At 37.0% G+C, this 121,896-nt stretch overlaps 2 protein-coding genes and 1 pseudogene across 10 annotated transcripts; 2 read left to right on the forward strand and 1 right to left on the reverse strand.

Moving 5' to 3' along the window:
- Positions 1-40,554: 40,554 nt before the first annotated feature.
- On the forward strand, positions 40,555-109,013 carry KIF2A (kinesin family member 2A). 7 transcript variants are annotated; one of them, XM_036845886.1, is made up of 22 exons: positions 40,555-40,872; positions 72,618-72,635; positions 72,844-72,938; positions 73,331-73,450; positions 80,782-80,836; positions 81,835-81,957; positions 82,523-82,623; positions 84,397-84,492; positions 86,163-86,217; positions 86,610-86,772; positions 88,862-88,952; positions 89,052-89,115; positions 89,699-89,790; positions 90,156-90,298; positions 90,615-90,819; positions 91,562-91,672; positions 92,711-92,778; positions 95,847-95,960; positions 97,015-97,165; positions 100,785-100,886; positions 103,355-103,490; positions 105,789-109,013. In XM_036845886.1, exons 1-22 carry the CDS (start codon positions 40,809-40,811, stop codon positions 105,872-105,874), a joined length of 2,253 nt encoding a protein of 750 aa, XP_036701781.1. In that variant the 5' UTR covers positions 40,555-40,808; the 3' UTR covers positions 105,875-109,013. The 7 variants fall into 7 exon arrangements, with proteins under 7 accessions (XP_036701781.1, XP_036701783.1, XP_036701782.1 ...); XM_036845888.1 differs by lacking the exon at positions 95,847-95,960 and adding an exon at positions 81,192-81,236 and having other exon boundaries at positions 40,556-40,872; XM_036845887.1 differs by lacking the exon at positions 72,618-72,635 and having other exon boundaries at positions 40,556-40,872.
- LOC118891964 lies at positions 76,071-78,987 on the forward strand (annotated as a pseudogene).
- DIMT1 (DIMT1 rRNA methyltransferase and ribosome maturation factor) lies at positions 108,663-119,747 on the reverse strand. 3 transcript variants are annotated; one of them, XM_036845895.1, is made up of 12 exons: positions 119,524-119,743; positions 119,092-119,165; positions 117,862-117,948; positions 116,048-116,109; positions 115,870-115,963; positions 115,731-115,780; positions 113,881-114,004; positions 113,652-113,744; positions 112,749-112,813; positions 112,051-112,114; positions 110,706-110,812; positions 108,663-109,205 (listed from the first exon to the last, which is right to left on the reverse strand). In XM_036845895.1, the coding sequence occupies exons 1-12, from the start codon at positions 119,600-119,602 to the stop codon at positions 109,163-109,165; spliced, it is 942 nt and encodes a 313-aa protein (XP_036701790.1). In that variant the 5' UTR covers positions 119,603-119,743; the 3' UTR covers positions 108,663-109,162. The 3 variants fall into 3 exon arrangements, with proteins under 3 accessions (XP_036701790.1, XP_036701791.1, XP_036701789.1); XM_036845896.1 differs by lacking the exon at positions 110,706-110,812 and having other exon boundaries at positions 108,948-109,205; positions 119,524-119,744; XM_036845894.1 differs by lacking the exons at positions 108,663-109,205; positions 110,706-110,812 and having other exon boundaries at positions 110,873-112,114; positions 119,524-119,747.
- Between the last annotated feature and the right edge of the window lie 2,149 nt (positions 119,748-121,896).

Consider the following 121,896-nt stretch of genomic DNA (forward strand, 5'->3'; position numbering starts at 1 on the left):
CATTTTCACAATGTTGATTCTTTCCAATCCAAGAACATGGTATATCTCTCCATCTGTTTGTATCATCTTTCATTTCTTTCATCAGTTTCCTTATATCTGCATACAGGTCTTTTGTCTCCTTAGATAGGTTTATTCCTAGGTATTTTATTCTTTTTGTTGCAATGGTAAATGGGAGTGTTTCCTTAATTTCTCTTTCAGGTTTTTCGTCATTAGTGTATAAGAATGCAAGAGATTTCTGTGCATTAATTTTGTATCCTGCTACTTTACCAAATTCATTGATTACCTCTAGTAGTATTCTGGTAGCATCTTTAGGATTCTCTATGTATAATATCATGTCATCTGCAGACAGTGACAGCTTTACTTCTTCTTTTCCAATTTGGATTCCTTTTATTTCTTTTTCTTCTCTGACTGCTTGGCTAAAACTTCCAAAACTATGTTGAATAATAGTGGTGAGAGTGACAACCTTGTCTTGTAGAACAGATTTCTGCCCCCTAATTTTCCTGGTTTGGCCCAATCCATCATTCCTCGAGCCCCAGCTTAGAAACTGCAGTAATTCTCTTAGAAATTTTCTCCAATGTTTAACTGGCTGTTTAACACTTCTCTGCCACTAACTAATTTACCAAGAGTTATCTAATCTTATTTTGACTTGATTTTCAATCTGTATCCATATCTGACCTTTTTTTTTTTCTTGAGTAGCTGCCATTTGAAGATACATTGGAGTATTCCCTTATTTTCCTCACCTTAATGGCCATGACATATGATGTCACCACCTCAGCCATTTCTAAAACAGTCCCATCTGCTCCAACCCTAACTCAGCAAACTGACTGTTTAATAAGCCATTCTATTTTGAACTATATGTTATAATTTCAAAGTAGTCATTGAAAATTGAATATACATTTAAAAAATAAGGAAGAATCCCTTAAGGTCCCTTTACTCTACAATGAAATTTTTTTAATGATGAATACCACATCCATGGCTGTTTCCAATTTTCTAAAGTGTTCCAGAGTGAGCTGAGGTTCTGTTATGTTTTACAGTAGTACTCCCTGGCACAGTTCCATTTGACTCTCCCTGAAACAAAGTGGGTGTGTCAGGGCCAACCACGTCTCCTTCTAGTCTGTGATTCACCTACAGAAGTTGCCTCACCACTTCTGGAAGCTCAGACGTCAAATAAACTGAAGTTCCATTCACCTTTGGTTCAGCAGACTCATATTCCATTATCTTTCCCTCCCACTCAGGAGCAAGATTTAGTTACTCATTAATTTTCAGGGGATTTCCTAAGAGACACCAGGAAAGATTTCCTAGTGATGTAGGCTGACAGCTATGAAAGCACTAACAAGGGAAGTCATAAAATCTCTTCCCTGAGAGTCTTTATGAAAAGCAAAATCAAATTAGTCTTGTTGAGAAGCTGTATTAGAAGGATGTGGATGACTTGAAACAGGTGAAGTGTCATGTGATTCTATGATTTTGTAGTAACAGTTGGACTGGTAATTCAAAATAAGCAACAATCAAGTGACAGAGTTTGTGATTCCCACATTCCATGAGTCTTTTAACCACAGATTTAGTTACCTACATTCTCACCTTCTTCAGGCTTAATAAAATGTCTACCTGAGTTGCAGTGCAGTGTTAACCATTACACAAATAGCTAGTTTAATTTGGTATTTGATATCTGATAGTAACCTATCTCCCTCCTCCCATGTAATTCCAATATCTGGTAGAACACAAAGATTTTCTGATGTGGGTAGAATGTAGGATGTGGCTCTTTCTTTCTTTTTTTTTTTTTTTTGGCTGTGTTGGGTCTTCGTTGCTGTGCGTGGTCTTTCTCTAGTTGTGGTGAGTGGGGGCTACTCTTCGTTGCGGTGCATGGGCTTCTTATTGTGGTGGCTTCTCTTGTTATGGAGCACGGGCTCCAGGCGTGCAGGTTTCAGTAGTTGCAGCATGTAGGCTCAGTAGTTGTGGCACACAGGTCCTAGAGCACGCAGGCTCAGTAGTTGTGGCTCGTGGGCTCTAGAGCGCAGGCTCAGTAGTTGTGGTGCACAGGTTTAGTTTGCTCCATGGCATGTGGGATCTTCCCAGACCAGGGCTCGAACCTGTGTCCCCTGCATTAGCAGATGGATTCTTAACCACTGTGCCACCAGGAAAGTCCTAGGATGTGGCTCTTTATTATCTAAGTTCCCTTCTGCTCACTCTCTCTACCCTTCTTGTATAGGAGAGGATGAACCATGAATACAGCTTGCCCATGTCTCTTATTAAATCAAAACAGAATACAGCTTTGACACAAGCACTGTTTCCATACCTGATTTCTCCATACAATTTACTGTAGTAATCACATGCATTAACCAAATTGTTGCCATCCAGTGAACACAGCAGCAATCCTTAACTTTACCTGAGAAGTCAAATATTTTTATCATTCATATGTTTTATAGGTTTGCTTATGGTAAGCCCATCACCACCATGTACAAATGCCCCTGCAGAGCCATGTATCTGTGTTTTTCTTTTAAGGACTTTGTTACTACAGTGCAGATGATTTTAAACTATTCAAGTAAAAGAATGTTATAATAGATGAGTTTTAAAAGCCAAGTAACCGCTGAGGAGAAGAATCAGGGGAAGACTCAAGTGCTGCAAACCAGAGCCATCCTGGCCCCTCCATCTCTGGGGCCCTTTTCCAGAACTTTTTCCAGTGCCACAGCAGAGATGTGGAGCTATATTTATTTATTGTACACCTAGTATATACCAAATATTGTTCTAAGTGCTTTATTGTATACCTCATTTAAGTCTCATAACAACCCCATGAAATACTCCTACTATTATCTCCATATTACAGTGAGGAAAAAGAAACAATGAGGTTGAATAACTTGCTAAATGTCACAAGCAAGGGAGTAGTGGAGCCACAATGAACCACTTGAGGTCCAAATAAGCTTTTATTATCCAAAACGGCTTTTGTGTCCAGAAAAGCATATTTACAATTGCTTATGTTTTGATTACTATTCAGTTTATTAAAATATATTTTTAAATCTATTTTTCTTTATGAACTTTTATACCCAAATAAGAATAATCATTTATACTTCTCCTTTGATTGATGCTTATATATTGCTTATATTTGGTAGCTCTTATAAATATTTAGCTATTTATACATTTAATTAATCAGATTCACTTAGACATCCTAAATTACAATGACAAAAAACTCACCTGACAAGTCAGTATAAAAAACAAGAAAAATCTTTCTCATAGCAATTTTATATATCTAATAAACCAAATCTTTACATTTAGGAGCTCAAATCCTCTTAAGCCTAAAACGCAAATGGAATATACAAAAGTGGCTTGATTACAAGCCTAGTTACTAAATGTTTTCCCAGATTTAAAATAAAAATATTAAACTATAAGTTTTTGACTTATCAGTTCATTATTTCTTCCTGGGGTTACAAATCTATTTACCCAAGCAAAGAGAACAGTTACCCCTCTAAAACTGTGTCATAGGGGCACAGAGTGTGGGTGCCTCTTCCAAGATTGAGCCAGTAAATATTCGGGTGTGCTTCAGTTTTTGGTTGGACTTTATCTCCACATCGTCTGGGCTTCCTAAACCTGTCCTTCCAGCCTGAATAGTTATATGTTTACAATCTCCCATCCCTTAAAATATTGGGGCCTTTCCAGGCCCTCAGCTTTTAATTCCCTTTTGATTAACTATAGACTGTTTCATTAAGGCCTGGTTAATAATGAACATTTGAACCTGTTACTCAGATTTAAATGTCCCCCTTTCATTTTCATCTTTCCCATCAACCACAATTTTATGGTAATATTTTCCCTGTTCTAATTGCCCTAAAAACCTTTCTATGCTTTCTGTAGCATCTCTATCTCTGCGAATGAATTTCTGACCATTACTATCTTCAACAGCAAAGCATGCTGTTGGAACACTTCTTTTTCACTGTATTAGTCTTACTGTAGTGTCAAGCTGTGCCTCCAGGAAGTACAGAACTGAATTGTCCTGTTCAGAGTTCCACATGAAACTAGCATAAAGTATTTTTCCCATCAGAATGTGATCAGAGCATAAAAATACCAAGAAACATTCAAAAAAGACCATGAATGTGAACCACAAGTCCCTGGCCCCAGCCTGTGATTACTAAGTACAGTCAGGACAATTTACAAAAGCACAAACCATTTCAGCTTAGTTGCTAGAAACTAACTCTCTTCAAACCGTCCCCCCAGCTACCCCTGAGTTTCCCAAACACTGTCTCAAATGTGCTCAGGAATACATTTTTGTGTTTGGCCTCTTCAACTTCCCACCATGCTGGGATAGTGGTAATGGCCTCTTGAGAATGACACTCCCCTGGGCACTGATGAGCCCTCCCTATGGTCGCTCTGCCCTCAAGAGAAGAGGACACTAATTTCTTCCTTGCCTCTACCCAATTCCTCAAGTTTAGGAAGAATGAGAAGGAAAAATAACCTGCAAATCCTTATACCTGCCAATCGAAGGGGCAATTAAAGACCAGGGGCTGCAACCCCAAGAGTACATATTCTATTTCCTTTTTTGGGGGCCAGCTCAATTCTACCTCTAAGAATGACCCAAATATTTCCACAACTTAGATTCCTAGACAAACTGTCAAGTCAAAAAGAGAGAACGGCGATTTCTCTTCTGCCCCAGCCTAAGGCTTACCTCTGAAGCCCTCATTTTCTGCCATGGGACTGACTTCTTCCCTAGATGATCCATTTTCTTCAAGCGGGCACTGTTCTTATGCCACAGCCTCCAAAAGGCATCAGAACCATCTTTGTCCCCCATCAGCACATTTCCCATGATCTACCAGTCTACCTGCTCCAAGCTGGGTCACAGCAAGCCGGCCGGAAGTCTCTCCCCCAACAGAAAGTTAAAATGTCAGCCCTAAGAATAACCCTACAGTTGTAGAGGGTTCTACCGCTGGTATCCTGAGGGAAATTTCTTGGATAGAAAAACATATACACGTGTGGAGGTACAAACTATACATATTTTAAACAAGCCCTTCACATAATTCTTCTGTATATTAAGGTGTGAGAACTACCACTCGGAGGGCAGCCCCACCCCTAACATTTGTGGTACCCAGGGCAAGAGTACACATGGAGACCCCTGTCTCACCCCTTTTCTCCTTTGACTCAGCTCCATCCTGTACCGTAAAAGACCTCACAAGTGGTCAAACCACGTTGCTCCTTTAAGCTCTTTCCATACATGCCTGGGCCTAAAAGCCTTCTCAAGAAATCAGACTCAGTAAAGAGGCCCTGGGAGCAGGGTCAGGGATGTCTGAGCAGGAAATTAAGGGGTCCTTGATACCCAGAATGTGGTCAACAAGTGGGAGAGCAGCTTCCAAGAGGGCATGTCCCACTGGCCCTGTGGACTCCTCACCCTATGGAGAGCGGTAGGCCCAAAGAGGGTCAGAATGGAGGCCTAAATCCATTTCTAAGGAAAATATCAGTGCTGGAGACACGAGTTTCCTGAAAGGGTGTACCCAGTTTATTTTTCTAAAGCTGCTCTGTTGGATGCATCTGTTCCTGAATGACTCCTTTGCATTGTTTTTTTCCCAAGAACAATGGGAAAGAACTTAATTCGCTTTGCAGTGTAGCTTTTCCCAAAATAAAGGAACTGTTTGTTCCACAGATAAGTTTAAGTCTCACCCTCAGAAAGTAAAAAATGCTCACAACCATAAAATGGCAAGTTTAAAAGCCGCCACACCTATGACGTTTTCCCCAAAAACTGACGTTTTGAGTACCCTTACACCACAGCACTCTGTTACCTGAACTTAAAACTTTCTAGAGTCAATCTAGACTTAAGAGGGGGAAATGCAGAATGGATATTATCTTATCTTTGACGGTATACAGAGTTGATACTGTTGACACCCAGGAACGATGTTGTGCTCTGTACCAAATGATGTCTCTAAGACAGAAAGTCTTGAAATATAAAGCTATTTCCAACTCACCATTAATGCAAACTTTTCACCATCGATAGGATAAACATTTCTAGAATAAAGGCTCCAGTTCACTGCCTCCTTGATATCACCACTGCCTAGGACCCTGGACACTTCCTTTAGTGAATGCACTGTGGTGGCCACACATGAAGGTGTCAGCCTAGACCGTCTTTCTGGGGATTGCTCCCACCCTGGATTGTTTCCCAGAAGCCAAGTTTGTGTTATATAACTCTGCAGCCCTGGCAACAGTTTCTTGGATTGGGGGCAACCTGATTCCAATTGGGTCGGCTTGATTACCTTTGTATTAGGAGAGAAAGAGAGAATGTTTCTCTATGTAGCTGAACCTGAAGTAGGTAAACTTGGGAGCTGGGAGCCAGTGATGAATTGTTCCATGGAGGTTGGGAGCCAAGGAAGCCCACCTGCATTGAGACAAGTGAACCAAATGTTCAGAGAAGAGAAAAAAATATTTCCAGTGTTCCTATAGCAGCTGCATTCCCGGCTTTGGGTTCTGTGGGTCACTACTGGAACCTTACAATAAATTATTTGGGGGAGCTTAAGTTAACTCATAAGGGTTTTTGTTACTTGCAACTGTTCTACTTAGAAGGGAGCCACTAGTGATGCATTTACTTGCCTTGACTCCACTCTATCCTTTAGGCCCCATCCAGTCAGGAATTCCAATCCATTTTAACTCTTAATACCTCTTTCTATTTCCGCTGCCACACCTTAATTCAGGTGCACAACTTGAAGTCATATAGACTTCAAGTCCCAGCCTTGTCACTTACTAATTGTGTGACCTTGAGCAAGTTACTGAACCTTCCTAAAATAGGGATGATAGTAGTATTTGCCTCATGAGATTGTTGTAAGAATTAAACAAGAGTGCATACAACAAATGCATGGCCCAGTGCCCAATAAATGTCTATTGTTACTGCTATACCTCTACTGGCTTTATTTATATTACACTGTTATTAAAGGAGAAAGTTTAAGTTACTTAGAGACCCCAGCTCAATTGCTAATAGACCCAATCATATTTGTTTTAGGAATCTATGTTATCTTAATGACTGTAATAATGTATATAGGACTTTTGCTTTATTAGACTATATCTAGAGTTATTTTAATTTAATTCAGGTCTTTAAAAGGTAGGAAATATTAATAATTATAGGGGACTTGATGTATCAGTACTCTAATAAGCATTTTATATACATTTTCTAACTTAATTTACAAAAGATGATACTATTTCTATTTTAAAGATGGCAAACACGAGGTTCACAAACATTAACTACCAAGAGACAGGAAAAAAGAGATAGATATGGAGTTCAAATCTAAGTCTGTCTGACTCCAAAGTCCATACTCTTTGTACGGTACTATTTAATTCCCTGATTCCTGGGTATATTTTTATATTAGACAGACATCTAGAAAGATTCATGACAATTGTGGTATACGATTTTATAAACATATCATTTCAACCTAGTGTGATAGCTACCAAGAATCTATTTTTAAGGAAATAATCATCTGAACATGTTGAGTACCCTGAAACTCTGCTATCCCTATCTTGAACCCCTTAACTCCACCTTGCACATTAACTTGAAATGACAGTACTAACCGTTTAGTTGGCACTCTGGGCAGCTTAAAAATAAGCAGAAATCTGAATTGTTGATGTAACACATATGAAGAGTCTGTCAATATAACAAATGTTATAGAGACATAGATATAAAGATATAGATATAGATGGAAATAGATATGGATTCACAAGATATTTCACTTCACAAGGCTTTTATAATAGGTAATTAACATGAATTTGGAATACATAATATTTTTCCTCTTGGTAAGAGAATTTAGAATACTGTAACCTTTTTCAGAAATATCTCTTTTTTGATGGGAACTATGAATGTGGACATGTTTACAACTCTTATTAGTGTTTGAGTGTGCATATTACTTTCAGATAAACTCAAGAAAAAGGAAACAAATTCAAAGGACTTTTGATGCATAAAAAATTAAAATTAAGTGAACAAAAAAGGTATTTCTTTGCTTTTACCATTTCAAAGATTTTTGATGTTCTGAAAGTTATAAAAATGAGTTACACTGTAAGAAAATATTTCTCCTTAAATACAATTCAGATGAATAAAAATAAAATATTAAAAAAATATGTGCTAGGTGTTCAAAAATCACTGTCATGTTCAATAACAAAGTTTAATTTGCTTCAATGCAAGAAGGAAAACACATAGTTCATCTCATTCTTTAAAACCTGACTAGTAGGCAAGTCACTTGGCCTAAAGTAAAGAGAACATAATTTCTCCTACACAGTGTTTTATGTTGAGTCCTGAGAAGGCCTTGCAACACAGACTACCATTTGTGTCTTCCCTAAACCAAAAAATGTTTGAGAGTGCACTTTTACTGTGGTGTTAAAATTCTCGGGGATATTTTAAAACAAGAAAAGACCTTTAGTTGAGCATGTTGATTATATTGCTACTACTGGTATTTCCTAATCGTATTTCCCCCCTCCACATGCTTCTTCAGTGTACATTTTCTGCTAAAATTGAGGGTCAAAAGAGAATCACATTTCTGGTTCCTGCTGATAGTGTGAACCCAAAATAGCAGCCAATGAAGGCAAACATCTGTGAAAGCTTAGTCAGAGCAGTTATTCACTAGAATATCTCCTAAAGTGCCATTGCTTTTACTCTCAGAAAAAAAAATTTGATGTGCTTGTTCAGTTTTTGACCCAACATCCTCTAATAACCAAAGCAATCTTCTAGGGAAAGGATGTGTACAGAAAAATAACTTTCCCACCAAAACTGAAGTGGGAGGTAATGCACACCACAAAAGTTATGAGAACTTTACTAGTATAGGCATCAATCAATAAAATGGGACATAGAAGTCAGTTTTTCAAATTCAAAACATTTTAAAGAAATATTTTAAGGCAAAGTCATAATTTTCATTGAATATATCAAATGTATTGATACAATTGGTGGTTTTCACTAGGTAAATATCACTGGTTAAGTGTGACATGTTACTATTTAAATTTATCATAATCCATCAATAAAAAGTTTATTTCTTAGTTTTAAGGATACTGATGCAAGGACTGAATGCAAAAGAAATGACACTAATTCTCCCTTGGAGATGACCCATCCAGGAAAAAAAACCTTGGAAAAGCAAATCTATAAATGGTGTTAGATTTCCTAACTATAGATTCCTAGTGGTGTGGCAAAAGTTCCTTCTTAAAACACTTTTGCTTACCACCTTGTAACAGTGAGGGAAAGCACAAACTGTCCCAACACAGCCTCTAGCAATATCACAATACCCATGAAATCCATTCATTCATCCAGCAAATATTTATTGTGCAAAAGCTTCACTGATTATTAAAATATTATTAAGAAAAATGTTGTAGAAAGTCTTTTTGCCGATTTTTCAGTACATCACTACTGGTCTGACTGCTTTCTGTACTTCTAGTAGTGTTACAAACATCCATTTCACTACAGCATCTATCTCATCCTGAATCTGAAATTATATATTTGGATTTCATTATCGTGTGAGTAATTAGGGTCACCAGAAGTCAAATGACAGACACTCTTTGCTCCTGGGCCTTGTTTTGATGCATTTTGCATGGCAAGACCTATCGAGGTCAATTTCTTACAGACTCTCTGCCTCATATGATTGAATCTGCAAAGAAATCTACGAAAAATGTGGATATAACATTCTTGATATAGCTCCCATCCTCATTCTGTAGACTGTGTAATTTACACATTATACTGACCCATTTCAAAGAACTCCACCTGCAGTTTTCAGAGAGAACTTTTATTAGAAACTGCTCATGAAATTAAGAGAAGTCAAAGAGGGAGTTGGCTGTTGCAAAAGGATATTGTGGTAGGTAAAAAAATGGCTCCCTGAAGATTCGCCCACATCCTAATCTCCAGAACCTGTGAATGTTACCTTTAGGTGAGATTACCCTGGATTACCTGGGTGGCCTTAACGGCAACACAAGAGAAATACAGAGGGAAGTTTGACACAGATACATAGAGGAGAAGGCGATGTGAAGATGGAGGCAAAGCTTGGAGTGATGGGACCACAGACCAAGGAAGCTGAAGAATGCTAACAGCCACCAGAAGCTGGAGGAGGCAAGGAAGAAATTGCCCTTAAAGCCTCTAGAGAGAAGTCCTTGATTTTGGAACTTCTGGCCTCCAGAACTGAGGGAGAATAAATTTCTTTTGTTTTAAGCCACAAAATTTGAGGTAATTTATTACAGAAGCCCTAGGAAGCTAACACAAGTACCTTTACTCAATTCATCAACTCAACTTTGCTGGTCCTGAAAATTCAATTTCATTAGTTCAATCATACACGCACTGGTTCTGGATGACTACACCCCACTAACCAAATTCACAAGAAATGAATTGAAAACTAGATTATGAATCTATTCACTTACCAAGGAAAATATCCATGTTTTAATAACTGGAACTAATGATGTGCTTAGAATATGTTCTATGTTTAGAAGGATCAAGATTCCTCAGACTCAGGCACTAGACTTTATGGGACCTCATCAAGTTAGTCTGGGGAGAAGACAGAAGAAAACTAGAAACAATGGGAGAGGTTAGGAGAAAAATGATCCTGCTGCAGAGCTGGTGCCAGCAAAGGCCACTGGAAAATAAAATGTCCAATATTCCAAGAAATGGAAAAAATCATGTTTGGGACAGGCATGTATAGATATTGGTGGGGACAGATCCAAATAACATGACAGTGGGAGAAGCCCAAACAAAGAAACAAAACTCAAAGTCAGGGGGTAAACTCATCAAGGTTCAGGACAATGAATCTGTATTAGGCTCTACAGAGAAATAGAACCATTAGGATGGAAAGAGAGAGAGATTTTAAGGAAGTTGCTCACACAACTGTGGAGGCTGGCAAGTATGAAATGCGCAGGGTGGGCCAGAGGGCTGGAGACCCATAAGGCAGTCTAGAGGCAGAACTCCTTCTTCCTCAGTCTTTTCTCTCAAGGCCTTCAACCAGTCGGATGAGGCCCACCCATACATAATGGAGGGTAATCTACTTTATTCAAAGTGTACTGGTTTAAATGTTAATCACATCTTAAAAATACCTGCACAACAATATCTGGCCTGATGTTGGACCAAACAACTGGATACCATAGCTTAGCCAAGTTGACACATAAAATTAACCATCACACTGTCTATTGATAATAGGACTCCAACCAACAGAAAGAGATCACAAGATGCCGGATCCAGCTCTCCAGAGAAGGAAGCAAGGGAGTGGAGTGAAGAACCCAGAGAAACTAAGCCTGGGAATTATTAAAGATTATGAAGATAAGTAAAGAGTGCTACGGATTGAACCCTGGGAATATCTATAATGTTTAAAGTGGGGTCAAGTCTTAGATAAGACAGTTTGTTTTGAGCTTTACCGTAAAATATAGTTGCAACCTACTGACCCCTCTGCATTTGGTATTAAGGTGTAGGTGGCTGTCCAGTAAGTCTAGAAGCAGCTGGAACCATCATTCCAGCCAGTTGGGTAAGAGCACAACTTCTGGGTTGTGATGTCAGTAAATACAGGGAGAGACAATCAATGTAAATTCTAAAATTCTAAAACCAGAATGACTAGAAAAAAATCCAAAATAAATAAGATGATGTTGTCATCTAAAGAATTGAAACCACATAGGGTGAAAGACAAAAATCAGAACTATGTCTTTAAGATTTTGTTGATTGGAGGGCAGGCAGGAAGTGGTGATTAACATTCCTTCACTTATCTGAAGTATCACTTATTCCTCTGGAGAGGGTGGGAATAGGGGAACTTCTGAGGGTTGCTTGCAGGAGATGAAAGGCAAAGAGCAAATGTCTGAAGGGTCAACCTTCGAGAGAGACTTTCAGAAACTCTGGATACAAATAGGGTTACTTTGGGGCCCAGGTAAGAAAGGACACAGACCCAGAGTCATGGAGCAGATGCCGACAACATCCGGAGATGGCAACTTTAGCACAGACACTGTCACCAATGGAAATTTCAGATATTTTCATATCTCATTACAGTTGTTGCAGATATCTCAAAAAATCATTATATTCATCATTATGTACTTCAAAATTATAGTAGTTATTGGACACAATCACTTAATTTAATGGATTGATAAAGAAATCCATGTATTAGTTTTTCTCAGTTTTCAGAAATACTTTATTTCTCCAATATATTCGATTTCCTTTGTAATCTTATGTATTTTATTTTATACATTAAAAACATTATTCTGAGAAGGGTCCATAGGCTTCATTAGACTGCCAAAGAAATCCAGTTGCGAAAATAAAAGAATGTATTATTCTGTCCAATTTATATTCATTCATTTAACAAATATTTATTGGAACTTACTTTGTTCCAGGCACAAATTCCTAAGTCAAAAGTATTTGGGAGGAATTTGGGGGAACGAGTTTAAAAAGGAAACACAGAACATAGTAAAGTATTAATTTAAACCACAACATAAATGCTACAAAAATAATGACATGACAAAAGCCATGAATTTAAGGACAAATCCATTTGAAGTGTTTCTTAGCACTATGTAATTTGTTGCTACTAAGCTTCTGATTACTATATAATCAGGCTGACAGATGACTAATACTGGGCAGGTCCAAACAAGTGAATTACAGTTTAGTTTGGGACTCTGTCTCCCCATCTTTGTGCAGAATCTTACAGAGTGCAATGGTCCTACCTCCCTTTGGGTTGTCTGTCTCTCTGTAGGACTGATAAAAGCTTTATAATTTTTCTCATCTAGACTACAGACACTGGATGGATTAATTACCCAGAAGCTGAAAACACATTTACTTTGTCTATTATTCACTTAAAAAATTATATTCACGAGTGGAGAGAATACACGGATTTTACAAAATGTGAGACATTTTGATAATAAAATACCTGAAAAGAAAGAGAAGACAGAAAAAATGTAAATCTGCCAAAATTCATGGAAATCGCTTTTAGGAGTTGATCATTGATTATGTAAAGGAAATAGAATCATAATTATAATGAGCAGTAAATGCTGGCATTGATGAGTTTGACTGAGAAGAACATTACAAAAAAATTTGAACCTCAAAGTAGAAACCAAATCAATGAATGACAAGCCTTCGCTAGACCTTAATGGAAAGAGCTAGTGGCATTAATCATAGTCCCGGCAATGTGAAAAAGCCTAGTCAGGAAACATGGAAGCCCAGGGGAAAAAAATGAGCAAGGTAACTTAATAGGCAGTGGAGGAGGTTGGTATATGCTTCCTCCTCCCTCAGCCCATGCAAAGGCAGGAATGAGCAGAGAACACTAATGTTGTGGAGATCATGTTTCCCTGGTTCTAACGCTGTCTTCAGTGGTATTACCAGAAGAAAGGGGAGTGTCGTATATGATAAACAATAAAATGGAAAGTGTTGATTTGGGAGCATTGGAGAAAGGATCTAAGAATAGTCTTCATTCTTCCCAGTCCCTCCCCTCATAGCACAACACACACACACACACACACAATCTGCTGATTAGAAGCCATTCACTTGACAGTAACTGCTATGGTTTAAATGTTTATGTTCCACCCAAATTCATACGTTGAAATCCTAACCTCCAAGGTGATGGAATTAGGAGGTAGAGTCTTTGGGAAGTGATTATGTCATGAAAGCAAAGCCCTCACCCATGGAATTAGTGCTTTTTTAAAAGAGACTCTGGGCATGCTGTGTGCAACCCACAGCCAACATCGTCCTCAATGGTGAAAAACTGAAACCATTTACTCCAAGATCAGGAACAAGACAAGGTTGCCCACTCTCACCACTATTATTCAACAGAGTCCTGGAAGTTTTAGCCAAGCAATCAGAGAAGAAAAAGAAATAAAAGGAATCCAAATCGGAAAAGAAGAAGTAAAGCTGTCACTGTTTGCAGAGGACATGATCCTATACATAGAGAATCCTAAAGATGCTACCAGAATACTACTAGAGCTAATCAATGAATTTGGTAAAGTAGCAGGATAGAAAATTAATGCACAGAAATCTCTTGCATTCCTATACACTAATGATGACAAATCTGAAAGTGAAATTAAGAAAACACACCCATTTACCATTGCAACAAAAAGAATAAAATATCTAGGAATAAACCTACCTAACGAGACAAAAGACCTGTATGCAGAAAATTATAAGACACTGATGAAAGAAATTAAAGATGATACAAATAGATGGAGAGATATACCATGTTCTTGGATTGGAAGAATCAACATTGTGAAAATGACTCTACTACCCAAAGCAATCTGCAGATTCAATGCAATCCCTATCAAATTACCACTGGCATTTTTCACAGAACTAGGACAAAATATTTCACAATTTGTATGGAAACACAAAAGACCCTGAATAGCCAAAGCAATCTTGAAAAAGAAAAACAGAGCTGGAGGAATCAGGCTCCCTGACTTCAGACTATACTACAAAGCAACAGTAATCAAGACAGTATGGTACTGGCACAAAAACAGAAATACAGATCAATAGAACAGGATAGAAAGCCCAGAGATAAACCCACGCACATATGGTCACCTTATGTTTGATAAAGGAGGCAAGAATATACAGTGGAGAAAAGACAGCCCCTTCAATAAGTGGTGCTGGGAAAACTGGACAGCTACATGTAAAAAATGAAATTAGAACATTCCCTAACACCATACACAAAAATAAACTCAAAATGGATTAAAGACCTAAATGTAAGGCCAGACACTGTAAAACTCTTAGAGGAAAACATAGGCAGAACACTCTATGACATAAATCACAGCAAGATCCTTTTTGACACACCTCCTAGAGAAATGGGAATAAAAATAAAAATAAACAAATGGGACCTAATGAAACTTAAAAGCTTTTGCACAGCATAGGAAAACATAAACAAGAGGAAAAGACACCCTCAGCATGGGAGAAAATATTTGCAAATGAAGCAACTGACAGAAGATTAATCTCCAAAATTTACCAGCATCTCATGCAGCTCAATATCAAAAAAACAAACAACCCAATCCAAAAATGGGCAGAAGCCCTAAATAGACATTTCTCCAAAAAAGATATACAGATTGCCAACAAACACATGAAAGGATGCTCAACATCATTAATCATTAGAGAAATGCAAATCAAAACTACAATGAGGGGGCTTCCCTGGTGGCGCAGTGGTTGAGAGTCTGCCTGCCAATGCAGGGGACACGGGTTCGAGCCCTGGTCTGGGAGGATCCCACATGCCGCGGAGCGACTGGACCCGTGAGCCACAACTGCTGAGCCTGCGCGTCTGGAGCCTGTGCTCTGCAACAAGAGAGGCCACGGTAGTGAGAGACCCGCGCACCGTGATGAAGAGTGGCCCCCGCTTGCCGCAACTAGAGAAAGCCCTCGCACAGAAACGAAGACCCAACACAGCCAAAAATAAATATAAATAAATAAATAAAAAATTTTAAAAAAATGCCAACATTGCCATCAAGTTTCCTTAAAAAAAAAAAAAAAAAAAAAAACTACAATGAGGTGTCACCTCATACCAGTCAGAATGGCCATCATCAAAAAATCTACAAACAATAAATGCTGGAGAGGGTGTGGAGAAAAGGGAACCCTCTTGCACTGTTGGTGGGAATGTAAATTGATACAGCCACTATGGAGAACAGTATGGAGTTCCTTAAAAAACTGAAAATAGAACTACCATATGACCCAGCAATCCCACTACTGGGCATATACCCTGAGAAAACCATAATTCACAAAGAGTCATGTACCAAAATGTTCATTGCAGCTCTATTTACAATAGCCAGGACATGGAAGCAACCTAAGTGTCCATCGACAGATGAATGGATAAAGAAGATGTGGCACATATATACAATGGAATATTATTCAGCCATAAAAATAAACGAAATTGAGTTATTTGTAGTGAGGTGGATGGACCTAGAGTCTGTCATACAGAGTGAAGTAAGTCAGAAAGAGGAAAAACAAATACTGTATGCTAACACATATATATGGAATCTAAAAATAAATAAATAAATAAAATGGTCATGAAGAACCTAGGGGCAAGACGGGAATAAAGACACAGACCTACTAAAGAATGGACTTGAGGATACGGGGAGTGGGAAGGGTAAGCTGGGACAAAGTGAGAGAGTGGCATGGACATATATACACTACCAAACGTAAAAAAGATAGCTAGTGGGAAGCAGCGCATAGCACAGGGAGATCAGCTCGGTGCTTTGTGACCACCTAGGGGGCTGGGATAGGGAGGTGGGAGGGAAGGAGACACAAGAGGGAGGAGATATGGGGATATATGTATATGTATAGCTAATTCACTTTGTTATAAAGCAGAAACTAACACACCATTGTAAGGCAATTATACTCCAATAAAGATGTTAAAAATAAAATAAAATAAATAAAATAAAAGAGACCCTCAAAACTTCCTTGCCCCTTCTGCCATGTGAGGTTATGACAAAAAGACAGCCATCAAAGACGCCAGCTCTCACCAGACACTGAATCCGCTAGTGCCTTGATCTTGGACTTCCCATCCTTCAGAAATGTGAAATTTCTGTTGTTTATAAGCTACCAGTCTCTGGTATTTTGTTATAACATTACAAACAGACTAAGTAAGTAATGTATGACAGAGGTAACTTCACTCTGATCATAATTTCTCTTCCTTTTAAAAACTAGATCAAGAACATATTCTTCCATACTTTTCACATTCAATAGTCTTATTTTTCTATTTTTACCATAATAACCACATTTGTAATGGCAGTCTTAAAACCTTTTAGAGACACTTTCTTTTTTGCCAAAGTACATGAAACAAAAAAGAGTAGGTAGCATCAAAAATCATTTGCGTTTAAACATAGGCATTAAACTCCCAGATGCTGAAGTCAGTTATTAGCAAATCTACTACTGCTGTCACCAAAATCTTAGAAGGAAGTAGGTGTTATAAAAGCCATCTGAATCCTCCTTTATGGCTAAATAATGTAGTTAAAGCTGTAATCTATAGTTAATCTCTTTTGACACCTTCCTCAATACGTCAGCAAAGGAAATTAAAATCTTAATTAAACCCTTTTCATTACATGTAGCAATGCAGACAATGCTTTCCCCCTGGCCAGGATAATGTTGTAATAATGACCAGAACATGAGAAATGTTACCCTGCCTCAGACCAAGATTCCAGCCAATCATTTCTTACAATGACACTGAAACTATCTTGTGATTTCATATCAAGCTCCAGAGACTGTGTTGGACCTTGAACAAACTTTGTGTTTTAGAATGAATATGTCATCCCTTAACATCTAAATCTTCATGGAACAGATACGTATTGTTTTGTATACCCAGGAGCTATTTTCCAGGAACTGCCCCCACCCCATTGTCCAACCTCTAGGGTTGCAGCAGGTTTTACAATATTTTTATAATGTGACACTGCTCCCCAAGCATCATCAGTTAGTTTTGGGAGTGGGCACTTGCCCTTAAATGAGTCTATTGGTCACTTCCCAGGAATTTTAAAACTGGAACCAAGAGGAACAGATCATCTCTCTCTAGTGGCTGCACTATAAATGCTAACTTGAGAACTGTTCCTACTGGAATGTGGTTTGCAAACAAGAAAGCTGGTCTACACTGAGAAAGTGAAGCAGATGTGGAGAGAGAGTAGAGATAAGGGTCACAAGGAGAAGAATTTCTGGGTTTCCTTTTGTGCTACAGTTAGTGTTTCTATTCTTGAGGATCTGGTGCCTCTTGGATTCCATTAACTACTCCGGTTACTTTCCAATAAATCCACCCTCTTTTTATTGTTAAACTAGTTTGAGCTGGCTTCTGTTCCTGGCACCAAGAAATAAAAGTCCCAACTAATGTTCATTTATTCAATAAATTGTATTTATTTAATATCTAACAAATTATTCATACTTTAGCCTATTCTACCTTTTGAAGATACAAATTTCAAAAACTTTTAACTCATTTCATCTAAAGAGCATGTCTTTCAAGTGTCAAGAAATGCCTTCTAATTTGAGATTTGATGTTGATTTTGTGCTCACCCTAACCATATCTTTAATTATTTAAGAACTTTGCTCATGTCCTCATCTGTTTAGTTCAGTTCAGTTCACATATATTTGTTCATCTACTTTGTGCCAGACAACGTACATGGTGATGTAAACTCAAAGATGAAGGAAGAGATCTCATAATCTAGTAGCAGAGAAATATTTGTAAATTCATGATTGGGATGTAGTATGCCAAGTGGTACCACAGAGGTGCATTCAAAAACTCTCTTGTTCAAGGGAGTTTTCAATACTGTGACTAGTAATCGACACATCTTTTTTCCAGCATTCTTCCCCCAATTTTTCTAGATATTTCTTCTTCACCTTCTCCATCCACATAGTGCCTCTTCTCTTCCCTCAAAGGAGTTGAATGTTCCCACGTAATCTCATATTTTATCTTCACTCTGGCCATACAGACTAGGAACCTAATGCAAGCTGTGCAAATTACAATGCCCTTGGGATCCAGCCCCCCAGATTACCCCCAGTGAATTTCACCTCCTGTCATTCACACACTTGTGTAGTCTCCTCCCACACCGAATGAGGATGACCTATATAACTATTAGGATATTAAGAAAAAACAGAGTATGACTTCTATGTCTAGGTCATAAAAAATATTACAGCTTTATAATATATATTATTATATATATTATACCTCAATTTAAAAAATTTAATAAAAAATAAATTTAAAAAATGAAAGTGTTACAGTGTCTGTCTTGCTCCTTTAGATCATTCACTCTGGGGGGAACCACATGCCATGTCATGAGAACATATATATATATATATATATATATAGAGAGAGAGAGAGAGAGAGAGAGAAAGTAATAAGATTTTGAAGGATAAAAAGGTTTTCATGAGGTGGAAGAGAGATGAGGAAGAAAAATGCTCCAAGCCAAGGAACTAGCATATTCAAAGACAGAGAAGTATGAATTGGCTTATTAGGAAACATGTGTTTCCTAGAACACAAGTGGCAGAGGTAGTGGTAGGACAAAAAAATTAAAGAGGCAATAGAAGCCAAATGTTAAAGAGCCTTGTATACCCTGAAAAGGAGTTTAGACTTATCTTACAGGTTAGCATTCACACAAAAAATTTGTGCATAAAAACCACTTTCTAAAAATACAAGTTAAAAATGCAGACTTCAGGGTTCCATCCCCAGAGATTCTAAGTCTTCAATAAGGCCTAAGAATTTGTATTTCTAATATGCCATCCAAGTGATTCTAGTCAAATGTGTTCTAAGGACCACATTTGATAAACACCATAGTACAGTGGGGAGCTGCTGGAGGGTTTTAGGCAGGAGTATCACTTCATGAGGTCTGAATTTTAGAAAGATTATGCTAGATGCAGTAAGCAAAATGGATTTGAGGAAGGTAAATCTGGATATAGAGAGATTTATTAGAAAGTTGTTGTAATAATCCAAATAAGAGGTAGTAGTAGCCTCAACTAAAGCGATAGAAATAGCTACAAGATTCTGGAGAGAAGTAAAATCTAAAATATAAAATCTGGTGATTGACTGGGATGGTGGGGAGGCCAAGGAGGATCCAAGATGATTCCCAGATTTTTTTCCCTGAGTAATTAGGTGGATGGTTAGATTTAAAAAAATACAGTTGGAAATACAGATTATGAGATTGGAATGTATTTGAAAATAATGAGTTCAGTATGATAGATTTTTAAGTTCAATATGCCTATGTGACATATTTAAGTGTAGTTGTATAGTAAGTAGATAGTTACATGTAAACTATTAATCAGGAACATTTTTCCCCCACACCTGACGTTTCCATGCCATGGAAGTTCCATTAGAGTAACACTTCAGTCCTCCTTTTTCCTCATCACTCACTGCCTTCCACAGAGGAGAGAGGCACCTGATCAATGTATTTGGAGGAAGAAATTAAAGTATGTGCAATTCAACCCTTCTTTCCTCTTCCTCTGAGATCTGCCTGCCTGTAGAATGCAAATGTTGTATGTATGTGCAATTAACATGTAGAAAATGTAATATTGAAGGAGCCTTGAAGACAGAAGCTATAAGGCTGTCCAGGCAGCCACCAGCTAAAACAGGTGATGTTCTTTCAGAGACAGTCTTGGGAGTCATCCTATTCTGCTCAGACTGCTATAACAGAATACTATGGACTGCATGGCTTATGAACAACAAAAATTTCCCACAGTTCTGGAGGCTGGGAGACATTGGGAAGTCCAAGATCAAGGCACTGGTAGATTCGGTGTCTGGTGAGGACCTGCTTCCTGGTCCATAGCTGGCCATCTTCACATTACATCCTCACATGGTGGAAGGGATGAGGGAGCTCTCTGGATTGTCTTTTATAACAGCACTAATCCCACTCATGACTGCTCCACTTTCAAGACCTAATTACTTCTCAAAGGCCCAACCTCCTAATGCCAGCACACTGGGGGTTAGGATTTCAACATATAAATTGGGGGTGGGGGACATAAACATTCAGTCCTTAACAGGAGTAGAGGATGAAAGAGGTCCTTACCATCAGAGGGGGCCAAGATGACTCTGAGAAGTACCCCAGAGAAAATCTTACTCAACCATTTACAAGGCAGAAGCCATTACCTGGCAGAGTCCAGCTACAGAGAACAGGTCCAGACAGGCCAGAGGAAGACCAGTTATACAAGCCAATCCTACTTTTCCTCCTAGAGAACTCCCACCCAGTGAATGAGAAGAGAGACGGGAGGAAGAGTCAAAGAGCCAACTTTGATGGAACTTAGACCATGGGTCAAGTCTCAGTTGGTGGAAAAGTGGAAATGTGGTTAGAGTTTAAGTTTTAAGTCCACTCCTGTTTAATAACTGAAAGAGCCTAGCAAGCTGTGGGCTCTTCCTGACACCCATGAAGGACCTATCTAGTAAGGGAGAGTTGATATAACATAGTTGAAGACAGAGATGGGAGAAAATAAAATCTGTAATGTTGTATTCCATTAAGTTATTCTATTCAATAAATTGGTGATGTTTATATGGACATTTTTCTGGGGTTGAAGGTCATCATATTCTCAAAGAGTTATATGACCCAATAAAGGAAAAGAACGCACAATGATTCACTGTGAAAGAGAAGAATACTCAGGGCAGAACCCAGGAAGAATCTCAACTTTAAGAGTCAAGAATGGGAAGAAGAGCCAGTAAAGAAGACTGAAAAGTCAGGAGAGGCAAGCCAAGGGAGGGGTCAAGAAGGAAGTAGTTCTATAGTAATTTATGCTGTATTAATACCTCCCGACTGATCCCAAGCCCCACCAGCCTATGGATACAAATCTTTTCACATTCATTCCCAGACTTCACAGGCCTGATCCTTTATCTGTATAGCTGCTATCGCCCTTCTCCCCTAAATTCTTCTTTTCTATGAGCTCTTCAAGATAATATTGTTTCTTTGCTGCCTCTCAATTCCCCAATACCCCAAATCATGAAATCCCGAATAAGCTAAAAGGATTGCATTTTATTTATTCTTCCATGAGGTGAAGCCACATTCTCTTCCCTACAAAAATGGGGAGTACGATAGTAGCAGAGACTGCTAATTGTACTTTGAAATCCTTTTTGCCTGTTTGTTGGCTGTCCTAGTCCACCAAGAATAAAGGCTACATAACCTAGCTTTCCTTGAAGCTAGATATGGCAATATGATTAGATTCTTTCAACAGACTGAGCAGAAGTAGCACATACAACTACCGGGATATTTCCTTTCCATTCTCTCCCTTTTTCCAGCTGGTTGGAATACTGGAATTACATCAGCCATCATGGACCACAGGTGATCTTGGGAATGAGGAGGCCACGGAGACTGATACTGAGATGTACCCCCCAGCAATTTCTTCAATGAATGCTGCTAGGAGTGATGGCACTAGATAGCCCACAGCTCTCAGCCCCCTCAGCTGCAGAGAGCCACCTTGCTCAAGGTCACAGCCATTCCAGGGTGGCCCACATCCATTGACAGATCACCGTGGGACTATAAAGGCCTGACCATTTTGGCCTACCTCAAGACAACTCTGAGGGATTGGCCACGGCTGCATCACAGCTTGACTTTTTCCTCTGCTCACTCCTGCTCTTCCACAAACCAACCAGACAGGCCTTCATGTGGCTGCTCCCTCAGGCTGCGGTGCTGTTCGCCCACGTAGTCACAGAGCTAAATTCCTTCATGTCTTTCTGGTCTTTGTTCACAACCCACTATCCCAATGAGTCTTGCCCTGACTCTCCTACTTAATCCTGTAGACTATCTGCCCCACCAACACTTCTGATCCTTTTCCATCCTGCTCTACTTTTTCTTTTTTTCTGTATACCTTTCACCCTCTAATATACTATATCACTTAGTTATTTATTATGTTTTTATTCATTTTCTTTAGAGTAGGATGTAAGATCCCAATAGCATGAGGACAAGGATCTTGGTTTTGTACAATAATGTGTCCCATGCACCTACAATAATGCCTGGCACAGAGCAGGCATTCAGTAAATATTTGTTGAATGGGTGAATAAGTGAGTAATTCTCAAGGAGAATTTTGCAGAATTCACTCTTCAGGACCCCCAATTCCAGAAATAGTTTGAAAAGAATTCCTTGGCAGCAGATTCACTAATATTATATATTCTATACAATCCAATAAGAAAAAATTGGTCATGTATTTTTATGGAGTACCCTAAATCACTCCTTTTATAGTTTACATTCATTAGCATTTCATATACACACACACACACTATCTCTCTCAATTTCACACACACACACACACACACACATCTATAAAGATTATAATGCTTTATTTCATATGTAAGGCCTGTGATTTCTGTTCCAATGAGATGACCATTGAAAAAGATTGATTTTCCCGAGAATAGGAAACTTAGAAAAAGCAAACCTGAATTTCTCAAGTGTGGTAATCCAGGACAGTTTGCTGGGCTACATGATAGGGTATAGTTACTTCTAACAGGAACCGTCTGTTCTCAAGTACAATTCATTGCAACTGAGTTTGGAAACTTTGTTTTGCTTCATATTACCAGCTTCTGAAAGAGGTCAGTATTTGTGAGGTTTCAGGAAGTTTACTTTGAAGTCAGCACTCCAATAGAAACATGAACTAGATCAGCTGAGCACCCATGGAGTTGGCCTGAGGATTTATTTCTGTAGCTCTGAACTCTTAGGGGGCTTTCCTCTCTTGGGCAAGTTCCCACTTTTTCATTTGTCTTAAGAGTTAGCAGAGGTTATCTAAATGTCATTGTGTGAATTAGAAAGGTAGTAATGGGGTTATGATTGAGTATAATTCAAACCAATCATCTTTATAAAAATAAAGAAACATAATTTAAAAACATTTACAAATAAAAAAGATCTTTGACTATGAATAAAATACTAATTGTTATTATTTACTAATTATTAGTTATTAATAAGTGGTGGTGAGTGTACAGGTGTTAATTATATTCTCTTTTTGTTTGGGGTGGGTATGTTAATAACTGAGGAAAAAGGTAGATACTCCATCACGGCAGTTCTTTTGTTACCCCTGGAGTAATGTTGCCCTCGATCAAACTACCCCTCACTCATTCTGGCTTTGTGAAGCAAGTAGAGATTGGGATGTAATTTTAAAACATTAGACTTAACGCTCTAAATGGAGTTTATATTTGGGCAACTTTTCTACCCTTTCAAGACATTGTTCTGCAACAAATAATAAAGATTCATTAAGAGAAAGATCGCCTTCTTTAAAAATGTATTAAGAATCAAGTTTTAAAGACCTCACTGAACCCCTGTTTTGATCATTTTAATAGCCTCCAACTGGTTTTCAATGAGACTTGATAATTATCATCAAATGGATAATCAGAAAGTCAGTGGAGGGTACAATTAGAAGCTGTATTTTAGTTCATGCAGTTACCTTTAGCCTGGTCTCTCTCTTGGTTAAAATCTCCAGGAAGATTCTCTTACTTCTTCCATCTACCATCTTCTGGCGTCTTAATATTATTTTCTCAAACTCCTTGGCATTCAATACAGACTTTACTAATCCCTTGGCCTCAGTAGGCAGTCTTCTTCATAAACAATAAATAGCTCCTTGGCCTATTCATTAAAAGCATATTGCCACTCACAAACCAGCTCCTGGAATATTCCTGAAGTGCACATGTGTTGCACTGCCCAGACCAATCTTTAAAACCAAGACATTAATTTCCCCAGTTATAGGAGTGTTGGCTACTGAGGACTCACAGCTGAATTTCTCGTCAGGCGCTGCCTCATCTAACATCTACTCCCCTCCCCCAGAAGTACCCATAGGCAAAAATTGGCCCACATAAAGGGGTACAATTGCTCCCTCATTTCAACTTCAGAAACTTTGAAAGACTATCCTAGCTCTAAAGCTATCCATGCAATTGCAGTGGCCTTTATTGTCACTGCATCACAGTTCAACTCTCCTTCCACCCAGTCCTGTTTCTTTCACTCTCCCAAAGGTATTGATCCCAAATCCACTTCCCAGTAAATTTCCTATATGGTAATATCTATTTCAGAGTCTGCTTCCTAGTAAACCTGTGACCTGAGAGAATTCTCTTGGTCATAATCAAACCACCACTTTTAGTTATCATTTAATAAAATAAAATTTTGATGGTGACTTGTGTATTAGTCATAGCAGACTAACTTCTGTAATAAACAATCTCAAAATGTTAGTAGCTTAAACCAATAAAAAATTGCTTCTTACTCATCCCATGGTGCATTGCAGTTCAGTGGGGAGAGGGACAGTCATTCAGGGATCCAGACTCCTTCCGGCTTTTGGCTCCACCCTTTTCTAGGAGTTCTGTCCTTCAGCTGACAGATGAGGAAAGAAAATGAGAAAAATGCATAAGTTTGATGGCTTGAAAGAGTGCACATCAATTCTACTAACATTCCATTGGCCAGAACTCTGTCGTACGGCCACACTAAGACAAGGAAGGCTGAGGATCCCTAGCAGTCTCTGCTACTCATTTAAAGAACACCTGTGACTTTCAAATCTTCCATTTTCCATGACATGTGACATTCTTGTACCAACCTTCAACCTGCAAGGACTGAAAATTCCATCTTTATTAAAGATCTTAAAAGATTCATGGTCTCTCCACTTTAATAAAAGTCTCTGTAGGGTGTGTGTGTGTGTGTGTGTGTGTGTGTGTGTATGTATCTTTAGCAAATAAGGGGTTTTCTAAATATGGGATTTTTTTAAAAAACAGAACAGTGATATTATTTTCATACCCAATAAAATTAATGACAATTCTTTAATATATCTAATATCCAGTATGTGTTCACATTCTGGTTGTTCCTCAAAAGTCTCTTTCTGAAGTTCTTTTAATTCCTGGACAGGTACTGATAGTTATGTCATAGTTCCAGCAACTGACCATGACAATACTCCACCTAAACGTTCCCAAAACTCCGGAAGGATCCACTTACTTTTTCTCTTTGAACTGCTCTGACTGCCTTTGTCACAATCACAGCCATGCCTGTTTCAAAACCATAAACTAAACCTTCGTGGATTCCTGACATCAGCTGATGTTTTATCAATACTTATATTTTCTTTTCTTTTCTTCAGATAGTCTTCATTTCCTTAGTTATCACTCTTTTAACCATGGCGCTGGCTAGCCCTTCAACAGCAACTCTTACAAATACCACGAGGCTTGGGCCACTCCTGCTATCGTTCTTCAGGACTAACATGATTTATAGGAAACTGCTCCTACATTCTGAGAAAAATCATTTCTTTAAAAAGATTTCCCAAATCTTCAAGTTCAATAATAAGGACATATGTTTACTCAATGACTTGTTTCAAATAGCACCTTATATCTTCAGATTGTAGTTGGGATCTTATGTAAAACCAAGTGAGTTGATTTCAAAAAGAAACTTTGAATTTCTCATTTTTTTACATCTTTTAATGTAGCGCAAATACTTCTCATCAAGAGATTAGAAAATAAACTAAAATTACCCAAACTGCTTTACATCTTTAGCCCCATCTCTTCTCGTACTTGTTTAAATGGTAAGAAGAAGCTTGATAGGAGATTTCTGAAAATAATTTCTAGAAGCCGACTTGTAATAAATCTACTGAGACTATTTTAACTTCTGCTAAAGATTCTATATCCCTTTGGGAATGTGCACCTTAGTGACTTCAGCTTCTGCTATAAACTCTGTCAAAGCACAAATTCAAACCCTAACCTGACATCCATTTCCTGTACATGACACATGATATTGACAATGTCCTACAAAGCTCAGAACAAGTACCCAGTTTCTCTCCCTCAAAAGTTTGGCTCTGCTTCGTCAACGTTGACTCCATTTTTACCAGGTCCTCACTTTCTGGTCACAAAGATGGTTGCTAACAACTTTGGAGCCACTTTCTTCAGGTCCATTTTCTGCAGAAAAGTGAGAGTTTGCTTCCCCAATTACTCAAACCAATTCTGAGAAAGGAGACTCTTTGCACCTTATTGGAATGTTTTCATCTATGAACCAATCATTGAGTCAAGGGGATGAAATACACTGACAGGCTTATGCTAATCAGGGCCTACCCTTGGAAATGTTGGAGGAGGAGTCAATCCCACTCAAACCATATAATTGAGAAATTCAAGGTATTACTAGGAAGAAGAGATTATTGAGAAGGAAGCAACAAATGTTCACTGCAGTACTGAATCTAAAGTGACTGACTCGGACATTCTATCAAAATAAAATATAAAGTAAATTGTAGCTTTAAATAAATTGTTTTTTGCTTTGTCATACCTGTCCTCAAAGGAGTTACCACTGATGTCCCTACCAAGGGTGAATGTCTCTGCATAGGGTTCAAAGCCCACCATAATGATATCCACCTAAAGATTTTTTTTAGTTACTTTCAAGCTGTACATCTCTTATCAGATATGTCTCTTCAGTCTCCCTCCTGTAAACGTTTGTGATCCTACATTTTTGCAAAAAAAATCTTGATTATAAAAACAGTACATATTGGGACTTCCCTTGTGGCACAGTGGTTAAGAATCCGCCTGCCAATGCAGGGGACACGGGTTTGAGCCCTGGTCCAGGAAGATCCCACATGTCGCAGAGCAACTAAGCCCACGAGCCACAACTACTGAAGCCTGTGCACCTAGAGCCTGTGCTCCACAAGAACAGAAGCCACCACAACGAGAAGCCTGCGCACCGCAATGAAGAGTAACCCCCGCTCACCACAACTAGAGAAAGCCTGAATGCAGCAACGAAGACCCAATGCAGCCAAAACTTAATTAATTAATTAATTAATTTTACAAAAAAGTCTGGAAAAAAAAAAGCAGTACATGCTAACTTAAAGGTCAAGCAATATAAAAGTGACTAAAGTAGAAAATGGCAGTCCACCATATTTAGAGTGAACATTAGAGGTAGAATACAGGTTACAGATGTCTGGTTGCACACATTACTTGGATTTAAAAAGGAAATCGTGACTTTTACATTTTAACTGGGCTGTCCTACCTGGCATCAAAATGGCTTCATCAAAGTTGTCATGTGAAAAATACCTTACTTCTGTTTTGTTTGTTTGTTTGTTTTCTGTGTTTGCTTTCTTCTCTGCTAGCTGTCTATTTAGATCTCAGTCATCTTTCAGGGCCTACCTGAAATCACACCTCTTGATCCCTACTCTCTTTTTAAAACTGAACTTCTTCAATGCTCATAAACAAAACATAAAAACAAAAAGAGCATTTAAAAAATCTTTCCTAACTGCTCTAGTTCTCATTGACTTTCCTCTCTACTTAGAGCCTACACCACACAATTAGCGCATAACTACCAATTGTTAATATTGTTTGTTATTGTTCCATATGTATAAGAGTAAGTGAGAAGAATGTGGTGGAATTGTTTTATGGAGTCCTGGGCTGGGGTGGGGACTTACAGAATCATGATATAGCAATGAGTGCAAGGGAGGCATGGAAAGAGCTAGCCCTGGGAAATTACAGAAAATTGGGCTGTGAATTTAGAGCAGGGGTCTAGAGCAACTCCTGAGGCAGGCTTTGTACAAAAGCTAGAAGTCAAAACAAGGCAGTATGTCAAGGCCAAGAATTTGGTTAGAGATCTACAGGAATGAGAGAGGGTATATCAGGGCATGGATTAACAATAAAAATGATGATATACTATGCTTAGTTCAAATAATGTGTGAAATATAATTGATGTGTAACACCTAAAACATCAAAATAGCATCAAAACAACAAAAAAATTGCTCAATTTTACCAAAATTGTAAATGTGACTATCCTTTGGCTCAGCAATTCCACTTCTAGGATGTTATCCTAAAGAAATATTCACGCAACTGTACAAAGTGAATGTACTAAATACTGTTGATAAGAGCAAGAGATAAAAATGGAAACAACCAAAATAGTTATCTAAATGCCGGTTTGCTTACACTTTCCTCCACTATTCACATATACAGCAGAATAATAACCAGCTATTAAAAGAGAGATAGATCTATGAACACTGGCATGGAAAGAGGTCCAAAATATATTTTAAAAGAAACTTTCAGAATAGTATATACAGCATGATTTCTTTAAAATATAAATTACACAGGTATTATTACATATATTTAATGACATTTTAAAAGAATTTTTTTGAAGCTTTATCATCTATTTGTATAAAAATCACCTAGAGTACATGTTAAAAATACATATTCCTGGGCTTCATACTAGATCTACTGATCTACTAGATCATACAAGATCTGCTACTGAACTAGTATACTAAACCTACAGAATCACAATCTATGGTGATTGAACCCCAGACTCTGCATAACAATCAGCCCACATGAATCTTGTGCCCAATACAGTTTGGGGATTATTGGATTAATATAGTATTAACAGGGGTTCCACCCAGGCCAGGGAACTTGGAGGGCGAGCAAGGGTGGGGGATTGTGTGAGGGGTGGGTTGGTGGAGGACCGGGAGTTTTCCCTTTCATTTTGCTTTATACTCTTCTGCATTTTAAAACTCTTTATGAGGGAGAGACCTTCAAGATGGCGGAGGAGTAAGACGTGGAGATCACCTTCCTCCCCACAAATACACCAGAAATACATCTACATGTGGAACAACTCCTACAGAAAACCTACTGAACGCTGGCAGAAGACCTCAGACTTCCCAAAAGGCAAGAAACTCCACACATACCTGGCCGTATGGCTAACAGGGTCTTGGTGCTCCCGCCGGGTGTCAGGCCTGTGCCTCTGAGGTGGGAGAGCCGAGTTCAGGACATTGGTCCACCAGAGACCTCCCGGCTCCACATAATATCAAACGACAAAAGCTCTCCAAGAGATCTCCATCTCAACGTTAAGATCCAGCTCCACTCAACAACCAGGAAGCTACAGTGCTGGACACCCGATGCCAAACAACTAGCAAGACAGGAACAAAGCCCCATCCATTAGCAGAGAGGCTGCCTAAAATCATAATAAGGACACAGACACCCTAAAACACACTGCCGGACGTGGTCCCACCCACCAGAAAGACAAGATCCAGCCTCATCCACCAGAACACAGTCACCAGTCCCCTCCACCAGGAAGCCTACACAACCCACTGAACCAACCTTACCCACTGGGGGCAGACACCAAAAACAACGGAAACTACGAACGTGCAGCCTGCGAAAAGGAGACCCCAAACACAGTAAGTTAAACAAAATGAGAAGACAGAGAAACACACAGCAGATGAAGGAGCAAGGTAAAAACCCACCAGACCAAAGAAAGGAAGAGGAAATAGGCAGTCTACCTGAAAAAGAATTCAGGGTAATGATAGTAAAAATGATCCAACATCTTGGAAGTAGAATGGAGAAAATACAAGAACCGTTTCACAAGGAGCTAGAAGAACTAAAGAGCAAACAAACAATGATGAACAACAAAATAAATGATATTTAAAATTCTCTAGAAGGAATCAATAGCAGAATAACTGAGGCAGAAGAACGGATAAGTGACCTGGAAGATAAAATAGTGGAAATAACTACTGCAGAGCAGAATAAAGAGGAAAGAATGAAAAGAATAGAGGACAGTCTCAGAGACCTCTAGGACAACACTAAACGCACCAACGTTCGAATTATAGGGGTCCCAGAAGAAGAAGAGAAAAAGAAAGGGACTGAGAAAATATTTGAAGAGAATATAGTTGAAAACTTCCCTAATATGGGAAAGGAAATAGTCAGTCAAGTCCAGGAAGCGCAGAGAGTCCCATACAGGATAAATCCAAGGAGAAACACGCCAAGACACATATTAATCAAACTATCAAAAATTAAATACAAAGAAAAAATATTAAAAGCAGCAAGGGAAAAACAACAAATAATATACAAGGGAATCCCCATAAGGTTAACAGCTGATCTTTCAGCAGAAACTCTGTAAGCCAGAGGGAGTGGCAAGACATATTTAAAGTGATGAAAGGGAAAAAACTACCGTAAGATTACTCTACCCAGCAACTACAGTAAGATTACTCTACCCAGCAAGGATCTCATTCAGATTTGATGGAGAAATTAAAGCTAAGAGAATTCAGCACCACCAAACCAGCTTTACAACAAATGCTAAAGGAACTTCTCTAGGCAAGAAACACAGAGAAGGAAAACACCTACAACAACAAACCCAAAACAATTAAGAAAATGGTAATAGGAACATACACATCGATAACTACCCTAAATGTAAATGGATTAAATGCTCCAACCAAAAGACATAGACTGGCTGAAGGGATACAAAAACAAGACCTGTATATGTGCTGTCTACAAGAGACCCACTTCAGACCTAGGGACACCTACAGACTGAAAGTGAGGGGATGGAAAAAGATATTCCATGCAAATAGAAATCAAAAGAAAGCTGGAGTAGCAATTATCATATCAGACAAAATAGACTTTAAAATAAAGACTATTACAAGAGACAAAGAAGGACACTACATAACGATCAAGGGATCAATCCAAGAAGAAGATATAACAATTGTAAATATTTATGCACCCAACATAGGAGCACCTCAATACATAAGGCAAATGCTAACAGCCATAAAAGGGGAAATTGACAGTAACACAATAAGAGTAGGGGACTTTAATATGCCACTTTCACCAATGGACATATCATCCAAAATGAAAATAAATAAGGAAACACAAGTTTTAAATGATACATTAAACAAGATGGACATAATTGATATTTATAGGACATTCCACCCAAAAACAACAGAATACACTTACTTCTCAAGTGCTCATGGAACATTCTTCAGGATAGATCATATCTTGGGTCACAAATCAAGCCTTGGTAAATTTAAGAAAATTAAAATTGTATCAAGTATCTTTTCCAACCACAATGCTATGAGACTAGATATCAATTACAGGAAAAAATCTGTAAAAAATACAAATACAAACATGGAGGCTAAACAATACACTACTAAATAACCAAGAAATCACTAAAGAAGTCAGAGAGGAAATCAAAGAATACCTAGAAACAAATGACAATGAAAACAAGATGACCTAAAACCTAGGGGATTCAGCAAAAGCCGTTCTAAGAGGGAAGTTTATAGCAGTACAATTCTGCCTCAAGAAACAAGAAATATCTCAAATAAACAACCTAGCCTTATACCAAAAGCAATTAGAGAAAGAACAAAAAACCCCCAAAGTTAGCAGAAGGAAAGAAATCATAAAGATCAGATCAGAAATAAATGAAAAAGAAATGAAGGAAACAATAGCAAGGATCAATAAAACTAAAACCTGTTTCTTTGAGAAGATAAACAAAATTGATAAACCATTAGCCAGACTCATCAAGAAAAAAAGGGAGAGGACTCAAATCAATAGAATTAGAAATGAAAAAGGAGAAGTAAGAATTGACACTGCAGAAATACAAAGGATCATGAGAGATTACTACAAGCAATTATATGCCAATAAAATGGACAACCTGGAAGAAATGGAAAATTCTTAGAAATGCACAACCTTCTGAGACTGAACCAGGAAGAAAGAGAAAATATAAACAGACCAATAACAGCACTGAAATTGAGACTGTTATTAAAAATCTTCCAATAAACAAAAGCCCAGGACCAGATGGCTTCACAGGCGAATTCTATCAAACATTTAGAGAAGAGCTAACACCTATCCTTCTCAAACTATTCCAAAATATAGCAGAGGGAGGAACACCCCCAAAATCATTCTACAAGGCCACCATCACCCTGATACCAAAACCAGACAAAGATGTCACAAAGAAAGAAAACTACAGACCAATATCACTGATGAACATAGATGCAAAAATCCTCAACAAAATACTAGCAAAAGAACCCAACAGCACATTAAAAGGATCATACACCATGATCAAGTAGGATTTATCCCAGGGATGCAAGGATTCTTCAGTATACACAAATCAATCAGTGTGATAAACCACATTAACAAATTGAAGGAGAAAAACAATATGATCATCTCAATAGATGCAGGAAAAGCTTTCAACAAAATTCAACACCCGTTTATGGTAACAACCCTCCAGAAAGTAGGTATAGAGGGAACTCACCTCAACATAATAAAGGCCATATATGACAACCCCACAGCCAACATCATTCTCAAGGGTGAAAAACTGAAATCATTTTCTCCAAGATCAGAAACAAGACAAGGTTGTCCACTCTCACCACTATTATTCAACATAGTTTTGGATGTTTTAGCCACAGCAATCAGAGAAGAAAAAAAAATGAAAGGATTCCAAATTGGAAAAGAAGAAGTAAAGCTGTCACTGTTTGCAGATGATATACTATACATAGAAAATCTTAAAGATGCTACCAGAAAACTACTAGAGCTAATCAATGAATTTGGTAAAGCAGCAGGATACAAAATTAATGCACAGAAATCTCTTGCATTCCTATACACTAATGATGAAAAATCTAAAAGAGAAATTAAGGAAACACTCCCATTTACCACTGCAACAAAAAGAATAAAATACCTAGGAATAAACCTACCTAAGGAGACAAAAGACCTGTATGCAGAAAATTATAAGACACTGAGGAAAGAAATTAAAGATGATACAAACAGATGGAGAGATATACCATGTTCTTAGATTGGAAGAATCAACATTGTGAAAATGACTCTACTACCCAAAGCAATCTGCAGATTCAATGCAATCCTTATCAAACTACCACTGGCATTTTTCACAGAGCTAGAACCAAAAATTGCACAATTTCTATGGACACACAGAAGACCCTGAATAGCCAAAGCAATCTTGAGAAAGAAAAACTGAGCTGGAGGAATCAGGCTCCTGGACATCAGACAATACTACAAAGCTACAGTAATCAAGACAGTATGGTACTGGCACAAAAACAGAAATATAGATCAATGGAACAGGATAGAAAGCCCAGAGATAAACCACGCACATATGGTCACCTTATGTTTGATAAAGGAGGCAAGAATATACAATGGAGAAAAGACAGCCTCTTCAATAAGTGGTGCTGGGAAAACTGGACAGCTACAAGTAAAAGAATGAAATTAGAACACTCCCTAACACCAGACACAAAAATAAACTCAAAATGGATTAAAGACCTAAATGCAAGGCCAGATACTATAAAACTCTTAGAGGGAAACATAGGCAGAACACTCTAGGACATAAATCACAGCAAGATCCTTTTTGACCCACCTCCTAGAGAAATGGAAATAAAAACAGAAATAAACAAATGGGACCTAATGAAACTTAATAGCTTTTGCACAGCAAAGGAAACCATAAAGAAGAGGAAAAGACAACCCTCACAATGGGAGAAAATATTTGCAAATGAAGTAACTGACAAAGGGTTACTCTCCAAATTTTACAAGCAGCTCATGCAGCTCAATATCAAAAAAACAAACAACCCAATCCAAAAATGGGCAGAAGACCTAAAGAGACATTTCTCCGAAGAAGATATACAGATTGCCAACAAACACATGAAAGGATCCTCAACATCACTAATCGTTAGAGAAATGCAAATCAAAACTACAATGAGGTATCACCTCATACCAGTCAGAATGGCCATCATCAAAAAATCTACAAACAATAAATGCTGGAGAGGGTGTGGAGAAAAGAGAACCCTCTTGCACTGTTGGTAGGAATGTAAATTGATACAGCCACTATGGAGAACAGTATGGTGGTTCCTTAAAAAACTAAAAACAGAACTACCATATGACCCAGCAATCCCACTACTGGGCATATACCTGGAGAAAACCATAATTCAAAAAGAGTCATGTACCACAATGTTCATCGCAGTTCTATTTACAATAGCCAGGACATGGAAGCAACCTAAATGTCCATCAACAGATGAATGGATAAAGAAGATGTGGCACATATATACAATGGAATATTATTGGGCCATAAAAGGAAATGAAACTGAGTTATTTGTAGTGAGGTGGATGGACCTAGAGTCTGTCATACAGAGTGAAGTAAGTCAGAAAGAGAAAAACAAATACCATATGCTAACACATACATATGGAATCTAAAAAAAAAAAAGAAAAAAATGGTTCTGAAGAACCTAGGGGCAGGACAGGAATAACGACGCAGACATAGAGAATGGACTTGAGGACACGGGGAGGTTGAAGTGTAAGCTGGGACAAAGTGAGAGAGCGGCATGGACATATATACACTACCAAATGTAAAATAGATAGCTAGTGGGAAGCAGCCGCATAGCACAGGGAGATCAGCTCGGTGCTTTGTGACCACCTAGAGAGGTGGGATAGGGAGGATGGGAGGGAGATGCAAGAGGGAGGAGATATGGGGACATATGTATATGTACAGCTGATTCACTTTGTTATAAAGCAGAAACTAACACACCATTGTAAAGCAATTATACTCCAATAAAGATGTTAAAAAAAATTAAAAAATAAAATGAAAATAATAAAAAAAGAAAATCAACTATACTTTAAAATGAAATAAAAATTAAATTAAAAAAATAAAATTCTTTATGAGAATTTATTACTTATGTAATAATCTATATCTACTAGAGATTTTGAGATTTAGAAGATGGAAACATTAAATTTTGATTTTCTAGGTCATGTAAATGAGGAAATACATTACCAGTTTAGCTCATTCAAGAAAAGAAAAGACTATCAAATCAAAGAGTACAAATTTGACAATATAAGAGTTAAACTTCCTTCATTTATTCAACAAATATTTGCTGAGCATCTGTGTTCCAGGTACTGTTCTATGTGCTGAAGATGTAACAAAGAACATTAGACAAGGTTCCTACCCTCAGGGAAATTACTTTAAAATGGGGGAGGAGACAGATCAAAAAGTAAATAATGGAGCAAGGTAATTGCAGGTGGTAAGTTACAGAGTGATAGAGAGTAAAGTGGGGGTGAGGTGGGGGGTAAGGGAAGACTTTTTTCAGGAGGTGCTTTTTGACTAAGACCTGAAAGATGACAAGAAACAATCATATGAAAAGTTGAGCAAGAGCCACAATCTTGATCTGGGGAAGAGCTTGCCATATTTAAGGGAAAGAAAAGAACTCAGTGAGGCTAGAGCAGAATGAGCAGGAGTGTGGTACCAGACAAGGGTGGAGAGGTACCCAAAGCTAGATCATGTATAGTTCTGTAAAGAATTTAGATTTTATTCTAGGAAGCTGGTAACTGATTTTAAGAAGGCAGTGATGTTATCTCTTTTACATTTTAAGTATAACTTTCATATCCTTTGACCTGATATTTTCATTTAGAGGAATTTTCCCACAAAAAATGTTTACAAAGATGTTCACAATTAGAATTTTATATTGAAGATAACCCAACAATACAGTGAATGTGTAAGCAAAAAATGATTTAGAAATATATCAAATAGTATGGGAATTCCCTGGCCGTCCAGTGGTTAAGACCCTGTGCTTCCACTGTAAGGGACATGTTTGGATCCCTGGTTGGGGAACTAAGATTCCGCATGCCATGCAGCAAGGTCAAAAAAAAAAAAAAAAAAAGAAATATATGGAATAGTATATGGCTATTAAAAATTATAAGTATATGGACATATGGACTATAAAAACACACTGAAATAGTTATAAGAAGTGAAGTCAAGCAAAACAATTATTTTAAGAGACTAAATCTATAATGAAAAAAATTTTTATTTCCACTGTTGTAAAATGTATTTACTATGGCCTAGCTAGGCTCCACTCACAGTATATAACATATACTTTCGATTTAAAGAAGGAATTAAAACAGCCATAAAAGTAAGTATACATATTAACAAAGATTAGGGAAATAAGGTATGTTTGGGACCTTAATATTTACTGGAAAATTTGCTTTCTGTAAAGTTGATTACATCAAAACAGCAACCAAAAAATCAGGTGCTATCCTTTAACAACAAGAAATATTTCAGGGAAACCTGTTCTCTCTAGTTATACTTGACTTAGACTGAATACATTGAAAAAACTAACACCGGCCATAGTTTTTTAAAATAATGAGGATGTGTAGCACACCATCAATCATCTTGTTTTAAATCACTGATGCTCCATGACAACTCTATAAAAGAGTTTACTAAGCTCCCGAATTAATAAGAACTATGTAAGGATATATAAATGATTTTCAGTTTGGATATATTACTACAAATGGTGAAAAGACCACCTCCTGTTACTTATGAGTTCATACTCATCAAATTACTGAAAATCTGGTGTAAGGGGAAACCTCTACACTTCCTATACTTGAGAGGAATTAGTTATGTAAATGACAATTAAGACAAATATGTCATTAATAAGTATAAAGATTAGGAATACCTCAATGTAGACAATGATGGAATATGACACCACACTATTTGATATTTCTAAGTTCTAAGATCTAAGTTCAATATAGACCTTAAAAGGCTTTGTAAATTAGCTTTGTACCAAAAGCTTACTGTTAATACAATCCAATACACTATCAAAAGGTATAAGTGAAAGTATACTATCAAAATAAGTTTGATAAGTAGACTATCAAAAAGTATACATGGGGGCTTCCCTGGTGGCGCAGTGGTTGAGAATCTGCCTGCCAATGCAGGGGACACGGGTTCGAGCCCTGGTCTGGGAAGATCCCACATGCCGTGGAGCAACTAGGCCCGTGAGCCACAACTACTGAGCCTGCGCGTCTGGAGCCTGTGCTCCGCAACAAGAGGCCGCGATAGTGAGAGGCCCGCGCACCGCGATGAAGAGTGGCCCCTGCTTGCTGCAACTAGAGAAAGCCCTTGCACAGAAACGAAGACCCAACACAGCCAAAAATAAAATAAAAAATAAAAAAATAAAAGTATACATGAAAGAATTATAATGAAGAAGGTGGACTAGGTAAATAACCAATCAGTGTCTATTCAGTACCCAGTCCCTACATGGGCAACGTATAGAAAATATCAAATTATGGAAATTCAAGGGTAATCAACTGGTTCTCAACCAGTTATATATACACCTCAGAATCTCCTGATGAGTTTTTAAAAAACAGACCACATTAAGTTCCCCCCTGGAAATTTTAAACTGTTAGGCCTGGAGTAGAGTTTGTGCTTACATATTTTTATTAAAATATTTCTTAAGTGCTTCTGATGATCATGGCTGGGGGGAGAATCACCCAAATAGGACAGTCATTATAGATTAGATTGGGTGGAGAAAGCACCATAAAGAAGGGAAACTACAGCTGTGCCTTGCCACATAGAAAGGCTTTAAATAGAGCAGAGTAAGGGACTTCCCTGGTGGTCTAGTGGTTAGGACTCTGTGCTTCCACTGCAGGGGGCATGGATTCAATCCCTGGTCAGGGAACTAATCCCCCAAGCCATGTGGCACAGCCAAAAATAAAAATAGAGGAGAGTAAATCACTTACTATATGAGCAGAAACAGTATTGTTTGGGAGAGAGCAGGTAGGCCATTCTTCAATGAATTCAAGGCAAATAAAGATGGTAGTGTAGCGGGAAAAGCGGGGCAGGGGGTGACGGTGGTAGTGGTGGGATGAATTGGGAGATTGGGATTGGCATATATACACTAATGTGTATAAAATATATCACTAATAAGAACCTGTTGTATAAAAAATAAATAAAATTCAAAAAAAAGATGGTAGTGTATACTGAATGAGATAATTACAAGTAACTGTTGACTTTAAAAAACTATAATTCAGTAGAGGATTGAATCCAGATTTAGGGGCTAGGAAATGAATGAGTGATGGGGAATCAAGGTAGTGGGTATTTAAAGCAGGCATTTGAGAATTTGGCAGGGGAAGGAAAGTAAAAAATAGAATGGAATTTATATAGGAAGAGAAGGATCAAAAGAAGATTATTTTTCCAAGACAAAGGAGCCTGAAAATGTTTGCAGGCAGGAAGAGAAATCCAACAGAGAAGAAAAGAGCAAATATTCAGAGCGGGTAAAATTGGGATTTATATCTCCCAGGTGTTTTTAATGTATTTGCTTAAGGACTAAAATATATTATAATAAAATTACACCAGTTTAATTAGAATTAAAATTTGAGTAAATTTAATGGGACTGGGAAACACTGACAACCAAAAAGTCTCCAAAACAGCACAGGACAGAAAGGAGACAACAAAGTCAAAGAGTTTCTGTCAACTGTATCCATTTTCTTCATTTGATCCTAGATCCACAAACTTTGTGTAACTGAGAATAGATGCAAACACTGAATGGAAAACTTCAAGTAAGAAGATGTAGACACGTCCGTCTAATTTGAGCTAGAACTGGAGCCAAGTCATGCCTCTGCTCTTCCCCAGGGGAGCAGGTAACTGGTTAAGGTGAGTGTTGGCTTCTGCTTCAAATCCTGCTCACTGGCTTAACAGCCTCTTTCTTGGAATAATCTCTTAACGTTTATGTACTAATGACCCCAAAGCAGAAAAAAAATTTTTTTAATCTGGGCCTTATAAAGAGATTGGCTTGGCTCGATGACAGTAACTATGATTTTTTTGAAATGGTTTATCAACTCAGGATAGGGTAGGACAACAGCAGCCACTATTAATAGGATATGACTTGATGGAAATTATCCTTAAGCAAGATTATTCTGTCAGTTAAGTTAGGATGGACTCGAGTGGGTAAAAGAATACAGACAGGTCTGTAAAGCTCTTGCTATCCTCTCAAATGTGAGGTGTTGAGGGCCAGAGGCAAATTGCAAAGTGTGTTTAATTTTACATCACTGGATATAAAATTTGAATTAATGATTTGAAGATTACAGTAGAGTACTAGGTTATTTTTTGTAGGGTGGTTTACTTTGTTTTATAACTTGATTATAAATACAAAGTACTATCACATTTTATTTCACTTGACCCTCATGAAAACCTCCCACAGGTCGCAAAGTATGTGTCAGCAACCATGATAAAACATAATATTTTATGAAGCAATTTTAAATTTAATAGGTGTATAGCTTGATTTCTTTGTTTTCTTTAAAGAATTTGCAAGCAAATAAATAGATGCTGTATACCTCAGTCATAGAAACATCAGGGAATGAGTTCTACTAGACAGAAGCTCAAAGCGTTCAGATAAAACTCTCAAGATTATTAAAAAAAAAAAAAACTGAATCTTGATTTGCTCAAATCTTATTTTGAAACAGAGGTCCTGAATTGAGATTTACAGTAATGTCATTTCTGGAATGTAAAAGTCGGTTATTTTCTAACTTGTCTACCCGGTGTTTTTTTCATAGACATTATTTTTACTTTAGATTGGATCTAAGAAACTTTCTTCTTTTGACAACTATGCCTTTAATATATTCAAGTTACAAACGTAGTCTGAATCTTTCAACAATTCTTTTAGGATATATTTGACTTGATTACTTATATTAGGTTGAAAACTCTAGCCATTTGCATATATCCACACACGCACTTAACACACATATATCATTTCCAATTTTTAAATTTTAAAACTGTTAAGTTTTTAGTTAATATTACAGGGAGATGAACAATGACTAGAGAAAGTAGGGCACGATAAGTGTGTTTCCTCCATATCAAATCCTAATACTAGAAGCAAAAGTCACACGTTTGGAGGTTTGTTTTACACAGTCCTGTAAACATAGTTTCCATGGTCCCTGTCCACATGGCCTTCCTGCTCTGCCAGGATGAAGAATCCCGCTCTCCACTTGCTGATGTGGTCAGACTAATCAAGTGACTGCAGGAAAGGCACCTTCCTTAGTCAACCTTGTGTCTGCCCTCTGTCCTTGAATCATAGTTACTGGTTTTATGGTCCAGTGCAAATAGTCTTGAACCCTACAGCAGAGACAAGACACCAGCATTGGATGCATCATAAACCGAGCAGTCAAGCCCCGCCCCCCCGCCCCCATACCACAGGGTTTCTTTTTGAGTGGCGATGAGCTATAAGTCAAAGCCATGAAAAGAGGACCTTCATTCTGACCTAGGATGGGTGACACCTCAAAGGTGTTTCTTCTTTTCTTCCACAACTGGATGGGAAACCTTGAGACGGTTACTTGGACAGGCCACCTCTAAGTAGCAACAGAGGTGACACTCTCAGATGAAACACTGCACCCATGCTGTCAATGGCCGACCCCTAAATTCATCCCTCAGCCACGCGCTCCAGCCGGAACGCCCAGAAACCACAGGGTCCTTAATCCATTCCAGCAACAGCGCCAATTTTTGGAAGCCAGAGAGGCCGGATGGCACCGGGGCGCGCGTTCCTGCCTCTTCCAGGCCGCACGCCGAAATCAAACGAGGCGCAGACTCGCTGCTGCCCGTAGAGCGCGCGCTCCACTCCCTCTGCCGACCTCACTGCGGGCGGGGCCGCCTCGAGGCAGCCGGGAAAGGCAGGCAGAGAAGGAAGAGACGCGGGAGGAGCGCTCTGCGCAGACGCGCGGCGCCCCGCCTCCCTAGCGTCGGCTCCAGGGCGGGCGGCGCGGGCCCTCCCACTTTCGCCCGCGCCGCCTCACGGCCCCGGCCCTCGCTTCACCCCGACGCCCCGGCGTGCGCGTCCTCCCGCCGGCCTGCAGGCCCGGGGCCTCCGCCTGCCAGCCCGCCGCTGCTCTTCGCGGCCCCGGCTCGCGTTCACGCTGTCGCCCGGGCCGGCGCGGCCGCGGGCAACCGCTCCCCCTCCCACACCTACCCCGTCCCCTCCCCGCCTTTTCCGCCCTCGCGTCCCCCTCCCTCGGCCAGCCGCTGCTGCTCCAGATGAGGTGATGGCAACGGCCAACTTCGGCAAGATCCAGATCGGGATTTACGTGGAGATCAAGCGGAGCGATGGTGAGCCTCGCCGCCGCCCCTGCCGCCCGGGCCCCGCATTCGGGCGTGCACGGAGAGGACGCGGGCGCCGGCTGCCTCATTGATTACTCCGCCGCGCAGTGGGGGCGGGAAGGCGGCGGCGGCGGCGGCCGCGGCGGCGCTTTTGTGTGTGGCGTGTGTGCGAGTGAGGCCAGCTTGGGGTCCGCCCCGGGTGCCGCTGCAGTGCCGGGGCGGGGAGGGGCCCTTCGGGGGACTGGGCCGGGGGAGGCCGGCGGGGAAGGGCCCGGGTGTAGCGGGCTGCGTCTCTGGGGGCTTCGGGCGGGCGCGCTGGCGGGTCCCGGGCCGGGAGCCCTCGCTCCTCCCGCGATCTCCATCCTCCCCGGGGACGCCAGCCCGGGGGGTGGGGGCAGCGGGCTCCGTTAGGGTTGACCCAGCCTTGCGTCTCACCCCGGCCTTTTCATTTTCCGGCCTCATCTCTGCGGGGGTGGGGAGAGCGTGAAGACCAGAGATTTCAGTATTTAGGGAACCGACTGCTGGTTCCAGGCTGAGGTGGGGGAGAAAGGCCAACCCCGCTGGTATAAAGTGTCTGGCTGTCACGTTTCTTCGTCTGTCGTTTCTCGAGCATGCCTCTTTCTTTTTTGCTAGTCCCTTCCTTGGAAGAAGGATGCGGAGCTTGTCGTGCTCGGCCATGAATAAGGGTGCGGGTATAAATGGGGAGAAGTATTCGATAAGCTTCTCAAAGGTGATGAGGCTGAAAGGGAAGGAGCGGGATGAGCCCAGTCAGTGCGAGGCACTACTGAGAGGGTGGGGCTGGGGGACCGTCTGTTGATATTTTCACACCCTCCGGAGAGGTAACCTAGAGGAAAGTGTAAGAAGAGGTGGAGTCACGGGCTTAATTAAAATTAGAAAGAGAGAGAAAGCCCTAGGCTTCTGTATCTTTCTGTAGGTTTCTCTTGGGGAAAATGTTTTATGTCACTAGCCAGCCAGGCTTGGAAATAATTTATATTGTAAAGGAGAAAACGCATGGAGGGGGATAAATTATTTTCTTTCAATCCAAACATTGAAGAAAGCAGAGGTGTGTAATATCGAGAGGTGTGCGGTGTTCCTTATACCGTACCTTTAATTTGTGGCTTATTATCATTTAGCCTAGTCGGTGGTAACTGTTGCTGGTACATCCACACCCTCTTGGTTTCTACCAGGTTTGACCAAGTTATGTGAAGCTGAGATTGACTTTCATGTTATCTATGTGATGTATTGGAAGACCTTGTATAGCTGATGATTTTTTCCCCTTCGTTATATTTGACATAATTTGTGTTAACAACTGGAAGCATTATTATCCTGTATGTGAGAATATGAATTATACCACTTAGAGCTTTAGAAGTTACCAGCAACACTAGTGGGAAAGAGATGTCTCTTTTACTTGGGTTGGGGTTTCTTTATATTTTCTCTTCAAATAACTTTTCTTAAGCAGTGCTGTTAACTGCAGTTTCTTTTTTAGGTAAATGCAGGTTCACCGTATACTAGCAAAAGTAGGGTTTATATATTATTTTAAATTTGGGGGAGGAGCATAAAAATGTGTAAGTTCTTTACATTCTAAGCCTTTAACTATGATTATAGGTGTTACTGTAGAATCTATCAGAAGTATCATGATATTTGAAAGGTTTGGATAATTTTATATTTTCTGGGGTAACATCTTTTTATTTAAACGTATCGGACTGGAAACAATTTTGGTTTGTGGGGGGGGGTGGTTCTAGGATAGAGGCTTTTAATACTCTTTCTGCCTTAACCTTCTGCCTGTACTAGAAACCCAGACATGTAAGAGCTTTGTGTTCTTACATAAGTGCAAGTAACCTAAAATCACATTTCAAAGCGGTTTGCCCTTGAGACATAATGGAAATCATTATAATGTATATCATCTTAACTTATAGTCATGTACATATTTATGCTCCTCAGATGCATGGTAAGGTTGAAGGTAGCAGATAAGGAGAGAGCTTGAAAAGAAGGGAATGATCATTTGCATTGGGTGGTGGTGTTTCACAGTAGAAATTGATGTCTGGGAGGCTCCCCTCAAGCTTATGTGTTTTAGATAAAACAGTAGTGGTCATTGTAACAGAAATAAACTTTGTAGTTGGTTGAGCACGAATGTAATGCCTGAGACGGTGGAAACCACACGATGAAGAAGGGCTGCTAGACTGCTGTTAACTGGTGACTTGATGTTTTTCTGCATGCTTGCTAATGGTTATCCTTGTCCTTGTTTCCGAGCATGCTTCTCCCGTCCGTTACGTTATATTAAAAGTATATATATTCCCAGGTAACTAAAGTAGACTTGTTACTCTCTTTCAACACCCTGCTCAAAACTAATCCCTGCTAAGTCTTCATTGATTACTAAAGCTGGATGGCCAGTCAGCCACTGAATTCCTAAGTCATTAGGAGACTCATGAGACAGCATATTTCCTTAAGTATTAATACTTGGGTACATTTTTCTTAATATTATGTTTTCAAACTGACCAGACAAGGGGTAGTGTGGAGAACGCAATTAAGGGATGACAGCCTCCCCATGCCCACTTCAACCAGAGCCAGAGCATCAAGGAATTTTAAATTCCCTGAATTCATCTGCGTATCCCATCGTGTTCCTAGCTGAGTTCCTTGTATTTAGTTTTTGAGCAAATCATTCATTATTGGATTTTGGTTTTCGAACATTATTTTAATTAACCATTAAGATGAAGTCTTACCTGGAAGGGAGACCCTTGCCTCTGTGCTCATCCTGTGAGCCACTTCCCTCTCTACCTCCCATGCCCACCACACCTCATACAGGCCTCTTATTCAAGATTCCCAGAGTTGATTGAAACTGAGTGATCTGTGAAGGCTTGCTGACTCTTTTGGTATTCTAAGATTAGAAGTGACAGAGGTTAGGCTTGGACTCCTCAGATTATCCCTAGCCACAGGAGATAACCTGGTGTGAAATTGGACTGGTTTCTGGAAATGAACACTCATGTTTATTTTCTTGCATGTGTCTTCCTATTATCTTTCTGATTCAGTTTCTTTTTGGAATCTAATGACCCTGAGAACTGCAGTCTTAACTGTTGTGTAACTAGGTAGTTTTCATTGGGAGACGCACCCCCCCCCAAAAAAAAAAAAACACCGTGCACTGTTAAAACATTCCTTATTCGTTCTACAGTAGCTGTGACTATCGTTTGGGGGCTGGGGGAGTGATGAGATATGTTTTGAATATTTTGAAGCTGCAGCTATGATGGGATTGTTCTTTGGGGTCTCTTAGTCACAGGGTTGATAAATGTGATCTGAAGAGAATCATACACTATTTCAACCAGACAGATCCTTGGAGATGATCCAGTTCTCATTCTTATAGATGTGGAAACTGAGTCCCCAGTCACTATAAGTGAGTTGTCTAGATTCATACACCTTCATACAGTGGCAGCCAGGAACCTGGCTTACATAGCATAGAAACCATACTATCAAGAACTGTGACAGTAGAGGAAGAATTCTCTATTATTTGGGAACCATATACAGCTTTCTACAGCCCAGTAAAGATGTAGGAAATTGCTTCTCACTCATGGGAAAGCCACTAGAGAGCAGTATTATAGAGCCCAATTGGAATGATCCAGTTAAAACTGTTATGGTATGTTTACTAGAAGGTCACAAAACTCAGAGTTGTGGGAGAAAAAATATTCCTGTGTCTTAATTAAATGGTGAAAAGAGTGCTTTAATTAAGCATCTGAAATCAGAGGAAAGTGAAGATTTCAAAGGACCCATCAGGAATCTTTGAGTTTGGGGCAGACAATCTTTAGAAAAGATTTTAATGACTTAATTCTCTACCTACTTTGCCACATATATTCTTCTGCTAGTTCATCTTTACATGTCGTTATATAGCCTTTTGGAGAGCAGACTGAATTTAGGTAATAAAAATGAACCACAAAGCAATATAGTTCCTTTTGGTACAGTTATGTGATTTTGATTATGAAGTGGGTAGAATGGAGGAAATTGTGGACTAGTGATTTCTTTTTACATGGTGATTAGCATGATGATGGTTCCATATATATATATATATATATATATTTTAGGTCTTCATAGTTTTCCAAATAGGTTATCTAATTGGATCCTCACAGAAACCCTATGAGGCAAGTAGGGTAGGGAGTGGCAGATTCATTGTTTTATAGGTGAAGAATCTGAGGCTGGATTACTTGCAAAATCACATGGTTAATTAGAGGCATAGCCTGGACCAAAACCTAAGTCCTTTTACTCCTAGCTCTTTACTAGCTCCCTTTACTCCTAGCTCTCTTCAAATGCTGGCAAATGTTTGCTGATGATGGTATGAAGTTGATCACTTTGTGTACTTTGATTTTTTTTTTCTTTTTTGAGATATGAAAGCCCCTTTTGCTCAGATAACCTACAATTAATAATGTTTCTTAAATTTGCCCTATTGGTGAGATCAAATTGATGTCTGATATTTTATTAACTATAAGCATTAAGATTCAGCAATCTAAGGCTTTAAAGCCCTTTTCAATAGTCAATCACTTGTTGCTTCCAGAACTACCACAGAAAGAAATCTATATTCATTGCCTAGTCACTTGATTCTTATGACAGAAATTTTGGAACTGTGGGGAAAGGCACGTTAACAAGGGTAACTTGTTTGTGTGTCAGAAATCTAGAGAAAATAGCAAAGAGCCAGTTAAGCTTGTGTCCCTTCAAATAGGGAAGGAGGCACAAGTGTGGAAAATCCAGAAAAAGATTCCTTGAGAGATCATCCAGACCCATTCTTTCTAGTCACAAGTATACTTGTCATTAATATTACATTAATTTTTTGCAAAGCTTAATTTTTGGAATTAACCACCAACTTTGCTTTTAACACCTCTATCCTGTAACCTAAAATAATCTTTTAAGGTGTTTATTTGTTTTGATATTGTAGTTTTGAGCTTGAGAATAGATAAAATTTTAAGCCCTGAGTAAAACTAATTTTCACTCTTCTGGTCCAATTGTGGAGCAAGTGTGGGAAGGTTGCTCTTCTATCACACACTAGCTGTTTTCATTAAAGTAGTACTAATGGTATTGTAGTGCCTAAGTGAAAATAGACATTAGAACCTCACCATATTAAATATTTAAGTGCTTGATTACACATAGTGGATGTTGTGCCATGTACAAGAACTAAATACAAGTTCATGGTGATTGGGATTTGTCTAGTGAAAACTTACGCAAAATGAAATGGAGTATCATTTCATTGTTGGTTAACCTTAAGTTTAACTTTTTGCTTCTATCTCCCAAGAGTAGAATGAGGGGAGAGGTGTCCCTTTTAAAAGTTGTGCTTCTAAATCTAGTCCTGGTCTTTCCCATTTTGGGTACTGCTTGTTTTTCTCACTACCTACCTACTGCAATCAAGCTTGCAGTTCAAATGGGCATTTATTAGGGTGTGAAAGTATTTTGGTGTATAGACTTTAAGTCATATCATGTCATATCACAAAATAATGTGACATTATGTCATATCACAAAATAATGTGATCTCATAATTCTGTTTTCTTATAGAGTTAATTAAGTATACTTTTGTTAACAGTCTGTTAAATATAGGTCATTCTGATATGTGTTGGAGATACAAAAAAAGAATAAGATACACACACTTCCTGCCCTCAGAAACAAATGATTGATAACAAAGTATGATTAGTACTGATAGAACTATGCCATTCTGTGTGTACATCATTACCGCTTACCTTTTTAGGTTTAGACTCTTTAGACTCTTGAAGTTATGAGTCTTCTGGATGGAAAATACATGTCATACATGCTGTCCTTTTCACCTCCTCTTCCCATGACCAATATCCATTATCTCTCGAGGCATGCTTTCCTGATAAACCTATATATTCAGTCTCAGAATTCTTCTTAAAATACAGCACCACCAGTCCTGGTAGCCCTTGTCAGTCAATTGAAATTGGCATTATTTGTCATTACTGGCCTATTTTCTATTCTCTAATACTCATTTGAGTTTTGACTTTATAACTTTTAACCTTTGTTTTGATACTTAAAGGAATAAGGTTTATTCCATTTTAACTTTCTGGCAGACCAGTCCCTGGCAGCAGATTCCTCTCTAGATATCCTGTGCTGGGGTGCTTGTAAACGCAGGGACCAAGGAAGCAGATAGAGCCAGCTGACAGCGCTTCTGTGTGATCTGGGAACAGCCTCTTCACACAGTGTGGCCAAGGGACTATGAGAGTCAGGCACCTCCCTGGGCTGTATTTTACTTACTTTCAAAGACTTTTTCTCCAGGTTTTTATTGGTTTGGGCATTAATTTTAACCAGATTTCACCTATATAAAATTTTTTAAAGGAAGGGTTGGATCAGGATGGGACATACTTCTGGTGAAATTTGTTGAGTGTCTGTATTATGCAAAGAATGACCCCTTTGATTAGAACCCTTGGCCAGGAGCTGTCTACTCAGCCTCATCCAGATAGCTTGTATCTTCCATACTGCCACTTGAGTTTTGTTTCTTTCTTAAAAAGTGAATCCAGGTGTTAATCTTGATACCTGAAGGGATTTAACATTTGTGCCCTTTATAAGTCAGTTGCTTTGCTAAATCCAGTATCTTGTTTGACTTTCATGACAGCCCTATAATGTAGACAGTATCTTCCCATTTTACAAAAGAGAAACCCTGTGCTCAAGTGTATAAACTACTGTAAAGTGTTTAAGCCTCATGAAGGAGCATTTTTGGATATTTACATTATATATATTGGTCAAGGCTATGTGGTAAGTGTATTTTTGGGATATGGGATATGGATATATTTAGAGAACATATTGGATAAATGTTATGGGAGTTCTGTTTCTAGCCTGGGTAGGATTAGTGTAGTGGTTCACAGCCCTGACTGCTTCTTAGAATCACCTGTGGGGCTTTGGAGACAAACAGCCAAACATAAACAACTCCCCACCTATCACTACTGGTATCTGGGTCCTTTGCCTAGAGATTCTATTTTAATTGGTCTGATATGGAGCCAGGGCCTCAGTATTTTATTTTAAGACATCTCATACGCTGGTGAAACTTAACTTCACACACTGGTGATTTCAGTGTGCACCCAGGGTTGTGATCCATTATTTGAGAAAAAGTAGCATCTCCTAACAGTAATCTGACAAAACCTCATGGCAAGTGAAGTTTTAATGATGGGAGGAAGATGACCAGTAGATTGCCTTGGGGGGAAGGAGGCATTCTAGGCCTGTGGCACAACATGTGAGCTGGAAATGGAGGGCTGTCAGGTAAAGGGCATTTAAAACAGGCATACCAGAGGGTGATAGATGAGGAAAGGAAGGAAGGAGGAGTAATCTGGGACACCTTATTAAAGACTTGGCAACGAAGGTAAGGTAAGGCATCTTGGAATTAATTTCTAGGACACTTGGAAACTACTGTAGGACTTAATCTCCTAAGAGCAGTAATAGGAGTTAGCTAGTGATTAGTGATAGATTAGAGGGAGAGTATTACTGAAAATGAGAGCTATCAAGGATAAGATTGCATTAGTCAAGGAGGGTAAGCAGTGGTTAAGGAACAGATGACATACAGAACACTGTAAAAAGAATTGATGCTATAGGCAATATATCACTTGTGCTGAATAAAGGGCAGATGTGTTGAAAGGAATGGACTTAACATTTGGGAAGGCTGAGTGTCGGTTATAAAATTTCTTCCATCTGTTTAATCAAGCTAATCCTATTCACGAATACAGCCTAGAGGACTGCAGAGCCAGTGTACAATGTGCTATCAAAGAGCATCCAACTCAAGACTGTTCATAGTTTTTGCCACTAGTATCTTAAAAATAAGTGAGTCTAAGGTATGAGTCACTTCCAATAAATGTTTATATGTAGATCAGGAATTTACTTAAGCTGTAACGCTTTGCCTACTTAAGAAGGCTCAGTTATAGTATATTAGCCAAGACCCTCTCAGAACTCCTAGAAGAGAATGGGAAGGAAAAACAGTACTTAAAGGATCTGGCTTCGGCTCTTTAAGGGATGGAGTGTTTTGATTCTTAAAATGCAGCTGCTCTCCTTTACTTCTCCTTTGCTCTTATTTTTGGCCTATTTTTTTTCTGCCCTGGCTTTTGCCTTCCCTTTTCATCCTCAAGATTCTGAATGTCATTTCAGCATTTAGAATCTCTTAACTACTATTTGCAATTTAGGGCTTAAAAATGGGTAAGCAAAGGATGAGTAGACAGAGCCCAGTGGATTTTTAGGGCAGTGAAATTATTCCTTATGATACTGTAATGGTGAATACATGTTGTAAATTCGTCAAAACTCAAAGAAGATACACCACCAAGAATGCACTCTAATGTAAAATATGTACTTTGAGTATTAATGACGTGTCAGTATAGGTTCGTTGATTGTAATAAGTGTACCCCGTGTGGGATGTTGATAGTATGGGAGGCTGTGGGTATGTGGGGACAAGGGATATATGGGAAATTTCTGTACCTTCTGTCTAATTTTGCCACGAACCTAAAACTGCTCTTTAAAAAAATCTACTTTTAAAAGGGAGGGAGGTATGCAAACTTTGGACGTTAAAAGTCAGAGCTACTCTAGAAATAATGGACCAACTAGTGACAAGAATTTATAATATTTTAAGAATCAGGATCAACCCAGTAGGGTTGCAGTTAAGGTAAATTTTTGCTCTTCAGTTTTGTTATGCTTAGTCTGTTGGCCAATATGAGATACTTAGGGTTTGCTGACGAAATTTTTAAATGAGCTGTAGTGCAATGAGAGGATTCAGGTAAGCTTAGCAACTTTACCTCCATCTCTTTACTTTGGCCCATGGACATTTTGAGTTTATAGCTCAAATAGCATGACAATGTCCAAGCATTGTATTAGAAGCTTCATCCTTGAAATTGGCCAGGGTTTAATTTAAACAAGAGTTTACCTGTTCTAGTTAAACTATAGGTAATTCTTGATGTAAGATATGCATATGAAATCTAATTATGTCATCCTATGAAAAGTGAGTTGGGAATGCAAACAGCATTAAATTTTGCGGGGTGGGGAAGGTAGTATTTTTAAGCCTGTAGTTTACTGTGGACTGCTAAAGAGAAATGGATATAGTGATTTACCTATATGGTTTTTAGGAAATTAGAACCAATTTGAGGCCCTAATTAATGAGGTAAGTCTTAGAATTTAGCCACAGACAGCTCTCTGATGAAATACTGCTATTGGTCAAAACTGGCTTATATTTCTACAGTGAGGAAATTGACTTGTCCAAGGTCATACATAAAGTAGCAAATATGAGATCAGAACATAGATTATCTGCCTCTAAAGTCCTGTACATTCTAATTCCTTTAGAGTTCTTTGTGTACTATGAACGTTCCAGGCATTGGAAGTCAGGTCATTAAATAATACTTTCTTTTTTTTTTTCTATAGTATAGATTGCCTTCAGGTGTTTTTATGAATCCAGCTAGCGTTTGCAGCATGACCATTATTATGAGTCCCTTCATCTGATGCCTTTGAGGGAATAGATACAGGACTTTCCCCTAGAAAAGGCTACTTTGTCAGTTACAACAGAATATTAAATAGCTATAGTACTCAATGCAGGTACTCTGGCTATATAATTTCTTTTGAAAAAAAAGTTCTAGGGACTTTCTTAGCGGTCCAGTGGTTAAGATGCTGAGCTTCCAGTGCAGGGGGCATGGGTTCGATCCCTGGTCGGGGGACTAAGATCCTACATGCCGCGCGGCCAAAAAAAAAAAAAAGTTCTAGACTATTCGAGTCTGTCTGCATTGCCTAAGTTTAGGCCCTCGCTCCCAGATTTTCCAAAGTTTGGACAAGTACATACGCTAGCATGTGAAAGAATGCTTCTTATTAGATGAGCAACTTTATTGTCAGGAAAATACAATATTAGACCTACTTGCTAGGAGTCCACTGGTATTATTGATGAATTGGGGGGCCTGTCTAGATTCAATGATCTTTATTTTTATGAAACTGTTCTTTGAAATTGTTTTCGGATAATATGTGTGTTGCATTTTTACAAATTTTTTTCCAGTTATAGGTGATATTGAGAGTTGATTACAGTATGGCCCTAGACGTTGGGATGTAGTTTTATTGAGTGATACACATCAGAAAGTCTACAAACAATAAATGCTGGAGAGGGTACGGAGAAACGGGAACCCTCCTACACTATTGGTGGGAATGTAAATTCGTGCAGCCACTATGGAAAACAGTATGGAGTTTCCTTAAAAAACTAAAAATTAACACAACATTGTAAATCAACTATATTTCATTTAAAAAAAACAAAACGAAACTGAAAGTAGAGTTACCATATGACCCAGCAATCCCACTCCTGTGCGTATATCCAGAAAAGGCAAAAACTCTAATTTGATGCATCCCAGTGTTCATAGCAGCACTATTTACAATAGCCAAGACATGGAAGCAATCTAAGTGTCCATAAACAGATGAATGATTAAAGAAGGGGGTGTGTGTGTGTATACACACAGAATGGAATATTAATCAGCCATAAAAGAGAATGAAATATTGCCATTTGCAGCAACTTGGATGGACCTAGAAATTAACATACTGGGGAATTCCCTGGCGGTCCAGTGGTTGGGACTCAGTGCTTTCACTGCGGTGTCCTGGGTTCAATCCCTGGTTGGGGAACTAAGATCCCACAAGCCATGCGGCACAGCCAAAAAAAGAAATTATCATACTAAATGAAGTAAGTCAGACAGAGAAAGGCAAATATTATATTATATCACTTATATGTGGAATCTAAAAACCAATATAAATGAACTTATTTACAGACTCACAGACATAGAAAAAACTTATGGTTACCACAGGGGAAGGTAGGGGGAGGATAAATTAGGCGTATGGGATTAACAGAAACACACCACTATATATAAAATAGATAAACAACAAGGATTTACTGTATAGCACAGCGAACTATATTCAATGTCTTGTAATAAGCTATGATGGAAAAGAATCTGAAAAAGAATATATTTGTATGGATAGCAGAATCACTTTGCTGTATACCTGAAACTAGCACAATGTTGTAAATCACCTATAGTTCAGTTAACAAGAAAAGGAAAATTCTTGGTGTAAAACTAAAATGTCACTACGGTTTAAAAAAAAAAAAAAAGAGTGATACATTTCTTTTAACCTTACATGCTCTTTTGGATTTAATTAAGAGCCATTTCTTAACTAAATTAAAATTAAATAAAACTTATTTTCCTCCTACTCCTCATACCTTTCCTTCTTAATCTATGCAGTTGCATCCTTATCTCTCCATTTTCTAGATGTTGGTGTTCTTCAGGGCTTGGTCCTAATTCTGCAGTACTTCTTGCACAGTATTCTCTCTGGGAGAACTAAATGCTTCTCTTCACCTCAGGCTAGTTGAAGACACATACTGTTTGTATGTCTAATGAATTACTAATTATCTCCACTTGGATAGCTCATAAATACCTCAAATTCAGCATGTCCAAAATTGAACCCATTCCCCATTCCCCAAATCTGTTTCTTCAGTATCTCTCATTACTTTCATTCACCCTGTTGCCCCAGTCAGAAACCTAGATGTCTTCCTTGACTCCTTGTTCTGTCTTGACCTCGTTTCCTATCATCAGATTCTCTTCACTGCTCAAGTACCTCTTCAGTCCTTACATTTTTTCCATCCCTCTACTATACTTTGGTCAGGCTAGCATTATGTCTCATCTGTACTGCTGCAACAAATTCCTAATAAATTCTTAAGGTCTCTCTACCTTTGGTTGGTTACTCTTTCAGAATAACCTTTCAAACATGATCACCTGCTTAAAACTTTCTGATAACTTCCTTTACCTCTCTTACCCTTTGAATAAAAAAACCCAGCTCTGTATCATAGGTTACTGTAGACCCTGAACAATCTGACTTTCCTCTCCAGTCTCATTTCTTGCCACTTACCTGAGGCACTCCAGACACTGAGCTGTTAGAACTTGTACCTAACCTATCTAACTGCTGTTGCTCTTTTTTGTGTCTGCTAAACACTTCATCCCTCTTTGATTCCTAGACCAGGATGGGTCCCCTGCTTTATGTTCTCTGAGTCCCCTCTATTTACTCTGTCAGAACACTCATGGGACAGTATTATGTGTTTAATTGTCTCTGGTCAGACTCAAGTTTCAGCATATCCCCAATGCCTAGCAGAGAACCTCCACACCCTTAATAAATTATCTGTTTGCTGAACCAGTGATTAAATGAATATCTAGCTGTGCTGTTCTTTCACTACTCTGTCTATTCAAATTTTGACATTCTGGTAAAAATTGATTTGTGTTCATCCTCCAGGCATCAAGAGTATGACATAACAAAATATGTGTCATTGCTTTTAACGTATACTTTCTTTTTTAAATTTAATTACCTGTTTTGAATAGCAACGTGTGTAAATGTGTACCTTTTCTCTACAGACGGCATATTGTACACACTGGTGCTTCTTAATTTTATTTTCACTTAATAATAACAACAATATCGTGGAGAAACTTTGAGTACATAAATAACAGTCTCATTCTTTTTCTTTTTAATTTTTATTTTATATTGGGAGTATAGTTGATTAACAATGTTTTGTTAGTTTCAGGTGTACAGCAGAGTGTTTCAGTTATACATGTACATGTATTATTCTTTTTCAAGTTCTTTCCCCATTTAGGTTATTACAGAATATTAAACAGAGTTCCTTGTACTATACAGTAGGTCCTTGTTGGTTATCTATTTTAAATATAGCAATGTGTACATGTCAATCCCAAACTCCCAATCTGTCCCTCTCCCCCTTCCTCCCTGGTAACTGTAAATTCGCTCTCTAAGTCTGTGAGTCTGTTTCTGTTTTGTAAATAAGTTCATTTCTATCATTTTTTTAGATTCTGCATATAAGCGATATCATATATTTGTCTTTATCTGACTTACTTCACTTACTCATTCTTTTTCATAGCTGCATTTTATTAGTGATTATATATACCACAATTAAGATTATGCCCATTCTGTAGCTACTGTACAGCTAGTACTGCACTGAATAATCTTGAGCTTATGTCATTTTTTACATACATGACTACATCTGTAGGATAAAGTCCTAGAAGGAGAATTGCTGGGTCAGAGAATTGTACATTTTAAATTTTGGTAGATCTTGCCAGTTTGCTTCCATAGAGAGTGTGTGAATTTACCTTCCTATCTGCGGAAGTGCCTGTTTCCTCATACCCTTGTCCATACAGTGTACAAACATACGTTTTTGAGGTTTGTTAGCTTGGATTATGAAGTTCATACTGTGCCTATAGAATGTTTTTTTTTTTTTTTTCTGAAGTTAAATGGCTCTTAAAAGATAACAGGTTTGGGGCTTCCCTGGTGGCGCAGTGGTTAAGAATCTGCCTGCCAATGCAGGGGACACGGGTTCGAGCCCTGGTCTGGGAAGATCCCATGTGCCGCGGGGCAACTAAGCCCGTGCGCTACAACTACTGAGCCTGCGCTCTAGAGCCCACGTGCTGCAACTACTGAAAGCCCTCGCGCCTAGAGTCCGTGCTCTGCAACAAAGAGAAGCCACCACAGTGAGAAGCCCGCGCACCGCAGCGACGAGGAGCCCCAGCTCGCCGCAACTAGAGAAAGCCTGCATGCAGCAACGAAGGCCCAACGCAGCCAAAAATAAATAAGTAAATTTATTTTTTTAAAAAAAAGGTAACAGGTTTAATTTTTAAAGTGTTTATGAGGTCTGGACATATAATGAAAAACATTCAAGTTCTAGTGTGTGATTATGAGAAGAAAGTAATTTTTTTAATTAAAAAATTTGAAAAATGGACATTATAGTTTTTAACCTAATAAACTTGAGCAGCCTTACTAAATAATAGTTTAGATTGGGAGCTTTGAGACTCTGAATACAGTTAAATAGTTTATGCTAATGAAGTACTTGCCTGTATTTCTATCAGTTTGTACTTAGTTAACTCCCTTAAGTAAATTGTCTCGCTATTGAGGGCAGAATCAATAAACTTAATCTCTATAGAGACAGAAAGTAGATTAGTGATTGCTTATGATTGTTAGTGATTATTGGAGGAAGGGGAGGGTAATAGCTCAAGGATAACAGGGTGTCTTTTTGAGGTGATTAAAATGTTATAAAATTGACTATGGTAATGGTTATAAATATCTGAATATGCTAAAAACATTAAATTGTATGCTTTAAGTGATGAATTGTATGTTATGTGAATTATACCTCAATATTTTTTTTAAACCTTTTCTTAGGCCAAAATGGTGAATTGTTATTTAAATTTGCATTATTACTGGTAAAGGTGAAGTTTTTTCTTTTCTTTTTTTTTTTACTAATTGTAATCTCCTCCTATTTCTAAAATGGTTTTCTTGGGCTTGATTGTGCTGTGTTATATGAGTTCTCTTCTTTTTGAACTATTCTTCTTAATCTCCTAAATTCATGCTCCTTATCAACTTCTTAAATGTTAATGTTTCCCAGAGTTCTGTCATTGATCATCTCCTATTTCCCTGTGTTCTTTTTAGTTAGTTACCTACTTTTTCAAAAAATTGAGGTGTAATTCACATATTGTGAAATTCACCCTTTTTAGGCAACAAAACAAAAGTAAACAAGTGGGACTACATCAAACTAGAAACCTTCTGCACAGCAAAAGAAACCATCAACAAAATGAAAAGACAATCTACGGAATGGGAGAAAATATTTACAAACCATATATCTGATAAGGATTTAATATCCAAAATATTTAAAGAATTTAATGGCAAAAAAGAAATCTGTTTAAAAAATGAGCCAAGGATTTGAACAGACGTTTTCCTAAAGAGGACATCTGTATAGATGGCCAGCAGGTACATGAAAAGATGTTCAGTATCACTAATTATTAGGGAAATGCAAATCAAAACTACAATGAGATATCACCTCACCTGTTAGCATGACTATTATCAAAAAGTCAAGAAATAAGTGTTGGTGAGGATGTAGAGAAAAGGAAACCCTCGTGTACTCTTGGTGGGAATGTAAATTGGCGTGGCCACTATGGAAAACAGTATGGAGGTTCCTTAAAAAATTAAAAATAAAACTACCATATGATCTAGCAATTCTACTTCTGTGTATTTGTCCTAAGGAAACAAAATTCTATCTCGAAAAAAATATCTGTATCCCTATGTTCATTGCAACATTTTACAATAGCCAAGACATGGAATCAACTAAAGTGTCCATCATGGTTGGATGGATAAAGAAGATACAAGGTGTGTGCGTGTATATACATATACACAATGGAATATTACTCCACCGTAAAAAAAGAATGAAGTCTTGCCTTTTGCAACAACATGGATGGACCTTGAGGGCGCTATGCGAAGTGAAATAAGACAGTGAAAGACAAGTACCATATGATCTCACTTATATGTGAAATCTAAAAACAAAACAAAGCAAAAAACCAAACTCGGGTGCCTAAAACTGATTGGTAGTTGCTAGAAGTGGGAGGTGGTGGGGTATGAAGGGGTAGGTGAAATGGGAGAAGGGGATCAAAAGGTACAAACTTACAGTTATTCAATAAATGTCATAGGATATAATGTACAGTATGGTGACTATAGTTAATAATATTGTATTGTATATTTGAAAGTTGCTAGGACTGTAGATTTAAAAGTTCTCATCACAAGAAAAAAAATTTGTAGCTGTGTGTGGTGATGGATGTCAACTTATTGTGGTGATCATATCACAATATATACAGATCATTATGTTGTACACCTGAAACTAATATAATGTTATATATCAATTATATCTCCGTAAAGAAAAGGAAAAAAATAAAATTCCAGATGAGGGGAAAAAATTCGCCCTTTTAAAGGGTAAAATTCAGTGATTTTAAGTATATTCCCAAAGTTGTGTGACTATTATCACTGATTTCAGAACATTTGCATCGCTCCAAAAAGAAACGCATACACATTAGCAGTCACTCTGCATTCCTCCTTCACTCCAGCCCCTAACATCTACTAATCAACTTTCTGTCTTTATGGATTTGCCTGTTCTGGACATTACATATAGGTGGAACCATACGATATGTGACCTTTAATGTCTAACTTCTTTCACTTAGCATAGTCTATGCTCAGAGTTTATCCATGTTGTAGCATGTTTCAGTATTTTATTCTTTTCTGTGCCTGAATAACAATCCATTTTACTTATTCATTCATCAGTTGATATTTGAGTTGTTTACAGTTTTTTTGCTATCGTGAGTAGCATTCACCTACAAGTTTTTGTGTGGACATATGTTTTTTAGTTTCCTTGGGTGTATATATATATATACCTAGGAGTGGAATTGCTGGGTCATGTGGTAACTCTATGTTTAACATTTTGAGGAACTGTCATACTGTTTTCCATGGCTACGCCATTTTATGTTCTAACCAATAATATTTGAGGGTTCCAGTTTCTCCACATCCTTGCCAAAACTTGTTACAGTCTTTTATTATAGCTATCCTCATGGGTGTGAATGTGCTTACTAGCCATTTGTATATCTTCTTTAGAGAAATGTCTCGTCAAATTCTTTGCCCATTTAAAAAATTAGATTATTTATCTTTTTATTGTTGAGCTGTAAAAATTCTTTAAATATTCTGGAAACTGTTTTATATGCAATGCAGATATTTTCACCCATTGTATGGGTTGTCTTTTCCCTTTCTTGATTAGTATCCTTTGAAGCAAAATAGTTTTTAATTTTGTTGAAGTCCAATTTATCTTTCTTTTCTTTTGTTACTCTGCCTTTGTTATATCTAAGAAACCATTGCCTAATTCAAAATGTGATCTACTTTTATGTTCTTTTACTTCTGTAGTCCTTTCCATGACCTATATCACCTAAAATATTTACATATGTTCTTCCTTGATCCTAACACCCATTCTTGACCTTTTAACATAGAGAGCAGATTATTTTAGCATTGTTAGCAAGTATACTGCAGTTTTTTGATACAGGATTAATAAGGCTTTGGGATGTATTGGAATCCTAGTTGTGAAGTCATCTGTCTTTGTTACAAGAGTTGAAGGGTTCCTATTATATGTGTAGGTGTGCATATGTAGTATAACATGTCTGGGATTTAGAGGAACCATAGTAAGACAGCACAAAATCAAGCATAGAGAGCTACGTGGGAAGTAGAGTTTAAACTTGAATTATGGTAAAGATGATTTATTTTGGTTTGGTTTCTTTCATGATCCCATCCTCAATATTATTTTAAAACAGATCAATGGCATGTAGTTCAGTTTATTAAAAACCCTTCCAGCTGTACTAAATCGTCTGGGAAAAGAGGAAAATAAATTCATAAGAAGGTATTTCTTTTTAAAAAGAGAATGTAAAAACCCCATAAAATTACATCTGCATACATACTGAAGTTAAATATGGATGAATTGATATGATATCTGGGATTTGCTTCAAAGTAATACAGTCGTGGTGGGAGGAATGGCAATAGGATTGGCCATGTGTTAAAATTAATGAAACTAAATGAAGAGTATTTGGTATTTATAGTATGTTTGTAATTTTCATAATAGATTTAAAATTTTTAAATAAAAACTTTTTAAAATGCCCCCTCAAACCTAATCTTTCTCTTTAGTTTCAGATCCACCTTCTAGATATTACCACATGGATTTCCTGCTGGTATTTCTAATTAAACTCATCAAAAATGGAATCCATTGCCTTTATCTCCAGATTTCTGTATTTTCTGTGTTCCTTATATTGGTTAATGGAAGCACCACATACCTGGTCTCCCAAGATAGAAACTTCAGACATTGCCAACTTCCGTAATTCCTTGAAGATTTTTGCTCCTGACTCACTGTTATTCTCTCCTACCCTATTCCTATCATATTTTTTGGTAATTGCATCATTCATATATAGATGATCTTTCTAGTACCCTCTCCTCTCAGTTCTTTGAACTGCTTTCCTCCCTCCCTCCTTCCCTCCCTCCCCCATTCCTCCCTCCCTCCCCCATTCCTCCCTCCCTCCCCCATTCCCCCCTCCCTCCCTCCCTTCCTTCCTTCCTTTCTTCCTTCCAGTGATCTTACCCTTGACCTTAATTAGCTAACTATATTCCTGACATCTTCATAATCTCAGTTTCAAGCATCCCAGTTTTCAGTCACCATTCTGTCTTTCCAGCATATTCCCTCTAGTATCCTGACTCCACTAATCTTTTGACTCCACCAGGATTTATAATCCTACTACTTTTTATTGTTCCTATCTTTCCCTCATGAACTCACTTTCTAATAAACCCTCCCTTATATGTGTAACTTAAACTCCCTTGCCCCCTCTCTTGATCGGCAAAACCTCAGATCACTCCCTTCTACGTGTTTTAAACCTCCTTGCCCTTTCTAGGTTGTCTGAAAATGACTGGAGGGAAAAAATCATAATTATGCTTACTGGTCACAATTTAAATTCATGGCTACTTTCCTTGAATGAGCAATCATATCTCTAGCCCATTCATTCTTTCCTAGCTGACTTTTGTCATAAAATCCTTAGTGTTTATTTACTCACCCACACTCTCAGCAGATGACCTTGCTTCCCTTTTCCCCACTGAGAAATATAAGCAATCAGAAAAGAACATTTACAAATCTGGTGTATCTAACCAGGTACCAGTATCTGCACCTGTAAATCTGCCTTCCTTACTTTGCCATGGATAAACTCTTTCTGTTCCCATTTTAGACCAATTTCCTTTACTTGTTCACTAGGTCCTATCCCCTTTCACCTGCCCAAAATTACTACTTCATCAGTTCTCTCTTTGTGCTGTATCAATATGTTCTTTTTTACTGAATTATTTCCATCAGCATATTGGAATGTTATTTCTCTCATCTGAAAAAGTGGTAACTCTTAATCGCACTTTCACTTTTAGACATTGCTTTTATTTTACTTGATCTGTTAACAGCATTTGACACAGTTGATTCATTCTCTCTTCCTTGAAATACCTTCTTCACTTGACTTTTAGGACTTTACTCTTTGGATTTTCTTCTTTTTCTCTGGCAACTTCTTGATCTTCTTTGCTGGTATCTCATTAACTCCCTGACTCTATACATTGAAGACCAGGATGTCTACCCTCATTCTCTTGGTGATCACATCCACTTTCCTTGCCTTAAGTACTGTCTATATCAGTGTTTTTCAAACCTTTTTTCATTATTGCCCTTCTCCAAAGAGCCGTTTTAGATTTTTTCCCCTAATCACACTGTCCCATGAAACTTTGATACTACATATACTCTGTATTTGTTTATGTGTTATGTGCTTCTATGACTCTACTTTTCTTTGTATACCTTTTGCTCTAGCCACACTGAATTTGCTATTCCACATTTTACCTTAGTGGTAAAAGGGTTTAAAGGAGTGATTATCTGTTCTCTTAATCCACATTGGCCAAGCATTAAAAGTAGAAATTTCCCTGGGTTAGAGCCACTACCATCATAGGTTTCCATAGTAGAGTGGAGCAGAGATTGATTGTGATGACAGATTCCTCGGAGAAGTAGTGACATTGCAATCAGGGATTGAGATTTTGGCACAAGGAGGGGAATGTGCCCTATTTATCTTTGTATTCCTACTTCCTGATTATGTCCTCTACCATTTGAAAGAGGACATATTAGTCTCCATAGGCTGCTGTAACAAATAATGTTATAATGCTTTATAATGTTATAATGTTAAATAATGTTATAATGTTACAATGCTTTATAATGTTTTTGGCAGCTTTCTGAGTTATGTTTAAATTTTGTTAATAAATATATGCACAGATCTACATTGCCTGGGTTACTGCTGTTGGAAATGGTTGAAAAACATTACAAAATATCCCTAGCTCTTGTTAGGATGTATTTAAGCATAACAGAAGATGATATGTACATGTAGATAAAAAAAGTTCACAGAATAATGCAGCTCTATTGGTATGGAATTCCCTTTTGAGTAAATAGGAATTTAAGCCAGAGAGCAATTAGATAGCATTGCTCAATATATGCAGCAGGTATCTGTGAAAAGTAGTTCTTCAAAACTTTGGATTAGTGCTTGCTTCGGGAGCATGTATTCTAAAAAACTTTGGACTGTCAGCAACATGTTATTTTAACACCACCACTATAAAACTTCGCAAATCTTTTATTGTTAAACAAATGAATAAAGGTGTATTTTGCATATTCTGTCACCTAGGAGAATGATCTTTTAATTAAAATGTATTGAGATTTATTTAGTTATTAAACTTTAGTTAATAAACTTAATGAAGTTTTTTTAGTGCTGTTTTCTAAGGTTGGTTCGTTTGTTTACATTTTCACTAGTTCAGCTAGAACCCTAATCAGATAACTTATGATTTTAGAAATTCAGTTTTTATGTTTTCTTTACTAGTGGTTTTGGACACTTTTTAAATCCTCTCTTCCCCCAACCCCAAATATGCATAATAATATCAGGAAACTTACAGTGATTTAATACTTTTTAATGGGATCATGGCCCCTTTGTGACATTTTTTTATTATCCGTGTGGGTAAATAAGGATGGAAATTTTCTTAAAAGCTGCATGATGGGCCCTTCTAAATGATAATTTTACCCAAATTGTTAGCGTGCAGTGTGGTTCAATCATTGCTGTAAAAACCCAACAAGATCTGAAATTCCCTGTCGGCCCAGAGAAACTGGGCAGTATTGAATTTTCACATCCTTTTTCAAAACAATGGACATATGAGTTAAGACTTGAAAATTTGTAGTTTGTTTACAATATTAATGACATTTGTCCCATTTTTAAGTTGTATTTTCTTCGTGAAAATTTTTAGCCATACCATTCCCATTTTTCAGAATTCCAGCTTTGTATTTAAAGTGTAAGAAAGGAAATGCCAAAACTTTTAAATTTAGTTATAAACAGTAACATCTTAAATGTGATAAACCAAAACAAAAAGGTCTCTATGTTTGGCAAAGTCAACATTCCCCAGGGATTTACTAAACAGCAACAGCACTGTTAACCACTGTCAGCTGAGGCATTATTTGTGCCCTTCTCTAATGGCTCCTTGTTCCACCAGAGCTGTTGAAGAAGGTGTGACGCTTACATAGTCCTCGTTAGGGATTCTTTTCATCACTGCTTAGATCAGCTAACAAAACCTGGATATCAGAGTTTGGGAGTTTGACTTCTACTGGATCTGCTATAATGATCTCTGAAAAATCACCAGATTATTGTCTGTCCTCATTTATTGGTCAGTGGCATCTAGGAACAGATTGACATTTACTGTTGTAGAGAATATAAATAATAAATTATAAACAGCTTTGAGGTAGCTGGCAAGACAAAAAATAATGTATTAATATTACTGTGTATTTAACATTTTTCATTTTCCAAAGAATGCTCTTAGTAACATCCTTTGATTGTCATATTCTACTTTAAAGCAGCATTGTGGAAATCTCCATTTTTCCCAGTTTTTTCCCATTGGAATATCTTCATGTTCCTGAAGGAGCATCCTTTTAATAAGTTGAAGAAAGGAATTGTTATGTTTTAAAAGACAGCTTTAAAACAAACCTCCTTAGACAACAAAAGTTAATTAACGTAACACATTTTGCTATGACTCTACTTGGAAAGATGCACTCAAATTTGCATTCTACACTGGCACTGGTTCTTATAACTATACAGTTGATTTATTTTACTGGAATCAATATTTTATACAAAATTTAAGAAATAATAAGAAGCCTATTTAAGACGGATTTTAATCACATGATATGAAGTTTCAAGAGTTTTGAGGTTAGTGTGTTTTAAGAAAATTTATCAGGATTCTCTTCTGGTAGGAACTAACTTGGAAGAAAGTGCTTTCAGATATTTATTTCCCAACTAGTTTGAATTGAGTAAGCATATGTATTTTACTCACCCTCTGGAAGCAACATCATGCCAAGCACTTGTTCTGAATGTGTGCTTATATAATTCAGAGTAATATTTAATTTTTTGTTCTTCCTAGTATGGATGTTTATACTTTTCCTCTTAGTCCCTGTTTGCAGAGAGAAGAAAACTAGTTTTAATTAAGATTTTTTAAAAAGTCAGTTTAAAAAAAAAAAAAAGAGCCCTTCAAATTATGCAGTGGTATTCTGATTGAAAACTGAGGTTACTAAATGTTTTATCAAGAATAGATATACTAGAGAACTATTTATTTTAATTTATTAGCATATAATCTAGATTTGTTTTCCTTGCATGGCTATATGCACATGAATGACCAGTGACTACTGGTTTATCCAAAGTTTGTGTAAAAAATTTTTAATATTTTTAGCTAATGATATTTATAAAGCATTGATTTTTGTCAGTGTCTTTAAATTTATCAAACTTTAAACAAAAATAGATATTAACATCTAAGGGTTTGTAAATTGCCATTATAAACAATCACAATTCAAGTTTTATTTTCACTAATCATTTTAGTTGTGTTATTCCTTCATGTTTCAGTTTTGAAAACTTTATTTGCATCTTACTATTTTAGAAATATGAAAAGAAAATTTTATGGAAACAGCTCAAGAGGGACTGATAAAAATAATGTTTACTTTTTAGGAAGACTTGTTGCATGTATGCTTATGTATACCTCAACTCTATGATTAGGGTAATTAGAAATAGAAAGAAAACATGGAGTTTGTAATCCTAGGTATGTCACAAACAGCTGCAACCTTTTTAAAAACAGCGTGGGTCTGAAAAGAATTGATTGTCACTTTTTCATATTTTTCCTTACCTTCTACCAGGAGGTACAAATACATGTACATTATCCTTTTAATAATGTACATGTATTTGTTAGCATTTTAAATATTCCGACTTTTAAATACTTGTAATGATATTTTATTAGTATTCTTGACTGCTTTATTTTAGCTCTTGCCTTCTGCATTTGCAGCCAAATTATACTTTATATGCTAGACAAGGTTTATGCCAGCCTAATTGGTTGCTGGCATTTCTTAGCCTCACAGCTGCTGTGAATTCAGCTGTGAACTAGGAAACATATAATAGGATCCTGTTTTCAAAGACCAAAGGCAATTGTCAACATGTAAAAGTTGGTTTTGACAGCTAAATAAATAGATGAGATTTTATGGCAAGTTAAATAGCACCAATAGCAATCTTAAGTAGCCATCTTAATTTTAAAGATTAGAAAGTCCTGAAATATAGGATGCATATATTTGTTATTTTTGTTCACTGGGGCAAAGGTGGCTTGAATTCAGGTGTTTGTTCTTCTGTTCAGTCATTTGTGGGGTTTTTTCTTTTTAAAAAATCACTTGTCTTAATATTTACTAACAGATTTTTAAAATTTGAGGTATGAACTTTCTCCCTTCGATTTCACCATAACGAAAAGTTGAGGCTTAAATGATGTAAAGATATTTCTTAAAGTGAACTAAACATAAATGGCTTTGAAATAAAGATTATGATTTCAAAATATTTTATATATTTACATTATTTGATTTAGTAGATATTATTTTTATAAATTATCCTGACATCTAAATTTGGGGTGAAATTTACATTTCTCTTAGGTTTAACCATATGAAATTGTCATTTTTTTAGGTTAAAAATGGTCAAATATAGACTCTTGATTTTTTTCTTCTTATAGTTACGGTGGTTCTCATATGATTTAATTATATGTAAAAGTCTGTTAGTTCTCAATAGTAGAAACCAAGAGGATCCTGTTTTTAAACAATACATTCATCTCCCACTGAGGTCAGGAATCTGTTCCTAAAAATCAGATGTTTTATGTGGAAAATGCTGCCTGGGAATCTATTTGCCTTTATTTTAAATAGGAAAAGATTGAAACAGTAGTCATCAACCCAAACTTCCTAACCAATTTCAAAAATGTAACAGACACTATAAATTCACCTACATATAAGTAAAATACTGTAATGTTTAACAAACAAAAAATAAGGGTAACAAATCTATTTCATATACAGTAAAATCTTTTCTTCCATTATAATTGCTTTTTCCCCATCCTCAATATTTTCCTTCAACATTTTCTTAAATATTTTGGGACTCATTCAACACTGGGGAAAACAGGATGAAATAAATATAAAAGGCTGTGGAAATACATTTAGGACAAGTACACGGTCTCAGGAAGTAGCTGACACTGAGTATTATGCCTATGTTTTGTATCACTTTGATACTTGGCATGCTTTTTTAATTGTGATTCTGACCATCTATCAGTTATATTTGGAATGTAACTCAGAACTTTTCTTTGCACACTCTTGTTTAAAATGCGAATTGAGTTTTGGCATGGACAAATATAAATCTTTTCCTATTTAAACATTGGCCAAAATATCTTACATTGAGAAATAATTTTTATGAAGTTTGTGTATTAAAAACCAAGAGGTGTTCTACTGGGAAAATGACTGGGGAGATGTTCTGCAGGATTTCTCTGTATTTCTCAAAACTCTTTGCAACTGTTTTTTTATTTCACTCTCAACAGATGACATTTTCTGCACTGTAATTTATCTTTACAAGTAGGTTGAAGTAAAGCTGAAAACTTTTAAATCTGTCTCTAGATTTTTAAGTTTTAAAAAATAGAGTTTTGAAACTGTAACAGTTATCATTAATTTATATAATAGTGTTGATTTTATATTATAGTGTGAACTTAACAGTTTTCAAATCTCACTTTCATTTTCTGTGAACATGAAATAGGACTTAAAGATGAATTGGCACTTCTGGTCAAAACAGTACAATAAAGTTCATGTATTGGCATCCATCTGCCCCAGACATATAAGAGAAAACCTTTAAAAAGGCATAGTGAGCTCAAGAACAAGATATCACCATGGAGCAGAAATGGATCAGAAATACTGAGGGATGAGTGAGGCTGAGCAGGCAAGGTTTGACTCCTGAAGGATGACTCCTGAAAAATTTGACTCCTGAAGGATGATGGGGGACTAAAAAACAAAAAGAACCAGAGTCAGGTTCACTGTTTGAAGACAAAGACTTGTGGCTCCTCTTTAAAGATGCTGATCAAAAATGCCTGCTGATTTGCTTCCCAGAGCTAAGTTTATAGGAAATTTTCCTCCAAGGGAGGCAGTCCAGTGTCATTAAGGTAGAAATACAGGGGTGATACTCAGCCACTGTGCACTGGGTAAGTCATACCAATTATCTGTGGCTTTATCTGTTCTTATTGGTGATGTATCTCAGCTTTAGAAACCAGTAACAGGATACCGAGAGTCAAAGAATCATAAAGAAAATTAGAAAATAATTTGAACTGCACAATAACAAAAATACTACCTATGAAAATGTTTAAGATGCTACTAAAGCTGTTCTTGGAGAGAAATGTGTAGCCTTAATTGCTTATACGGAAAAAGATAAAGATGAATGAGCTAAAGCATTCACCTTAAGAATTTAAGAACCAGCGAAATATGCCCAAAGTAAGTTGAAAGAAAGAAATAAGAAGGACTAAATGCAGTAATTAAGTATTTAATAACGTATAATAAAGGGTCTCAACAAACCCATGTTTTTCTTGGAAAAGACAAAATTGACAAATCTCAGGTGAGATTTTATCAAGGAAAAAAAGTTGAAAAATTAGGAATAAGAAGTGATTATCATTACAGATGCCACAGGCATTCAACATAATTATGAACAACTTTATGCCCCAAATGTGAAAACAATATAAATCTCCTAGAAAAATGTAATTATCAAAACGGTAAAGAATAGAAAACTACAATAATCCTATATATAGGAAATTGAATCATCTCACAAATAAAACCCTAAGCCAAGATGGTTTTAGCCAGCGTCTACCAAACACTCAAGTTTCAAATAATTCTTATTTTATACCAACTATTCCAGAATAAGGTTGGTATGAGAAAGAAAAACTGCTGGCTAGTATTACTCTTGATAATGATGTAAAAATCTAAAACAAAATATTCAATGCAATTCTAATCAGAATCCTAACAGGTGGGGTTTTTTTATTGTTATTTTATTTTTGGAACTTGACAAGCTGATTCTAAAATTTATACAGATCTGCAAAAGACTAAGAAGATCAAAGAAACTCTTAAAGAACAATAAGGCGGGGCAGATAAGCAGAAGGAAGGGCTTTTCAGGAAGTGGTGCTGGAAAAATTTGTTTTCCATGGGGGAAAAATGGAAATTGTGTTACCATACACAAAGATCAAAATGACAGTGGGTTACAGTCCTGAATATAAAAGGCTTTGTAAAACTTTATTTTTAAAAAAAATTTTTATTAGACTATAGTTGATTTACAATGTTGTGTTAGTTTCTGCTGTATAGCAAAGTGTATCTGTTATACATATACATATAACCACTCTTTTTTAGATTCTTTTCTCATACAGGTCATTACACAGAGTATTGAGAACAGTTCCCTGTGCTATACAGTAAGTCTTGTAAAACTTTAGAAGAAAATATAAGAAACTGTCTTAATGACCTGAGTCTCAGGAAGAATTTTATGACATAAAAAGCCATAATTGAGAAATATATATATGTATTTGAGTACATTAAAATTAAAAACTTATCAAATTCATCAAAAGACACCATAAAGAAACTTAAAAGATAAGCCACAACTTTGGAGAAAGTATTTGGTACAACATATAACGGAAGATTATTAGCAAGAATATATAGAGAATTTCTGTAGAGAAGTAGTAAAAAAATAAAAATAAAAAAAACACATGAAAGGCCCAAATGGCCAAAGGAACTCAAAATAGGCATAACCTCATTTAGTCAGAGAAATTAGAACCACAATATGATATATTAAATCTGACAGATACTAAGTATTATTGTGAATGTGAAGTAATTGCTAGTTGGATTGAAAATCTTTGCAGTTACAGTTACTATAGGAAACATCATAACGCTAACTAGAAAAGTTATAGACGTTCCTACTCTGTATTTCTTCTCATTGTATATTCCAGAAATACTTGTGTATTTGTATCAGTACACATGTATAGGAATGCCTACAGCACCATTGTTCCTAACAGCAAAAACATAAAAACAGATGTCCATCAACAGTAGAATAGATAAATTTTGGCATATTCATATGTAGTGAAAATGAGTGAACATAAATGAGTGAACAGCAACATAAGTGAATCTCGGAAAAATAGTGTTGTCTGAAAGAAAGAGGTCTTACAAGTAGTGTCTATTTATGTACAGTTTAAAAATAGGCAAACTTTAAATTTTTGTGTGTGTTACATTTATAAATGAAAAAACTATAGAGAAAAGCCACAGTATGATTATCTAAACTATCAGGGTATTGTTTACTTCTGGTGGAGGGGAAAAGGAGAGGGAGAGGGAGGTTCACTTAGGGAGGGGGACATACGGGGTTTCAAAGGTATTGTTTCTTAACCTGGCTCATGGTGGATACACAGGTGTTTGTTGTTTTTTAAAGTGTAGATGTGTGTATGATATAACTTACAATAAAGTCGATGGGGAATCAGAGTCAAAGGACAACAAATTAGGATGGAGTATAAGAATTTTCTCAAATCAGAGAAATAGGATGGTATTTGGAGGGCCACATGGGAAGATTGTCACAGGTTCTAGGGAAAGATATTTCTAACACTGATTAGAAATATTTCTAACACTGAGCTTGTAATTCTGTATCTGTAGTTGTCTTAATAACACCAGTGGATGATTGTAATTAACAACATAGACTCAGGAGAAAGTATATCATTGTTCCACCACTAGTAGCATCATTTTCCCAGTCATCTAGGCTCAAAATTTTCCTATAATACCTATATGTTATTTATCACTAAATCATAATGATTTTTTTTCCTTTGAAAAATCTCATATCTGCCCCTCTTTTTATTTTATTATTTAACACCTTTGTTAACAGGTGATTACCATTTGACTTTTGAAAAAATCAAATTGTAAATTTTTACTACAATTAAAAATGAGATATTTGAGTATCTCAACTGAGCCATATATAAAACAAACAAACAAAAACCTTTAAAGACATATTGGGAAAATTCAGTCTTAGAAATTTTTTTTCAGAGACATCATTTGGTAAAAATAATAAAGCCCCCCATGCTGCATAGCTACTCCAGATATTTCTAGTTACCTGACCCACCGGCAAAAAGCAAACACTTAGCACTTCATTTGTTCATTCAGATCCAGTCTTTTTATTCATTTCTTATTGCTGGAATTTCACACTCATTTCTTGTTGGATGAGTAAACTGGACTATGGTAGAGATAAGCCAACATTTTCTCAGTCCTGCCCTACTACATGTCTAGAGCTTCGTCTTAACTGGTGGATCAGCTACTTTTGACTCTCCTAACTTGTGGCTTAAGGCTTTCTGGATGTTTGCATTAGTAATGGAAGTTGTGGAGGTACCAGTGTTAAGAAGACTGCTGATACTGGGTGTTATCTCCGTGATTTTCTTTATCCTTTTCCTTGCTGATCTCTCTAAGGCTGTCTTTCGAGATTAAAAGTCCCTGTGAAATCGTAATCAGTGATCCTAATACAGACATTGTCCCACTGGTCTGCCTCTCCTCACACACTTAGTTATCAGTACACTAAGTCACTTCTCCCTCCTTAGGAATATTGGAATATTGTGTTAGATGCTTAACAGTAAGAATGGTGGTGTTGGTCTTGCCTTTTGAAACGTGCGTGGGCTTTTCTCTATTCTCATTATTGCGGTAGTTCTGTTGGGAATTGCATGGAGACCTCTATCTGTACTCTTCTTCAACAACCTCAACCACAGCCTCTCCATTTCCTACTGGAAGTTATTCTTTATGGTAGTCCAGTGTTCAAATGCATCTTCTTTGGGGTCATTTCCTATTGATGAAATCGTGTCAATGTGTTATATTAAACCACTTCACTTTTCCCGAAACCTTTGTAGCAATAATCTTCTTGTCCCCACTAGTGGGTGTTACTGTTGTGAGGCTGCCAAGGGTGGTGAGGTGGGGGAGGAGTGGCTGCTGGGTCTCAGCCTCACTACTCATGTTATGGAGATGGTGATAAATTAGGGGGTTGATGCAAGCAGTGGTCGCTCCTCTTAGATTGTGATGCTGGATAGCAGGGCAGCTCATGGCTCTCTGGGGTCTACTCTCCACTTCCATTACCAGTTAAACTCAATCTTTCTCTTGTTCACATCCTGTGGCAATCATATAGATACACTGCTTGGATCTTCCTTTGAAAAAAGAACTTCTTCAGCTTCAGGGAGTACATTTAGCTGACAGCCTCAGCTGTTAATATCTTCAAGTCTCCATAGTTTTTGAGCTGAGGCCTTGTGTTTCCTGGGAAACCTCCAGCTAGTGACTGAGCATGGTGTGTGTACTAGGCCCAGTGTGGCACTCCTCTAATGGTCAGTCTTTGCTCTGGAGCTCCCTGATGGGTTGGCCAAGACTGTCAGATCCGCATCAGGGTCTGAGGCTTTCTTTGCTCAATCCTGCTTTATGTCCCCTTTCTTTCAGAGGTTTCAGATAGGCATCATGGTCTGAAAGTTTTCCATGACCAGTCCTGTTTCCTTCTCCTTTTATCTTTCACAATAAACCTCTTGTCCTCATAGCTGTCTCAACATCTGCTTCCCAGAGGACCCAACTGACATATACTATTTGTACTGGTTATTTACCTGATTTCTGTCCAAATCAAATTTCAGTGAGCATTATCTGATTTCCCTTTTTTTTTATCCTCTCCCTTGAATCCTCTCAGTCTTTTCCAGCTCATCATTTCCCCACCCCCGACACTTGCTTCTCCTCTAATGTACACTTAATCTGAGTAAATGGCACCACTAGTTACTCAGTTGCTTTTATATTTGTCTTTCACGTTTTAGTCCTTGACCCACTTAGAACTTTTTTGGAGGGAGGGAGAATACTGTGTGAGATAGGAATCAGTCAGTAAAACTGGAGAATTACCATAGTCAGGGATGAACGAGGTCACAGAGGTAATGAGGGGTCAGATCATGTAGGTCTTTGTTACATGACATTAAAAGGCCTTTGGAAGGACTTTGGCTTTTACTCTGTGTGAGATGGGGAGCCACTGGAAAGTTTTGAGCAAAGGAATAATCTGACTTAGTTTTTACCAGGAATGTTTAGGCTGTTCTATGGAGAATAAGCAGTAGGGCAGAGCTGGTAGAAGAGAGAGAGTAGTCGGGAGAGAATTGCAATAATCCAAGATCAAGGCCTTGGGGGCTTACAAGGTGATTTCCGTGGAACTGGTAAGAAATGACAGTATCTGGGGGTAAAACTCGGGCATCATCATTTTATTTTGTAAAAAATCTCCCTAGGAGTTTCTGGTGCACAGTGAGGGTTGAGAGTCTATGCTACAGTTTATGAATTTTTACAGGGGTATTTGGAATTTAAGCCACACAGGCTTCTTCCTCATCAGCTTGATTTAGGAGAGAAGAGAAGCATAGTGATAGTAGCAAGTGCTTTTGCATCTGACTGAGGTTCAAATCCGTGCTAGTTATTAGCTGTGTAACCATGAGCTTCAGTTTCTTCATTTTAAAAAGGGAGATAGCTACTTCATAGATATGTTTGTTATGTTGAATGAACCAATGTAGATTAAATGAGCCAGTCTCTGACATACATGTGCTCACAAAGTAGTAGCTTAAAGAAAGATCTAGCCTATCATATTGGTAAAAGTATTTTAAATTGATAATGCTCAGTGTTGATGAGGGTATAGAGGAATAGGTCCCATTGTTGGTGGGAATATAAATGGAGAGCAATTTTCAAATATCTATCAAAATTTCAATCTCCTTAACCCAGTCTGATTCTAGAAATTTTATTTATGAAAACAGTCACACCTATGTACATATACTCAGTGCAGCATCTTGTAATGGCAAACAGTTGGAAACAATTTAAATTACTTCTAGTAAAGGAATAAATTATGATGCATTCCTTTTATGGAATGCTATGAAGTTGTTAAAATTAATGTTGATCTGTCATGGAAAGATTGCCAGTATATATTTTAGCTTTTAAAAAAGCACAAATATTATCGCTGAGAGTATGTACTTAAATCTTCAATGTTTGAATTTTTAACAAGATTATATTTATTTATTTCTTCTTCAAATTTTTATATGAGCCCATATAGAAAAAATATTGATTGACAGTAACTTCATACATAAACAATAATACTTATAAAATTATTAGTATTCATATTTTCTTTAAAGATATTGTATGCCTTGTTATTACAATAACATTGTTTTATATACTATATATCTGGATTTTAAAAAGATATTTAAAGAGCTGTAAATTATTCTAAGATAAATTATAGATGCCTCAAAGATTTCATTTAGGAAATACATATGAAAATTCCGTATGTTCAGCATTTTACTAGATAATATTGAAGATGCAGATATATAACAAATAGTTCCTATCCTTACTTGACTAATAATCAAATGGGTGGGTAAGATGAAAACAGATGAAATAAGTGAAAAAAATACACACACACACACACACACACACACACTCAGTACTCATACTCCTGTGTGTGTGTGTGTGTATATATATATATAGATAAATAAATATATATATATATGTATATCTGTTGATCTGTGCGATGACAAGTGCATGACAGCATGTGCAATAGTATTTTTTGCAATGTTTATAATAGTAAAAAAAAGTTACACAAACCTAACTGACCAGCAATAGGTATTAAATAAGTTGTGGTAAACATAATGGAATATTATATAAAAATGTAAAATATTTAATCTATAGTTATTAACAGGTAAGATCCACAGTCTATTAAGAGAGGGAAAACAAGTTTAATACATAATAAATATATGACGCCTTCTCTGTATAGATGGTAAATACTGGAGTCGTCAAAGAAAGTAAGGAGTGGAATGGATTTAGAGAACATTTTTGATTAGTATTTCCCAAACTTTTTGGACTCAGATTCCTTTTCTTAATAATTTTAAAACAATTTGATCAATTGTGTAGTATATGATAGTGAAATTTAAGTTAAAAGTATTTATATCTATATAGTATTTAAAAATTGCTTCATTAATTTTTGTTCTGTGTTCTTCAGAATCACTGTTGGCTCATAGTGAGTTCCTGGTCTTGACAGTTGGCAAATTGATTTATGGTCCCATAGATAAAGGTCATTCCCTAATCCTGAGAATCTGTGGAAATCCCTTGTAAGGAAAGTAGTATCATAGTTCTGTAAGTCTGTAAATTATAAAATTGTTTTTGACAGTGTTTAGGAATACCATAATTTGTGGCATTTTTAAAGTGTATATTTTATTCTCACTTAGGCCGAATACATCAAGCAATGGTAACATCTTTAAATGAAGATAATGAAAGTGTAACTGTTGAATGGATAGAAAATGGAGATACAAAAGGCAAAGAGGTATGATCACTGGGTTGAATTTTATTTCTAGTCTTATAATCAAGATTCTGAATATGAAACAAAACAGAAAACTGTATAGTTTAATATAGTGCATGTATCCTTTATCATTCTTGAAAAACTTTCAAGTGATTAAAAAATTTCACTGAAAAAAAGGTAGATTCCTCCTGCATATCTTATGTGATTGGACATATAATCAAGACCACAAAGTACTACCTTAAGAGAGATTCTTTTAAATATATGTGGGTTATAATTCTAGATAATTTAATTTTCAAGGTAATAATGTTCCTTAGGCTGAAATTGTTTAACATTTATTCTCTGTGTATAAATTTATTTGAAAATGAAAGGTTAATTGTCCAAATTCACTCTCAAAATATATGCATTTTATAAAACAGATTGACCTGGAGAGCATCTTTTCACTTAACCCTGACCTTGTACCAGATGAAGAAATTGAGCCCGGTCCAGAGACACCCCCACCTCCAGCATCCTCAGCCAAAGTAAACAAAATTGTAAAGGTTAGTGATGCAAATTCAGAGCAGGGTGTGTGTGTATTCTGGTTTGAAATGGGACTGTGAAGAGTATGTTTTAAGTATTTGTTTGCTTTTTTAGAAAAACCTTAATTCTTTCTGCCATCTACATGCGTGTATATACACACATACTTTCAAGGATCGAACAGTTGTCTAATTCACAATTATGACGATCATTAGATAAGATCCTAGAAATTCCATGCCTGATTAGGATTTTTCCTAAGACTAATCATTTCTTAGGAGACATGGTCCAAAACCATTGCTTGCTAGTATTTGTTGAGTGAATACATATGACTTTGATAAAAAAAATATGAGTTTCTTATTCATAATAAATTCCCATTTTAGTAGTCTTTTGAAATTCTGCTATTTACATTTATTTAAAAAAATGGGAAATGACAGATTGTAGTGTAACTATTTCTGTATTATCTGTGAAGAATAATTTATTTATAAATTTTAAAACCATGCTATGCCCCCCTAACAGTTTTATCTTCACAAAAATAAAAGGCACGTGATTTTTATTATTTTAAAAGATAATTCCTCTTCCTCTCTATTGAAATGTTTCTGTGTTAAAACTTTGTATCAGAATACAACTCTTTAAATCAGATAGTCCCTCGCAGTTGTTAAATCTGCAATTCTTTGTGTTCAAAATTCTTACTACATGGACTTCCCTGGTGGCGCAGTGGTTAAGAATTCGCCTGCCAGTGCAGGGGACATGGGTTCGAGCCCTGGTCTGCGAAGATCCCACATGCTGTGGGACAACTAAGCCCTTGTGCCACAACTACTGAGCTTGCGCTCTAGAGCCCGAGAGCCACAACTACTGAGCCCACATGCCACTACTGAAGCCCGCGCACCTAGAGCCCATGCTCTGAAACAAGAGAAGCCACCACAGTGAGAAGCCCACGCACCACAATGAAGAGTAACCCCCGCTCACCGCAACTAGAGAAAGCCCAGGTGCAGCAACGAAGACCCAATGCAGCCAAAAATAAATAAAATAAATTAATCAAAAATTCTTACTACATTGTTGATTTTATCTTCTACAAAGATTAATATGACATGACTTTAGCCCTATAGGAACTCACTATCTTGCAGGGAAGACATACATAAGCATCCACATATAATATGATAGAAACTCAACAATATCAACAAAACATTGTGCTTTTTAAACCATGCATATGACCATAAGACAGATTTTCAATTTATATAAATTCAACATATTGAGTCACTGCTTACAGGTCATTAGTTAGTTACCCCTTGTTAGTGGACTGTTTTTCACACTTGGCTTCACAACCTTGAAGGATCTTCATAGTTTATCCTTCTTGGAATGTCATTAGCAACCTTTGGTGTGCATTAGAATCACCTGGAAATTTTTTAGAATATATTGATTCCTAGACCCACTGGCAGAGATTCAGTTTTATTTTATCTAAATTGTGGCCCTGGGATTTCCCTGGTGGCGCAGTGGTTAAGAATCCACCTGCCAATGCAGGGGACACGGGTTCGAGCCCTGGTCTGGGAAGATCCCACGTGCCGCGGAGCAGCTAAGCCCATGCGCCACAGCTACTGAGCCTACGCTCTAGAGCCCATGAGCCACAACTACTGAGCCCGTGTGCCACAACTACTGAAGCCCGCGTGCCTAGAGCCCATGCTGTACAACAAGAGAAGCCACCACAATGAGAAGCCCATGCACTGCAGCGAAGAGTAGCCCCCGCTCTCCGCAACTAGAGAAAGCTCGCCCGTGCACAGCAATGAAGACCCAATGCAGCCATAAAATAAATAGATAGATAGATAGACTTAAAAAAAAAAAAAGGGTGGCCCTAGCATCAACATCCTTTTAACAGTACCCATCTGATTTGAATGTGCAGTTAGCATTGAGACCCACGGCATTATTTGATAGCTTTTTTTTTAGGTGAATAAAATAAAGTCTTGGTAAATAAATAATAGGACCAAAAACTTGCTGCCCTATCTATGCAGTGTTGAAGTCTTTGAAAGTCTAATGAAACCTTTTAGTAAAAACAGACAGTGTGCATTTCATAGTATTTTGATGTTTCAGTTTAACAATGGGCTGTAAGTTGTCTAAAACTAGTATTTTGTTATTTACCCCTGACATCCAGAGATGAAATGTATTACATGATTTTGGCAGGATAGCATGATGATTAAAAAACACACACTTTAATGAAATTACTTAATCCTTCTTTGCTTCACTTTCCTCATCTGTGAAACCAGAATAGCAATAATAATGATGTCATAGGGTTGTTGTGAAGATTAAATGGATTAATACATATAAGGTCCTTAGAACAGTGCCTGGCTCGTTTTCATTCCTGAATATTTTGGGGCAGTGGCGGGATACTCATATAAAAAAAACTTGAATATTGATGGCATTAGTGGTAGTTTATCAGAAGATAATTTTAGTTTTTCGTCATTTTTTCCCTTTTTTCATTTAGTTTTATATTATTGTATGTCTACCTACTTATGTTTAATTAAAGGAAGCTGAGGCCACGTTAGGATGAAGGGGAAGGAGGAGAAGTGCTTAAACATCCCCCCACCCTGCCTCAGTGGATCTTGCCCAGGATGGCAGCAGTTTCGGGGGTGTGTGGGGGGGAGTGACTGGGCGGTGCCAGTGCAGGAGACGATGCCATTTCCAGTTACAACGCAGGGATTACCACAGACACAGCCGCCACAGAAGCACTGTGGCATTACCTCTCCCATCAGCTTAGCAGCCCCCAAGGAGACTGACTCCCTGCTTACACGGAAACTGAGACTCTGAAGCCCTCTGGCATTTTTGAAGAGGAAGAGGAACTTTCTTTTTGAAGAGGAAGAGGACTTTAATTTGGGGAAAATTAAATAACCTGGTAAAAGAGTGGATATGAGAAATCAGTGAAAGCAAGACTCTTCCACAATCTGTAATTGAAAAGGTTGGTGGAAAAAGTTTTACATTTGGATCTTATAGATTAGGAGTATATACAGAAGGTGCCGATATTGATGTGTTGTGTGTTGCACCAAGACATGTTGATCAAAGTGACTTTTTCACCTCATTCTATGATAAATTGAAATTACAGGAAGAAGTAAAAGATTTAAGAGCTGTTGAAGAGGCATTTGTACCAGTTATCAAACTGTGTTTTGATGGGATAGAGATTGATATTTTGTTTGCAAGATTAGCACTGCAGACTATTCCAGAAGACTTGGACTTAAGAGATGACAGTCTGCTTAAAAATTTAGATATAAGATGCACAGGAAGTCTTAACGGTTGCAGGGTAACTGATGAAATTTTACATCTAGTACCAAACATTGACAACTTCAGGTTAACCCTGAGAGCTATCAAACTGTGGGCCAAACGCCACAACATCTATTCCAATATATTAGGTTTCCTCGGTGGTGTTTCCTGGGCTATGCTAGTAGCAAGAACTTGCCAGCTTTATCCAAATGCAGTAGCATCAACTCTTGTACATAAATTTTTCTTGGTATTTTCTCAATGGGAATGGCCAAATCCAGTCCTATTGAAACAGCCTGAAGAATGCAATCTTAATTTGCCGGTATGGGATCCAAGGGTAAACCCCAGTGATAGGTACCATCTTATGCCTATAATTACACTACCATACCCACAACAGAACTCCACGTACAATGTGTCCGTTTCAACATGGATGGTCATGGTTGAGGAATTTAAACAAGGTCTTGCTATCACAGATGAAATTTTGCTGAGTAAGGCAGAGTGGTCCAAACTTTTTGAAGCTCCAACTTCTTTCAAAAGAACAAGCATTATATTGTACTTTAGGAAGTGCACCAACTGAAAAACAGTGCCTAAAATGGGTGGGCTTGGTGGAATCAAAAATCCGAATCCTGGTTGGAAGTTTGGAGAAGAATGAATTTATTACACTGGCTCATGTGAATCCCCAGACATTTCCAGCACCCAAAGAAAATCCTGACAAGAATTTTGCACAATGTGGGTGATTGGGTTAATGTTTAAAAAAACAGAAAACTCTGAAAATCTCAGTGTTGGTCTCACCTACGATATTCAGTCTTTATAGGCAAGCAATAAACAGCAAGATGTTTGAGGTGGACATGAAAATTGCTGCAGTGCATGTAAGAAGAAAGCAACTCCATCAACTACTGCCTAATCATGTGCTTCAGAAAAAGAAAAAGTGTTCAACAAAAGGTGTCAGGTTGACACCTCTGAATGGCAGCAGCCTCGACTTGTCTATGGACAGTGATAACAGCACGTCTCTGCCTTCACCTACCAGTGCTGTGAAGGCCAGTCCATTGAACAGTTCTGGCAGTTCTCAGGGCAGCAACAGTCCTGCTCCAGCTGTAACAGCAGCATCTGTGACCAGCATACAGGCTACTGAAGTTTCTGTGCCACAGGTAAATTCCAGTGAAGGCTCAGGGGGTACATCGAGTGAAAGCATTCCTCAGACTGCCACACAACCAGCCATTTCATCACCACCAAAGCCTACGGTCTCCAGAGTTGTTTCTTCAACACGTCTGGTAAACCCACCACCAAGACCTTCAGGAAATGCAGCAACAAAGACACCTAATCCTATAGTAGGAGTCAAGAGGACATTCTCACCTCATAAAGAAGAGAGTCCCAAGAAAACCAAAACAGAAGAGGATGAGACAAGTGAAGATGCTGTTTTGCTTTGAGTGGAAATGATAAAACAGAAACAAAGGAACAACTTGATACAGAGACAAGTACAACTCAATCAGAAACCATTCAGAGTGGGCTTCCCTGGTGGCGCAGTGGTTAAGCATCTGCCTGCCAATTCAGGGGGCACCGGTTCGAGCCCTGATCCGGGAAGATCCCACATGCGCAGAGCAGCTAAGCCCGTGTGCCACAACTACTGAGCCTGTGCTCTAGAGCCCGCGAGCCACAACTACTGAAGCCTGTGCGCCTAGAGCCCATGTTCCACAACAAGAGAAGCCACCGCAATGAGAAGCCCACGCACCGCAATGAAGAGTAGCCCCCGCTCACTGCAACTAGAGAAAGCCTGTGCACAGCAACAAAGACCCAACGCAGCCAAAAATAAAAAATAAATAAATTTATAAAAAAAAAAAAAAAAAAAGGAAACCATTCAGACAGTGGCTTCTCTGTTGGCCTCTCAGAAAACATCCAGTACAGACCTTTCTGATATCCCTGCTCTCCCTGCAAATCCTATTCCTATTATCAGGAATTCAGTAAAACTGAGATTGAATTGGTAAAAACAACATCAGGGGTCCATAAACAATATCTGCCAACTCAACCTGTTGTCTTCAAATGCTAAAAAAGGAGAATGGAGGGTACAAGACCAGACATGATTGAAAATGGATTTAGGTTTTTTTTGTGACCTCCCTTACTGGGCTAATCAGCACTTGATCAGAAGTCCAGTTTAGTATGTGAAGCCAGGAGTACTGTGATTATTGTGTTAGCAACAGTTGCATTAACTATTTCAAAAAATTACTGCCTTTAAAAAAAAAAAAGCAAAAAACCTCAAGCTGTATTGGTATTCATAATTGACATCTGGACTGGGTTTATGTTTGCTGCATTGTTTGGAAAATTTGCAGTACAAGCTGGCATAAGAATTCCTTATTCTGATTATGCACTTTCATGTATTTTCTTTTTATTAGAAAGTAGAACTAATTTTAGATTTTCAGCTTGATAGATTTTCATTTTTTCCTGAAGAATTTCCTTTACCATTAGTTTTCAGATTGGATGCCATTGTGCAGTGGTGTACTGTTGTACCTCAAAGAAAGGATAAGGATACATCTAGTTCAGTCCCTATGAGGTAGCTGTAACCTTTAAAAATGAACTGTCAACTCTAGGGTATATATTTGACATTGAAAGAATAATTAGGAGATAGTTCATTTTGATGGGGTCATGATTAAGAAATGCTATATTGGTTTTATTTGTAGAATTGTTCGGAGTGCATACAAATCAGTGATCAGCCAGCGAACATTTTTCTTTGAGCTCGTTAAAGCCCCACATTCTTTCGCCTTCAGTATCTTGTCTTTGAAACAAAGGTTTTGCTCCCTCCCTGTTCTTTTTCTTTTCCCCTTTTTGCTTGTATGCATAAGGTAGGACTTCTTTCATAAAAAACAAAATGCCAGTATTTTCTTAAGCCATGATGTGAAACCAGTGACCACATGGCACAGAACACTAAATTTTGGTCCCATGGCTGAAATTTTAGGGTGACTAAAAATAATGCCTGTGAAACATGATATCTATCTTGGATGGCCACTTGATCTCTAAATATGAGGAATTTTGTACACTCCACAGAACTCCTGTCTATAGTAAAGTTGATTTTCAATTTGAAACATGTGGGCAAAAAGGCATTTTCTCCAAGAATTTTAAACAAATTTTTATTTTTAAATGGTTGACTAAAATTTGTTAGTAAATTTTACATGTAGAAACATTTAAAAATCATTTCTAGCAAGCACTTGACATCTAGTCAGCTCGCTACTCCTTTTTTCATTTTGTTTTATCCTATCAATAAATAATTCCACATAAGTAAGCAGCAGAGCATTCATCTTTACAGAATATGAGGGATGCCAGATGTTAAGCTTAGTTATTCTTTCTTAATCTGGACAAAGCAAACCTAACAGATTTTTCTGGTGAGCATGTTTATGAATCCTCCATTGTGCTCCGTTCTATCACACGTGCATTTTTCATGTTAAACTGCAATTACTTAAACTCTTCCCCATCCTTCTAAATTTTCCAAAGTTGGAGTGTAGTCTTTTCCCCCTTAGACTATGCATTAATTGCGGCTTTCTTTTCACCATACTTTGTAACGTCTAGTATATAGTACTTCTACGTCCCACATCTTTGCTCTGCACAGTCACCTTGCCCTTCCTCCTACCACCTAAGAAGAAAAGATGGTCAGACTAACAGGTGAAGTCTACAAGGTGTCTGTGTGTTCTGTGTAGCTTCAGAGTTAGATTGAAATTGCCAGGTACAGATTTAGTCTTGTCATTTTGTTTACACATTGGGGAAAAAGAATTCAGTTTATTAAACATTTCATGTAACTGCACCCAAGTTTTGCCAAGCTGGGAACTTGGACCTTTTCTGTGTAGTGACTTTTTAATTCTAGTTTTCATAACTTGGAGATCAGACTGTTGCTTTCGCATAATGTACGTAGTGTCTCGTGACTGGAGTTTGCTTTGTTTTATAGTATCTGTACTCCTTGTATTTTTCAAGAGCTATTTTGTGAGCAGATGATGTATTTCTCCATTGAAACTACAATAAAAAAAAAAAACAGCAAAAAAATAGATAAATAAAAATAAAGGAAGCTGATTATGATAGACATATATATGAGGAGTAAAGAGAGAAAGTAAAATGAACATTTTCTCTTTTATAGAATCGACGGACTGTGGCTTCTATTAAGAATGATCCTCCTCCAAGAGATAATAGAGGTAAAAATTTACCTATTAATTTTGCCTATTGCCCTGACAAGGTAAATCAAAAGTAAATATTACCCTTGACATTATTATTCATTTAAACTTTACATGGCTAATTTTAAGATTGATATCATCTTGATTTCCCAACACAATAATGTCAGTGGAATAAAGAAAATGATTTATAAAGGTATGTGATGAATGTGAAACTCCATGATACATGCCATTTTGAGGTGTCTTATTTACCCAATAATTTTTCAGATTTGAGGAGAGTATTATGAGAAAGAAACGAATGGGGAAGTAGTCGGTTAATTGATTTCACAAGGGTAAATTTAATCATTGTGACATTTTTACATTATTTTCTGGCTTACAAACTTTCAAAAAGTGTCATGGGTAACTTTGAAGACAAGTCGAACCGGTATCAATTGCAGTTAATTTCAGGTCTCTCATATGTTTTCAGCTAGGTGATATAAAGCACAGTTAATTTCTTTTCTACTGTTCAGAATGGTCAGCAGTTCAGAATGGTCCTTTCTCATAGGGATGTTTCCTCTGTATGTATGGATGGTGAGGCAGGACAGGTGTAGGTATTGGAGGAAAGATTGGAGGTAGAGGGAAAGCCCTGCACTTTCAGCACTATTCTTTGAGTCTTGTGAAAATTTATATTTCTTTGTAAAATGTGATATTTATATTTAACTTAATATTGCTTTTTCCACTTTTGTAACATCCACAGTGGGAAATTCTCTGTTGAGGATTTGCATATTTGACAAGCAAAGAGTGGGATTTAGAACAAAAGGAGGGTTGAAGGACTTTTACGTTTTTACTTGCTGTATTTCTGAATTGTGTAAGTTTTTCAAAATGAGAATGTGTATAAAATCTGTATTTTGCACACTTACTTTTTAAAAATTATTATTTAAAATCAAGCTTGGCTTTGGTTTTTATAAATTATTCAGATTGAGTTTTGTTTATTGAACAGAATTGATTATTACGTATATTTTAAAATTTTGTTTCACTTTCAGTGGTTGGTTCTGCACGTGCACGGCCTAGTCAACTTCCTGAACAGTCTTCCTCTGCACAACAGAATGGTAGTGTTTCAGATATATCTCCAGTTCAAGCTGCAAAAAAGGAATTTGGACCCCCTTGTATGTAAATCATGTATCAAGGATTCAGTCATTTTAGGCATACATGTATTTTCTCTTGGTCAACTTTATAAGTCCCCAAATTGCAAACTTAATTGCAGATTTTATTTTTACCATTGTGGAAAATTTTTTTTGTTGTTAGTTTAGTCTGTTAATTGGGTTTTTAAATGTATGTTTTGGAGGAAACAATTTATAAATATAAAACTATAACAATGTTTCAGTTGCTTTGAATTTAAAATTATGGCCAGATAATTTTGACAGATGTTATAAAAGAAATTCTTATGCTTCTTGATCCTTTCCAATTCAAAGATCTTTGATTCTAAACCAAGAGATGACATGTATCAATATGTCAGAGTCATTTTTCATGACTCTTATTTGTATATTGTCCTGTTCCTAGCTTTGTTAAAGCAGCTCATAAGTAAAGTTCACATATTTGTCATAGGCATGTTTTGTCACTGTGTACCTTTTTTTGGTGTGTGTGGTAAAATTTCATACATAAAATTTTTGTGTATAAGTATGGTACTCTAAAAAGAAAACTAGGCTTCTACAGCTCATCTGTTTCTTCCAGCACGTAGAAAATCTAATTGTGTGAAAGAAGTAGAGAAATTGCAAGAAAAACGGGAAAAAAGGAGACTACAACAGCAAGAACTTAGAGAAAAAAGAGCCCAGGTTTGTAACAGAAACATATTTTGTTTATGCACCAACCAAAGATTAGACTGTGTCAGTGAAAGTGATTGACTTATGAAAAAATAATTGAGGCATTCATTTAAAGATTTCAATATAGTTCCTTAAATTGATATTGAGGAATAATATAAACTCTTGGGGAAATAAGTTATCATAACAGATTTTTTACTACATAAACCTTTCAAGTTTTAGTGGGTACGTGTTAGTCCGAAAGCTTGTTCCTTTTTGAATAGTAAGCCATTGTGTTACGGAATTCTAATGGATGTATAACATCGAGAATAATAGGATTTTGGCTTTTTAAAAAGGACTAAAAGTACATTCAGAAAAACATCAAGTTAAGGTATATGGTTATACTATCCATTTTTTTGTTTTTCCATGGTTAATAAGTTCAGCATATCACAATGAAAGGGTGGAAATTCGTTGTGTGTTGATTTATACTAGATGTTGAGAGTATCTCTGATGTGCCCCTCTTCTCACATTTCCTTTAGATAGTAGCAAAACTTTACTAGCAATGGAAAAGTTACATAGAAGACTGGTCTTTTATCTCTCTACAGGTCTTCACATATTAGAAATTCTGCTCTTGTACAAATAATTCCTGCATTGTGCTTGTATTGTATCTATTATATTCTCAGAACTTGTTTCCTGTAATAAAATATCAGGATTGTTTCCTTATTTAGGAGTATGTTCAAATGCCCTTAATCATAAAGATGTTGTGTTGTGGAATTGTGGAATCAGTATAATATTCAACCTGAATAAATCAACTTATATCTGAAAGTGACCTGAGAATGACCAGTTGGGTTTTGAAATGAATAATGCTTGTATCTACTGATACTTAGTACAGATGCCACCTGGTGTTTCCTGTGGGTACTTCATAATATTTTTACATCTCTTTGTGACCTCTTCTTTACATTCTGCTTCTCAGTTGACATAGTTGGTGTTATTTCCCAAAAGGTTAATTGAAAGTATGTTACATTAACAGTTTTGAAATTTCGTTGTACTCAAAGCAAGTCTGCATATAGTATATGGGGAAAAGAACCTGACCTAAAATGTTTAATAATTTATACTCATAGCTAGGAGAGGCTGTTAACTGTTGCTATTTGTATCTTAATCTGAATTTTCTCAGTTTTGAAGCAAAAAAGTAAATTGTAGTTAGCATGCAGTGATTTGAATTTTAAAGATTTAAAAAATTATCTTGGCTTTGGATTCCTTTAAATTCTATGTCCTATTGATTTGGGGCTGTATTATACCATGCCTTAGTTTTTTTTAGAGAGTCAGTAATAATAGGAAGTGAACATAGATGAATCCATAGTTCTACTTTGCTGAAACACTGAATTAGGAATTGGGAAGAAGAATCTGATTAAATGCATTTTTCTAAGAATTTCAGCTTTTCTAGAGTTCTTTATTGATGTTTAGCATGAGCACTGTTTTTGTTTTGCTCAATTTTCTAGGATAATTAAGGTATACGTATAACATATTTGAAATAGGTCAAAGGTGGCTTTAATAAGGAGTATTTGGTTTGGAGTTAACAGAATGCATGTTGACTAACAGAATTGTGTTTTTAATATGAAAGTGATTCCTAGGCATACTATTAATCTTGAACTCTGAAACTATATCACATCTCAGGTTTGAGTTTGGGCTTGGCTGTTACAAATGACAAAACCTATTTAATTTTAATTTTCCAACCATATATAACATAAACGCAACAAATACTACAGTATTGTAATTATAATAAATGATGAATTCTCTGTCTTCTTACAGGATGTTGATGCTACAAACCCAAATTATGAAATTATGTGTATGATCAGAGACTTTAGAGGAAGTTTGGATTATAGACCATTAACAACAGCAGATCCTGTAAGATTCTTTGTAAACAGTTGCTCTGGAACTTTTTATGCTGTAAATAAAAACATGTTTGATACCCCCTAAGTTAATACTGGATTTAGCTCTGTAATTTTTTCTCTCTTTATGGGTACTCCTTCTCCATATTTTGAGAAGATCAAGATACCATTGGGAATTCCCTGGCGGTCCAGTGGTTAGGACTCTGAGCTCTTACCGCCAAAGGCTCGGGTTCAGTCGCTGGTCTGGGAACTAAGATCCCACAAGCCACATGATGCATCCGAAGAAAGAAAGAAAGAAAGAAAGAAACCACCCACACTTACCCTTATTTTCTCATTATTTCCGTAATTTGATATGTTAGACATGCTTCTCACAAAGATAATCCACTTCAAAGCAAAGCCTCTGTGTCCTTGGTAGGACAGAGCAACAGTCAAGGATGATGTCAGAAGACCCAGTTTCCTTCCTGACCGTCACTTATACTTTTATCTCAATTCCAAGTTTGTTTCCTCTTGCCTTGGGCTGTAGATCCCACCATCATTCCAACTTACTACTAATTAATTTGTTATTTTTAAATAATTGTTACTCTGGCTTTTAACAATAAGTGATGGTTGTTGAGGACTGCTGTAAACCAGAAATCTAGTGCTTGAAGAATGTTCTGCTGTCTTATGCAACTCCTTTCCTATTGAAGAATGGGAATTTGTTGGACAGGGAATACTTTTGTGAGTAATTTGTATTTATGAAAAATAATCCATCTGATTATTAATAATAATTAATAATCCTAGTGTATACAGAATACATTATAGAATGTAATGCCTGTGTTAAGGCAGGTGTACTACATACGATTTAATAGAGTAGTTCATAACATTTGCATCTCATATATTTTACTCCTTGCTACCCTTTCATTTGTTTAACCTGCATCTGAGCTCATACTTTATGACAGTGACGGGAAAACTTTTTCTGAAAAGGGCCTGATATTTTTGGCTTCGAACCATATGGTCTTTGTTACAACTACTCAATTCTGCCTTTGTAGTATGAAAAGCAGCCATAGACAATACATAAATGAATAGGTATGGCTGTTTCAGTAAAACTTCACAAAAGTGGGTAATGGCTTGGATTAGGCTTTCAGGCTGTACTTTGCCCATTCCTGCTTTATATTAAATATCATAAGAAGGCAAGTATTGGGAACATTAATTTTATGAAAAAATATTAATGTCTAAGAATTGGCATATTATAAAATTATTCAAATTATTTTGGCCAGTAATCTTCTGAGAACTGTGTTTCTTGTCTACAGCTAGTTATCTTTGCCAACAATTTTCCCTATAATCTATCTGAAAATATGCCACTTGGTAGGAAATTTTACTTTTGTTGTATACAGCACATCTTGAAGTGAATAAGGTAGCTTATTAACGTGAACCTATTTCTACTAAGAGTGGTAGTGTCCTCTACAAAGTTATTTCCTAGTGGTTTACCAAATGACAAAATAAGCGAGTTTCCATTATAAGAATTTTTGAAATAATTGTGTCTGATGACTATTAAAATTTCTGCAAGCTAATTTGTTTTTTAAGCTTACTTATCCTATTTATGCTATGCATAAATTTCTAAAACCGCGGGAGGAAATATTGCATAATTAACTTTTCAGTGTTTTATATACCACTGATAATCACTGGAAAAAAATATTTTATTTCTAGATTGATGAACATAGGATATGTGTTTGTGTAAGAAAACGACCACTCAATAAAAAAGGTATGCTTATTGAGCTCTAATCAAGGATTGATTTTTGACCTGTTTGCAGTTTATTTTGTTAATAGCAGAAATCAAATTGGTTTGGAAGAGTTAAACGTAAATCATTTCATTTGTACATAACCATTATGCAGATTTCTATGGTTAGGTCTGTTGATGTGTTACTGCTCTAAGAATCTTTGCCATTCCTGGCTTTACAGAAATCTTGATTTTTCTTTTTTTTTTTTTACTTTGTTGTTGAAATATTCTGTTTACTTGAATGGCGTATTTATGGGATATTTATATTTACAGGACTTACTGCTTTTATCGAAATTCTTACTACTTAAAATAATTTTTGTGCATTAATTCAAATACTGTGAAAATTACTGGGCACTGATTTTCATTTATTCTTTTAGAAACTCAAATGAAAGATCTTGATGTAATCACAATCCCTAGTAAAGATGTTGTGATGGTACATGAACCAAAACAAAAAGTAGATTTAACAAGGTACCTAGAAAACCAAACATTTCGTTTTGATTATGCCTTTGATGACTCTGCTCCTAATGAAATGGTTTACAGGTAGGTAAATTTGTTTTAAATCAGAATTTTGTTCTTATACTGTGTGTTCACCACCACCACTGAAACTTACGTTGATCTTGGCATATCTCTCCAGAGGTGTAATATCCTTTTCTTTCCCCCTGAGTTTAAACAAATAAGAATATTTAATAAACACGATAATGAATTTTAACACTTGTTTTCTTTAATGCTCCCCAAATCAGTTTTCATTAATGATTAACTTATACACTATATAACACACCATATGTATGGATAAGAAATTTCTAGAAAACATTTTCTGTACCTCTAGAGATAGGATGTGGCTATTTTTTGCTTTTTGATCTCTGCAGTAGTGAAGAAATTTGAAATAACTGTTACACATCAGTCACTTATTTGTCTAAATCTTTATTTAGCACGTATGGCCACTTAAGGAAAAAAAAGTTCTGTAAATCTACTTGCATTTCCCTAGTTTTATCATCTCTAAGCTTTGGAATAGTTTTAGTACATGAAATTCTTGTATGTTCACATGTTCAACTTACAAACAACTCAAACTTACATGTATTGTGCATTGATATCCCACATTTTTATCCAAATTTAGATTTTTATACATAGTTTGTAAACATTTACTTCTCATTATTTAACAGGTCAGTTTTAGCAGCATTGTTGTTTCAGTCTATATTAAATTGTCTCGGCAGTTACTTGAATGCTATGTTTCATTGCCCTTTTATTTTATAAATTTGACTGGAAAACAGAAAGTTAAAGGGTTAATAAGAATCCTAAGAATTGAAGATGTTATAAATGAGATAAGACCAACTCCACTGGTCTTAAGCCAGTAAACTGGGAGTTCAGCTGTAAAGAAAGAGGACAAAACTAAAGAACATGTGAATGCTAGATAGAGGTATTGTGAAAAATTTGTTTTAAAAGGGAATTATAATTATAAATTGTGTATTTTTTACCTTTTTGAGAACTGAGTCCTGTCCTCCCCCCTCACTCCCTTCTCTGCTTCCACTCCTGACTCATAAAATATGTCTGTCTGACTTTTATAATCATTTTCAAGAAATCACTATAAATAAAAGTATGTTTCTGTGTATGTGCTAGATTTAGTAAACATTTTGTGTTTCACCCTGTATTTATGCTTCTTAATTTTACCAATATTGATTCTCTCCCCTTTCTCTTATCCTTAACTTTTATGGATTGAGAAGTTAGGCTTTTTTTTTTGTCTGATCACTCTTCAGACTCATTTCCAGTTCTTTCTGATTAGAACTTTTTTCTGCATCTTTTGTTCTGTACTTTCTACAGTTGTGCCTTTAAAAAAAAAAAATCAATAGAGCTGTATAAAGTGTTCTACATATATTCTTTTGAAGCCTGTGCAAAAAGTAGATTTGTTTTCTATCATGCTTTTAGGGCTCTGCTCAATGAAGTATTTTTTTGTCCCTCCCTACCTTTTTATTTTAACTCCAGCAATGATTATACCAATACATAATATTTGGGCATCCTTTTCCTGAATCAAGACTATCAACTCAGAATTCATTGTCTTATAAGCATAACTTATATTTACTTACTCACATTCAAGGAAATTTTACCACTTTTATACTTGTTTAGATAATGTTTTTGTACTTTTTTTCCCCTCTAGCTTTTCTGTATTGAGATTACCACTCTTGATTCTGTTTCTCTTGAAACCTTTGATACTTTTTTTGGGTTGGGTTGGGGTTTTTAGTTTTGGTTTTAGTTTTCAGATCTGTCCTACTTGTCTGGCTGCTATTACCATATTTTGTTGTTATTTTTTAAAACTTTCCTACTGTCTTCTATATATTATGTCTTTAGCTCAGTTACTATCAGGTTTTTTTTCCCTGTCCATTATTATTGTGGCCATTGTCTATTTTGGAATTATTGCTTGAAAATATGCTTTAAAGAGCTTTAAGCAATTCTAGGACATGGATATTTAAAATTTTAAATCAGTGGGGTCAGTTGTGGCCTCGCAGTTGATCCCACTGATTTGTTAAAAATCTTGTTGTAAGATTTGCTTATAATAACACTTGATATTAGTTTTATTGCTTATTTGTTTAATTTAAATATTAACTGTATGTTCTGACTGGTGCATTTTATTTGTAAGGTTTACAGCTAGACCACTAGTGGAAACTATATTTGAAAGGGGAATGGCTACATGCTTTGCTTATGGGCAGACTGGAAGTGGAAAGACTCATGTAAGTAATTCATTACAGTTACATCCTGGTATGAAGCCAGTTTATTTTCCTTATGTCTTAATTCTAAGACCTAAATTCTATTTTCTTTTTAACATATAGACAATGGGAGGTGACTTTTCAGGAAAGAACCAAGACTGTTCTAAAGGAATTTATGCATTAGCAGGTAACTCCCCTTTTTGCATATCATATATAATATTCTTCTTGAATATTATTCAGGTGGCTTGGAAATAAGATTTGGGAGTATTGTCCAGAATTTTAAGGGTAACTAATGCTATACTTACTATATATTGTGTCAGTTTTAGATTAGTGGACTGTTTGGAAAAGAACTGTGCTTTGGGGGCAAAAATCTTGATTATGTTTGTGTTGTAATCTGGCACATTGTTGGAGCTTAGTGTTTGTTGTTGAATAACTGCTTTGTGAAAAGTTTCCATTTGGTATGATTATGAAAGTAACCTTATTATGACCGCCTATAATTTTATGCTATTTATAAAGATAAGTAGTAGCATTCTCTTCTTGGATATGAAGGAGAGTGGCCTCTAAACTTTAAATGTAGAAAAACTATTACTACTTTTTTTTTTTGGAAAATTAATATCCACTTTAATCTTCATTTTTATTATTGATACTATCATTCTAGGTAAACATTAGTTGATTTGAATTGCTTTTTTAAAACAGAAAATTTGAATTGCTTTTTAAAAACAATATTTGTTGCATCTTAATAAATTTTCTCCATATGAAATTATTGACAGCTCGAGATGTTTTTTTAATGCTAAAGAAGCCAAACTATAAGAAGTTAGAACTTCAAGTGTATGCAACCTTTTTTGAAATTTATAGTGGTAAGGTAAGTAGAAACTTAAAAAAAAATTTTGTTTTTTAGTTCTTTAAATTATGGTTAAAAAATGCATAACATAAAATTTACCATTCTAACCATTTTTAAGTGTAGAAGTTCAGCAACATTCACACTGTTGGGCAGTCATTGCCACCACATAATTGTTATATGTATTTGGAATATTTTGTTAAAGTTCTGTGTATGAGATTTTTAAAAATTCCCTTTGAAACTCTTTAACTTCAGTATCGATCATTATTATTCTAATAACATTATTACTAGAATTCTCTGAAATAATTTTCAGACTCTGAATGACTCATTTTTATAGAACTATTCTTTTTTTATTTTTAAAGCTAGCTTTCTTTCTTTTTTTTTTTTAGGTTTTTGACTTGCTAAACAGGAAAACAAAATTAAGAGTGCTCGAAGATGGAAAACAGCAGGTTCAAGTGGTGGGATTACAGGAACGGGAGGTCAAATGTGTTGAAGATGTACTGAAACTCATTGACATAGGCAACAGTTGCAGGTAGCTCTCATTTTAATTAAGAAAGCAGAACAGTTTCATGATCAGTTTTATATACTTTGCATATAACAAAAGCAAAGCAAGGATGTTATTCAACGCATTTTGGACATAAAAATCATTATTCATAAAAACTTTTGAAGTATGCCAGATTAAATTGTAGTAATCTGGTTATGTTTGTGTTGTTAATTCAGAATGTCTCTTTTGTATTTAAATAATAAAAACTGAATAGTTTTTTCTTTCTTTTTTTAATGAAAATATTGTGGTTTGCACATATAAATTGAACTTTTTACACATCAGAATGTTCTTAATTACATTGTAGAACATCCGGTCAAACATCTGCAAATGCACATTCATCTCGGAGCCATGCAGTGTTTCAGATTATTCTTAGAAGGAAAGGAAAACTACATGGCAAATTTTCTCTCATCGATTTGGCTGGAAATGAAAGAGGAGCTGATACTTCCAGTGCAGACAGGCAAACTAGGCTTGAAGGTGCTGAAATTAATAAAAGCCTTTTAGCACTCAAGGTAAATAAAGTGCATTTAATTGTGAAAAGTCTTTTACTTTTGACTTCATTTTTGTTTACTCAGTTACAAAATTATAGTATTTGTTTTTTCTAATAAGTAAGAGAGGTTATCAAAATTTAGTTGCTTATGTTTGCAGTTATAGATTTATATTGTACCCAGAAATTTTCTTTGCACACATTATTTATTCTTTTTAAGGTAGATAAAGATCTGTTAGTTAGCAGGCCAATTCCTACGCTGCTTAGGGAGATTCCAGAGGGCCTTAATCATTAATCAGTCTTTTTTCTTGAAGGAGGGCAAGAAACCACAAAACTGAGCTAAGAAAGTTTCTCAGAAAAATGTGGAATGGCTTTCAAGAAGTTAGGCCACTATTATATATCTTCCTTGACTAGCAAAGCAAAGAAAGCATTCTGTTTTTTTCTTTTGTAGTACCACTTTAAAAGTTTAACTTTTTACAGTTATCCTACTGCCTGTTACTTCTAAACACTAATCATAGTCTCCAGAAGAATCTTTTGGAATTAATAAAGTAGTCTTTTGGATTGGGTTTTTTTGTTTTCCAAATTTCATTTTCTTGAATTAGGATTTATGGGAACATTTCTACTATGCTGTAAACCTCTTAATAGAATTTTCAGAGCTGATTAGATCTTAAATGTTAGGGTTATGGTAAGAGATGTTTTAAATATGTTCATTAAGATTACTCTTTATAAGAAGTAAAATCTGTGAAATTTGCTTTCTTAATTTTCAGGAGTGCATCAGAGCCTTAGGTAGAAATAAACCTCATACTCCTTTCCGAGCAAGTAAACTCACTCAGGTGTTAAGAGATTCATTCATAGGTGAAAACTCTCGTACCTGCATGGTAAGTTTGTTTGTTTGTTTGTTTTGTTTTAATCTTAAATGAATAATTATGTAGTATATATGGAAAAATTAAAAAAAATATTAATGACAGTCATTTAAAGTCTATTGTGAGAGATATAGTGATACTTGAAAATGTGGTCCCTGCCAGTCTGATAGGATTATATTGTAGTTATAATGCATTCTACTAATTCCAACATCTGAGTCTTCTTGAGATTGGTTTTCATTGATTTCTGTTTTCCTTGCATATTGGTCACACTTTTCTATTTCTTCATATATCTAGAATTTTGGATTATATAATTTTCATTATGAATGAATATTTTATGGACACTCTGGATTCTGTTATGTTCTTCTAAAGATTATTGATTTTGTTATTGTTGTTGTTATTTTAGCTGGAAGTTAACTTAGCTGAACTCCAAACTCTTGCCCCCCCAGCTGTGGGCATCAACTGACCTTGAAATCTCTGTTTAGCTCTTTTAGACTTAGCTATGTTTCTTGCAGTCAACCTTGTGTGTACTCTTAGTTCAGGGGTCAGCCAGAGATTTGGGTAGTATAAATATATATGTAGAATATGAGTTTCTTCCTCTGTGGTTATTTCTCTTCTGGGACAAACTTCACTTCCCAGCTGCTATGGTGCCTACCTCCAAACTCCATCCTTTAGTTTAACCAGTGAAACTCCAGATTTCTATTGAAGTTTTAGTTGTCCTGTGTGACAGCAGCAGAGTTTGCCCTTAGGCAAAAAAAGTTATCAAAAGTAGGGGCGGACAGTCACTCAATGTTACTCCCTTCTTCTAGGTGTTGACCTCCATTTTCTGCCTGATATTTGATCATTTTGTGGTGCCGTCAGAGTTGTTTATATTTTAACTGGAGTTTATAATTATTCTTTGATTATGGGTATGAGATAGTGAATTATCTTGGAGCTAAGGTATCATTAATAACTCTTTTTTTAGATGACCATATTAAAATTAGACCTGACTGAGCCATATGTCAGTATTGTCATCATTTATAACATTTTCTTTACCTTTGCATTTTTCCCCCATAGATTGCCACAATCTCTCCAGGCATGGCATCCTGTGAAAATACTCTCAATACATTAAGATATGCAAATAGGTATGAAAAATGGTTATTTATTTTGAAGTTTGAAGGGAATAGAACAATATATGGTTTGATTTAATATCTGATAGGGTAAATCTTACTGCACTGTTCTTTACATTTTCAAAAAAAATTTGCATGTTATTCATTGAAATGATGTCTAGAATCATTTTGTCATATTCTAAAAATAATTGGAAATGTGTTGTGTAATTTGGGAAGACATATTTTTAGTAGAATAGGTCTTATAATCATAGAACATGATTATATTTTTCCATTAACCAAGTTATATTTCATAATATTTTACTATATTTAAATCATGAAAATTCTTATTATTATATTAAGACTCAAAAGTAAGTGAGTATCAGGAGCCAGTCCGTATTTCTTAAATTGTTTCGCATGTGCTGAAAATTATTTCTGATAATCTTAAATATTATACATGGGGAAGCTAGGGTTTAAGTAGTGATAGCACAGTTCTTTCTGGTGTTCTGTATGGGTTACATTTTATTATTTACGGCAATAGTGTTACAAACTTTAATAGACCACTGCATTATTACAAATGAGAGGACAAAAAGCGTTACACACTATTAAAGCAATTTATTCCTTATAGTCACAAAATGCCCTTGGAATTTTGGATTGTAATAGGCCTGTTTATATTTGTTCCAGAGATTTGTTCCCATTGCTCTTGTTTTGAATGACTATATATATAGTTTTAAATTTGTATTATCACATACTGCATTTGTGATTTTAACCTAGAGATAAAATTCCTCTTTGTATTCCATTTCTAGTGTGGAGAATCTCTTAATTTTGCTAAACATGAGTATTTGTACTATTTTTTTGTTTTAATCACTATGGAAATTTTATTTTTAATCTTTCATTAAAGTATGAAATACATACGCATACAGAAAAGTACCCAAAACACAAGTGAATAATTTAATGAATATTTACAAAGTGAAAATTCCTGTCATCAGACCAGGAAATAAAACATTTCCAGTCCCCCAGAAAATTCCCCATGTGTCTCTTTCTGATCACGAATCCTGAATAGCATACCTAAATCCATTAATTTCTACCCCAAGGTAGCCATTGTCCTGACTTTTGTGGAATACATTTCTCAATTTTCTTTCTCTGTTTTTAAAAATAGTTTTACTACCTATGAATGTATCCCTGAACAATATAGGTAGCTATATTTGAACTTCACATAAATGAGATCATACGCTTTGTTCTTTTGTATTTTGCTTTTGCTTCAACTAAAGAGATTTTTAAAAATCATCAATAAAAACTGTTGGAAAGTATAAAATTATTGACCTTTCGTAAAGATATTAAAAATATCTTTTAAAAATAATTGAACTTTATTTTTAAATTTAATACCCTTTAAACTTTGAATTATAAGATTCTAGCTATGAACCTTTATAGTACTTTTAATCATTCTTTGTAGTGAACATTTTTGGTATTTTGGGGTTTTTTTCATTAATTTAAAATGCTTCTTGTTTCAGAATTGTTCATGAGAGAGATGAGGAACAGCTTAGTGTAGTAAAATGATTGCCATGTTGTAGAATTAAAACCCTCCATGTCTTCAGACTTCTGGCTGCAAAGGAATCCCCCTAATGTGAAAATGCTGTATCTGGTTATTCCTCTAGTTCATTTAGGTCCAAGTAAAATATTTTAATTTATTATCATGTAATGTGATTCATTTGCAACCATTACTAACCATCTAGGACAAATAATTCTGTCTTTTATTTCCATATCTCTAGGAATAAAGATTTTCAACCTCATTTGATAGCTCATTTGAGGAATATAATTCCTGCATATAGAATAGTTTAGGTTGGGCAAGAGAGCTTTGAATAGAGGAAAAATGTGTGCTTAGGGGCTAATAGGTATCTAAATTAGGAGATTCTGAAAGAATAAGTAATGGGGTTGGGAGTAAAAAGAGTTATTAAGTCAGTATTAGAAATTTAGGTTTGTCAGCACGTGTGTAAATAAGCTTTCCAAAAGGATAAAGGCAAAGGAATCTGGTATTGAACCTTTGAGAGTAGATATTACCAATAGGTCAAAGAAGGATTCTAAGTAAAAGAAATTATTAGTTTGATCTATATGACTATTTTTGATGTATAACAATAGTAATTTCATTTAGTTTAACCTAAGAGAAGTAATGAGAAAAACAGAGAATATGGTTAGTATACTGAAGTGTTTAAACATAAGGTTTGTACTCACAGCTAGGTTTGAACCTCAGTTATGCCACATTCTCATTGAATGAACTTGGGTAAGACACTTTATTGCTCTGAACCTATTTCTCATCTGTAAAGTGGTGATAATATCACAATATTGTCATAATGATTAAATAATATAATGTCTAAAAAATATTAATCATAATATCTGATATATAGGAAGTAATTAATAAATATTGCCTACTGTTATGAAATGGGATTGGCCTAAAGAGGACATAGGGAGTCACAAAAATTGGGTCATAAAAGCCATGATTTAGTTAAATATAACTGTTAGAGACATTAGCAAAAGCAATTTAAATTCCATTGCTAAAGGATTTTTTTCACCATGGTTCGTCACCTGAATCACCAAACACAGAAAATTATCTGAGTGACTGTTTTCTCAGTTTGTTCAAGGATTGCTTTATAGCTAATACCATTCTAGGTGCATAGGAAAGAAGTTAATTCATTATAAGCGGTGTATGCCATTAGGACTTAATTCTCTTGTGTCCTGTTTGAAAAGACTGCAAGCGTGTTGAGGACTCATTAATGCTAATAAAATATTCATGGTATTGACTACACAAGGAAATTAGACATGAGTGGTCATGTAGCTAAATACAGGGCATTTCAAATTTAGGTGATGGACTCGTTAAACTTCTAGAAAGATCATGAGAAAAGGAAGGACTATGGAGTAGGGAGTCAATAGAACAGAGGGGTTCAAAAGCCTCTTCACATTGATTATTTTTAAGATTGTGTAAATACATTGTCATAACAACGTTGACCCTTTTCTAAACAAATTAAACTGAGTACTAAATGCAAACTTGAAATGTGCATTGCTGTCTTTACAAGAGCATTTTCTTTTAATTTGTTGCTGTTTTGGTGCTGCAGAGTAAAGGAGTTTGGAATTAGTCCATCAGACATTCCCTTCTCACAGGGTAGTGGCAGTCGCCCTGATCTCTCTCCTTCTTATGAGTATGACGACTTTTCTCCTTCAATTACCAGGTCTACTTCATTCTATACATAAGATGTTTATTTTAATAGTTTCTTTTGGATTGTGCTATGTATAAATGTTTTATAGCATTTACTTTCATAGCATATACTTCTTTTGTCCTGAGCCATTTTATTTTTCATTTTCATTTTGTTTGGCAGGTGGTGGTTATATTGCATGATCTTCATTCTTATGTACTTTATTAATTTGCTTTAAAATGTTGATTTAGAATTCAGGCTTCCTTTTCCCCTCATATTTTTAAGGATGATGTCATCTTTGCATATTTACCATTGAAGGATAAACTGTCTTATTTAAAATGAAAAGTTTACATTCTTTCTGTCTGCAAGGAAATCACAAGGCTCCTCTTGACTTAAAAAGTGTACCCTCTCCCAAATATGTAAATTGAAGTTTAAGGGGTAAACTTTTTTTAATGATAGAACTTTACAGCTTATAATCTTTATAGATAAGAAATATTTCACATGTAGCTATTTTAATTGAGCCTTCTAACTACCAAATCTGCAAAGTGTATTAAATTCTTTGATTTTGGGGGACTTCCCTGGCGGTCCAGTGGTTAAGACTTCACGCTTCCACTGCAGCACTGCAGGGTGCGCAGGTTCGATCCCCGGTCAGGGAACTGAGATCCCGTGTGACGCACAGTGCGGTCAAAAACAAAAACAAAAACAAAAAAAAACCTGATTTTTGACTGTGATTCATTTATTGATCTAAGTGACATTGCTAGCATTTTTCTGTTCAGCAATTTAGTTGCAACAAGTGTCTCTTATTTATTTTGAAATACTGAATCTGCATACATTGTTGATTTCTCAATTTGTTATGCACAGTAGTTATGTTTAAAGTAATTGTAAAATTATATACCTAAGTAAATTCCTAAAGCTTCACAGCTAAACATACCTTTAGTATATCCACAGATTTCAGTTAGATTTGATCTGGAAAGCTGACATCATCAATATTAATATGTTTATTGAATTGCTTTTATATTAAATAGGTTGATATTTCTTGTTCCTCTGCATGAGTCTTTGTTAATTATAGATACCTCTTATGTGTTTATAGGGTGAAAGAATTGACTGTGGATCCAACTGCCGCTGGTGATGTCCGTCCAATAATGCACCATCCACCAAATCAGATTGATGATTTAGAGGCACAGTGGGGTGTGGGGAGTTCCCCTCAGAGGGATGATCTAAAACTTCTTTGTGAACAAAATGTAAGTGACATAATATAGTTGTAATTATCTAATCTTAGTCATTTCATCCATAGCAGAATAAGTGAAAACTATCATCTAAATCAGGGATCAGCAAACTACAGCCTATGGGCCTGCCATCTGTTTTTACAAATAAAGTTTTGTTGAAACATGGCCCTGCTCATTAAGACCAGAGGTGACAAAGATTGTATGGCTCACAACCCCAAAATATGTACTAAAGTTCACTGACCCCTGATCTAACTATTCTTTTTTCCAGATTTTATACTGATGTTAAAATTTGGGGATTTTTAAAGTAATACAGGGAAAAAACAAGTTTAAGAATTGTACATACAATATATCACATATAGAAAGCTTAGAAACAAGATTATGGACACATGCACATGTATTAAAAGGATTCATGAACTGTATCAAAAATGGAAAAAATCTGACATTTGTTAAATCTGGTTGCTTTCTGTATTTTTGAATGTTTGGTGAAATTTCATAAATTTAAAATTTTGATTCCCCTGTTGCTTAAAAATAATAATATGTGCCCACTGCATAAGGACAATGAGGTATAAAGAAAGAACAAAAAAGCACAAACACATTTTCACATAGTTATTTAACTTCATTTTTTAAATGTATAATCTATATAGTTTTGTATCATTCTTTTCCCACTAAGAATCCTGTAGTGGCATTTTCTTATAATGATAAAAGGTAGCATTTATTAGTTGCTTACTTCATGACATACATTTGCTAGGCATCTTATGATCTGGTATAGTCCTTACAATTCAGTGTGGTAGGTACTATAATTATCCCTGTTCTTAACTTGACTAAGATCATACAAGTAGTAAGTGCTGAAGCCCAGCAGGATTGAAATCTGGGTCTTTCTTATACCAGAGTGAAATCTTAGGTCAGCTAAATTGATTGCTTGCTGCAATAAGATATTCTTTGGAAACAGTATAACTTAATGTTTTTATACTTTCCAGCAGGTATTTTAAAGTCCAAAATATTCTAGAGTAAACAAACGGATATCCTACTTTTTGTTATCATGTTTCAAAATACTCTACAAAGTAGGACTCAATGCAGCAGTTCTCAACCAGGAGTGACTTGGCCCCTCTCCAGGGAAAAATGTATGGAGACATTTTTGGTCGTCACAGCTGGGATGGTGTTGCTAACATCCAGTGGGTTGAGGCCAGGGATGATGCTAAACATCATACAATGCACAGGGACAGCCTTCCTCCTCCCCCCAAAAATGTCTGTAGTGCCTAAGTTAAGAAACCTGGTTTAAAATAAGAGTTCTGAACTTTGAACCATAGAGGATAAAGAACTAAAAATGAAATCCTGGCGTTAGTCTATCCCCTGTCCCCAAAACGTTTGAAAGAGACTGCAGTTGCTTTTTAAATCCTAAAAAAAAAAAAAAAAAAAAAAAAAATCCTTAAAGCAAACCCTGCATTGCTGCTAGATACAGTGCCTCCAAAGATATGGAAAACCAGAACAAGACAGGCACTCCCTATAGCAGCAGATCTCTCACATTTTATTCTTGCATCTATTGGGTCTTTGCAGGACCTTAATTTGGAGAGGTTGGCTAGGTGACCAGAACTAATCCAGAGGCTTTTTTTTTTTTTTTAATTTTATTTATTTATTTTATTTATGGCTGTGTTGGGTCTTCGTTTCTGTGCCAGGGCTTTCTCCAGCTGTGGCAAGCGGGGGCCACTCTTCATCGCGGTGCGCGGGCCTCTCACTATCGCGGCCTCTCTTGTTGCGGAGCACAGGCTCCAGACGCGCAGGCTCAGTAATTGTGGCTCACGGGCCCAGTTGCTCCGCGGCATGTGGGACCTTCCCAGACCAGGGCTCGAACCCGTGTCCCCTGCATTGGCAGGCAGATTCTCAACCACTGCGCCACCAGGGAAGCCCCAATCCAGAGGCTTTAAGCATGACATCATGGGTTCTTGCAACCTCCCTTATATATGAGAGAGTGTGGATTTCTTTCAACTTTGCCTTCCCCAAGGAACTGTCTTGAGATGGTTCAGCATTAGCCTTTAGTTAAGTATTGGTGCATGTGTACATATTCTTATTGCTATATTAAATTTTAACAAGGTAGATTAAAATGGGATAGTGTCCAGGACATGCCCTGGAGATAAAAGTAATACAGGTAGACAAACTAGAGGATAATCAAGTGCATTAGAATTCCATAAGTAGTTGTATAGACAAAAAGTATTCTGAGTGGGCTGCATGGAAGTGATAGGAGTTTGCATAATATCTTGAAGCAGAGAAAAGACAGGACATTCTCAGCTTGGCAGGGAAGTGGGCAGATAAAATGAGTAAAGGTGGTTGACTGTGTGTTTACCAGAAGGACAGAGAATATGAGAGAATCATGCCTGCATGTCCTGATTAAAAGCAGATGGCTCGGGCTTCCCTGGTGGCGCAGTGGTTGAGAATCTGCCTGCTGATGCAGGGGACACGGGTTCGAGCCCTGGTCCGGGAAGATCCCACATGCCACGGAGCAACTGGGCCCGTGAGCCACAACTACTGAGCCTGCACATCTGGAGCCTGTGCTCCGCAACAAGAGAGGCCGCGATAATGAGAGGCCCGCGCACCGCGATGAAGAGTGGCCCCCACTTGCCGCAACTAGAGAAAGCCCTTGCACAGAAACGAAGACCCAACACAGCCAAAAATAAATAAATAAATTAAAAAAAAAAAAAAAAAAGCAGATGGCTCTTTTCCCAAAGAGAAAATAAAAAATTCTTTAGCCAGCTTGATTATATAAACTTTTAGGGATGGCAGCTTACTGATGAAAGAGTCAAATAAGTTAAAGTCTATTTATAATATTTAATTTAACAAAAACACACACATATATTTAGAATTGTGTATTTTATTTGAAAAATGTTGCTTTTCCTACTGACATTTTATAAAACAATTTTAAGGGTACTTCTCAATCACTACAGCCACATTTTGAGGAAATAAATCATTAGATGTTAGAGTTGGGAAGGAAGCTCAAAAAAGAAAGCAAGGCCAGAGAAGTTTGACTTGATGTAGGACCAAAATATATGTTGCATATACATATGTGAGTTTTTGTTGATAAAGTTGTGAATTGTCCATTAAAATTTCTGTAAAAACCAGTAAGTAAATTGTAGAATGCAATTCAGAAATTAAAATTTAGTAAGAGTTGAATCCTTCAGAATACCAATTTGATAGTCACAGTCATGAAAGATATTATGTTTACGTCTCTCTTCTAGTGAAAAGAAACTTAAGACATATATATGAATTAAATTGTTAGGGAAAGTAAACAACACTGAGGAAATATTTCAGTATATTTCTAGCCTGTGATAAATGTATTTTTGAAAAGTTGCACTCCAAAAGAGATTGTTTTTTTACAGTAATTCTGCAGTAAAGCTTGGGATAAGTGAAAACTCTCTCTTACTGATGTGTTTAAGTTTGTCTTACTGAGTGTTATGTTAAATATTTTTGACCCATAAAAAGAAATTGTGGCTTTGCCTTATGTTTTGTTTTAGTAGTCTTTAACATTCAAGCATCCTCAGTTTCTAAGTTGCATTTTTATAGATGACATAGAAAAACTACTTTTTTATTATAACATTTAAAATATAAACTTATGTCATAATTTTTAAACTATTTTTATTTTAAGGAAGAAGAGGTTTCTCCACAGTTGTTTACTTTCCACGAAGCTGTCTCGCAAATGGTAGAAATGGAAGAACAAGTTGTAGAAGATCACAGGGCAGTCTTCCAGGTAAAGTAAGACAGAATCTTTAATCAAATGTTTCTCTAGAAAAATTAACTACCAACTTCTGTAATTCTTTGAGTATCACACTAATCTAAAAATAATACTTGTTTATGTGTAAGTGTATGTGTATTTGTAGGGCATATGACACAGTAAATTTTGAATGGAATGAATGATCGCTACAAACAAACTTTCTTTGCAGCTGTGATGGAAAGATCTAGTTTATTTCTCTGTTCTCCCACTTCATTTGCTTTTGTCAGTTGTCCGTTTATAGAGGAGTTGAACTTCTGCCCTCCACTACCCCTTTCTTCATGGTAGGCCAGTTTGTTTGACAGCAGTAGGAAAAACTCTTCTAAAGGGTATCAGAACAATTGAGGAAGAGTCAGTCTTTGCAGAAAAGGAGGAGTATTTCAGGAGAGTTACTGTACTGACTGAGCTGTCAGCGGCAGATGACTGAGGGGTGTTATATCCCTTCCTATAGCAGTAACTCCTTGGGTATTTATCCCATTGTGTGTTAAACCTATTTAAAAAAACCTTTTACCATACAATCCTCCCCTCTCCCTTTTTATAAACAAGAAAATATTCTGCGGACTTCCCTGGTGGCACAGTGGTTAAGAAAACGCCTGCCAATGCAGGGGACACGGGTTTGAGCCCTGGTCTGGGAAGATCCCACATGCCGTGGAGCAACTAAGCCCATGTGCCACAACTACTGAGCCTGCGCTCTAGAGCCCGTGAGCCACAACTACTGAGCCCACGTGCCACAACTACTGAGCCTGTGCAAATAGAGCCCGTGCTCCCCAACAAGAGAAGCCACTGCAATGAGAAGCCCACGCACTGCAACAAAGAGTGGCCCCTGCTCACCCACGCATGCAGCAACGAACACCCAACGCAGCCAAAAATTAAAATAAAATAAATTTATTTTTTTAAAAAAAAAGGAAATATCCTGGAGGGTGATATCTATGAGGAAGTGAAGATAATTTTGAAGATCTTTATGGAGACTGTACAGTCAGGTTGCCCCCTGCCCCCTTCCCACAGTGTATAAATCCTTTGTCCGGTTAACCTGTATTCCTTCTCTGATGTTGAAGAAATCTTCATTTATCTGTAAACAAACGTTAACATTCCTCAGCTCTTGCCATTCATGCACTTGGATGAAGGTCTCAAAAACATAAGAGAACTGTTTATAACTTCAGAATAGGGTATACATTGAAACTGTTAACAGTTTTAGTCAAGTCCATATTATGGGAATCTCTTCAGAGGCCTAGGTATTTAGATTAAATCAAAAAAGGACACTTGTAATTTAAGAAAAGTGTTAGAACAATATGGACACCCATAAAACTCAGTCAGGTGAGGCTTTCAAACTCAAATTTATACTTGATGTGTCAGAACTAAATTGGTACATTTATAGAACGGTTGTGTGTGCAGCACAATTGAATTGTTTTGGAATCCAGCAGTAGACTTGTGAATTCCTTGTTAGAATGAGGTATGCGCCACAACTACTGAGCCTGCGCTCTAGAGCCCACGAGCCACAACTACTGAGCCTGTTTGCTGCAATTACTGAAGCCCATGCACCTAGAGCCCATGCTCTGCAACAAGAGAAACCACCACAATGAGAAGCCCGGGCACTGCAACGAAGAGTAGCCCCCGCTTGCCACAACTAGAGAAAGCCCGCACACAGCAACGAAGACCCAACGTAGCCAAACATAACTAATTAATTATTTTTTTAAAAAAGGAATGGTTTCCTTGAAGCATTTATGAATAGTAGTAAGTAGCTACTGTTTAGTGGTTCATTTGACTCTTCTAAAATGGGCTATCCTGGGAATTCCCTGGCAGTCCAGTGGTTAGGACTCTGCGCTTTCACTGTGGAGGGCGCGGGTTCAGTACCTGGTCAGGGAGCTGAGATTCTGCAAGCCACACGGTGCGGGCAAAAAAAAAGGGCTATCCAGTGTTCCCTTACAGTCAATAATTTTGAAGAGCTAGTGTGTAGAATTTAGGATTACCTCTTGGCCCAACCACTGTGAGGCCCCAAATGGATATGTTAATTCCAGATGATTTACAAGTTCTGGGCTCCCATAGGCCTCATCAGATTGATCAGTAACTTTATTATTACACCTGTTGTCTCTCTGTTTTAGGGACAGCTGTTGAAGTTTGAGATTTACTCTGCTCATTGATATTGTGTGTGTGTGTGTGTGTGTGTGTGTGAGACTGATTCATTCCCTCCCCCAAACCCCACTCAAAGTAGAGTGAAAATAGGAAAATGAAGTCATCTTGCTTGGCCTGTCACAGTGGTGTTTGTGTTCAAATTTAAGGAAATAGTCCTTAATTTTACTCTATAAATAAAGATGTTTTATGGTTATTAATATTTTAGAGAATACCATCTTGAGTATGTTTGATTATATTAACATGAAATTTATAAATTGGTTTCTGTCTTATAAATAGGCTCATTGGATTATTGATTTTTTTTTTCTTGGTCATTTTAGGAATCTATTCGATGGTTAGAAGATGAAAAGGCTCTCCTAGAGATGACTGAAGAAGTAGACTATGATGTAGATTCATATGCTACGCAACTTGAAGCTATTCTTGAGCAAAAAATAGACATTTTAACTGAGCTGCGGGGTAATTCTTTTTTCATTTTAGTGTTTGAAATCTGCCTAATATTTGTATGTAATTAGTGGGAGGATTTCATATTGTAAGAAGGTATCTGAAGTGAAAATTATGGGTACATTTAACATCTTTCTAGAGGTATTGAAGACCAACGAACCATTCTGATTTTTCTAAAAATGAAACATGAAAAATCATTTCAAGTGCTCTCTAGTCATCTTTTTTTTAGTCTTTGGAGAAGGTAAAGACATCTTATGATTAAAGAGGGAAAATATATTTTAACAAGTTTGTAAATTTTGTATACCCATTCAGAGTTTTAGTTTGGTGGGCCGATGCTTTTCAGAATTATTTTCTTTGGTTTAGGTCTATTACGGGTCATCTTTCTATAGCCTTCTATGTGCATCTCCTTTCTGTGCATATTGTCATGTTTTTCCTTTGAACACTTGTTTTAAAAAATGAAGGGGAAGGTCTCAAAACAACTCTACTTTGCTTATGAAGGGAGGCATATGGTTTACCTACATGCCATGGCTTCTTTCTTGGCTTTTTAATTAGCTTATCTCTGCCGCTTCAGATAAGCATGTGTTGTATGTGCTGATTTCTTAGGCTTTGGCAAATTAGCTATCTTCATTTATATGCAAGTAGGCTTCTTTGTGTGTGCTTGCAATGCAACATGAAACCAGACTGAAGTTGCTAGTTTTTAGCATCAAACCAAGCTGCTTCAAATTTTTTAAACTAGGTTCTTTGTAAAGTTGGTTATTTGAAATCATATCCTAGAGTCAGCAGTGACCGTTTTGCCAATTTAGAATTGTTTGTGCAGATGTAGGGTTTCTAAAATTTGCTGTTTTTCATGTTCTTCATATTCAAGCCTTGATTTAAAGTGTTTTGATCATTTTTCTAATCTGTCATAATGCACAAGCAGCTTTTTTCGGTATGCATTTTATTCAGAAGGCAGAGCACAATGCATCCTAATTTTTTTTCTTTGTAAGATGTAGCTTTCAACTTAGTTCCTTTCCTTAATTTTCTCAGGATTCATGTATAAGCAAGTATATCCAAACTTTGAAGAAATTACTACCTAGATATTATATTATTCAGTCCTTCCTTAGAAAAAAAATTTTTTTTACCATCCAGAGATAATTTTGTTATTAACTTAAGAAGTTTGAGAGCTATTATCTTATATTACCAGGCATCAAATCCAGCAGTCCTTAAATTCCTTTCTTTTTTCTTTTTTATTATTTTGGCTGTGCTGGGTCTCCATTGCGGCACGCGGGCTTCTCTCTAGTTGCGGTGCAGGCTTAGTTGCCCTGTGGCATGTGGGATCTTAGTTCCCCAACCAGAGATCTAACCCGTGTCCCCTGCATTGGAAGGCAGATTCTTAGCCACTGGACCACCGGGGAAGTCCCCTTAAATTCCTTTCTAAATTTCAGAAAAGTCAACTTTTTCAACATCGTTTTACTTAGGAAGAGGGGAAAGAAATTGAGATTCCAACTTTATATCTCTCCTTTTTTCTGAAAGCCACAATCTTTGCACATTTTAAGTTGGGAAACTGTTGGAAGGTGCTGTCTCTTGTGCATTGTGCGATGCTTACAAATATCCCTGGTCTCTATTGACTAGATGACAGTAGTACCACCCCAATGTGACAATCAAAAATGTCTGTAGACGTTACCAAATGTCCCCGGGAGGGGAGCAAAAATCACTCCCAAATTGAGAACCACTGTTATAGAAAGATTTCTCATCTTCACACAGCTATTATTTGCCTCCTCCAATTTTTACTTACGTATTTCTTACTCTTAAGTGACTGAATCAGTACACGATAGACAGTAGGACAGAATTGTAAGGCCAAGAAATGTATGTCCTGTAATTTCCCTTCCCCATCATGCCCTTTTGCAATCCCTGATAAGGAAAAAATGACATGTCTTCTTAAAAATTCAAATAATCTTAAAATTTCATAGCTTAAAAAGGTAATATAGGAATTGGGAGTAGACATTTTCTAATTTTGAGAGAAGAAATGTCTACTTTACACACATATATAGCCTCTTTACACTGCAAAAAGGAATTAAAATAAATTAAAATTGAATGCTGTAAAATGTGCCAAATAGAACAGAAATCTGTTGAAGATAACAAACAAAAAACTACAAGTATTTCCAGGAATCTAATGAGTCTGCTGCTACAGTTGAGCACTGTTCTGAGTTTCTGGACAACAAAGAAGGAAAAATCCTGAGTTAATAAGGGAGCTGATTTGATAGGACCCATAAAGTTGTGTGCTGCATTGCATGTAATGCAAAACTTATTCCCTTGTTCTTTTCTTTTTCCAAGATAAAGTGAAATCTTTTCGTGCAGCTCTACAAGAGGAAGAACAGGCCAGCAAGCAAATCAACCCGAAGAGACCCCGTGCCCTTTAAATCAGCATTTGCTGCTAAAGGATTCCCACCCTCGCTACTGTAACATACAATGGTTCAGCTGTAAGGGCCATTCGAAAGTTTGAAATTTTAAGTGTCTGTGGGAAATGTCTTGTCCCTTCAACCTGAATGACATTTCAGTTTTGTGAAACACTCCTTTGTCTACAGGATGCTTCTAGTCCAGGAGGCACAGCCGAGGCTTGGGAATAGTGAAGCATTTTGTTTCATTTACCCACATAGTGATTTACTTTTGAAGTTCCTTGCCAATTTTATTTTCTGTATGATGAAGTAAGATTGTGGACTTGATCCAGAGGTGAATAGTAGGGGGAAGCCACAGCATTTCCTTTTAACTCAGTTCAATTTTCATAGCAAGACTGAGCAGTTTTAAATCCTTTGCGTGCATGCATACCTCATCAGTGATTGTACATACCTTGCCCACTTCTAGAAACAGCTGTGCTCACCTCTTCCTGCTTTGTGCCTTGACTAAGGCTACTGACCCTAAATTTCTGAAGCACAGCCAAGATAAATTACATTCCTTATTTGTCATTGTAAATTACCTTTATTGTGTGTACATTTTTACTGTAATTGAGACATTTTGTGTGTGTGACTAGATTTGCAGGATGTGCCATATCATTGAATGGAACTAAAGTCTGTGACAGTGGACATAGCTGCTGGACCATTCCATCTTATATGTAAAAATATCTGGAATTATGATTTTAAAACCATATAACATGTGGTTATAATTTTCTTAGCATTTTCTTTGTAAAGAACTAAAATATAAACTAGCTGGTGTATAATAAAAAGTAATGAAATTCTGAAAAGAGTTTTATCTTAGGATAATACATATATATGCAGTGTGTGTTCCAGTGTGGTATTAACAAGACTAATAGTGCAATTTGATCTTTACCAATACCATTACTTAAGTTGAAGTGTCCATTAGCACCCCAAAATGTACCTTTTAAATGGTACTGTTAAAGGAAATTGGCTTCTGATGCATGAATATGTACATGTACGTTGAAAGTAGTCCATAATAGAACTGTTAGTTTAAGCCAAGTATAGACAGTACATAACTCTCTTGAAAAAGAATTTAAGCTAAGAAAGAGATGACTTTGCCTTAAAAGGCAGATCTGACCCAAGCTCCACCCATTACCTAATGTATGATGTTTCACCATTATTTGATGAGAATCACTAAATTCTCACCAATCATCAGTTCATCTAGGGCATGCTGCTTTTTAAATAGTGGCACTTATTTTTACAGATTGCTATTCCAAGGAAGAAAACTGGCCACTTTTCATGTAAATATTTTGTTAGAAGATTTATATATCTCTCTAGGAGTTTTCCCTCAGTTCCCAGGATAGTGTCTAGGAGTACATTAACAACAACAAAAAGTCTCCCAAGGGTGTCTTGTTTTGATTTACTCTAGGGAACTACCAGCTCATTCATATGGGCTAATGGGAAGCTATGAATAGAGTCACATGAGCCAGATTCCCTACTTCACTGTCCACAGAACTCAGAAGGTCGCTGTGGGAAATCCTAACGCCATGGTGAAAAGCTCCTCTGTAAACTTGAAATCTAGAGCAAGTGTAGATTTTCACAGTGTGCTTATTATTAAATCTATGGAATGAGTTTTCGAGACAGTTTACTTCAATACAATCAATCACCTTTGTTTTGGAAGGGACTCAGGTTTTCTTGCAGCTGTAAGGTATGTTCTATTTGTGTTTATTTCAAGGAGAAGAGGAAGAATGGAGAGCTGTTACTATTGACCTTACAGAGGCTGTTTAAAAAGGTAGTTTCTGAGCCTAACCGATCTTCAAAGGACATAAAGAGATATGTGAATTTACTCATTTTAAAGCACAACAGATTAGTCTTAATTTATTATTTAAATTAGAAGGGTACTATCTCTGGAAGGTCTCCTCAATATGAAATGTACTGCCTTATACTATAATGGCTTCATTCTGGTTAGTATTCAAGGTATATTAAAAATCCGTACCAGAAAAGATCTTGGTAGTATAATCCATTCCTTCAGTTTTACAGATAGGGAAATCTGAAGGTTATAAAAGGGACTAAAACTCAGCAGTCCATAGGAGGACAGGGAAATAAGAGGGAAAGCTGAATTCAATCTTAAATTTAGATTTTCCTTTAAGGATAGAGATGGTGCAAGTGAACTTTGCTAATTAAGTAGTTTTGTGAGATTAAAAAAACCTACTCTTAAGTTTACGTAGTATTTATGTAACAAAAGTGGCTTTGTGCAGTTATTATTTAAAGAATAACTTAAATTTTTTGGATCTGGATTAAACATTCTTTACTTTCTCAGACTTGAAAGCTGATATCCCTATTAATAATTAACTAAAAATATACAAGATTTTAGTTATATAGGAATGTTTTAATGTATCACTTTGAAGCCAGATTTCTAAAAAATCTGTTTATGCAAACAACCTATCTTTCCTTCTAGGTTCACTCAGTGTACCTCTGTTAAAATAATTTGGATTTTAACTTTAAAGCCAGTGTTGATTTATAAAATCCTTTGAAATTTTAAATCTATGACTATCTCCCAAGAAAAAACATACAATCTTATAGTTCATTTCATTCTAGTTGAGCATCCTCATTTACAAGTAAGGAATGCCCAGAAGTAATATGCCTGGCACCATGTGGTGGCAGTAGCAGACTCAGGCTTACCTAGAACCTTAGCCTATTATGCTGCAGGATTGCTAAAGGGGTAGGCAGTGATAGAAATTATATAGGATAAACAGAGAAAGAATGAGAGAAGCAAAATAACATTTTAGGAAACAAGGAAACAATTGCTTTACTGTACACATGAATAACAAGAAGAAATGGTATGGGGAATATGTGACTAAATTAAGCATATTTTAACTTTCTTATGACTTGAAGAACAAAGGCCTAAAGAGCTAAAATCCTAAAAAAAGGTTCTCACAGTAATATATAACATAGGAAATATTAGTGTAACATCTTTATATAATACACTGTTAGAAATAACTTTTAAGTGTAAAGTTGTGCGTGTCTGCGGCTCTTAAACTTGAAGAGTATCATGTATAAATTGGACCCTGCCCTATGTTATATATTAAAATCAAACCAAAACCAAAAAAAAAAAAAAACAACCTGTACAGTTAGAATTGACTTACTTCCTTAAAAATTCAGAGTAATAAACGGTGACAACAGTAGTAAATCAAAAATAGTCAAGCACATAGTGTCCAAGCATAGTTCATCTTCTCAAATTACTAAGAATATATAATTCCACTTTGTTGAGTTTGGAAACTTCTCTTCTGCAGATACCTAAGAAAAATGGATACCTTCTGCATTGAATCCATGTAGCAATCTGAAAAAAGAAACCAAAATGGGATGGTATTGAAATGCTAGTTTGTAGCAAGTAACAGTGCATACATAGTCCCTATACCATGAATTCTAAAACACAAATACATCAGCAAACCTGTGAAGCCCACCCACTCCTAACACTAGTCATTAAAGAAACTTTATTCTTCAACTAAATTTATGAGATGTATATTGGTTAAAACCACATCATTTTGGTGCCTCTTCTGTCATAGCCTGTATGTCTTAAGGCATGATGAATTTAACTAAAATGATCTTAGACCTACACTATCCCTGGCCTAAGAGGACACTGGCCCTTTTTTCCATTTCAACCTGGCAAGTGAATGTGAAGCTGTCTGGAATTAGAGGCAGGAGAGAGATGAATGGCTAATCTCATGTGTCCATTCTTCCTCTCTGAGCTCACTGTTACTGAGGTTCAAATTAAATACTCACTGCTTCTCTCTGGATACCTGTGTACTTATTAGATCCTAGTTAGCAAACTGCATGTTTAGTAACCTTGAAGAAGATTAATAAGAATGAAGGAAAATAAGATGAAATATTTCTACTTAGACCTGCCTGAGATTATTTTCAGAATGGCCCCATAAGAACCATCGAGATGGTTTAAGATATCTGAAAAAGGAAGATGGGTACTTATGAATAATGTTCAACTCCTAGGATTAACATCTAATAAAGACTCAGTAGTACTGCTAGCCTGCCAATAAAATATAAGCGCCATTTGTCTCAGTTACATACAACTGTGTTTCTAGCATAGAAAAGTCAAACCAATGACTTTTATAACAATCTACCCTCTTTTTTATCAGCCTCTAGACCATGGAAGCTTTAAAAATGAATTGGATAAACAGGAAAAAAATTATGGTTTATTAGTTAGGAAATCAGAGTGTTAGTGATTAAAAACAATGAATACAGGTTAATAATTACCTGGGTAATTTGACGCCTTACTCTGCTTTCCTAAGACTTACTTGCTTAATCCAAGGAGAACAAATTTCGGTCTACATTGCCCAGTTAATTATGCCTCAGTCCACAAAATAAGTTACTGAACCAGTTAGAAATGATAACCAGATATGATTGTAACTAATATTATTTCATACGTAAAAGCTATTCTCAATAAAGAAAAAAGACCCAACTGTATATATTATGATTCTTTTACCTTACAGGCTACTTTGAAGAGACAAACTGTTAAGACTAACTATGAATGGGAGTTGGGGGAGGGGGCTGGAGGGGAGGAGCACGCACACCACCACACACATGGCCACAGAGGTTACTCCAGGCTCGGACTGTTCTTCACCACTGTTCTTATAGGAAGTGTTCATTCTGCTGCAGCTAACTAGCCTCCGTCTTCTACACCAAATACTATTCCATACCATGGAAGTGCTATGCAATAACTCCCAGGTAGCAGCACCTTATACCACTTAAAAGCCTTTAAATTTCTACATCTGAAGGTGTCACAGTAAAGATATGTAAAAATGTAGGAAAAAGAAAATGTAGTTACCTAATGAAATCATCTATGTCCATGGAACGGGCCCGCTTGTCACTAAAACCTGTGCTGGTTAGGATTTGCTGTATTTTATCTGCTATGCTGAAATCTTCTGGTATTATCTATCAATATAAGATTCAGAATAAATGAACAACATATCTTTAATGAAGTCACCTTGACTCTTTTTTTTTTTTTTTTTTTTAGTTCAGTAAGTCATAAACAGTCACCTTATCTGTTCATGATAGTTTTGGAAAGCCTGTTTGTGCAGATTAAGACTTGGATCTCTCATTAGTTAAGTGGTTGATTTTTTAGCACATACCAAATACATAGAAGACCTTGAATGAATTAAATCATGTATATTGCCCTTTTTCTTCTTAGAAATTCTGAAATAGTTGTTTCAGGCGTCACAAAGTACTTCATAACACATAAAATAACTAAAGCTACAAAATAAATTTTACAGCAATTGCTGCTTCTTTAAAAGTAACATATTCTTGGCACAAATTTCATTTTACCAGCTAGTTAAGTTTTTCTCATAGATGGCCTCTCCAACCCTTGAGAATATGTCATACTTTACATCTTTCATCTAAAAACTTCTCTTAATCCAGCGTAACATTTCCTATGTAGGTAGATGTTCAATGACTTTATTCATAAAATGGAGGTAGCAATGTGGTACATTAAACCATGTAAGATCTGAATAAAAAAATACAAAGGAAATTTGCTTTTATCTGTCTGCTCCGTTTAATTAGCTTGAAAGAACTAAAAAGTTATCAAACATCACAGTCATTATATATGGATATGTCTATGTGTGCTCACACACACAGCTAGTTAAAATGTTGCACAGATAATAAAGAGACATGAGGTTCACAACCAGAAATCTGCTATTTATCTCATACTTTGTTCTAATTATTTCAACTTCTGGGTATTAAAAAAAAGTGATTGAGAAAATAGTAACTTTAAATTTGTAATTGCTATGTAAGCAACAAGCAAGAAGGGACGGCCACAATTCAAAGGCTAGCACATGGTACACAATTATTTTAAGCTGAGTAAGTTACACAAGCTTAAAACTTTGAGAAAATTATGATTCAACTGAATCTTTTTATGGCAAAAAAAAAAAAAAAACTCAGTAAAAGAGGATGGAGTATTCAAGGGTGTTCAGATATGTTCTGCAAAATACATAGCAGCACTGACCTGTTAGAATTCAAATTCTAGTGCTAGTTAGACATGACATACTGTCTTTTAAGGATCCTATGGAATGTTCAAAATTAAGAATCTTGTAATGATATATGAAACAGAATAGGAAATAGAGGGACATTTTAAAACACAACAAATTATTGAAACAACAGAAACATTTTCTGCTTACAATATTATGGACCGAACAGTGAATTCTGTAGTTTTTTTCCAGTAGCTGTTGCACTGCACTTGACCTGTATTACATAAAGACATGATATCACTATTATTCCCAAATCAGATTATAAATAATTTCCTTTAAGTTTATTATGATTAAATCTATGTTCCATATGGCAAAATTAAGGAACTAAAAAAGCTGTTGAATATTTAAACTTCTGAAATAATTGCAACTACTAATATTTAAAAAGTAAGTCCTGATAAACATCTCTCACATTCTTAAAGAAGTTCTAGACTCCACAAAACATCATCTACAAACATTTTTTTTCATTGTGGCTTTTACCTTTCTTTTGACCTTGGGCCGCAAATTGCTGTTATATTTTTCCAAGTTAAAATGCCATGCATCTCAAAAATGTGGAAGGGGTCCATCATCACCTCATCTTTCCAAGGAAAAACTAGGCAGATGTGTGGTCAGTTTTTGGTTTTTTTCCCATTTTGCAAAAAACCCCTGATCTAATTCCCAAGTCCAGGAACTTTTCCTCGTTAACTTCTCCTGCCTCCCAAAGTACAAAATTAAGAAGATAAAATGTGTCTGGACATGGATCATGTTTATGCTTTAGGGTATCTGTTCAGGAAAAAGGACCAAATTCTAGCACTTAGCACAGTATCTGAAGCACTGATCCCTCATATATCATAAATTAGTAAAATACTTACTTAAATGCAGCAGACAGTGTCTTGTTTTTCCTAACAAAGGTGATCCTTACTAGGCCATCCCATTCCTGAAACAGTAGACGGATATTTTCTTACAGAATATTAAACCCTGCCTATACCTACTAGGTATTATTTTGTGTTAATATATAAAAATGAAAAGAGTGATGGAGTGAAGAAAATGTTCTATGTCTTGATCTGGCTGGCACACATATGCAAAAGTAAGATGCATACTTGATTTTCACACTTCCGTGCACCCCACTGAATATTTTACCCTCAATTTTAAAAATAGAAAAAAAATACATATTCCACATCTGAACAAAGAACATGGCATTTATTTAAATCTAAGTATCATTTTCAAAAAACTCAAGACAGACATGATTTAGAATATAGCCTGTGCAATACACCTAAGTAAACCTTGCAGGAATAACTGACAACCACTCCACTGCCACCAGTTACTGACCACATAAGCAATCACGTTTTTATCCCATGTGATTGCAGTAAGGTTTTACATCAAATCATCTGGCTTTCTTCTCTTTTTAAATGGCAGAAATTAGAATTTTGATTAAAAAGTGTTACTCATACTATTTAACACAACTATTTTCATTTTATCTTGTTTCCCATGTCTTATTCAAATAGGTACATGTTTTCCATAGCTATAATCTTCAGCAAATTGCAATGGCATTCTAATCTTTTTACCTTTTGCAAACATTTTCCTTGCTCTTGAGGGCCTCAACAACTATCTTGTGTCAAATAATTCCATCTACTCCATCACAGGGATGTATAATTAACATTCTCCTGTTTAGACATTTAGGTTGACTCATTACCTTTCTGCTGCTTACAGACACACATCTTCCAGGTTGGACTTTTTTTTCCCCTTACTGAATGACCTAGTTATTTTAACCTCACCTGAAAATTGATAGGTGGTGGTGGATTCTTAGGTTCTATCCTTACAACACTGGATTCCACCTTGGGTGGTGGTCTGAAGTTATTCTTTCCAACCTATTAATCAGAAAATGTTTAAGGAGTCCGCTCAAAAACAACTTTAAATAGTAATCAAATATGCTTTCCTCCCAGAAGGCACAGCTAGATGCTCAAGGATGAGTTAAGCCACATTATTTCAACAACAGTCACGTACTTTCATTAGATGGTCCACACGTGCTAATAGCTGTGTATTAATTGACAGTCTGCAGTATAACTTATCTCCAGGTTTTGCAACCAGTCGGAGAGCAAATTCTCTTTGAAACATAAGTACAGCACATCTGAAAAAGACAGCAGAAAGGGATAAGGAACAAGGTCATTTTCAACTATAAATGTATTTTAACTGCAATGACTTTTCTTAAGTGGGAAATAGAGCAAAGCAATATCTGGGGTGAATAATTAGTCCAGCTGGCCAGAAGGGAGGAGAACACTTTCAGCCTGAGCTTTATTACCACAAAATGATCCAGCTGCCTTTGTTTTTCATTGTGTAATGGCCGTAGCTCCAACCCCTTGCAAATGTAAGCCCTCAATGATCAGATGAGAAAGTATTTCAGATCAGCACTAGTCCATAAGCCCCTCTAGGAAAACAAAACCCAGGGACTTCCCTGGTGGTCCAGTGGTTAAGAATCTGCCTTCCAATACAGGGGACGCAGGTTTGATCCCTGGCTGGGGAACTAAGGTCCCACTGTGCCACGGGGCAACTAAGCCTGCATGCTCTGGCACCCAGATGCCACAACGAAAGATCTCATGTGCCTCAACTAGGACCCGACACAACCAAATAAATAAATAAATATTTTAAAAAACAAAACAAAACCCAAACAAACAAAACTGGTTCAGTAGCCGAACTGTATTCATGGGGCGGTAAACATCCCTCTGGAAGAGCTGAGGCAGGTGGTGACATCAGTGTCCTCCTGATTTAACAGGTTAAGGAAAGTGGACTTTTTATTCAGCAAGCAAGGGGGAGGCTCCTGAACAGGAGAAGAGCATCTTCAAAGCTGGGATTTGACTTTCAAACTTTTTTGACAATAAGTCACACTAAGAAATACATTTGACGTTGCAACACCTGCCACAAATATCTCTATGTATATATGTTTAGGGAACTCAAACAAAAAGTTTCATGAAACTATAATCACCTCAACTATAACTAATCAACTATAATGACATGCGCTGAATGCCCTCTGATATATTCTATTCCATGTCATTTTTTTCTAAATGACAGTCACGGGGCTTCCCCGGTGGCGCAGTGGTTAAGAGTCCGTCTGCCAATGCAGGGGACATGGGTTCGAGCCCTGGTCCGGGAAGATCCCACATGCCATGGAGCAACTGGGCCCCTGTGCCACAGCTGCTGAGCCTGTGCTCTAGAGCCTGAGAGCCACAACTACTGAGCCCACGTGCCACAACTGCTGAAGACCATGTGCCTAGAGCCTGTGCTCCTCAACAAGAGAAACCACCGCAATGAGAGGTGCGCGCACCACAACGAAGAGTGGACCCCGTTCGCCACAATCAGAGAAAGTCCACGTGCAGCAACGAAGACCCAATGCAGCCAAAAATAAAATAAATAAAATAAATAAATTTTTAAAAAATGACAGTCATGGCTCACTATATTTATTCTATAACTTCTAAGGAGTTTTTGACCTGCGATTTGAAAACTACTGGTACAGATTGTACTAGAAACCAGTTAGGAGGCCACTGTAAGAATCTAGACATAAGGTAATAAAAAGTTTGACCTGGGCTAATGGCAAGAGCATGAGAAAATAGGGAAAGGCCACCTGGTCTCAGGAGCAGGACTTAGACCACACCTCCCCCAAATAACTGGCAATTGAAAAAGAAAGAGAGAGAGAGAGGAAGAGAGAGAGAAAGCGGCACACAAATTGGTATTTTCTACAAAACAAATGCTCCAGTAGTTTTTCAACTTAAGTAACCTTAATCTTTGGCTGTCTGTGTTCATGGCCTAAACTGTCAATTTTCCTAAGATTTGGCAGTAACTTTGTTCTTCTTGTCACAAACCTGAAAAAAGGTCGGTGCAGCAACAGCTTGAAGACAAAAGGAGAAGAGATCTGTAAGAGAATTAACTAGTTAGTTCTGGGAAAGACACACCAGAAAACAATTTAGTATATATAATGTTCCCTACATTTTGAAAACATACCTGATAAGGCAAATTTGCCACACAAGCATCAAAAAATGGCAAATCTGTTTTCAACACATCACCCACCATTACTTGAAGTTTGCTGGCCAGAGGCCTGATAATAAGAAAAGAAAAGCAATTAGAAAGAATATTGTTTCATGAGACTGAAATGCACTTTAATTCTATTATGTATACTCACGTGCCCTGAACTCTTTTGTGAAGTTCAGCTACTAGCCTTAGGTCAAGTTCACAGGCGATTACCTAAATTCAAAAAAAAAAAATTTTTTTTAGGTTAATTATGGAGTATAAATCTTTTCCTGTTATCTCAATGGAAACTCTTACATGATTTAAATGAATTAAACTCCTTTTCCCAATTCTACCATCAATATTCCTTCAATTGTACTCTACCAGCATATTTTAAAGAACTTATTTAAAAGAATTTAATGAAGAGAGTATTTACAAAATGTGGGAATGGGGTTAAGGGAACAACAACAAAAACACCACCCAGAAAAGTAGACAACCAGACTATGTGAGCGTTCTACCCAAATAATTGACAGAATTATTGTGCTCATATGGCTCCACGCTTTGTAACGCAACTGATGACGAAAAAAATACACAGTATGTCTTTGTAGTAAATGTTCTCAGAAGCACACAAAGCAACTGCTCCTGGAATGAATATATCACTTCTCTCACCTACTAAGATCCAGAACATACGGCACAGATAACTTCTCAAGTAAATGAAAAGGGATACCAGATAGGCTAAAATTTTAATTTTATTTCAATATAAGCTGAGGTTTTACTGACTTCCAGGAAGACCACATCTACAGAGTAGATATATGTGCCGTTTAGTCTGTTTAGCTCCCAGGTCCATTCTCCAGCTTTCTCTGTGCCTGTAGGGTGATACAGTTCAGCTCCATTGCCCTTTGACTTCTGGTTGGGATTGACTACTGAAAGGCAATGGCCTGATGAAAGGCATTACCGGTGCAAAGGGCAACGCTGAGTATTTCCCAATGTCTGCCCGTGCCTTGCACAAGTTTTGGCAGCGGCTGTGTTCTGCTATGAGTGGCCCCTGTTTGATGGCTCCTGCTCTTACTTGGGCTCCGGTAACACACTTCCCTCCTCTTGCCCCTTGAGGTCTTTGGATAGTAACTACTTCCTGCTGTTGCTAGTCCCTAGGTTTTTCACTAATGTTTACTGGTTCCCTTAACATTCCCACATTTTGTCAATGGTCTCTTCATTGAGCTCTCTTCAGATAGGTTCTTTAAAATGTGTTGCCTGCTTCCACCAGAAGACACAACAGTGGTCCAATGTAACTGGAACTAGGTAAGCCAAGAGACAAAGAAGGTACCAGCAGTGGCCAGGTGACACCCTAATCTCAGAGGCCTGTGCTAGATCTCCTCCAAAGTCCTAAGTTCCAATAACTCCAATTGCTGTGCTTTGTTCCCCTGAGCCTAGAGGTGGTAGCTGCTCTTTGTAATTACTACTATTGGGTTACCTCAGTGTTCCCATTTTTTCTCTTAGTCCTCTAATAACCATGTAACCAATTCCCTATATTAAATTCCCTGTATTGAAATATCCAATGTGGTTTGTTTTCCTGATTGATATACCCCATATTTTCTTTTTCTTTTAATCCATTTTTAAAAACTGAGATATAATTGACATATAACATTACATTAGTTTCAGGTGTACAACATAATGATTAGATATATGTAACATTCATGACCACATAATTACAATCTTATTTTCTTGTGATGAGAATTTTTACTCTCTTTAGCAACTTTCAAATATACTACACAGTACTGTTAACTACAGTCACCATGATGTCCATTACATCCCACGACTCACTTATTTTATAACTGGAAGTTGGTACCTTTTGACCCCCTTCACCCAGTTCGCTCATATTTTCTAAGATAAAGTTTCTAGCAAAGGAGCAATTAATTAAATAGATCTGTAAGCCACCTGAGCTTGCTCACATAGTAATTTCTGATACCAAACACTAAATCCTCTTTTTACCTTTTTTGCCTTTTCTAGCAACTTTACAGTCATATTGCCAGTTCCAGGTCCAACTTCCAGCACCACATCCGTTGGTCTTAAGGCAGCCTACAAGCAAGCACAACCACTTTAGCTTTACAGGCACATCTGTAATAATTTAATTTACATCTGAATATCTTTACTCAAAAGTGCTCAGTGAGATCTTATCCTGACTCCCTTTTTAGGAGATTCCTTCATGATCTATGTGCTTAACAAAAATTATCTCATTAACATTAGGTGCAACTGGAAATCTAACACCTCTCCTAACTTGGGGCAATGGTTAGGAGTCAGAAAAGCAGGAATAGTAGTTCTTTCTGAGAGTGGCATTCTGCTTTCTACCTTTGAAATGATTCCAACAGCATCTTGTTACCAACTCTGTTATCACCAAGTTCAAACTGGAAAGGTCAAAATGATGACCTTGCCTGAAAACCATAACACGTTGTACCAGTATTTCTCAATTCTACATCCATGTATGGTTTCAGGGATGCAGGAGTATCCAGAAATTGTACACAAAACTTGGTGTCTGTATGCACACAGCTGCAGTTCATAGCTTTCATCAGATGCTCAAAGGAATCCATGAGCCAAAAAGGTTAAAAAGCTAGGCCAACTCTCATTTTGTAAACGACACTAAGTCGAGATTCTCTATGTAATGTTCTTTCTACAGCTCCAGAATGCTTCCTTTGCAACCATGAAAGTAATCTGCACCACCTGTGCTTCTTGTCCTAGCACCCAATCATCCAAAACAATAAGAGAACATCAATAACCCATACAGGAAGAATACTCCAAAGAGTTTATATGTGGCATTGGCTTATACCATATAGGTTTCTCTGGGGAACAAACTTCCAAAGGTGTCTGTTTAGACATACTTTTAGGGTCTGGAGTAAATAAAAACTAACAGTGATAGATGGTGCCTAGAAAAAGTGATTGGGAATAAAAGAATAATAATCTGGAACCGAACAAGTAGAAATGTCAAGCTAAGAAGTAAATAATCTACAGAAAGATAAAAGAATTTGGAGCCAGGAGAAGCCGAGACCCACAGAAGGAAGCAAATCATATTGAAGACAGCTTGTGAATCCTACACAGTTCCTCAATTCATTCAGCAAGTATTTATACAGCATCTATTTTGTGCCAGGCATCCTTTCTGTGCTCAGATATTCCGAAGAATAAAATCAGTAACCCAATAACTCTCTCTCTCTCCTCTTCCACACCCACCTTATCGATAATGCTGTTAACAATGAGAGGATTTTTCAAAACGTGCTGCCCAATCCCCGTGTTGAACGTGAGTCCTGGAAGAAAACATGAAATAGCCTTAATTTCCCAACTAAAATCAAATATTGGACCATCCCAGAGAAGAAAGTAGGATAGTTGGGGGAAAGTATGTGCGCCAACAAGAGCCACCAAACGTCACGCTTGGAGCCGGGATGACAGACTGTTTCAGTTCACCCCTTCTGCTGGAAAGGAAGCCAGAGGCTGCGCGCCGGGCCTGCGGCCGGCGCTCCGGGAAACCCGAGACTTGCGCGGCTCCCAGAGCGCGGGCCACGCCTGGTCTCACTGTCCCGGCCCAGAACTCCGTCCGCGCCCCGGGTTCGGTCCTGCCGGAAGACCCAACCCGACGGACCCCAGCTCCCTCCCGGCTGTCCCCACCTCCTCCGCTCTTCAGCTCCCGGCGTTGTTGTTGCCGTTCGCGGCACCGGCCGCTCGCCCCTGACTTGATCTTCGGCATCTCTGCAGGCAGCGGGCACACAGGCCGGGGAAGTTAGAGAGGACCGGAGGCTACAACCGCGAGTCACCGCACCACGTGGGAATCGCCGGCCCGCACCAACAGCACAGGTCCTGGCCACTTCGGGGAGGGGCGAGGACCCGCCCACTGGTTTGCTCCTTGGTGCGCCCCCAGAAAGATGGCCGACCTTGGGTCCCTGTGGCCGCCGGGAATTGAAGTCATAAGCTGGGAGAGAGCCTGGCCTCGGAAGCCTACAGATCCCAGAAGACACCGCGCTACCGATTCTGGCAGTTTGGATTGGCTAATTTGGAATCGGGGGCGGGGCCTCGCCCCTACCCACACCGAATGGGTTAAATAGGTTTTGGTGTGGTACCTGAAGGTTGTGGGGGAAGTTTAAGTTATATAACGCAGTTAGGCCTGTGGATGCTTCATCAGGCCAGGTTCTGGAATCGCTGAAATCCAAAGAAGGTTTCTTTTTGTCACGTGCCTCGCTCCTGTTTCCCAGCCGATCGTGGGGTGAGAATCCCAGGAACTTGGGAAGAGGAGCTTGCTCCTCTAGGGGAGTGAGTTCTCCGCTGCTTGAGTTGTGGAAAGTAACTCTGAGAATGTAATTGTCTAATTCCACTAGAGCTACTAGTTCCTTCGCTTCCTTCTGTGCCACGTCATTAATTTCCTAAACTTTTCCATATTGAGCTCTCGCTGTGTATTAAACACTATTGGGTGCTAGAGATTCAGAGTTAAATGGGAAACTGCTCTTCTCAAAGTTTATTCTACTGAGAGAGTTAGACAAAAAGTCCGAAACTCTGTAAATGTGGTAGTTGTTATGCATTGGGTATTGTGATAGGACAATGTATCCGACTGTAAGTTCCATGAATACAATGTCCATGTCTATTTTGCCTGCCAGTGTAATGGTTCTCAGTTTTTAATGTTTCTGTGTGTAACTTATTTCCTTGAAGAAACAATCTTTTTCTGTTTTTATCAAAGCTGACTTTCTTTCCTGCACAATTGATTGTGAGCATTCACAAGCCTTGCTCTTTCTTTGCTGTAATTCTAATTTAGGAAAAAGAAATTGTATACCCTAGTAGCATCTTCAACTACCTCTGTAATTCCATTGATCATTAATTTATTCCACAATTCTGGAGAATCTACAGTGTGCCAGGCACTTTGTCAAATGTTAGGAATTTAAAAATGAACATGACCTGATTCCTGCTTTTAAAGAAATTTCTATCAAGAGAGGAAGACATAGCACCATTTGCTGATATCTTATTTCACCATTTCAAACAGTTCTCTAAAATAGGGGCTTATCATTGTGTTCATTTTACAGATGAGGAAACTGAAGGACAAAAAAAAATGTTAAATATCTTGCTCAAGATCACACAGTAAATGACAGCTGCATCTTGAACCTGTATTCAAGATGGTCTGTATTCCAAAGACAGTGTGCTTTAAAAGAGGCATGACCTTAGCACTATGGCTAATACTTGAGGAAACTGGGGAACATTTTCAAAATATAATATTTGAGCTGAATCATTAAAAGAGAACCAAAAATTATCCAGGGAAAGTTTGAGAATTCAAAGGGAACGGTACTAACAAGGTCAAGATATAGGGTATTTAAGGAAGAAAAAGAAACTTGGTGTAGCTGAGAAGTAAACAGGTAATGTAAATAGAAACTTATGGTGAAGGGCCTCAAATGTTATCCCAAGGAGCAATGGTGGTCACTGGGAATCAAAATAACCATTTGCCCTCTCTGCTCCTCTCCAGCTGTGAGAACTGCCGGAGCTCACACAACAGTACCTATAGGAGACATTCACGGGCTCCACATTTAGCTGTATTCTGAACCCTGCCTAGCCAGCTCTTCTTGAACTCCCTCTAATCTTCCTCTCCCATTCTCCATAAAGGATCTTCAAATCTTAATTCTTCTCAGGCCTCCTGCCCTACGACCTCCCCAGCTCCTTCTCAGCAGAAAACCTTGCTTTTTCTTTTTTTTTTTTTTTAATATTTGTTATTTATTACAGTGAAATTGCCTAGTTTCCTTAGTTCTGTCACCTTTCTCCCTTTCTTCCTTCCTTCCTTTCTTTCTGCTGTGTTGGGTCTTCATTGCAGTGCACAGGCTTCTCATTGCAGTGGCTTCTCTTAATGCAGAGCACGGGCTCTAGGCGCGTGGGCTTCAGTTGTTGTGGCGCGTGGGCTCCGTAGTTGCGGCACATGGGCTTTGTTACTACACGGCATGTGGGATCTTTCTGGACTAAGGATCAAACCCTTGTCCCCTGCATTGGCAGGCGGAGTCTTAACCACTGCAC

The sequence above is a fragment of the Balaenoptera musculus genome, chromosome 3 (genome assembly GCF_009873245.2).
Source record: "Balaenoptera musculus isolate JJ_BM4_2016_0621 chromosome 3, mBalMus1.pri.v3, whole genome shotgun sequence".
Lineage (NCBI taxonomy): Eukaryota > Metazoa > Chordata > Mammalia > Artiodactyla > Balaenopteridae > Balaenoptera > Balaenoptera musculus.

Bases quoted from the DNA above. Each gene is read 5' to 3' on its own strand.
- DIMT1 (XM_036845894.1), bottom strand. From the start codon at position 119,602: ATGCCGAAGATCAAGTCAGGGGCGAGCGGCCGGTGCCGCGAACGGCAA. The intron at 115,964-116,047 runs GTGAGTATACAT...TCTTATTATCAG, and splicing joins CACAAAAGAGTTCAGGGCAC to GCCTCTGGCCAGCAAACTTC. The intron at 112,115-112,748 runs GTAAGTATTTTA...TATGTAATACAG, and splicing joins ACACTGTCTGCTGCATTTAA to GTCAAGTGCAGTGCAACAGC.
- KIF2A (XM_036845886.1), top strand. From the start codon at position 40,809: ATGGCAACGGCCAACTTCGGCAAGATCCAGATCGGGATTTACGTGGAG. The intron at 72,939-73,330 runs GTATGATCACTG...TTTATAAAACAG, and splicing joins GAGATACAAAAGGCAAAGAG to ATTGACCTGGAGAGCATCTT. The intron at 86,773-88,861 runs GTAGGTAAATTT...TTTATTTGTAAG, and splicing joins CCTAATGAAATGGTTTACAG to GTTTACAGCTAGACCACTAG.